The 144,179-nt window shown below is 42.7% G+C and overlaps 1 protein-coding gene across 1 annotated transcript; it reads left to right on the top strand.

Moving 5' to 3' along the window:
- The first annotated feature begins 36,701 nt into the window (after positions 1–36,701).
- Ccdc3 (coiled-coil domain containing 3) lies at positions 36,702–137,854 on the top strand. Its single transcript, XM_051194894.1, has 3 exons — positions 36,702–37,107; positions 40,344–40,515; positions 135,808–137,854. The coding sequence occupies exons 1-3, from the start codon at positions 36,734–36,736 to the stop codon at positions 136,078–136,080; spliced, it is 819 nt and encodes a 272-aa protein (XP_051050851.1). The 5' UTR covers positions 36,702–36,733; the 3' UTR covers positions 136,081–137,854.
- The last annotated feature ends 6,325 nt before the right edge of the window (positions 137,855–144,179 follow it).

Here is a 144,179-nt window from a genome sequence, read left to right as displayed (position 1 = left end):
CAGGGCCCAAGGGTATATCGATGTCTAATCATCCCTGAAAAGCCCTTGCTGGGTGAGACGTGATCCTTCTTCTCTGCAGCGAGTCAGCTAAGGCATGAGGTGTGGCCAGAATAAACAGAGAAGAAAATAAGAGTCAGAAAGACTTGGATCTCATTTAGGGCAGAATCAGGATAATAACTAGAAGACACCTAGCATCTTGTAGTACTGTCTAACCTTTTCACATTGCAGTATAATATTGTTATCTACAAATGTGCTGGACCAAATACATAGATAGCATCTGGGTCAAGTGTGGCCCATGGACCACAGACTGGGCATGTCTGGATTTGATTCTAGTGTGTTGTCAGATCTGCTGGTTACTGTGGTCACTGTTCTTAAAGCTCAGTCATGACCTCTGAACTCAGTCCTTCCACTATGTTGCACATTTAAGTGACAGGCGGTGGTGGCACAGGCCTTTAATCTCAGTACTCGGGAGGCAGAGGCAGGCAGATCTCTGTGAGTTCGAGGCCAGCCTGGTCTACAAGAGCTAGTTCTAGGACAGCTTCCAAAGCTACAGAGAAACCCTGTCTCGAAAAACCAAAAAACAAATAAATAAAAAAACAATAAAACAAAACAAACAAACAAAACATTTAAGCACCAGTGTCTTTCCTCTCTACAGCAGCGGTTCTCAACCTGTGGGTTGGGACAATTTGAAAATGTATTTCCAATGGTGTTAGTTGTGGGACACGGTGCCGTAGCAAAATTACAGCTATGAAGTAGCAATGATAATAATAGCTTATGGTCCGGGTTGCTAAGACTATCGGAAATATGTGTTTTCTGATGGTCGCAACCCTGAGGTTGAGAGCCACTGCCCTACTGCTTGAGTTGCTGCAGCCTGATAGTGTCACAGACTAACAGTGGAAAAGGGTTCCTTCCCTCTGCTGTGCGTCCATAAAGCCATCCGCAGACACACATTCACAGGCTGGAGAATATAAATTTGCAAATCTGCACCTACGGCCACGACAAAGGAGACGCCCAGCACCTCCAACCCGGGTGAACACCAGGCATTTCCGTAGCTCTGGGTTGCCCCAGGATAGATTTATGCAACCCTATGTGTTTGGATCAGAAATAGCACTCTTCCCTTGCCTGCTTTTTCTCCTAACTCCCACTTCCTCCTTAGAGAGCGAGGAGGGAAAAGCCTGGCATCTTTCTCCCAGGGAATCAATCAGCAGAGGCATGCTGGGAAGTCAGCTGCAGCTAGCTGCTCTTCACACCTGGGATCGCTTTTAATCACTGCGGTAATGCATCTGCCCTCCCAACAGATATCTGTGGGATAGATTTCAGGCTGCTTTCTCCATGACCTGGGGTGCTAAGGGCTTGGCCCAGTCACATCTCAGCGGCTAAATTTCCTCTTCAACTGTAAGGATAGCATTGCATCCCTTTCCTCTGTTTTTGTTTCCCCTGAAAAAACGGTTTACAAAACATTCTTCAAGACATCCCAACTGCTTTTTTAAAAGCTAGATTTGATTCTTTATCTTACTTCTTTCAACTGTTCTCCTTTGCCTGCCTTAGCTGGGGTTGGCTTATAAATATTCATTAGTTACTTCCTAACTTCACAGGTGAGGACAGATGTTTCCACAGAGAGGCATTTGGCTTTGTCAGTTCTATAGCTCTGAGTAAGTGAAAAGACAGGCAGCTGGCAGCAAGGCTTCAAGCTTCCTGTAAGCAAAGAAAGAAAGAAAGAAAGAAAGAAAGAAAGAAAGAAAGAAAAAAAAAAAAAAAAAAAAAAAAAAAAGCCCCTGCAGACTCTCTCCCCAACCTTACCAACTGTTTTGTGTGAATCTTAAGTACCAGCCATGGACAGAGAGTCTAATTTTGTTTCTTTGCTAAACAGAGTGTACATGAAGAATGCATGGACATTGGCTGAGTTCTAACTTACGGTCTTGCTGATGAGTAAAGGAAACAGAGAATAGAAGTGTGTGTGTGTATGTGTGTGTGTGAATGTGAATGTATGTACATTGACACGTGTGCGTGTGTGATATGTGTTGCATGTATTTGTGAATATGGATGTGGAGGCTATAGGTTAACCTTAGGTGTTTTCTTTGGATGTTTTTCACCTTGTTTTCTTGAGAAAACACTCCACTGACCTGGAGCTTGCCCAGTAGGCTATTCCTTCTGGCCAATAAGCCCCTAGGACTCTCCACTGGGATCACAGGTGTTAACACCCCACAATGACCAGGTTTTTAAATGTGAGATTTGATGATCCAACTAAGGTCCACACACTTGTACAGCAAGCACACCACCTACTGAATTATTTCTCTAGCTTGCAGGGACTTATTTTTGCGTATCCTCTGAGGATTGGAGAAATCACAGGATGCCTAAGATATCCATGATCGAATACCAGCACAGGAGACCTGACCCTCATTCCCATGCAGTAAACAATGTAGGAGGCCTTGTTCCCCAACTATGGCATTTGAAATGTGAACATTCATCTTCATTATTATGCGGCCAACTCTTTGAGTTTTGCAATGAAAAATGGAAAATTCAAACCAGATGATTAAAAAAACTCATGCAGCTCTGGGTCTAATGAAAGACAGGCATATACTCTTAGATGCAATCTCTCTTCCTCTCCCTCTCTCTTATACACACACACACACACACACACACACACACCCCTCTACATATGTGCACTCCGCTCAAATGTATTTCAACTTGAATTTTATCCTCTTGGTTCCATACTGGAAAATGGCAAGGAAACTTTCAAGGATAGCCAGGGAAATACCATGTTGACCTTGCACTTTTAATAGAAACACTTAGGAGGCATCTTTATGTTCATGGTTATTCAGGGACTCCCCTTAGCTATTAGCATTTCCAACAAAGCATGGCTAGTGTTAGCAGGAAAGCAAGAGCAGAAAGGAGTGGTCTTTGGGAATGTAACAGTCCATGGAAGGAAGACCAAGGGACAAACTCAATTAGGTCCCAGTCCCTCTGGGAACAGAGAGACAGCCACACTTGTCATGAATAGGTCTATATGCAAAGCACAAGAGATGCAGCTTGGAGCTTCACAGCACATTGCCTATGTCCTTCTAAGTGGAACTAGGTATTCTTCATGGAAAATGGACAGAGGGATTGAGGTAATTTGACAGTTGGATTAAACAAAACTAAGCTGGTATGTTTAGCTTTAAACATGCAGATTTATTATGAATTTCTAAAAGAAAGGAAAATAATAGGATGTACTACCGAATCCCTTGGCTTTGAGAATTCCTAGTACTAGGACTCTCTGACATTTGGGTGCTGTGATGGCCATGGCCTGACCTGGAGAAGCCCTTTGGAGATGTCAGAGGAGCTCCAGCTGTCCAGCCATTGGGTCTGTAGAGACTCAGCCCCTAGCATAGATTCCAAGGCAAGGACCTTCCAGATTGGGTACCTGGATCCTTGGGGATGTGTGATGACCTTCTAAGGCACCCAGGTTCAGGGATTTGGTTTTTTAAATTTTACTCTTTCCTAAAATAGTTCTTTGGAGCATTGGGAAGTAGGGAGCTGTTAGGCTGAACTCAGGGTTCTCTTTCTGATCTCTTCTGTTAATAATCATATCATAGACACAACATTTTAGACATAGATATCGTTTACCATCCCTCATCACATGAGCCAGCACTGCCTCAGGGAACTATTCCCTGGGAAGCCAGACCAAAGCCATTTTTAAAAATAAAGATAATGAATGATCTATTGATGGAGTAATAAATCTTTTTGTAACCCAAGAGATTTCTGATCCTTCACTTTCATGAAAATTGAGAAAAGGCCTAATTAATTGAGTTGCTAGAGAATTCGATCATAAAGTAGTTTTGATGATTGATCACCTAATCATAAGTAGTTTGAGTAATTAGTATTTTGTCACTGGGATCCTTGCCATTATACTTTGCTTATTTCTATGAAGAGGGTCTCATAGTACTTGTAACAGCGATGACAACAATAATTGTAAAGTAGGGATAAGGTCACGAAGGAGCTGTCTATTTTGGGAAGAGGTCTTAGGGAGAGTGTTTTTCTCCAGTAAGACTTTATATTTTATGTTTAATGATTACTTATAAAATTATGTATTTATGTTGTCTCAAGAAATTACTTATTAATAATAACTCATAACAATTCAGCCCAGAATTATTTCTTTGCCACCTTCAACCCCAAAGGCCATAGGAAATTAAAAATTAATGCTATTTATAATCATATTTTTCATTTGCCACTTATGGGAGGCCAGTAAAAGAATTTTAGGGTGGTGAACGACTTTAATCCCAGCACCTAGAGGCAGTCAGATCTCTGTGTTTGAGGCCAACCTCATCTACACAATGAGTTCCAGGACAGCAAGCAGCAAGGGCTACATATAGAAACCCTGCTTCAAAACAAAACAACACATAACAAAAAAAAAAAAAATCAAGTTATCAGAACAATTTGTGGCCTATTAAAGATGAGCTTGTGTTTGCATATATGACTTATGCTTAACATCAAATTGGTATGGCATTTGATGTCAACAGGAGATGTTTATTTACTGACTTAAGTGAGACAATGTAACATGATAAAGTCTAGGCTGCCTGAGAACCACATAATTGAGGGTGACCTTGAACTCCTGAGCCTCCTGCCTCTATCTCCCACTCATGCACCATGGCATCTGACTTTTACAGGAAACAAGCGGGAAGGGACAAGTCCCCCAGAGCACAGGGGACGTGGGGGGGCAGTGAATGGAGAGAGAAGTAGGAGAAAGAGAGGGGGAGGAGAGGAAAACTCGTGAGACTAGGGAGATTGAGTCAGGGTAGGAACTAACAATTTGAGCTTCTGTGGAAGCCCTTCCCGATAGTGAGATCAACAACTAACTGATCCATGGAGCCCTCATCTAATACCTGTTGGAAACAGAAGCAAACACCCATACATAAATACTGAGTGGAACTAGAACCCAGATGCAGATGGAGAGGACAAGACCAGGCTGCAGAAACACATAGAGACAGCTTACCTGAACAAGGAGGAGCTAATGGGCCCCCAGACTGATAGCTGGGAATCTAGCATGGGACTGACTCAGGCCCCCCTGAATATGGGTCTCAGCCAGAAGGACTGAGCAGTCTAAGGGTCCTCAGACAGTGGAACCAGCATGTATCCCTGGTGCTCAAAAGGACCTTGTGGACACATCCCCCATGGAGGGATACTGCCTTAACCTAGAGACAGGAGAGAAGCCCTAGTCCCTACTTTACAGGACCTGTCAGATCTACATGACCCCAACTGGATGGCATTCCCCTACATATGGAATTGGGGTGGGGAGATGGGAGGGGAGGGTGGTTAGGGTGCATGTGAGAGGGCAGAGAGGGTAAAAGAGAGGGATGGATGGAGGGAGGGAGAGGGAACTGGGATCGACATGTAAAATAATAAATTAAACAAAAAAGAAAAATTATATTTGTTTTACTTAATTTACTTTTTAATATTTTTTTTGCATGTAGTAGATGAGTGTGTACATGCATGTAATAGTCAGAGGTCCAAGCAGGTGTCTTCCTCTATCCCTCTTCACCATAGCTTTTGAGGAAGGATCTTTCACTGAACTCAGAGCTTACCAACTGCAAAAGATTAGCTGGCTAGCATGCCCCAGGCAGGGGCCCTCTTTCCTCCACCTCCACAGCTGTAGGATTACAGGCACAAGCTACTGCTCTTGGTATTTCATGTGGTTCTGGGGAGATCGGAACTCAAGTCTTCATGCCTGTATGGCAATCACTTTACTCACTGAGCCATTGTCCTAGCCCAGAGAGTTTTATTTTTAAGTATTATGTGTTTCCAGCTCACCAGAAGTTATCTCCTTGGTGTCCATGTAAAGTTATAGAGAAATATCTATTATTAATGTAAAAGAATATGCAAAGTCATGTAATTTTAAAACACTGATTTGAGAGGAAGCCAAACAAGAAGTTGACCGTGTATGTCTCTAACAGCACACAAAGGGACCATAATGTAAAGTTGTGAAATAGTAGAGGTCTGTCAGCTTTGCAAGGTTTGACCCAAATTAGACATTGGGCTGTTCATGTTTGATAATCAACTTTTTGGGCTGAGCCCTCCTGGGACAATTTTCTGGTTTGAATGTGCCCTCAAAAACCATGTGTTAGAAACTCGAACCATTCATGGATTTGGGACTTAATGAGAAGTATCAGGCTGCAAATGCACCCAAGAAAGAGCTAACTCCCTTCTTACTCCCACCCATTCTTTGCCCATAGGATAATTTAACAAGCAAGCGAGCCATCCCTATGCATTACAAGTTATGCAGCCTCAGGCAGTTTTGCTATAGCGGCACGTTATTGATTTGAACATACCACATCCTGGAAATTATCCTGAGGAGGATAGGATACTGGGCTTCACACTTCCTGCATCAAATCTTAGAGAGTGTTAGTAGGAAGCTCCAAGTTAGTCCTGGTTCCCAAGGTACCACCTTTGCAACAACTTGTAAACTGTAGTTTACAAGACGTGGATGTATTTCTCACCTAAAACATGCTGTGATAGATGAAAACAGTTGGAACTCAGGGAATGCAGGTGTTTTGCCTATAATTGCACAGCAAGAAATGGCTGGGTTACTGTTCAGATCCAGGTCACGGGTGTTCAAACTCCACTTCAGCCACAGCATCGCCTTGTTTCCAAGGAATCCAGGATAGTCTAAAGCCTAAGGAAACCAACTAGCATCTTCTAGTCTGGGTGGCCCACTCAACACCTAGTGAGCCCAGTCTCTGGGATGGTGATGGGTGTTCCTAGTCTCTCTGTCTGATGGCCAGACCACTCTCTGCAATCCTCTATCAAGGTTTTCTGCCAGACACTTGGAATAGACTCCCAGACAGTGAAGGGGAAATAAACATACAACGATACTTAATGTGGAACAAGATATCATTCTGTGGAGCCAAGAGAGGAAAAGTATAAATAAACAGTCACATAAAAATGTGCAGGGTCTGCTGTGAGTGGTGTTTTAGTCTGTGTAGTTGGTTGTACTAGAATTAAGACTTGGTCAGATGTCAAAATACCATTCATCTTGTATTAATTTTTAGTATTAGTATTTAACTAGACAGGACCTTTGTGCCAGGTTGGGGAGATGACTCAGTAGTAAGAGTGCTTGCTGCACAAATATGAGGACCTAAGTTCAGATCCTCACTACCCACATGAAAGCAGACATGGCCATGTGTGTCCATAACCCTGTTGCTGTGGGATGGAGACAAGGGGATCTTTGAAGATCATTTGCTATCCAGTCCAGTAGAACCAGTGAGCTTCAAGTTCAGTGAGAGACCCTGTCTCCAGGAAATAAGGCTGAAAGTGAAGCCACCTGATGTCCTCTGTGTGTGTATATGTGTGTATGTATGTGTGTGTGTGTGTGACTGTGTGTGTGAGAGAGTGTGTGTGTGAGTGTGTGAGAGTGTGTGTGACTGTGACTCTGTGTGTGTGAGAGTGTGTGAATGTGAATGTGTGTGTGAGTGAGTGTGTGAGTGTGAGTGTGTGTGTGAATGTGTGTATGTGAATGTGTATGAGTGTGTGTGTGATTATGTGAGAGTGTGTGTGTGAGTATGTGAGAGTGTGTGTGTGTGAGAGTATGTGACTGTGTGTGAGTGTGTATGTGAGTGTGTGACTGTGTGCGAGAGTGTGTGTGAGTGTGTGTGAGTATGTGTGATTGTGTATGTGTGAGGGGTGTGTGTGTGTTTGTGTGGTGTGGGTGTTTTTGTGTGGGTGTGTGTGTGTGTGTGTGTGTTGGTTGTGTTGTGTGTGTTGTGTTGTGTGTGTGGGTTGTTGGTGTGTGTTTTTTTGTGTGTGTGTGGTGTGTGGGGTTGTGTGTGTGGGTGTGTTTTTAGAGTGTATTGTGTGTGTGAGTGTGTGAGAGTGTGTGTGAGTGTGTGGTGGAGGGTGAGTTGTTGGGGTTGTGGGGGGGGGGGGGGGGGGGGTGGGGGGGTGTTTTTTTTGGGGGGGGGTGGGGGGGGGGGTGGGGGTGGGGGGTGTGTGTGTGGTGAGTGTATATGTGTGTTTGAGTGTGTGTGAGTGTGTGAAAGTGTGTGTGAGCGTGTGTGTGAGCATGTGTGAGTGTGTTGAGTATGTGTGAGTGTGTGTGAGTGTGTTTGTGTGTGAGTGTGTGTATGACTGAGGATAGAACCTCATGGATGCCGAGCAAGCCCTCTATCATTGAACTTTACCACAACCTAAGAACAGCCTTTGAAAACTGTTTCAACTCAGTTTAAAGGGTCCAAATGAATAGGTATCTATGCCTGAGCCATTTGACTTTACAATTTGTGTGTTACAGTTTGAAATATCTGAATTTTTTTAAAGGCTACAAAGCACACAAATTGGAAAAATAATTCCTCTGTCTTTGGTGCTTTCAGTTTTGTTCCCGAGTGTGAGTTATGTATATGAGTTGAGAATGAGTCCTTGAGAAAATTATAAAACCAACTGGGATTTCCAAAAAGGATGGATTCTCTAAGCTTTAGGGGGAAAATCTGTAGATATGGTTCATAGTGAGTAATTTCTTACAGCGAGTACATACAGGGAATAATGTGATAGAAATGACAGTGTGTGCAGTAAAAGTCAGTCTTAGAGACCAACCAGCGTTTGGGTTTGGAGATGGCCAGGAGCTTAGTGACCTGTAACTACCTCATGTTCCCTCAGTGGCTGACTCTTATAGCTTACTCATACAGCTGGGTCTATCTTGGGATGGTAAACATGTTATCATAAGTACAAAACGTTATAAATACATGTAATCCTTGGGTTATGGTGGGCTAATGTCCCAAGGAACCCATCATCAGTAGAAAATGTCATAAGTCAAAGTTGTGATTACTATGCCAAAACCCACTCAATTTCCCTTCTCATGCTGTGTTAAAATACTCTATCTGGGTGATGGCCCACACCTATAATCCTAGCAATCGGGAGGCAGAGGCAGAGGCAGAGGCAGAGGCAGAGTCCAGCCTGGTCCACAAAGTGAGTTCCAGGACAGCCAGGACTATTATTAAATAGAGAAACTGTGGCTCATAAAACAAAACAAACAACAACAAAACCTGACTAAAGCAGAATTTATTTTGGTTCACAGATCCAGAGGGTTACCATCCATGGTGGTGGGGAAAGAATGGCAGCTGGCAAGGGAAGACATAGCAGCAGCAAGAGGAGTAGGGGGTTTGTTGGTCACATTGCATACACATTCAGGGACAGACAATGAATAGGAAGTGGGGCCATCAAACCCTAGGGCCTGTGTCTTGCTGCCTCTAGCGAGCCTTTACCTCCTAAGCATTTTGTAACACCCAACACAGTGTGGTGAGCTAGGAAGCAAGTGTGTATAGATCATAATGTAACTTACTAGACAGCATGGCTTAGCAGTACAAACACATGGGGCAGCATCAGCAGACCCCTCTTGTGTCTCTATGGAGACTTGGTCTCTGGTGTGTTACTGCTGCTTCCTGCAGCAAGAGTATTGCAATGCAAAATGTTGCCTGAGAAAAAGATCAAAATTCCAGTTTTCTACCACTGTAGAGTTATAGCATTGTAAACTGAAAGGGAGCCATAGTTAAATCCTACATGGCGTTTAAAACCAAATCTAGGTTGAAATGGTGAATAGGAGGAAACTAAGCAATCTCCGGGCATCCTGAATAGCAGGGGAATGGTTCACTGTGTTCTATTTGTCTCTGTTCATCCATGGTTCTGAAATGCCCTCATTATATCCATCACCCAAAGACCAGACAACGTGAACTTCGAACTTCATCTTGTTTTGCCTGGACTTGTAGACAATGGCATCCCTACACTGTCAAGCAGGGAAGCAGCTGTGGGCCCTTGCCAATGTCAACAATCAGGGAGGCTGCTGGCACTTTGTCAGCAAGAAGCTTTTCTGTGCATGACAAATAGCATACTCCTTCTTGCTACCATATATCAGCAATCTATTTTGCTACAGTTACCTTGACAACTGAAATCCACCTGCTGGAAGATACTTACGGGAGGGGAGGAGGGCCCTACAACTTTCAGCTGACAGTTGTGTACAGTGGGGAAGCAGCCAAGGAGGAGGCATCACTTGTCCAAAGCCATTATTCAAACTGGCAGGGAAGTCAGAATTTCACCCTGAAGTCTGACTGTTCCTACCCATCTGGAAAGCAGGAAACGTAATCGTACATAGCCAGTATCTGTGAAATGCTTTGAAGTTCTAGACAAAAGATACTAAAACAAGCAAACAAACAAAAACCCAAAAAACTTGACTTATTTATATTTGTTGATAACTCAAGGTACCACCAATGTAAATGTAGATGATTAATTCTTCAAGTACAAATCCACCTGAAAGCACTAGCTTTTTCTTTTCTTTGTTTCGGAGACAGTCTCACTTTGTGTTTCCAGCTGGCCTTGAACTCATGGTAAACCTCCTGTCTCAACCTCTGAAGTGTTAGGATTATAGGTGTGAGCTACCATGCCAAATCTGTGATGTCCTGCCTTCTGGTTTTTCTCCTCCTCCTCCTTATTCTTTTCTTTTTGGGTGGTTGTTTTTGGTTTATTTTTCTGAAACAGTGTTTCTTTGTGTAGCCCTGACTGCCCTGGAACTTGCTCTGTAGACCAGGCTGGCCTCAAAATCACAGAGAGATCTGCCCACCTCTGCCTCCCAGTGCTGGGATTAAAGGTGTGGACTACCACCACCCAGTTCACTTTTTTCATAATCCTCCCTCCCTCCCTCCCTCCCTCCCTCCCTCCCTCTCTCCTTTAATCCCTCAATCCCTCCCTCTGTCCCTTTCTCCCTTCCTCTTCCCCTCCCTCCTTCCCTCCTCTCTTCCTCCCTCTCTTGTTTCCTCCCTCTAACCTGATCTCCTTTTCTTCGTCTTTCTTTTTGTTTGGACAGGTCTCATGCACTGTAAGATGACCTTGAATTTGGTATGGATGTAGGCAAGGACATTCTTAAAGTTTAATCCTTCTGCCTCTGCTACTCGAGTGATGTGCCTACAGTGTGTATTCCCATGTACACCCTCCTCTGCAATTCTGGAATAGAACCAAAGGGGTCCATGCATGCTAGGCAAGTCTTCTGCCAACTGAGCTACAGCTCCAGCCCTGGATATACTTTTTAAAAAGGTGGATTACACAAGGCTGGGATAACACAGCTGTGCCCCTTCTGGAAGCTTCTGGGCACAGTTATTCTTTGTGCACTGAGCAGTCCAGGCCCATGTTCTCTCTGTGGAACTGAAGCATGTACCCACTGGCTTTGAGCAGCCATCTCATATATTTCCCCAAGTGGCTTTCCTGGAGTTTCATTTTCAACCACTCTAGTGACTTCTTCATGTTTGGGTTTGTCCTCTTTAGCTTTTTTGTCAACCTGATGCAACCTAGAGTCACCTGGGAAGAGGGAACCTCAATTGAGAGAATGTCTTCATCAGATTTCCTTTAGGCAAGTCCGTGGGGGTGTTTTCTTTACTAATAATGAATATGGAAAGGCCCAGACCACTGTTGCTAGTGCTACCCTGGGCAGGTGGTCCTGGGTCTATAAAAAAACAGGATGAGCAAGCTATGGGAGAAAGCCAGCAAGCAGCATCCCTCCGTGGTCGGTCTCTGCTTCAGTTTCTGTCTTGAATTCCTGCCAGGACTTCCCTTCTTGTTGGCCTGGAAGATTAAATAAACCCTTTCCTCCCCGGGTTGGTTTTGGTTATGCTGGATTTCCAAAAGTATTCTAGAAGTGATGGTGTATGCCTGTTACTCCTGGCTTTCCAGGTAGGAAGAACAGGCAGGAAGATCACGAGGCCAGCTTTGGTCACATAGGAGACCTTGTGACAGAAACAGAGGGAGGTGAAGGAAGGGAAGGGGAGAAATCAAGAGGGTAGTAGGAGTTAAGGTAATGACCTCCACCAGGTGTGCAGTTTGCCTCCGTGGGTATAGATAGGTGCCACTGGGCTCAATGGTATAGGCAGAGGCCCTGCCAGCTCCAGGCTTTCCCTCTAAGAGTGCAGGCAGCACCGGTGAAACTGCCTGCCAAGTGCTCTGAGCTGCCTGGAACAAGGCACTGCATAAACACCACCCACATTATTGCTTCTAATCTGCAGATCCTGGGCCCTCTGTCCGTAAACACAAAGGAATGGGGCTGGGAAGCAAGGAGCCAGGGCCTGGGAGCACCCCAGGCTGTTTCTTGCTACGTGCCTTTCAGGGGAGAAGGTATAAACTCTGCAGTTAAGCCTCAACAAGTCCGATGTGTCTCTGATAGGAGCTTCCTCTTCTGAAACCATAAATGCAATTTTGGTGTCCCTCCCCCCCAAACAATCAGCTTTTGTTCTTTCCCAGCAGAGCTCTGTCACAGCCTTCTCTTTGCTGAGACTACTATCTGAGCTCTCTGGATCTTCTTGGAACTCTGCCTGGGACTCCCCTGCAGAGCAGCTTGTTTAGGGTTTAGCCCTTACTTCATCCCTCCTCTGTGGCTCTAAAGGAGGACTAGGGTAGTAGTGTGCACACCGGACTGACTACTCTCAGCTTTCACAGTTGAGGCCGAAGGACCTTGCTCTGAAAGTCTCAGTTGGTGAGGGTGACAGCTTAAGGAAGTGTGGGCTATATGGTGTGACTGTGTTTTTTTTTTTTTTCCTTTCTTCTTTTTCCAACTTGTTACAGACTGGGGTCATTGGGAAGAGGGCGCCTCAGTTAGAGAATTGGCTCCTTCAGCCTGGCCCTGGGCATGTGTGCGGACATTTTCTTGACTGATGATTGATGTGAGAGGACCCAGACAACTAACAGTGGTATCATCCCTAGGCAGGTGGTCCTGGGGTGCATGAGGAAGTAATTAAGGAAGCCAGTGAACAGCTTTCTTTCCTGCCTTGGCTGTAACTTGTAAACCAAATGCATCCTTTCCTCCCCAAGTTGCTTTTGCTCATGGAAAGCAACTAGATTATAACATAATAACATGACTATACACTGAAAAAACATTGTCTATATCACTACCCAAAGAAACAAACAATAACAACAACAACAAAAAGCAAGCAAACTATGGCAGACAAGTTTTTTGAGATCAACAGACACAGAATTAGCTGTGATGGCACATATCTGTAATCCTAACACTTGGGAGGCTGAGGCAGGAGGATCATGAGTTTGAGGGAGCCAAGTTACATAGTGAACGCCAAGATAGCCTGGGCTATAGGGTGAAATCTAATCGCCTAAAGAAGAAGAACAAAACACTCAAACTACAACAAACAATAAACAGACTCAGTATCTTAACTACCTGTTTACATGGAAAAGAGGAGAGTGGAATGTTCCACTAATTCTAGATTGAAGGAAAAATAAAGATGTAGGAGACATAATAATGGCATATATTGTTTCAAATAAATCTATGGCAAAATATTATTTTAGATATTTGGAGAATTTTCCAGAATCATTGGACATCAGATGATTAATTCTGTTGGTGTCTTGATGTCATTGCGGTTAAATAATAAGGTAGTTCCTTCTTTTGAGATGTCTGATGAAGTATTTAGTGGTAAAATGAATCAAGACCTCATTGTTTTAAAATATTCCAACTTGGAAAGTGTGAATGTAGATGAAAAAGGTGTGGAAAAGTGTCAGTGATTATTAAGCCTGGATAATTGGTCTCTCGAAGTTTGTTGTACTCTATATTTTGGAATTTGGAAATTTTTATTTAAAGTTTTAACATCAGAGACACCTATATTTAATTTTAAAGCATGAGAAATAGTTCAAGATAAATCTACTCAGAGCATATTAGGTCTTTGCTTTCTATAGAGTCTTGGAGTTATTTGATTTAGTCTTTTTGGAAAGGAGTTTCTATCTGCAAAGTTCAGCATGCTTTATCTGAAGTTTAAAATAGGTATGTTTTAGGGACTTTTTACAAGGTCTTGAAAAAAAAAATCCCTAAGTTCAATGACATCAGTAAAGAGATGGGAACAGTTTGTAACAGCTCAGGGCTGGGGACAAGGTCTGGTGGATAGTAGCACTTGCTTTGCAGGCACGAGGACCTGAGGTCAAATCCCCAGCACTCATGTAGAAAGCTGTGCATGGCTGTTTGTGTAACTTCACCAAATAAGCTGGAGACAGGCAGGGCCAGGGAGCTTGCTGGTCAGCCAGCCTGTAGAGGTGACAGGCCCCTACTTCAGAGAGCGACCTTGTCTCACTGTGAAGTCAGAGAAGACAACTGATGTCCTCCTTTGCCTTCTGTGTATATGTGATTGATGTGCATGTATATCATGCTCACTTACATGGATGTATCAAACACACACACAGACACACACATACACACACACACATAAAGACAAGATCCACACAAACACACACCACAGACACACTCATAGACACACACAGCATGTAAGTCAAGACACACAAACACAAACCAAACACACGCACACACACACACACACAGAGCAGGGGGAGATTTACAGTATCTCTTACTGCTAAAGCAATTATTTTTTCCATGTTCCCCCTTTCTTATACTGGTGGTGAACAACTACTTTCCTGTGTTATTAGACACCCCAGTTCTTCCCAGTTCCTTTTTTTTAAAAATATAATTTTAAAATTCAAATTAGAAACAAGCTTGTTTTATATATAACCCTTGTTCCCAAACCCTCCCCTCCTCCCCTGTTTCCCCCACCAATCCCCATCCCATCCCCTTTCTGCTCCCCAGGGAAGGTGAGGCCTTCCATGGGGAGTCTTCCAAGTTTGTCACATCATTTGGAGCAGGGCCAGGCCCTTCCTCATGTGTCTAGGCTGAGACAGTATCCCTCTGTGTGGAATGGGCTTCCAAAGTCCACTCATATACTAAGGATAAATACTGATCCACTACCAGAGGCCCCATAGACTGCCCAGTCCTCTCAACTAACACCACATTCAGGTATTCTGGGTCAGTCCTACGCTGGTTTCCCAGCTATTAGTCTGGAGTCCATGAGCTCCCCCTTGTTCAGGTCAGCTGTGTCTATGGGTTTCTCCTGTCTGGTCTTGACCCCTTTGCTCATCATTCCTCCCTTTCTGCAACTGGATTCCAAGAGTTCGGCCCAGTGTTTAGCTGTGGGCATCTGATTCTGCTTCCATCAGCTACTGGATGAAGGCTCTAGAATGGCATATAAGGTAGTCATCAATCTCATTATCAGGGAAAGTCATTTAAGGTAGCCTCTCCACTATTGCTTAGATTGTTAGATGCGGTCATCCTTGTAGATCTCTGGACATTTCCCTAGTGCCAGATTTCTCTTAAACCCTATAATGGATCCCTCTATTATGGTATCTCTTTTCTTGCTCTCCTCTATTCTTTTCCTGACTCAATCTTCCTGCTCTGTCATACCCACCTCTGCCCTCCTCTTCTCCCTAACTGCCCCCTCATGCTCCCAATTTGCTTGTCTTCCCAGTTTCTTACATTATCAGAAGATGGTCTACCTATCTTCAGGTCCCCCTTTCCCTGTTCAGACAGGGTCTCACTGTGTAATCCATCCTGGCCTCAACCTTGTGATCTTTTTGCCTCAGCTTCCTCGGTGCTGGGATTATAGTATGCATCACCACACCTGGCTCATTCTCTGTCTCTCAGTGTTTACTTACCTTTCTTTTTTTGTTAGGCTATATTGTACAAAAAAGTATAATATAACATGCTAACACACACGCGTGCGCGTGCGCACACACACACACACACACACATATATATATATATATATGATGCACTGTTCATAATCACTATCGCCACACTTATTCCCACCACCTCCTGCTGTTTCTTCTATTTTCGTGTCTTTTTGTTTTATTCCTGGAGTCTGCATATGACAAAAATGTGTGACACATGTCTTTCTGAGTCTGACATATTTTCCTTAGCATGGAGATCTCCAGTCCCATCCATCTTCCTGCAAACAAGCAACATGCTATTGTTCTTCTTAATGGTGGAACAGATCATTTTTTGACAATGTCCTTCTTAGTGCTTCCAACACCAGGACCCTTCAGGTCAAGGAATCATGAATTGTACAGGAATGGTGCCCACAAAAACCTGGATCTTTTTGACATTAAAAAAAATGTGGTAGTGTGTGTGTGTGTGTGTGTGTGTGTGTGTGTGTGTGTGTGTGTGTGTGTGTGGTGTTTTCCTTTAACATAAACTAACCAAGAACACATTTGATTCTGTGGAACATGTATAAGCATGGTGTGGCTCCTGACTTCAGTTGGCTCATGGGCTTAGCTAAAAAGTCAAGGTGGAGCCACAGAGAGCTGTGAAAGGGTCACAAGGGGTGAGGAGTGGTAGAGTGTTTCTGAAGGATGTGAGCATCTTGTCATTGAGTTCTGAATCAAGTTGAGACTTATTTCTTTATTTAGGTTTGTGACCTGATATCTATTATGTAACTGCTGAGCTGTGAGTCCTGCCATGGTAATGACACCAGGAAGCAGAGTGCCTTTGTGTTGCTTTCGGGAAGTTAGTAGCAAAAATAACGTAGGACACCTGAGAGCAAAGCACAGAAAATTATAGTGAGGCTCCAAAGAGGTCACTTCTGCCCCAAGTCTCTGGACCACTGCCACATGAATTCCACAGGCAACAGCGCCCTCTAGCCACGTACCCTGAAATGACAACTTTGCCTGAGTTGTGTGAGCTGTAAGCATGTCAGAGGACAGCTTCAGGTGTCCTTCCTCTGTTGCCCTCTTTCGTTATTACATTTTAAAAACTATTAGTTTGCTTATTGATATTTAGTGTGTTTGTGTGCATGGGGGGGCACATGTGCACACGTGTGCACATGCCACAGCATACATGTGTAGAGGTCAGAAAAGTCTGGGGATTGAATTTAGGTCATCAGGGTTAGAGGCAATTGCTTTCCCCCATCTTACTGGCCCCACCTCTTTTTGAGACAATGTCTCTCATTAAAGTAGAACTTTCCTAGTAGACTAGGCTGCCTGGCAACTGAGTCCCAGAGATCTCCCTGTCTCTGCCTCCCCAGTTCAGGGTTGCAAGAGAGTGATTCCATGACTATCTCTGGCTTAAGAAAACAATGAAACACATGGACTGTTGGGATCAAATGCAGGTCTTCATGTCCACAAGGCAAGCTCTTGACCAATGAAGCAGTTTCCCCAGACTTGGAGTTGAATTTTGTAGATCTCCTCTGGGTCGTTCCTCTAACTGAACTGGGTAAAAGGCAACATTCCTGAAGCACCGTGGAAACAGCTGTCCTGTGATTAGAGAGTTTGGGGAGTAAGTGACCTGCAAGCTGCTGCAGCTTGCTCAACTCCCCAAGTGCCCTGGTTCACCCACACTAGACTCTGTCCTCAGTTATCTCTGACCTTTTGGCATGGGGACACTTAGCGCCTTATCAATACAATGGGGCCAATAACAGCTCCCTTGGAGGACTGTGGCCATCAAGTGAGCTCAGGTAGGGAAAGTACCTGTCAGGCTGTTCTGTATAAAGGATACTGGCCAGTGCCGGGGGAATGCTAGCTATCAATAAATGAATGATTCGTATCTTAAGGCAATGAGAAGACACAGAGAGAGGGACATAATGGAAGATGCCACAGTTAAAGGTTGTGCAGAAAACCCCAAAAATTGTGGCAAATGGAAATCATTCCTGATGGTTGAGTCTGGTTCCAATTAGGCTCTTCAGAATGTGACAGCACCTGCTTGTTGGAGGAGTTTGCTGTGGAGGGATGGCCTCCGGAAGTGTACGTTGGGTTCTGGGAAATGTCTACTGGCAGAGGAATTGATGAATGTAGACATGGAGCCTTCTCCCAAGGTCATCCCTGGTACGCACGCCCCCTCCCTGCTCCCGTTGTCTTCCAGCTCTGTGCTATACAGGTCACTGGTCACTGTCTTCCAGTAGTGCCCTTTCCAAGTCTGCCAGAAGTACAGCTAATACCAAAGTAGCCTCCGTGAGTTCATTATAAATTGCCCGGATTGCCATGGAAACAAAGGGGTGGGGTGGTAGAGCCCTGGGGAAGAGGTATCCTTTGCTTAATTGCTGATGAAGATATGTGAGTGGAAAGGAAATTTCGGCTCTGGGAGAATGAGAGCTCTGTTCACAAAGAGGAAATGGAAGTATAGGGAACGACACCCTGGGGGTGGGGATGGGGAAGGACAAACAGCACTGTTGCAATCACTGGCTCTTTGGATGTATTTTGGTGACAGAGTTTAATGAACAGGACTGTCCAATTCCTGCTAGAGTGGGAGGAAAGCTTGTGTTATAGTGAGTATTAAGATATTAAACAGCCTCTGGGTTGGGGGTGTACAGAGTGATTAGTGTCTGTGCTTCGTGGCTCCATTTTAAATCCCTTTAAATGCATTACTTGTAGTTTCATTAAGGATTAGATTTGAATGTAGAGTCTTTCCTAAATTCTAGAGAACTTAGTCATTTCATGTTTATTTCCCCCTCTTGCTAATGAAAGACATACATCCCAGGTTTCTAACTACACAGCACAAACTGCCTAGTATTCCAACACCTGAAGAACCTTTATTCCTTAACACTCATTTAAGCTTAAACATGTGGCTGAGAACAAAATTAAACGCTATCTGAAAACCAGGCTTTTGTTCAAAATGTTCTGAAAAAAAAAAAAAAAACTACAGACCCTTAGAATTAATTTCTGTAGAAACCCTGGCAAAAAGCAATTTGTAAAAACTGTAGGTTATTAAGGCTTGACAAGGAAAGTGCTATTGTATATAATTCCAAGGCACACCTAATTGTCACTGTCTAGTTACTGAGGTAGTGAGAGAGTGACCTTAATTCTTCTTGAAGATTAAGAAGAAAATAAAACAAAATGCAATACCCATCAAGACGGGTTGGTGCTTGGTGTTATTATGATGGTGTTATTTCCAGTAACTAGCCCAGCCCAAATTCTGTTTTATGACTCATTCCTCCTCTGCAAAGGGCTCTTGACCAGACAGTAAGACTCAGAGTGCAAAACAGAGTGTAAAACAAAAAACAGTGCTCGGATCTCCTCAGGCGTGAAGATAATTGATAGTAGGCAAAGACCATTCATTTGGAATGTACTCAATGTGGGATCAACATGTCATGGTAAACAAAATAAAACACATTTGATAGGTATGGTTTCTGGAAGCCAAAATGAAAAAAGTGAATTTATTACTTGTCTTACTGTTAACAGAAATCTTTTATTTTTGTTTATGTGTTCGTGTGTGTTTGTGTGCATGTGCTCTGGCATGTGGATATCTATAGAATCAGAAGACCACATTAGATCCTCTAGTCACAGGTGGCTCTAAGATGCTGGGAAATGGGCAATAAGTGCTCTTAACTGCTGAGCCATCTTTCCAGCCCCAACAAAGGGTTTTTTTTTTGTTTTGTTTTGTTTTTGTTTTTATAAAATGATAGTTGTATTCCAGATCATTTGTTCAATCAAAAGAAAAAAAAAAAAAAAAAACACCAGGCTTTATTTGAAGGACATGGAAGCCTCTGGTGGTCCTCAGTGGCCTTTACTTGTAAGAAGTAAGGTTTTTCGGCCAGCAGCTGGTCTTGTCCCACCGCCACCCCCAATTAACACTCAGAGACTTTGTATTTGATATAATGTTGTTGGCCAGGTACTAGTTTCTTATCGTCTAACTCTGTCTTAAGTATTAACCCATGTCTGTTGATCTATGTATTTCCACATGCTTTCATCTTACCTGCTCTCTCCAGACTCTCCATCTTGACTCCTTCTTACTACTTCCTCTCTTCTCCTTGTCTCCTAGTCCTGCCTGTCTTGCTTTCCTATTGGCCAACAGTGCTTTATTCATTAACCATTATGAGAAACATATTTATAGACCGACATCTCCCATCACTTACTCCTTGGTATTTGCACCTGGGGGTCCTTTCACATTCTGACCTTAGGCTTGGCCATGTGGCTAACATTGACAGGAGAACATGAATTTGAATGAAGCATGTGCAGACTGGATGGGTCCTTGCTCACTGGAGCTTCTCTTCTGGAAATGCTTTTATTTTCCCCCTTCTCCCTCTTCTGCTGCACGTCCAGCCTTCTTTTCTTCATCTTTGTCTTTTTGTTGTTGATATCATTTGAGAGGGGTCTCACTATGCAGTCCTGGACAGTCTGGAACTCACTGGGTAGACTAGGCTGGCTTTGATCCTGAAGATCATCCTGCCACTGTTTTCTGAGTGCTTGGATTAAAGAAGTGTGATACCACATCCAGATTCCTCCTCTCCATTCTGTCTTTAACTTCTTCTTCCTCTGACTTTTCTTTCTCCTTCAATATAACCTTGTTATGTATCCCAGGCTGACCTTAAATTTAAGATTCTTTATCCTTAGTTTCCCAAGTGCTGTGATTTCAGATGTATGCTTCCATGCCTGTCTCAGAATGGTTCACTCTCTCTCCCATGTTATAAGAAAGCACAGTAAACCATGTAGAGAATCCTACTAGGAGAAGAATCAAGGCCCCTTTTATCAGCATACCTTAATGTCCAGTTATGCAGGTGAGCCCATTTGGGACAGTCTAGATATCCCAACCTTAAGGCAACAGTATGTAAAGTACCTAACCTATTGACCAACCCACAGACATGTAGGAAGCGATTACTTGTTATAAACTATCAGACTAGGCTTATGCAGCAACAGAAATGTAACTAAGAGTATCATCCTGCCATAGAATGTGGCATTGACTTTGTGTGTGGCAGACAACTAGCTTAGAGAAATAGGAAGAGACTGTTTCAGGGAACAACAAGGAAATTCTTATTGGCATCTGGAAAAAGAACCAAAGCTATGCATTAACAGTTTGTACAATTGTCCCTCTGCTAACATGGGGACAGGAAGCTTGATGTATATGGTGCTGACTCAGGACATCTTCCAGCAGGATGGGGAATTTGTTGGCAAACTACAGATGATATGGGTTTTGGGGATTGAACCTGGGTCCTCTGAAAGAGCAGTAAGAGCTCAAATTGTCAGGTTATCTCTCCAGCTCTAACAAGGTTATCTCCTTCACCCCAAACAAATAGTATTTAAGGATTTTATTGAATTTTCTTTTGTGCTTGAGAATCCTCAGATACTGGAAATGGTTTCTGTTTAAGTACACTTCATGCTGTATTCTTGTTGCTCTCCTCATCAATTAACTAGTCAAGTGTATCCTTACTTCTTAAAGTTTTGGTATGTATTCCACACAATTCTACTGTATCACTTGTGTTAACATCATAAACCCTTGCATCTTTCCCAGTACCTGAAGTCTCCTGCAGCAGCAGGCTTCTCTGTAGGTAACTTTATTATCTGCTGCACCATTGTCGAGATGGTTCAAGGAGGGATTTGATTAATTTAGAAGTGGTCTGTTTCTGAACGGACAGTCCTGAATTGTAGTACCTGGTTTCTGCTGAGCAGGCTCAATACCGGTTGGCACCAGGCTTTCCAGCAAGAGCTGGCTTGTAGAAAGTAACTCAGGGTCTTAGTCCAAGAGAGGCAGACTTCCTGCTTTTCACCCTGAATCTAAATCTTGGTACCAACCCCTTCAGCTATAAATTTGAAGAAGGGAAAGTGAGAAGTCTGAATTCTTAGATCTGGTCCTGGCATGTTCTGGCATGCTACTATAGGTGTGTCAAGGGTAGAAGACACACACACACACACACACACACACACACACACAGAGAGAGAGAGAGAGAGAGAGAGAGAGAGAGAGAGAGAGGAGTGATGTGACCTAGTGAATGTCTTGAGTGGGCACCAAGGAGTCAACCTCATCTCTTGCAGGAGGAGGGGGAAGGAGAGTGGTACACAGGTGGAGGGGCAGGCAGTAAGGGGGGGGGCTGGAGTTGGTAGAGCCCTTGCCTAGCATGCATGAAGCTAGGCAATCCCCAGCCCTACATAAAACAGGGTCTGGAAGAGCACACTTGTAATCTCAGCACATGGGAAAGTGGAGACAGGATAGGAAGTTCAAGGTTATCTTCAGCTACACAGTGAATTTTTGAAGGCAGCCTGGACTGCATGAAGCACTGTTCCAAAACCAAAACAACTCTCCAAACCAGAACAAAGGAAATGATACCAAACCAGACCTAGCCCAGGACAAACAGACAACAGGCAGCACCATAGCAAAGAAGGCTGGCTAGTTCGGTGTTGCTGCAAAGAGCTTACCCACTGCCAGTGGGAGGCTGGGACACTCCCAAGAGAGCGCCGAGGCAGGCTGAGCCCCAAAGGCAGACCATTCCGCGTTTCTCTCTTCATTCCACCCTCCATAAAGGAAGAACCAGAGCTCAAAATAACCAAGCCCTTGACGCAACTGCTTTAGCATCAGGTGAAGAAAGGCAGACGAGAGGAGTGAGCTTGGACTCTTAGAACTTCGGTCATGGGTGGGTGAGGGGCTCATGGGGCCCAGGCCCACCCTGGGGAGCTGATGCCCATCCAGGGTTGCTTGGGGAGGAGAAAACACCATCTTCAGTGTTGTAGCCACTGGTGGGTTTCCATGAGGGAGGGCCTGGTGGAGCCCACGGTGTCGTAAAATCAAAACAAAAAAGCTTCAAGCGCCTATGAAGCCAAGCTCCCTCCAAGTCTGGTACTGTAAGGAAGAGAGGGTTAACTTCTGTGAGGATCAAGGCCTTGAGAAAAGTCTTAATGTGAAGGTGGGGGAGTTCAGGGCAACAGGAGCTGTGACAGGTTGGGGGGAAGCTCCGTGGTGGGGCACCCACTTAGCATGCATGGAGTCCTGGGCTTTCTGCCCCCACAGAAGAGATTCATCTGTGAAGTGTAAATTAATAAAGTAAATTAATTTGCAAAGTGTAAAAAGGTGGTCTTTAGAGTTGGTTACTTTTAAGGGAACAAAAAAAGCAAGTCTACTTAAAAAAATCAATTTATTTTTATTTTATGTGTATGGGTGTTTTACTTGCTCTTACAATGTAGCTCTGGCTCACCTGGAACTCACTGTGTAGGGCAGGCTAGCCTTGAACTTACAGAGATCTGCCGGTCTCTGTGTCTTGAATGTTGGGATTAAAGGCATGTGCCACTGTGTCCAGCTTTATTTGTAAACAAACCAATCTAAGTAATACATTTTTTGCAAGAACTAGATAGTCTTCTACAAATTAATTAAGTGTAAAAGTTTTAGAAATTCTTATCAAATGATATCATTGCAATTTGAGTATGGATAGAGAGGCCAGTAAAAGCAGAATGAAAGAGAAAAGCAGCATTTTAATTATGACTCCTTTGGGGCTTTGTGATGAATGAACCAGTTGGACTTTTTCTCTATTAAAAAAAAAAAAGAAGAAGAAAAAGAAGAAAAAGCACTGTTTAGCTTTATTTCTGTTCCAGTGAAATCTTTATTAACCCTTTTAATACACTAAACATGCATAAACACCCAAACTTCTTACACACTTTCTATTCATTCATTCTTTAATTTACTTTTTACATTGTGTGTGTGTGTGTGTAGTGTATGTGTGTGTGTGTGTATGTGTAGTGTGTGTATGTGTAGTGTGTGTATGTGTAGTGTGTAGTATGTGTGTGTGTGTTGTATGTGTGTGTGTGGTATTGGTGGTGTATTTGTGTCACAGCATATGTGTGAAAGTCAGGGAACAACTTTCAGAGTCAGTTCTCTCCTTATACCAAGTGGGTTGCAGGGATTGAACTCAGGTAGTCAGGCTTGGTGGCAAGCACCTTTACCAGCTGAACCATCTCTGCAGCCCTTTCAATTAATTAATTAACCGATACATCTCCTATTCATTTCTATGAATTTCTTAGCTGATAATCCTGGGCGATCCTTCCTACAGCATGATCAGCTCCTTCTGTTAGGCTTTACCACAGTCATCTGTGCAGCTACAGAAAAGCAGGGAAGCAGTTGCTGGAGGCTTTGCTACTTTTGCTCAGCCATTGGAAACTTTCTGTGTGCTACACATGCTGCTGGCATTATCCCAGCAACCCCCCACCCCCACCCCATCAGATAGACACTGATGCCGAGATGTCCGGCAGCTGTCAGGAGTGTACACTGTCTCCCATGCAGAGTTTGTGTATGCATGGGATCTTCCCTCAAGTAGGAAGACTGTACCCCTTTCCCCTTTGAGAACTTCACTTCTCTCTTCCATTGGCCCTGGCCTCTGTCAGATCCCCAGGAGACTCAACTTCCTATGGGAAAGAGACCTTTGTTGACAACATGTCTGGGCACAGCAGAGCTGCTCTGTGATAACCATGTGCTCCTCTCTCCAGCTCCTTGAACTTCAACTTCCTTTTTCATTTCATGGCAAGGATCAGGATGTGAGAAGGTTAATGAGATCTGCCTTCCTCTGGGCTTGAGGGTTTGTTTATGCTCTAACTTACTAGGGAAGTCCCCTTTCCAGAGACCCAGTTGCAACCCTTGCCTGCTTGACTTTAGCTTTGTCAGTTAATGTGGGCTTTGTCCTAGAATTCACTCTACAGACAATGCTGGCCTCAAACTCAAGAGAGCTACCTGTTTCTGCTTCTCGAGTACTGGATTAAAAGCTTGTGCCACTACATCTGGCTTCTTCTTTTTCCTTTCCATCTCTTCCTTCCTTCCTTCCCTCCTTCCTTCTGTCTCTCTCCTTCCTCCCTCTCTCTCTCCTTCCTTCTCTCTCTCCTCCCCCTCTCCCCCTCCCTCCCTTCCTCCTTCCCCCCCCTCTCTCTCTCTCCCTTCCCCCTCTTTCATAACCCCTTCCTGCTGCCTGCTGGAATCCTGCCTCCTCTGGCTGACTTTACCATGTGCAGGTAACAACTATACCTGCAGAGAGCCTATGAGTGTGCCTGTCCCACCATGTGCAGAAGACATTATTTCATAGTCCCCCTCTCCATAGTCTTACTTGTTTTTTTCTGCCTCCTTTTCTAGAATAGTCCCTAAGTCTGGGGAGGGGGCTAATATAAATGTCCCATTTAGGGATGAGAGTACCCCAATGTCACATATTCTCAGCATTTAACCACTTACAACTCTCTGCATTAACTGTTGCCCACTTCAGAGAGAAGCTTTTCCGGTAAGATTGAAAGTAGAACTAATCAATAGCTTCTTCTTCTCCTTCTTTTTTAAACTGTTATTTTCCCTGAAATTCTTTTTATTGACATACACTCATTATACATGATACCGTGTTACATAAGGACATTTTAATACAAGTATATCATTTACTTCAAGCCTTTTTTCCATATTCCCCTTATTAGTTCTAGATTGCTTTGTTTTTACTTTCATGTCATAGATACATGCAATTGCATGTGTCCATACAAAATCTAGGAACTACAAGTAGGAGGAAACACATGATATTTGTCTTTTTGATAATGACTTAATTTACTTAACATGATGATCTCCAGTTATATTCTTGAAAATGATATAACTTTACTCTTCTTTGAGGTTGAAAAAAGCCTACCCTATCTGTCTATCTATCTATCTATCTATCTATCTATCTATCTATATCTTTCTATCTATTTATCTATCATCTATCTATCCTTCTTTCTATTTATCATATATCTATCTAATCTTTCCATCTCACATTATTGTTATCTAGAATAAGTACTGACATGCAAGTATCTCTGTGATATATTGATTTGGTCCCTCATGTAAGTAGATTTATTTTAGTGTTTCCCCCCAGGAAACTGTATTGGTTTCCATAGTGGCTTGACCGGTTTACCTTCCCATTAGCAGTGCCCTTTTGTCCAGTTGTCCAGCATTTCAATGACTGCACCATCAGAGGCTGTTGATCAGTTTTTCAAGACATTCATTACCAACTAAAGGTTATAGCTTCATAGCTATACCAGTTTGTCTAATGAGAACAGCATCTTATTATTATTGTTATTCTTTATTATTATACAATTATTCTTAATTATATCTCTAGGGTCTGGAACCAAGCCCTGCATCCACAAGTTGAGAGATAAAAGCTAAAAGTTATTTGAAATAGAAATGTTGAATGATGAACTGGAGAGGGGGTGGGGGGTGGGGGAGTAAGGAGGAGTGGTCAAAATGTTCAGTCTGTGCCAACTATTTCCATTTGGTACTTAAAAATTTGAACAAGGAGACGTTAGGAATTTGGTTTTATGGGCTTAAAATGATAACAGGCATCCTTGGAACTTCATCTCACCTTCTGGAAAAACCAGCCATTCTTGTTTCCGTTTGCCAGTGTGAAAATGAAAAGGCTGACAATATTGTTATCCTGACTGGTGAGTGCAAACTCCGAAGTGCTGACAGTGGCTAACAGAACAGTTAGTTACCAGGCACTTGTCAAGCCCAAGCCTCCTTGGTCATTCTTTGTCCAAAATGCAGATGCTTAAATGGCAAAGATTTTTGGTGTTGGTGGCTAGAGCTACAGTTCAGTGGTACAGAGCCTGCCTGGCATGCATAACATTGCAGGCTCAATCCTTAGTCCCAAAAAACAAACAAACAAACAAACAAAACGAAAGAAAGAAAGGGAAGAAAAAGAAAAGATTGTGATATTATCTAAGACATTGTTGTTATCTTCTCTTGAAAGTACAGACTTGTGGACTAGCAGTGGACAGTCCCTTAACCATTATCCCTCCCCTCTGCCACCCTGAAGTTTGATTAAGCTAGACTTAGTACCACTCAGTCAGTGGATCACTGAGGCCAACATTTTACCATTTGGATATTGGTGCCAGGAGCCTTTTATACAAGCTTTCTTCTTTTTCTGATATGTTGCCTTCCTACTTTCTCTCCTTCCTCTTTGCAGGCACCTTATGTGCCTCCTGAAAATGTATTAATATGCAGAAATACGCATGGTTGCTCTGCATTCCCATAACATTGCCTTCTGGAGAACGAGACTCTATTGGCAGCTTCACATATGGAGTTACCTCTTAGGAAGGAGGCCCCATTTGGGAGCTGGGAGGCATCAGTAGGGAATCCTAACCTCAAGCCCCTTTCCCAGCATCCTCACTGCCTATAGTTATGACCCAGGCAGGCACTGGACCTCTGGGGATTTTAGCTTCTTTATCTCTGAAATAACTCTGGCTTCCTGCCTCCTAAGGATACCAGAAGGAAGAATGAATTGAGGTTTCCATTTTGTTCAGGGAGCCTTCCAGAAAGACCCTGCAGGGCTAGAAAATATGATAAAATGAAATTGAAAGCATGTCCCTCATTTTTGGTTGTTTATCTCTGTTTAGGTTCTATGAGTCACAAGTCTGTACACAGAATGAGATAGCAGAGAAACGAAAAGAAAGTTCTGAACTTAGATCAAGTATGATAATTCTCACACATAACTGCTGGGTTTTATTTATCTGTTCTCTTGTTTACTCTGAGGGGAGGGGATTTGAAAGTAGAGAACTTGGTTGCTATCAAGATAAGCATAGGGCTGTGTTCTGTATTTAGATGGTAGCAGCTAGACCTCTATTGAATTCAGCAGGAGGCACAGTTGGAATGGTCTGAAGTTGGAGTTTGTCATCAGGATGGGAAAGTTCTGTAGGGCAGGGATGGTGCTGGATAGGTTATTCCAGCATCAGTTTTTTTCTAAGAACTGACACACAGTGCTACTACTGAGTTTGGTTTATGATTGAATGGAGTAAAGATCACAATTGCAGCTATGGGTCTGGTGAGAGATCTCAGTTAGCAAAGTACTTGCCTCCCAAGCATGAGGACTTGAGTTCCCATGTCAAAATTTAAAAAGCTGGATGTGGCAGGGCACACTTGGAATTCCAGTGCTGGAGAGGAAGCAGAGACAGGCAGATCCTTGGAGCTGGCTAGCCTAGAAGCCTAGGCTACTAGGTGAGTTCCAGGTCAGTGAGAAACCCTAACACACACACACACACACACACACACACACACACACACACACACACAGTGAATGATACGTCTGCCTTCCACATGCATGCACACAAGCATACATGTGCAACCACACACACATACACAAACACAGAACAAAATAAATTTTAACTTTGTTCTTTACTAGCTGTGGGTTTCTTTCCCACATGGGGGTAGGGGTCCAGTTGCAGGGCTATTGTGTTTGTTCCAGAAGTGATACACAAATATTGCTCTGTTCATGGGGCATGCCAATCTCAGTGACTACTCTAATGGCCTTAGTTCCCTTATCACTACTTGGGGGGGGCACAGGGCAGTGTGAACACCAGAGCACTGAGATTTGTCATGTGTGAATGTCTGAAGAGTTATGATATAACCCTTCTTCACTTGGCCCATCATCTGTCTGAGAAGTTGACAGACTTGAATCTACTTGCCAGATTAATCTACTGATTATAAGCCAGTATGATAAAGAGCCTATGCTCTTTAAAGATATCTTGTTGTAACTATATGAAGAAAGTATGTTAAAATACATTTATGAAACAAAGTGAGTAAGCATGTAACTACCACCACGATCATGGCATGGAATGTTCCAGTGTCCAATGTGCCCCCAGATTATTCATGTTCTTCTTTCACAGATACATTGTCCCATGACATTTAGAGTGTTTGAAAATGTGACATGCCATTCAAACACACAAGTATATATCTATTTATACACCACTCCCAGAATGATGTTTTTGCATTTGAGTTCTTGCATACTATGTGTTAAATTCTTGACCTGTTTTGTTCTTAGTTATTTTGTTGAGTTTTTACAAATACCATACTGTTTCAAGTGTTGCATCTAGACAACATAATTTATTTTTTCTTTAAATACAAAAGGGCAATGTGTTGGCTAATTTTATGACAACCTTACACAAGCCAGAGTTATTTGTGAAGAGGCCCTCTCAATTGAGAAAGGGTCACCATAACATCTGCCTGTAGGCCAGACTATAGCGCAATATCTTGATGAATTATTGATGTGGGTTTGTCCAGCTCACTGGGGATGGAGCCACTTCTGGGCATATGGTCCAGGATGATGTAAGAAAGCAGGATGTGCAAGCCAGTAAGCAGTGGTCTTCTGTGGCCTCTGCTTCACTTCCCACCTCGAGGTTCCTGCTTTGAGTTCCTGATCTGATGTCCCTCAGTGATGGAGTGTGATCTGAGAGATGTACACTGAAATGAAAGCCGAGATGGACATTAGTTCAAATGACATGAATCCGTGAGCAATGACTAGTTGTTTGTTTGGAGGGACTTGAAAGACTAGCATCAGAAAACAGCTAAGAAGGACATCTGGGGAAAGAGGGATGAAAGGATGTTTCAGAATAGCCACAGATTGTGAGGGCTTCTACTTCTCATGTAAGCGATGATGATCAAGAAGGGAGTCTTAATAATTAGTTGGGCAAACCTATCCTCTATAGATGTCACTTAGTTTCTTTACCCAGTGCTTGCCCATGAGCCCACAAACAGAGTAGCCACGTGGAAAAGAGGCAGGCTATGTATTGGTTCAGCACTCCCCTCATCCAGGCTGTCCTGGTGAATTACTGTTGAGTGTTTAATTCGTCAAAAAGAGACTTATACTGACTCTGTGATAACACATCATTCACCCAGGGAACCAGTCAGCTATCTGGTTTATTATACTGAACTTTTTCAATCTTAGAAGGGACAGAGATCAGTTCTCAGTGGATTAGGAACTTTATTGATATGAATTTGCTTTCCCTGTCCCTGTTTCTGCCAGCAGCACCATCAATGGCCTCCCAGAACATCTTGTCTGTTATGATAGCATTTCCCAGAGCACCAGTGTGGATCAGTGAATGCTATAGCTCCCTTCACAGTAATGGACCTATGGTCACAAAATCAACTGATCTTACCATGTGGACTAGGAAAGCCTCAGCTCGAGGGTCAGTTGGCAGTCAAGGCCCTGAAATGGTGGCACGTCATCTTTGCCTCACAGCCACAACTCATGGACAGAAGTGGCTTGCCTCACTATACAACCCAATAACTCATGGAATGTTTATTTCTATCTTGAGCTCTGCTTATTTTGAGAGTCTTGTTCTCTGAAGATCAGATCACCAGGGAACATACCAGCAGCCCCACCAGGAAGAGAAACCAAATGAGTGAGGCTCTCTGCCAGATGCAACGGAGAAGAAAAAAATGTAACTGACCTGCCTGGAGAACCCATGAGAAGGACAGCCTGTGGAAGGGGCTTCAGGAAAATATGGATTCAGATAATAATTGGCGAGCTTTGATTCTGTCAAGCTTCTATGAGAAGAGAGGACATAATCAGGCCTTCAGCTGTTTATTTACTGACTACATGGAGAGAAAAGTTGAAGCTTTAAGGTTAATAGAAGCAGACCAATCTTTTCCAGCCAGGCCCCAGAGGCAGTGGAAGATGAAATTTAAATGAAAACCCTTTCAATTATCATATCTGCATAAGTTATAACATGGGACTGAACAGCATGGACGCCAGGCCAGTGTCACTCTCACCAAATCCTTCCTGGGAGTGATGTTGAGTTCTCATAACTCCTCTAGTGCTTCTGAGTAACTGTATCCAAACCCTCAAGAAAAAATACTTGCAGGAAGAACTGTTTTGGCTCATGGTTTTAGAGATTGCAGCCTACAGTCCTAGGTGAGGCAGAACATCATCGTGGTAGAGGATGTGGTAGAAGGGCGGTTTACCTCATGGTGGGACAGGACAGAGAGAGAGAGGGGTACAGGAATGGGCCTAGAATAAAATACATCCCCAAGGGTTGTGCCCCCAGGACCCCACTTACTCCAGGTAGTAGGTCCTACCTACTAAAGTTTTTATAACCTCGCCAAATGCCACTGCAATGGGGACAAACAGGTGAGTTTATGGGGGACATGTCATATGCAAACCGTAGCAGTAACCATGTACTTGACAAAGATGCTAAGCAAAGGGCCACCCTGTTCTGTGAAGTCACTTTCTATTTTTTGCCCCATTCTAGCGTTGACTTTGAGTGAGTAGACTTCGGGAAACTGATTTGCAGGGTTTGACTCCTGGCTCAGTCAGTTTCTAGTTCTTGGGTATTTGGTAAATCAATTAACCTGCCTGTGCCTAAATGTGTTTATAGAAAGAAAGATATCAGGTCTAGGGAGATGGCTCAGCGAGTAAAGCACTTGCTGTACAGATTTATGAGCTTTAGTTTGGATCCCCAGAACTCATGTAAAACCTGTAATCCCAGTGCTGCTATGGTGAGATGGGATCTGGAGACAGGAGAATCCCTGCGAGCTTGTGAGCCAGCTAGCCTGGTAAACACAGAGGCTAACAGCAAAGAGATCCTGGCTTCAACAAGGCAGAAGGTGAAGATGGATGCCCAAAGCTGTCCATGATGTCCACATGGGCATCATGGCACTTATGTGCTTATAATCACACACTCAAATGTGGAGGAGAGCACCCATGCATAAGCGCACATGTGTGCACACATCCACACACATGCATGCATTCGTGCGCGCACGTGCACACACACACACACACATACCACATACAGTCATAACACACAGAGATTTTTAAATGATTTCCATTTTATCTAGGTTATAGCATGTGTCAGAATTCAGTTCTTCCTCTATATTGAATCATATGTGCCCATATACATGTATATCTTGTTTATTCTCTTATTGGTAGACATTCAGTTTTTTTTTCTTATTCTGACTACTGTAAATAATTTGGCAGCAGAGATGAACATGCAGTTATCTGAGTCTGTGTGTACAAATTCGGGAACTATGTACACAAAAGGAGAACTGCTGAGTCGTAAGGGGAACACACACTCTTGAGGAACTGCCATATTGTTTTCCATAATGACTGTACCACATTATGTTCCCACCAGCAATGATGAGGGCTCCAATCCCTCCACACTTTGCTGTTTTCACTCTTTGTTGTCATTTCTTACCCACGGTGTGTTGTTTTCCAGTAATAGTAGCTTGTAACTTTTACTACAAATTGGATGGCTAGAGAGATGCAACATTGTCCATTATAATTGAGTGGCCACACTTAAGTTTCATTTAATGCAATTGTCTTAGTTAGGGTTTCTATTGCTGTAATACAACACCATGACCAAAAAAGCAAGTTGGGGAGGAGAGGGTTTATCAGGCTCACATTTCTGTGTTGCTGTTCATCACTGAAGGAAGTCAGGACAGGAACTCAAACAGGGCAGGATCCAGGAGGCAGGAGCTGATGCAGAAGCCATGGAGGGGTGCTGCTCACTGTCTTACTTCCTGTGGCTTGCTCAGCTTGCTTTCTTATAGAACCCAGGACCAGCAGCCCAGGGATGACACTACCCATTATGGCCTGGGTCCTCCCCCATTGATCACTAAATGAAAAAATGCCTTACAGCTGGATTTCAAGGAGGCATTTTCTTAGCTGAGGCTCCTTCCTCTGATGACTCTGGATTATGACAAGTTGACACACAAAATCACCCATTATCATGTGGTAATATGAATCTTATTTACATTTTTTTTCCTTTTTATCAAAAGTCAGAAATTTTGATTTTTATATGAAGTCTTTATACATTTAAATCTTGGCCAAATGATTATTTTGTTACAAGAATTTTGGGACTGAAGACAGTGCTTGCCTTGCAAACAACTTAGCCTGTTTGGTGACTTTCAGGTCAGAGGGAGACTGTATCTAAAGAACAGAGTGGGCTGTACCTCAAAGAATGACACCCGAGGCATGCTGGCACATGCCTTTAATCCCAGTACTCAGGAGGCAGAGAACAGTGGATCTCTGAGTTTGAGGCCAACATGGTCTACAGAGCAGGACAGGCTCCAGAAGCTACAGAGTAACTCTGTCTTGAAAAAAAATAAAGACACCCGAGGTTGGCCTCTGACCTCCACATATCTTCATGCACACATGCACCTGCACACATATGAATGTCACCCCTAACACAAATGTACACACACAATTATCTTTGGCAGAATGTACTGTATAATTAAGTTAGAGTTGCAGGGTGCTTCCCATTTATGCTCTTCTTTCTACCTATTATTGATGTAGTCACTTCCATTTTGTACAGAAGGGCGCTAGAATCCTAGCCACCACAAGGGAGGGCTTGAGAATGGTTATGAAGTTTGAATGAGATTGACATGTACACTTAACACAGACACATTGGGAGTCTGCCTGGTATCTCCTACCCCTTGGGTATAGTAAGTTGCCATTGTTGATCCTGTTGAACCCAGGGTCTTCAGATGTCACATCTGTGCCCTCCTGTTTAGGATAAATGGTGTGATGAACGTGGACTCTGGAGTCTGCGGTCTGGACTCTTGCATGCGGTGTTTCACTGGAGGTCCTGCTTTTCGGATCCTTCCTCAAGATCCTCCTGCAAGAAGAACTTCTCCAAAACAGTCTGCTGAAGTCATGCCTCTGTTCTGAAGGTTTTCAGTGAGGTGATAAAAGCATGGTAGATGCTTTCCTTGGCTCTCAACACCCTTCCCCAACTTCTGGATGTGATCTGTGTGAATTGTATCAGTTCGCTTTGGCCAGTAGGGAACACTACAAGGGATTAGAGGGAAAATCGAGACATGCATGCTCTGTCTCCACCTTCTGTCTGTAGTCTGTTTCTCTCTGTCTTCGGTCTCTGTCTCTCTGTGCCTCTGTCTATCTCTCTAGATGTATTTTCTCACCAAAAGCCTTAGCTCCTCCTCATAGCTCCTTACACAGAAAGAAGAAGATGAAAATCCTGGGATTTACAGAGCCTGGCTCACACCAGCCCAACTCTCACGGCTTCTCTGTCCACTGTCCACTCAATGACATGTTATTAAAAAATGTTCCTTGGGGGCTATGGGTGGTATTTAGTGGCAAAGAGCTTGCCTTGCCTCCCATACCTGAGACTGAGTTTGATCTCTAGTAATGTGTAAGCAAATGCTAATACTTCAAAAGTAAATTAACACATAGTCACACAGAATAAAATACCCCTCAAGGAACTCAAAAGATGCCTCAGTAAATAAAGTACCTGCTACATAAGCTTGAAGACATCTGTTTGCTTCCTTAGTCAAACACATAGGCTCATATTCATGTGAATAAGTACACATACACACACGTAAACCACTCATATGCACACACAGACCACATACATGCACACACCACATACAAACACCACCACACACACCACAGAAACACATACATAGCACACAGACACACATGTACACACACACACCACAGAAACACACACATAGCACACATACATGTATGTACACACATAACACATACATATAAAACACCATACACACACACACACACTATGTATACAGTCATAACACACAAAGATTTTTAAAACAAGGACAATAGTAATATCTATTCTGAAATGTTGTTTGGCAATTGAGTTAAGACAAAATAAGCAAACTCTGTACAACAGTACTCAGCTCATAGTTAGACACTCTTAACACTGGTCTGACAATGCTTGCTCTGTTCGCCAGGAATATAAATTATGTCACACTCTCCTTCTTTCTCAAGCAAACCTGCAGAGCACTTGTTGAACAACTGTTCCGTCTATACTGCCTGTCTCCCTCTTCACTCCCATTCATATGGCAAAGCTCTGTCCCATCCCTCTGTGACTATATTTGGAAATAGGGTCTTTATGGGGGAAAATAAGAATAGATGAGTTGGTAAAGGTGGGGTCCTGGACCACTGAACTTGTAAGGGGAGGACAGAAGAACATAAAGAAAAGGCTACCTCTTGCTCTAAGAATACAAGATAGCTGTTTACACACACCTCAGGGACAAAGGTCTTACCAGACACCAGCCTTGGCATCTGGATACTGAACTTTTAGTCCCCAGAACTAGGAGCAATAAATCACCACTGGTTAATCCTCCAGTCTGTGGCATTTCATTATGACAGACGGAGCAGGTTCGTGCGGTGACCCCATGAGAGTTTCAATGTCCAGTGTGAGACAATGGGGCTGCACTGATAAGCGCCTCTGATGTTAGGCATGACGTCACTTCCTCACTCATTGTGGGAAAGTCTGGTATTTCCCATGGCAGGTAACTGCGGAGAGCCATTTGTCATCTACATACTTGGCACTGCTGTCCTCTGGATTTACTTCAACTATAACTAAGATTTTCCTGCAGTATTTGTTGAGGCCTCGCCGGACATAGTGGCACACACTTGAAATTCTTGCCTGCAGGCATTTGAGGTTACATAACAAGATTCTCTCTCTCTCTCTCTCTCTCTCTCTCTCTCTCTCTCTCTCTCTCTTATTCGCTCACTCAAAAATGGAAATTCGTTGAGGTCTTAGGCTGAATACTTGACACGTGAACATCCATGGCCTGTGAAGGGCCTCTTTCTTACACTTCATTCTACTTTGGGGCTTCCACAAGGTTTGTGAAATGCAAGCCCGATTGGCTCACTGACAAGCATCTGAGCTAATGTGACCCTCATGCCATCTGAAGCTCTCCAAGTCCATCAACTGGATAATGATGCCTGGAGTCCCTTTTATTTTCTGAAAATGCCCAAAGCCCCCCCCCCCCCCCAGGTTCCCTCCTTTTATGTCCCTTCTGCATGGATTGGGTTTGTTTATAAGAGCTGCAGGCCAAAACCTGCATCCACCTGAAGCGTTCACAAAAGGAACCAGCCAACCAAAGTTTCAGGACTCCCTGGAAGATCTGTGGGCTTGTAGAGGTGAGGCCCAGCTTTTAATTTTCCATTCCCACTCTGTACATTCTCGTCTAGGTTTTCTTGGGAACTCTCTTCTCTCTAGTGCCTTGAACAATTCAGCTAGGTTCCTGCTTCCAAACCTGCAACCCCCCCAAATGAAATGCTTCAGCCTTCCATTTTAAGGGTAATTTGCTTATGAATTTGTTCTAAAAATTCATTAGATACAATGTGTACTTTATAATAATGATATGTGGGTAACATCCATAAAATGACTATATGATCAATATAGTATTACAAATAGGTATTCTTCTGTTCTTTTGAGACAGTTTCTGTAGCCCATGCTGGATTCAAATTCCCTCTGCACTCCCCTCCCACAAGAGCCCTGAACTCTTGATCTTCCTGCCTCCACCTCCCGACTACTGGGTGTGTATCCCCATGCCCAGTTGATGAGGTGCTGGGAAGTCAAACCCAGGAATGATGCATGCCCAGAAAGTACTCTTCTAACTGAGCTATGTCCTTAGTCCTGTTGTGATTTATTTTTTATTAATTATGATGTATTCTTATTACAGTAAGAATAGTAATGGCAACAGAGAATGAGAACTTTTCAGGGCTTTTGTCTCTTTCATTTTGCCCACTAACTAGAGAATTTATTGATAAATTTGCTTTCCAGGTGTAGGACTTTCAGAATCTGGGGCTGTATAAATCAGTTAACTTAAAAAAACAACCCTGGAACAATGGCTTTTCAGATCTTTATGGGGACTCTTTGAAGGCCATTATTACAGAAAAATCAGTGTGTGTGTGTGTGTGTGTGTGTGTGTGTGTGTGTGTGTGTGTGTGTGATAGAGAAGGATGAGAGGAAGATGGGATCAGGGCGAAGGAGTCCAGGGGAGAAAAGGATAGAGAGGAGGAGGGAGGAGGGGGAGGTAAGAGGGAGAAAGTGGGAGAGGAAGAGAGGTGGGAGACATAGGAGGAAAGAGGTGGAGATTATTTCATACAAAGTTGAAAATCAGATCTGACAAAAATCTGATTTGATTTCTATGCACTTTGATTCTAAATCACTTGCAGGAAAAAAACGTAAAGACTTAACACCGAGTACCTCATCATGCAAACTGAGAGCAGGAGCTGTGGGACACCTGCGTAGAGACCAACTTTTTACACGGGGCAAGCTCTGATCTAGCCCATAGCGGTGTGCCACAAAGCGACTGGGTCAAATGGTCAAGACTCAGTTCACACGTCCCGTCGCCACCCGGGAGTCCCAGCGCCCGGGGCCTGTCCCCTTTTCCGGGAGCCCTGCAAGGCCTGGTTGCGGAGCGGACTCCCCGCCCCCGCCGACGTCCACGCCCCAGTCCCCGCCCGTCCCGTCGCGTCCTTGCGACCCTTCTTAAGCGTGGAGAGGCGAAGGCCGGGGCATGGTGATCCTGGCCACAGAGCTAGCCACACCACCCAGCTCCCCGGAGCTCGCGCAGTCGAGCGCCCAGGGCGTGCAGGCGCTGCGGGCTCCCCGCCTTCCCCGGCACCCGGACGGGCCATGCGCCCGGGCTAGACCGGGCTAGAGAGTAGCCGCCGGCATGCTGCTCCCGCTGCTGCTCGCTGCGCTCTGCCTCGCTGCCCGTCCGGCGCCCGCGCGCGCCTGCCAGCTGCCGTCGGAGTGGCGACCCCTGAGCGAGGGCTGCCGCGCAGAGCTGGCCGAGACCATCGTGTATGCCAAGGTGCTGGCGCTGCACCCTGAGGTGCCTGGCCTCTACAACTACCTGCCCTGGCAGTACCAAGATGGAGAGGGAGGGCTCTTCTATTCAGCCGAGGTGGAGATGCTGTGTGACCAGGCGTGGGGCAGTATGCTGGAGGTGCCCGCCGGCTCCAGGCTCAATCTTACAGGTCTGGGCTACTTCTCCTGTCACTCCCACACGGTGGTTCAGGACTACTCCTATTTCTTCTTTGTCAGGTGAGCCTGGCCCCTCTGCGGGCTACCTGCAGCAGGTCAGGAGTGCCGGGGGCCTTTTTGCAAAAGTAGAACATGCCTTAGGCTGTTTGTAGTCTCTCTTGCTCTATCCTTTATGAAGATCCTGACCACCCTAGGCTGAGGAAAAGAAACAGGATTTTGGAGTCACGTGCACAGCCAGAAGGGTGTCAAAGACCAAAAGGTTAAAGTGCTTTTGTTTATGAGACCGGGTTTTATTTTCTCCGGCGATCCTCCTGCCTCAGCCTCAGTGCTAGGATTCACAGACTCATGCTACCACTTGCAGCTATCAAAATGCTTTCCAACCACCCATTTGTTGTATTGAGACAGATGACTTTTGGAATCAGTTGTCTGCATTCTGACATTGAACTTCTCAAGTGTGAGTTTTGAGTCAAATACTTCTCTGAGTCTTACTCTCACATCTCACCCCTCCATTAATTCCCATCTGGCTGAAAGTCAGAAGCAAATACTGATAGGCACACCTGGAGCACGTGGGAAAGTCCCGTTGTTTAACGTGCGTCCACGCTCTTGTTTTCTATGCACTTCAATGCCAGAAAGCAGCTCAGCTGTCTTCTTGTTCCACGCTCTCATACCTGCTGCCAGGTAATTCAAATTAGCAGAGATTGGGGGAAAGACAAAACGTGGCTCACTGCTCTGAAGAGGTCAGAGGGGCATCAGGCAGGTGGTCCTTGCAGACACTATCAACCTTGTGAAGTTCCATGGAGGTTGGCTTATGGTCAGCAGGAAATGTATCTGTTCCTAAATTCAGTTCATTTTTACTGACTGCTAAGTTTTATCCAAAGAACAGGTAGAAGACAGCAGGTGGTTCCGCAAGTTTGTGGGTTGCTTCTCATTCAATTAAGACAGATATAGAGCAACGGGGTGAGACATGGACTTAGTAGCTTAGCCAGGTTTTAAAACAGTCATTGATTCAGTCCAAAGCTTTATGATCAGCGATAGTCCCGGTCTTACCAGTTGTAAAAAAGCAGGAAGGCTCTTGGGAATGATTCTGAGCAGGGTCTGCAGATTGGTTTTGGAATCGCTGAGAAAGAAAACAGTTAAGTTCCTCCGGGGGGCATCCTGCAGCTCAGGGACACATGTGCTTCCCATATTGAAGACAGGCTAAGTTTAGAATGCATGTTCTGCTTTGTGTTGGCTTGAGTGGCTTAGCCAGATTAGGTTGATTTTTTTTTTTTTCTTTTTAATTGTCTGGAAAGTATAGTGTCTAAATAAAGTCAGCCAGGACTGTGCCAGTTCCTTTCTTGATCCAGAGAATCTAACTCAGCCTTTTCATGTTTTTATTTAGGGAAAACACCGAGAACCCAGCTAGGAAACAACTTGACAGGGTTTTTATTTCCCACTGGATGAAAGCTCAGGACCTGAGCAGTGTTGGACTTTTTCCTTTTTAATCACAAAATGGTCCAGTGACTATGCAATGGTCAGCCAAATGTTTTCATCTTTTGCGATGACATAATTAAAGAAAGTTAAGACAGACCAACAGAAACATGATACTGTGACAGACTGTCTTCATAGGGCTGTCTTGCCTTGCTAATAATGGCACACAAAGCGTTCCCCCTCTGTTGTTCTGGCCTCTTCTCCCCATCTCTTGCTCACTCACTGTGACTGATAAATGGAAAGTAGGGGAGGGTTTATTTTGGTTCATTTCAGAGGGCTCATTCCATCGCCATGTGGCTCTGGACGCTTGGGCAGATGGTTATACGGTGGTGCACAGAGCACAGTCTGTTCACCTCATGGCAAACAGGAAGCAGAGAAGGAATACAGGAAGGGCCATGGCAGTATATAGACACAAAGACATACTCCTGGTGACTTATTTCCTTCTGCAACTTTGACAGCCTCCCTCCCTAGTTGGGTACCAAGGTTGAGCCCATGAAACTGAGAGGAGGGGGAGCATTTCAAACTCAAACTGGAAAACTTAGGTTAAAATTCTCACCTCGTTTTCTTTTTTTTCTGACTTCTGTTTCTAAAAATCACTTCACACCAACACATATAAACATGTTCACTAATATTTATATACTTGCATTCACGATGTGTCAAGTGCTTCATTATATTTGTATGTGTTGGATGAGCATGTATGTGTATGTATGTGGTGCATGCACAGGAGTGTGTGCACATGCAGAGGCCAGAGGGAGATTGTCCCGTGCTACCGTCTCGCCAGCAAGAACTACGCGGCACACTCAGGATCCTTCTGCAGTAAAGCTTTAATGCATCTTGAGAGGGAGAGCATAAGCTTACAGAGTGGAGACGCCAAACATCCAAAACCCAACCCTTATATAGGTTTACAACCATCGCCTCGGACGTGTCACCTCCTGATTGGCTGCAGCCCATCGGCCCATATGATGCCACGGGAGAGGCAGAGCCCAAGGGATGGAAAGTTACCCAGCGCCTGCGCACTAGCTTGTTTACCATTCGGTGCCTGCATGTGCCTGCCGGATGCAGGCGCCATCTTGTAATGGTCTTGTAATGGAGAATGCAGGGACGGCTCCCTACAGGAGATGCTGTCCTCTATCGCCCTCCACTTTATTGTCTTGATACAGGGTCTCTCATTGCCTTGGAAGCTCGCAGTTTGGGCTAGCCTGGGCTAGAAGGCTCTCAGGATCAGTCTGTCCCTGCCCTCCAGTGCTGGTGTTACCAGCATGCACAGCCATGACTGGCTTTTTATGTGGGTGCTAGGAATTCAAATTGAGGTCCTCACACTTTACCAGGACTTAGCACTGAGCCACATCTCCAGCTGTGTTTACATTTTTTCCAATGCATCTCCATGATAACATCAAGGAAGTAGGTTCTACTGTAATCCTCTTAGAGAAGACGATGGTGCTTAAAGAAGAAATTTTGAGACTTGTATGTAGCAGTGAGGCTTGAATCTAGGTCACATTACAACTGGCTTCCTTCTCACCAAGGAGTAAGGAACACTATGAGATGGAAGGTCCTGGGGGCCTTGGGAAATAGTCAGACAGGCATACAAGCACACATCTTCCTTCCACCTTTCTAGATTCTATTCTTAAGAAAACCTTAAGGTTAGACTCAAGTATTATACAGTGGAAAACAGTTAGACTTGCTAACTGTAGGGATCTCTTCCTGGGAACCATTGCAGACTTCGTGATGAAATTAGCAAGATTATCTCTGGCCTTTGTAATCTGGCCTGAAGTTGGCCCACCTCCAGTAACCTCTCCTATATCTCTGCTTTGACCTCTCCCCCTCAGGATGGATGAAAATTACAACCTCTTGCCCCATGGAGTCAATTTCCAAGATGCCATCTTTCCAGACACACAAGAAAACAGAAGGATGTTTTCCAGCCTCTTCCAGTTTGCTAACTGTTCCCAAGGGCAGCAGCTGATGACCTCAAGTGACTGGGAGATCCAAGAAGACAACAGGGTAAGAGCGGTAGATCCTGTGCCTAAGCAAAGCAAGCGTGTAATCATACCTTCTAGGCGCCTCATGATCAAAGGGTTTGAGAATCCTCTTCTAAATTATTTATCCTCCCACCTTCCTCTCAGCTGAGAATGATGCCCATAGGCTTTGGATGCCCCAGGTTTAGTGTTTGAAAAGGAGTTCTTCACAAAGAAGGAACAAGATGGGAGGAAGATACATATGTCTGTGTCAGGTTCCCCTTTTGCAAAAAGGAAGACAAAAGTCATATCCATATTGCACTCATTTGGTTTAAATTTGTAAGTCTCTTGGCATAGTGCTTGAGTAAGTGTTCAATGCCTGCAAGCCACTGTGGCTATTCTTGTGACTGACAGTGGTTGTTACTGATACAACCACTGCTATAAGGCATGGTTGTCAACTTGTGGGTCATGACTCCTTTGGGGTTGCATATCAGATATCCTGTATATTAGAAATTTACATTATGACTTATAAATGCAGCAAAATTACAGTCATGGAGGAGCAATGGAATAACTTTATGGTTGGGGGTCACCACAACATGAGGACCTGTATTAAAGGGTCACAGCATTAGGAAGTTTGAGAACCACTGCTCTAAGGAATAGTCTTGGAAGCAAAGGAAAGAAGAGAACTCCCAGAGCTAGCATTCCATGCTTACATTTTTCTTTTAGATTTATTTTGTGTGTGTGGATTTTTCCCCCTGCATGCATGTACACCATGTGCATGCCTGATGACTGGGGGAGTTAGAAGCAGGTGTTGATTCCCCAGGAACTGGAGTTAAGGATGGTTGTGAGCTGCCATGTGGGTCCTAGCGCTCAAACCCAGGTCCTCTGGAAGAGCAAGAAGGGCTCTTAGCTGCTGAGCCCACTCTACTCTCCATCCTCCATTCCATGAATTTTAAAGTTATACTCCCTTTAAAACTTTACAAGGTAGAGCAAGTGGCTGTAGTAAAAGTTAAGATTACTTTGAATGTGGAAATATAAAGACATCTTCCGATCTGAGCCAAATGCAAGTTAGAGGGAAATCTAGCGGTTGTCACTTCCCCCAAACAATGACAGTGCCATGATGGCATTGATGAGACGAGAGAGTAAGTCAGACCAGGCCTGTGGGCTGCTGGCCTATCACTCTCTATCCAAAGTAGATTTGAAGTTAAGTGAGCACTTTCCGGAGACAGGTCAGATTTGGATAGCAAATCAAGTGGTGGTCCTATTTATGGTTTAAAGAATCATCCAGCTGTATTTGGTGGCTCCATTCTTTCTGTCCATGTGTGGAGGGTTTGAGAGGCGTGACTCGTCTTTTCTGGTGGCTTAGTCTGGGGTAGCTGCCTTGTTCCAATAAACATCATCATCTTCAGCCCTGGGATTCCTGGCTCCAGAACCTTGCTCTCGTTTTCTCAGAGATGCTGTTCCTGTGATGGGCAAAGCTGTCCAGACAAAAGAAGTCATTCATGTTTTCTCCTCCACTGACAGCAGTCTAGGGTCTCCTTGTCCTGTGTTTTGTTACAGCACTGTACCAAGAGCCTGCTTTGTTTTCTCCTCTTCCCCTCCTCCCTGTTTGTGTGTGCAGATGCATGTGTGTGCTGGCACCTTTGCATATGTATATGCAGATACGTAGAGGCAGGAGACTTCTGGTTTTGTTCCTCAGACCCAGTATTAGTTTTCTATTACTGTGACAAAACACCATGACTGAGGCAACTTACAAAAGAAAGCATTTGATTAAATTTATAGTTCCTGGGTGTCCGAGCCCATGATGGTGAGGGAAAGGCGTGGTGGGAAGAACAGGTGGTAGTTATCATGATCCAAAAGCAGGAGACGGAGACAACTGGAAATAGTGCCAGTCTTTTGAAACCTCAAAGCCTGCTCCTAGTGATACACTTCCTTCAGCAGAGCCTGCCCCTAGTGATACACTTCCTCCAACAAAACCACACCTCTTAATCCCTTTTAAACATTTCCACCAGCTGGGAATCAAGTGTTCAAACACATGAACCTGTGGGGAATCATTCTCATTTAAGTCACTGCAGGGCACCATCTACTCCGCTTTTATTTTCCCACAAGAGTCTTTTGTTGATCTGGAGCTCACCCAGCAGGCTAGGTTGGCTGGCCATCCAGCCCCAGGGGTCCTTGCCATCTCTGGCTCTGCCTTGCTGGGATTAGAGAGGTGTGCCACCATGCCTAGCTTTTTTATGTGGGTTCTGGGGGAGCATGTTCATGTCATCCTGAGTTCATAAACACTTTACCACCTGAGCTCTCTCTAGCCCTGTTTTCCTTTGTGAGCATTAGTGTGTGCTTGTGTGTATGTATGTATATATGTTTGAATGTCTTACTGTGTCCTCTCATTATTCACTTGCGGCAGCCTCTCTCATTGAACTTGGACCTAGACTGGCAGCTAGCAAGCCTGAATGACCTTCTTCTATCTGTGCCCCCTCCCAACACTGTGAATTATGAGTTTGCATGACCCTGTTTAGCTTCTTACACAGGTATAGAAGATTAGAACTCAGGTTTTCATGCTTATGTAATAAGCTCTTTTACCCATGGAGCCATCTCCCAGCCCCCATTTCTCCTTTCTTGCCTTTACTGATCACTATTCCACACTACATTGGATAGATTTCATCAAAGCCTCAGAGTTCCTGACGAGTCACACCTAGTCTATCAGGAATGTAATCAGTCTAGTTTTGACTTATTTTGAGGGAGCTTTGCATATGTATATAACCCACAATAGCAATAGATTTATGTCAAGAGATCAAATATTACTCCAAAAAAAGCTTAAGGGGCTTAGCCCTAAACATCTTCAGCTGCATAACTTATTAGTGTTTTGTTCACATTTGTTTGGAATTAGATTTTCCAACGTTAAGGGAGAGACTAGAACAATAGGACCCTGGGGAATAGTTTCAGCGGGGAGGCAGGCCTATTTCTGTGCATCAGATGCTGATCCTGGGGAGATTGCTTTCCCCTTTAGTCACTCTGGCCTCTTGTATAATAGAGTGTGGGAGAACTGAACACATGGATGAAGTGTCAAAATCTAAAGTCGGGTGACAATCATTCCAGAATGCTGTTCTGATGGGTATTAAATTTAAAGGTTTGATTTGGGGGCACTCTCAACTTCCCAGGCCCTTTCATTCATTCTGTTTTTACTCCCTGCCCTCTTTGAAAAGGACCACATCAGAACTCAATGAAAAAACTTTATCTATCTATCTATCTATCTATCTATCTATCTATCTATCCATCCATCCATCTATCTACTATCACATGTTTGTGCACATGCATGTATGTGAACACCAGGGTCTCATAATGTGGATCCCATGGCTGATCTTGAACTTGCTGTATAGTCTAGGTCAGTCTCAAATTCTCAATTGTCCCAGGTCAGCCTCCTAAGTGCTGGATTTGAAGGCATGTGCCACCATCCTTCTTTTAAAAAGCTAATTCTTTTAATATTTAACCCGAGGGCTGATTGGGTAAAAACACTTGCTGTATGTTGTGAGCATACTAGTTAGAGACACAGAGGAACATGTTTGTGTCTTTCTACAGTATTACTGTTTTTTTGAAGAGCAATACATTCTCAAGACCCAGAGGTTTCTGACAGCAGCTTTAAGGTTATCCTGATAACCTGGCTGAGGTCAACGTAGGTTCTTTTATTCCAATCTTAATTACCTCTCATCTCACACATCACACATGGTAAGTATATATGTATGCATATATGTAGTTTACAGAATTAATACAAGTTAAAGAGGCTGCAGGAGTGTACGAAAACTTTCAGAAGTAGGCTGTGGGAATCTATTGATAAGCTGCAAGCCAGATCAGTGCTGGGAGGTGGCTCAAGTCAGGGTCTGAGAGCAAGGCTGCAGAGTTCAGCTGTGTGGTAAGAACCTTAACCTGGGTCTGAGAGCAGGAAACTGCAGTATCCTAGTTTGAACTTTGGTTTCTATTGCTGCGATAAAGGCCATGACCAAAAGCAACTTGGAGAGAAAAGTGTTTATTTCATCTCGTAGCTTCCAGTTCATCATGAAGAGAAGTCAGAGCAGGAACCTGGAGGCAGAGCTGCAGCAGAGGCCACAGAGAAGGAACAGTGCTCACTCCGTGCTCCCTATGGCTTACTCAACTTGGTTTCTTTTACCACGGAAGACCACCTGCTTCAGTGTACCCTCCCCCACAGTGGCAGGGACCCCTTCATTGATCACTAATCTGCCTGCAGGCAATCTGTTGGTGGCATCATATTCTCAGTGAAGGTTCCTTCTACCTAAGTGACTCTTGACAAAAACCAGCATGTGCTGTTTCAGGTCTAGGCTCAAATGAGTGGATGGGCAGGCAGCTGATTAGGCTGAGTCAACAGAGGGGTCCCTAGTGGAGCTGAAGCTCCAGGGACAGTTGGGGAGTTTTCTGCTTGTTGATCCTCCGTGTACATACTAGTCATTAGGTGATAGGTTGGTGTGACAACATACAATCAAAATGTTAGGGATCTGCCACTTTAAGGTATCCATTCAATGGTGTCATACTCTGGTATAACTTTTTATTTTTTGCTCTGGTGTGTCAAATAAATTCTTAGGTCTGGTTTCCCTGATAGGATTTCAATATACTCATATGTCTCTCAGTTCACTCCAATAAATGCAGAGGGTGGTTTCCCTTTACTTCCAGTCATCTATCAGTCAGTGTTGGATGGGAGGGTACCTGGCAGATGTATGGCTTGTGGGTCTAACAGGGGTTGCAGTCATTCTTTCTCAAAACAGAGTAGAAGTCTGCTTGAAAATGGAGTCTCTTGGGGCATCACACAGACTGATAAACCACTGTTGTATACCACATGGAGTAACTTAGAGTAGGGAATAGCCTCATCTCAATATTACATAAGCCTGATGAATTGAGTTGGGACCCCCAGAACCGACACGCAAGCTGGATGCAGTAGGGCAGGTATCTGCAATCCCAACACACCCATACTGAGAAATGGGAGGCAGAGACAGGAGAATTCTTACAGACTCTTCAGTCAACTAGTCTGGCATACTCAGTGCAGATATGTGCCGTCTCAGACAATGTGGGAGGGGAGAACTGACACCTGAAGGTCATTTGTAATAAGTCTTTCTCTGTCCCACTAGCCAGCTCCCAAATAATGGCACAGAAACTTCTGATTAATTATGAAAGCTTGGCCTGTACCTTAGGATTACTCCTAAGTAGTTCTTATAACTTAAATTAGCCCATTATATTAATCTACATTCTGCCATGTGGCATTGACTCTCTCTTTCTTGTACCTCCTGTTTCCTCTCTGTTTCTGGCTGACAACTCCTCTGGAAGTCCCATCTAACCTCTTTCCGCCTAGCTATTGGTCACTCAACTCTTTATTAATCCAATCACAGTGGCACATTTTCACACAGTGCAAAAATATTCGCAACATTCCCCCCCTTTTAAATAAAAAGAAAAGGTTTTAACTCTAGTTAAACAGTAAAATTATATACAATAAGATCAATTATCAGCTAAGAATTACATGTTCAGTCCATTTGTATTTGGCAAATTTGGAGAAATTACTCTATTAGCTATCTTATCTCAATGAGTTCAAAGTTTTATACCTAATTCACTTTCTATCCTAACTTGTATTAATATCATAAAAGTACCTTTTTAGACTTCAAAACATTTTCTTGCATACACAATTTAAGCTTTGTCTCCTAACCTTATAGACTTTATAACCTCTTTGTGAGTTTCTTTTCTGAATTTGGTAACAATGCTACTAACTATAACTATCTCATCTTAAACCCCTCAGAGACTCTAGAAGGATATAATATTACCCGAGTAAACAGGAAGTACAGAGAAAACAAGTTCCAAAACCATAGAAGCTACAAAGACAGTTGGCTGCCTGGACAATAACCCACGTTTCCTATGCAACATTGGGGCATCCATTTTCAGCCTACAAGTCTAGAATATCTGACAAACTTTCTGTGAAGCAGGAAATTTGAAGGACTCTCCTATCTTGTCTTGGCAAAGTTCAGCAGTTCCTTTGATATCCTGCTTGTCCAGTTTGGGCTGCATACTGTCAGCAGTCAAGGCAAGGGTGGTTTTTTGCCCAAATGGCTAGCTTTGCCACAAAGTATGCAAACTCCATATGGAGGTTCTTTGATGCCCATAATTCTTTTATGAAGTAGATTGGTGCTGCCAAGAACAGATGTATCTCACTGTCATGAAAAGTCTTGTGTTATTAAAACATTTAAAATTCTATATTCTGTAAGTCTTTTAAATGTTTGAAGATCATCTATCTTATCTACACTGTATTTATAACTTATTTTTATTTTATGTATTTTTCCTTAATACATGTTTGTATGAGGGTGTTACATGCCCTGGAACTGGAATTATAGACAGTTTGAACTGCCATGTGGGTGCTGGGAATTGAACCTAGGGCCTCTGGAAGAGTAGCCAATGCTCTTAACCGCTGAGCCATTTTTCCAGCCCTAAGAATGTATTTTCATATGACCTTGAGATCATAACTAACATGCCCACAAGTTTGATTGTTATAGATGACTAATTACTAACCTTCATTTTTAACTATACTAACTGGATTATAATAATAGCTTTTAAGGACTAGAAACTTTGCATTAAATTTTTGTATGAGTTGAATAGGTACAATACCTTAAAGAAAAGTAGACGCATACCTACAGTATGTCCTAACAAAAATAACCTTAAACTTGTATCAATATATAAAAATCCATAGAAATGTAAAATATTTTATGCTAGTGGTTGTTTGAAAGTTAAAAGTAGAATCAACAATCTACCTTTTTATCCCTTCATTCTATCTCCCTACTTTTTCTTTTCATAATGAGATCCCTGAGTCTAATTTCCTTTGCTTATTTTTCTCCCCGACTATGACTAATAACAACTTGCAACTAAGAACAATTTGCAACCAACCCTTCTAAATGATGACTAACATCCATAACCCATAGAATGACAAAAAACACCCACTCTACCTTTTGAGAATGTGGGTGTCATGTTATTAAAATTACTTCTTGTTGTCTGTGGGTGACGGCATCTTCAGGGGACCCTGAGAAAATTGGGATAATGATCAAGTCCTGGGGGAAACACCGTATTATTTTTTTGTTTAGTCTCTGTGTGATGGGAAAGTGTAGAGCTTATCTGAAGTCTTGGCTGGAGTAGTCTGTGAGGCTTGACCATCTCAGCTAGTGGCTTTAAAGTTGTTCTGGATGCAGAATTTTGAGGAAACTGCAACAGAGGTATTCTGAGAGACTGGATCACCTGGGCTACTTGTCTTGATTGGTCTCTGGTCCTTTTGTTCTGAAAATGCACAAAACTTTTAAAGGTAACATGTGTATCTTCACTGACATAAGTATGGAATGTGTGATATATAAAAGTCAGCTAAAGATGATTTTCTGTTTTATATTTGACCAGATAAAAGGCACCTGTCAACTTTGTAAGTCCACTTGGACTGTATAACCAAATTCTATCCTTGCCATATGAAAGGATGGCATGTAATAATAAGTCATGAGGACTCCATAGTCAACAAGATTTATCATGTCTCATTCAGTCTCAGAGCTGTTCCAGGGTCTAGGGATCAGCATACATGTCACCTGTCCTGTATCCTTTCCTGGTTTCCTCCATCATGTCTGTAGCCAAGATACTCAGGAGGCCTCCCCAGCTCAAATCTGATCTCTATTAACTTTAAATGAATCTGCTGCATTTTGTTTTCCTGTGAAAACAAAGACATAACCTCTACCACAGTGCAAAACATTTCCCAACTTCCATTTTGAAGCCAAGACATCTCTAAAGTATATAGGCTGGTTTAGCTTAGCAGTCCCTTTCCTAGTCGGGTGTTTCTCCGAAGCTCCCATACTCTCATCAGCATTCAAAAAATTCAAATCAACGAAACACCATACAGTTTCCAGAGATGCCCTGTGCATTTTCCATCTTTATGTGGTCATTTTGTGTGTGTGTGTATGTGTGTGTGTTACTTTAAAGACTTTATTATTTTTAAACTACTTATTTTTCTATGACTTTTATACACATTTTCTTTTTCTTTATTTAGCATCAAAGTACCTGTTCAGAGATTTTGTTGGCCTGGACCTGGATTTTTTTTCCCACAAGTCTACAGCCTCCTCTGACAATGTGAGCCAAATATTTAAGTGCTAGACTACTGCCACCTGGCTCTGCACTGGTGGCTGACTTTGCCCACCCCCCTTACTTCTTTGAAAGCCTAGTCTCAAGTTAGTGGGCACTGGCCCAGAGCCACATTTACCCACACCAGCTCTGGGAATTTGTTGTGTCTGCCTGATGCAGGAGTTTGTATCCAGTGCTGGCTTCTCAAGTGCTCAGCTATACAACAGGGCCTCTTAAAAGAGCTGCACCTTTGCATGCTGAGCCTACCTGAGAGACTGCTTTCTCAGGCCCCATGTGGATACTCAAGCCTCCACAATCGGCTGTCATGTGTAATGAGTCTTTTTCTGTCCCACTAGCCAGCTCCCAAATAATGACATGGATACTTCTTGCTCCTAACTAGCTCTTAGGACTTAAATTAACCCATTTATATTAATGTTCTATGTTCTGCCATGTGTTATTACCTCTCTTTCATCTTGCACCTCCTGTTTCCTTTCTGAGTAGGGATGGTGACTTTGCCTTTCTTTTTCCAAGAGTCCTCTCTGTCCCTGGGAGTCCCTCCTAACCTCTTCTTGCCTAGCTATTGGCCATTCAGCTCTTTATTAAACCAATCACAGTGATACATCTTCACACAGTATATAAATATCCCATCCCACAATAGTCATCTTCAGACCTCCACAAGCATACTGTAACATATATGAACACACACACACACACACACACACACACACACACACACACACACACACAGATATGCATACACACAAAAAATTTAACTTTAACTATGTTTACTTTTAAAATTTCTGTGGTAAACCTTGCGGTCTTTGTAATGTGGAGTGATTCAAATGATTGCATGTGGACAAAGAGTTCAAGGAACACCTATGGGCAGCTTCCTTCAAGAACAAATGAAAGCAAGCAACAAAAACAAACAGAAAAGAAAACAAGCTACAGCATGAACCTTTTTCTATGGGCAGGCAGGACTCTAGCTATCTCTTACTGGGATAAGCATGCCTATAATCTCAGAAATGTTACTTGTTTCCCTTCAACCTAATGAAGGTTCAAAATTGCTCTTTAGGTCACCTTTCCCCCAAGTAGGAATAAGTTCTGGGAGAGGGAAGGGAGGCTTTTATTAATGAGAACTCACTAATCCTCCCTCCTGTGTTCCCAGAGAAGTTGAGCCTGGTGCTGGACTTTGCTTTTCTCAGTGTCTCAGGGAACGACTCTTGCAGGTGTGTAGCAAGCTCTTACGGTTTTTGTTGTTGATACTGTTGTTCTCCAAGCTTCCTGCCAGCCTGGACAGGTGACCTAGACTCCAGTCGTGAAGAATGCACTTCATCCTCTTCACAAATAGGTCTTTTTCTTGGGGAGGTGATCTGGAGGCTGAGGACTAGGACAGTAGGAAAATATTACATGGGGATATTTTGTACAGCATACCCAGGGTACCATTCAACTCAATGTGTAGGAACAAAACCTCCCACACTCTGGTTCCTTCCCAGTACTTACTTTTAAATATCCCACACTTTTAAATATCCCACCCACCCTTAGTTCATAGAAACACGATTTTGCTTTCAAAAGTTGCCAAGATGTCAGTAGTATCACAAGTGTCCAGCGCCTCTCCATTGGTGTCATGGTGTTAACGGGGCTTGAGGGGATGTCTTTGGCAATCAGAGTCTTTACTGGCAGGATTCTCTGCACTCCAGCCAAGAACATTTTTCCTTTCTCCCCTTTTCTCTTGCCTGGGTGAGTGTAACAGTCAAAACAGGAGTTGGATATTTTTTCCTTGTCTGCCAGTACTATTCCCTAGGACCAAGACCCAGCCTGACCCTACTTACATCAGTCTGTCATAAAATGTCATGGGATTAAAATAAAACCTGTGAAGGTCAGGCTGCCTCCATGGTCTCCTTTCCTTGTTTGGAGTTGGGAAGGAGCTGTCTCTCTCTCAGCGGCTTCGGAAGGAATGTAAACTCCTCATCAGATCTGGATGGCTCTACCATGTCAGGAGGAGCAACCCTGGGCTGGGCAGGTCTTTTCATTTACCATAGCTGAAGTTTGCTCACGTACAAAATGAGGCCCACAGAAACTAAGGCTGCCACATTAGAGTGTGTGTCTGATGCACTTTGTAAACTATGAAGAATGATCAGGGGGTTCATCATGGCTGTAGTCATTTCAAAGTCTTCAAATATGGTATTTTTTTTTTCAAATTAAAAAAACAAACCTTCTGGGGCTGGAGAGGTGGCCCAGTGGTTATGAGCACACACTTGTCTTTGAGAGAAAGAGAGCTCAATTCCCAGCATCCACCTGTGACCCCAGCTCCAGGGGATTCGTTGCCTTCTTCTAGCCTTCATGGCCACCTGTGCTCATGTTCACACCCTCCCTCCCACCCCACACATACATATTCCTGAAAAAAAGCATTCTGTTACTCACCAGGGAACTCCTAAGGCCTGCTGGGATTGATGACTGCTTATGCCTGCCTAACTTCCTTGGTTGGTGAGAACAGGAAAGGGGATACACGTTGGAGATGGGAATGGATAAAGGGAAAGTGACTGTGGGAATTTTCTTCCATTCAGCAGCATTTACTAACTTCTGGGCAGGAGCACTTTGAAAATGGATGTTACTTGAGCTGTAAGCAGAGAACATGTTCTTGTAGGTCCAAATCTGAAAGTAGACAGTGGCAGAATCTTCCTTTTTGAAACTCATCCCCCAGTTCCTACCTACCCCAGATGAATAGCCACAGTTATTAGTTTCTTGTGCAATCATTTGAGTGTTTTGATGCTGTGACTACAGTGTAACATGTTATTTACTGTTGTCTTTGCTGGAGTGGTAGAGTACTGTGTACACTCAGCTGTGCTGTGTTTCATTTATATATATAGACTTTGAGGATCTTTCCATAGCAGTGACTCAGAAGATGCTTTAAACAGCTGCATACTATTCTGTTGTTTGAATGTATCATGATATGTCTGTAATATTTAATGAAATTTCCTGCTGTTGAGTTTTTGGGTCACTTCTAATACAACATCATTACAAATTGTGGTGATATCATTATATATAAGTAATTTACAGGACTAATTACTGTGTCTCATCTTTATTTTTTACTTTTTATTTTTTTGAGATAGGGTTTCTCTGTGAAACAGTCCTGGCTACCCTCGAACTCATTCTGTAGACCAGGCTGGCTTTGAACTCATAGAGATCCATCTGCCTCTGCTTCTCTAGTGCTGAGACTAAAGGCATGCACCACCACTGCCTGGCTCTTGTGTCTAATCTTTAGCAAATATTTGGGTACCTCCCAAGAGGCAGCTACTGTGTGAAATGCTACAGCTTCAACACTTAGCAAAAATGGTCCTGATGTCATAAATTCTTAATTGGCAACAGATATAGTAAAAAAGACCACACTGATCAAAATGTCACAATCAAAAGATCATTGCATGATTTTAAATGGAAACAATTGTTCCAACTTAAGGAATCAAGCAACTAACTGTTCTTACCTGTACTTGAAAGGGAAGAAACCCTTCTCAAATGAACTGATACCTGAGATAAGCTCTAGTGTGTAAAGAGACACTCATGTTAAAGTGGGTGCCAGCAGTTCAGATAGAAGACTCTTAGGGATGAGGAAGACCCTTGTGATGCAGTGAAGGATGTGGGTGAGAATGATAAGGCCTGGGTTCTGCCAGGAGCTTGATAGACCCTAGAAGGATCCAGACTTTGTCCAGTCGCAGTGGGAAATCTTTGATGGAAAGAGTAATGGGAGATAAACAGGCAAGGGTGGGAACAAGAGTAGGCTGGAGGGGTTAGGGGGATTCCTATGATTCAGTGAGACAATGAGGCTTGATGCAGAGGTTCCGGATTGATGTTGGGCTAGGCTAGAAACAATGGCAGTGGAGAGAAATGGTCAAATTTGAGAGATACTTGGGATTAAAAGTTAGTCTTAGGAGCTGGAGAGATGGTTCAGCAGTTAAAAGCACCAACTGCTCTTCCAAAGGACCCAGGGTCAATTTCCAGCATCCACATGGCAACTCACAACTGTCTGTTACTCCAGAATCTGACACCCTCACAGACATACATGCAGGCAAAAACATCAATGCACATAAAATAAAGATATAAGTAAATTATTTTTAAAAAGTCTTTATCTCTGTCTCAGAAAGTGGCTGTAAATTCCCACCCCGCCTGATAGGGCTCCCACACTGGTTGTGGGCATTTTATAAAATATTTCTTCCTCTGGAGGATGACTCAGATTCTAAGTGTCTGACCTGTGACAACATGGCCCACTTACAGTAAACTTAGGCATTATGGCACATGCCCCTGTGGCTCTTGTTTGACATGTGTTTACTTTATCTGCTCCCCCCCCCCCCGAAACAGGGTGTCTGCATGTAGTCCTGGAACTTGCTCTGTAGACCAGGTTGGCTTCTAACTCAGAGATCCACTTGCCTCTGCCTCCCAAACACTGTGATTAAAGGTGTGCGCCACCACACCTGGCTAGATTTATTCTTCCTGTGACAGCAAATTTGTTAAGATTTAGTCAGATATGTCTTCCATTCCAGTTGTTAAAGCTTGGTCTCCAGCTTGTTACCCTCCTGTGCAGACTATGGAGCCCTTAGGAAGTGGGACCTGGATGGCAGAAGTATGTTACTAGGTGACCCTTTGAAGCTTTATACCCCTCCCCCCACATTTTCTGCTTCCTGCCTTCTGGGCATGGACAACCACACCTCATACTTGAGCTGCCATGCCTTCACCACCATAATGGACAGAAATCCCTTTGAAACTGTGAGCCTAGTCAACCTTTCCTTCGTCAGACTGTTTCTGTCATGTGTCTTGGCCATGGTGACTGAGAGTAACTGATAAACATTCTCTGAGGGGATCCATGGCTGAGAACTGTAAGGAGTATGGTTTTTTTTCGCCCACTGCCGCTGGTCTTGTCCTGCCATTGTGCCAGCCCCAATTAACACATAGAGACCCTGTATTAGATATAATTTTGTTGGCCAGGTACTAGTTTTTTATCGGCTAGCTTTGTCTTAATTATTAACCTATTTTTATGTATTTTTATGTGGTCTTACCAGGGAGAGGCGGCTGGCAGTTTTGCTTTTTCCAGACTCTTCATCTTGACCCTCCTTATTCTTTTTCTTTTCTCCTAGTCCCACCTATCTAGCTTTCCTATTGGCCAACAGGGCTTTATTCATTAACCAGTATGAGAAACATATACAGAATGACATCTCCCATCATCGAACAAAGGTTAGCATCAGGTGTATCAGTCAAGTGGGTGTAGAGAAGGCAGCTAAATAGGATGCGTGCTGTGTCACAGGAAAAGAGGACAGATCACCTCACAGGGCCAAAAAGAAGGTCAGAATTGTACAGGCTTCTCAGGTAACAGGGGAAATAAAGTGAGGTACCTATGGTGAAAGACCTTTCTCGGGGTTCAGGGCATAACTCAAGGAAGTTTCTGTCTTAGCTACTTGTCTGTTGGCTGTGATAAGACACTATGACCAAGGCATCTTATGCAAGAGTTTATTTGAGACTTAGAGTTTATCAGAGGATGAGTCCCCAGCATAGTGGGGAGCATGGCAGAAAGCAAGCAGGCATGGTACTGGAGCATCACCTGAGAAATCACACCTTGAGACACAACCATGAGGCAGAGAGCTAACTGGGAATGGCATGGGAGTTTGAAACCTCCCACGAGGCTATACCTTGTAATCCTTCCCTCAAAGTTCCACCAACCAGGGATCAAGTATTCAAATATGAGCCTATGGGGGCCATTCTCATTCAAGCCATCAGTTTGTCTCAGGGAGTTCTAACTGGTAAAGTGTAGAGCATGTAGGCATGATGAGTTCTATGGAGTCACCTGTCACAGAGCAAGTCACAGGATACACAGCATTGTCAGCTCTCTCTCTCTCTCTCTCTCTCTCTCTCTCTCTCTCTCTCTCTCTCTCTGAGTAGTTTAGGTTTTCCTTTTTTATCCTCATCACAAAGGAAATATCTTGATCATATGTAAGAGGAAACCCAGGGTCTGGAGAAATGCTCATCAATTTAGGGCTTTTGTGGCTCTTCCAGAGAGGACCAGAACACCCACTCTCAACTGCCTGTAAATTCTAGTTCCAGGGGCTCCAAACATGCTCTTCTGGCCTCCAAGGAACCTGAATGCTTGCGTGCTTGTATGTGCGCATGCACGTACGTATATACACACACACACACACACACATACACATACACACACACACACACACACACAGAGGATAAAGAGAAATATTCAAATAAGCTTTAAAAATTTTTATTTGTATTTTGCATTATTACATTGACTCTACAGATCAATTTGGCAAGAATTAACAAACTTAAAACACTAAATCTCTGAGTCCATAAACCAGATGTATTTGTTGAAAGTTTGATTTCTTTAACCATTTCAGCATATATTTCTGTATTTATATTTGGTACTGTTGTCTAAGGTGCTTCATAGTTTTTTTTCTCAGTGCTATGAGCAAATACCTGACCAAAAGCAACCAAAGGGGGGTGATATTTAATTTAGTCCACAATTTGAGAGGTTTGGCCCATCATGGCAGGGAATACATGGTGGGGGTTGGTGGTGGCTGGTTTACACCATGCTGGCTATCAGCAGGAGCAGGATGGGAAGACTACTGGAGTGTAAATCCCAAGGCCTGTTCTCCAAGACCCACTTTATCCAGCTAGCCTTCTCAAAGGCTTTATAATCTCCTACAAAATCACTCACCACCTGGGAAACAAATTAATTACATTTCACATACAAACCATAATATAGACCGTTTTTGCTTTGTTTTGTTTTCAGACAGCTTTTCTGTGTAGTTCAGGCTGGTGTCAAACCCACAGTCAATAGGCTTCTTCCTCCCTTGTGCAAGGATTACAGGTGTGTACCACAGCAAGAACAGGTGCCTCTGTGTGTTTTACTGCTACTTGTCTAAGGACTATGTTCTATAGATTTATTTCCTTATAATTAAGAAAATAGAGTAGACTCACAAAAAAGTTAGAAATGATTTCTTCCTCTTTCATTTTCTGGGTGAGATTATGTAGAATTGGCAATTTCCCCTCCTTAGGTACATATGCATTCATCAGCTGTCTTAGTTTCTATTGCTGTAAAGAAACAACATGACCATGGCAACTCTTATAAAGGAAAACATTTAACTGGGGCTGGCTTACAGTTTCACAGGCTTAGTCCATCATCTTCATGGCAGGACATGGCAGCATGCAGGCAGACATGGTGCTAGAGAAGGAGCTGAGAGTTCTACATCTTGATCTGCAGGCAGTAGAAGGAATCTGTGTACTGGGTGTAGTTTGAGCATATATGAGATCTCAAAGCCCACCCCCCACAGTGACATACATCTTCCAAGAGGGCCACACCTAGTCCAACAAGGCCACATCTCCTAATACTGCCACTCCTTAGTGGGGCCATTTTCTTTCAAACCATCACATTTGCTTTGCTGTAGCAAAGTATTGATGTCTAGGTAAGCTAAACAAGAGAACCTTATTTTTCACATTCTAGAGGTTAGCTGTGCAAAACCAAGGGTCAAAACGCAAAAAGGGAAGTTAGTTAAAATTATTTTTCTTTTTAATTTATTCTTCTCTCATACAGTACATAACTACAGCATTCTCCCCTCCCTCCACTCCTCCCAGTCTCCCTGACCTCCCCTCTATCCCAGATCCTCTGCTCCTCTGGCCCCTTCAGAAAAGAACAGGCCTCCCAGGCATACCAACTGAATATGACAAGGTACAGTAAGACTAGGCATAAACCCTCAAATCAAGCCTGGAAGAGGCAACCCAGTGGAAGGATAAGGGTCTCAAGAGTAGGCAAAAGAGCCAGAGATACCCCCACTCCCACTGTTAGGAGTTCCACAAAAACCCCAAGCTAAACAAGCACAACAAATTTGCAGAGGACCTATTGCAAACTCCATGATTGCCACTTCAGTCTCTGTGAGCCACTAAGAGCCCTGCTTGGTTGATATCTATGTTAGTCTTTCAGAGTCTGGGGTATCTCACTCAGGATAAGTTTTTCTAGTTCCATCCATTTGCCTGGAAATTTCACGATGTTTTTTTTTTTGTTTGTTTGTTTTTTGTTTTGTTTGTTTTTTTTTTAACTGCTGAGTAATAAAATGGAAATCAATTGTGTACATGTACCACATTTTTTAAATTCATTCTTCTGTTGAAGACATGTAGTTTTTTTTTCCAGTTTCTGGCTATTATGAATAAAGCAAGTGTGCTTATGTTAATATAGGTCACCTTTTGGGTTTGTGCCCAAGAGTGGTGTTGCTGTATCTTGAGGTAGATTGCTTCTCAGTTCTCTGAAGAACTGCCATATTGATTCCCACAGCTGCTGTACAAGTTTGCACTTCCACCATCAACGGAGGAGTGTTCCCCTTGCTCCATATCCTCTCCAGCATGAGATGTCGCTTGTGTTATTGATCTTAGCCATTCTGACAGGTATAAGATGGAATCTCAAAGTCATTTTGATTTTCCCTGATGGATAAGGATGCTGAACATTTCTTTAAGCGTTTCTCATCCATTTGAGATTTCTCTATTGAGAATTCTGTTTTGATCTGTACCCTATTTTAAAATTGGATTATTTGGTTTGTTGTTATCTAATTTCTTGAGTTGCTTATATAGTTTGGATACTAGTCTTCTTTTGGATATGGATTAGTTAAAATCTTTTTCTGTGTCTTGTGGGCTACTGTTTTGTCCTATTGATGGTGTCCTTTACCTTACAGAAACTTTTCAGTTTCATGGGGTACCATTTATGAATTGTTGATCTTAGTGCCTGTGCTATGGGTGTTCTGTTCAGGAAGTTGTCTCCTGTGCAAATTTCTTCAAGGCTATTCCCTACTTTAATTTCTGTCAGGTTCAGTTTGTCTGGTTTTATGTTAAGGTCTTTGATCTACTTGGGTTTGAGTTTTGTGCAGGGTGATAGATATTGATGTATTTGTATTCTTCTATATGCAGGAATTCAGTTAGACCAGCACTGTTTGTTGAAGATACTTTCTTGTTTTCCATTATGTATTTCTGGTTTTATAAAAAAAAATCAGGTGTCTGGGTCTTCAATTTGATTCTATTGATCAATGTGTATGTTTTTATGCCAGTACCATGCAGTTTTATTTTTTAATACTATAGTTCTTCAGTACAGCTTGAAATTGGGGATGGTGACACCTCCAGAAGTTCTTTTATTTTGGGGGATAATTTTAGCTAGTCTAGGTTTTCTTTTTTTCCTTATGAAGCTGAATATTGTCCTTTCAAATCTGTAAAGATTTGTGTTGGAATTTTGATAAGATTGTGTTGAATCTGCAGCTTGTTTTTGGTAGGATGGCCATTTTTATTATGTTAATTCTACTGATTCATGAGCATCTTCTGATACCTTTTCAATTGTTTTTTTCAAAAACTTAAAGTTATTGTTGATTTTTCTCAAAGAATCAACTCTTGTTTCATTGATTCTTTATATTGCTCTCTTTGTTTCCATTTTATTGATTTCAGCCCTCAGCTTGAACATTTCCTGCCATCTACTCCTCTTGGGTACGCTTGCTTCTTTTTGTTCTAGAGCTTTCAGGTGTGCTGCTGCTTTGCTAGCATGAAAGCTCTCCAGTTTCTTTAGGCATTTAGTGAATTTTTCTCTTCGCACCACTTTCATTGTGTCCCATGAATTTGGGTATGTTGTACATTCATTTTCATTGAATTCTAGGAAGTCTTTTTGGTTTCTTTCTTTATTCCTGTCTTGATCCAGTAGTCATTCAGTAGACAGTTGTTCAGGTTCCATGAGTTTGTAGGCTTCCTGCTGCTTCTGTTGTTGATATTCAGCTTTAACCCATGGTTTCTTGTAACTGTTGAGATTTGCTTTGTGATCAAGTATGCTGTTAATTTTGGAGAAGGTTCCATGAAGCTCTAAGAAGATATTATTGTGTGTTTGGGTGAAATGTTCTGACGATATGTTAGGTCCATTTGGTTTATAAGAACTGTTAGCTCTAGTATTTCTTTGTTTAGTTTTTTGTCTGGATAATCTGTCCATTGCTGAGAGTGTTGGGTATTGAACTCTCCCATTACCAATGTATGATGTGTGATTTAAGCTTTTGTAATGTTTCTTTTATAAACATGAGTTCCCTCGTGTTCAGGGCATAGATATTAAGAATTTAAACATCAGCTTGGTGGGCTTTTCTTTTGATGAATATGGAGTGCTCTTCTCTATTTTTTTGAATAATTTTGGTTTGAAGCCTATTTTGTTAGATATTAGAATGGCTATACCAGCTTGCTTCTTGGGTACATTTGCTTGGAAAATCTTTTCCCAACCATTTACTTTGAGGTAATCTATCTTTGATATTTTGTGTACGCAGCAGAAAGAGGGATTTTGTTTTTGGATCCATTCTGTTAATCTGTGTCTTTTTATTGGGGGAATTGAGTATCTCAATGACCAATGATTGTTAATTCCTGTTATTTTTGTTATTGTTGATGCTGGTGGTGTGTGTGTTTCCATTCTTTGTTTTTTCTGGTGTGAAATTATTTATGTCTTTTCATGAACATTGTTAACCTTCTTGGGTTGGAGTTTTCTTTCTAGTATATTCTGTTGGATTTGTAGATATTCTTTGAATTTGTTTGAATTTGACTTTATTTGGGGATATCTTGTCTTCTCCATCTATGGTGACTGAGAGTTTTTCTGGCTACAGAAGTCTGGGCTGGCATCTGTGGTCTCTTAGAGTCTGAAGGACACTTGTTTAGGCCCTTCTGACTTTTAGAGTCTCTACAGAGAAGTCAGGGATAATTCTAATAGATCTACCTTTATGTGTTGTTTGCTCTCTTCCCCCTGTAGCTTTTAATATTTTTTCTTTGTTCTGTATGTATAGTATTTTATTATGTGGTGAGGGGACTTTCTTTTCTAGTCTAATCTACTTGGTGTTATCTGTGTTTCTTGTATCTTTATAGGCATCTACTTCCTTATATCAGAGAAAATTTCTTGTATGATTTTGTTGGAAATAGTTTTGGGCCTTTGAACTGGGATTCTTCCCTGTTTAGTACTATATTCTGAGGGTTAGTCTTTTCACAGTGTCCCAGATTTATTGGGTGTTTTGTGTCAGGAATTTTTTAGATATTTTTTAACTGATGTTATCTGTTTCTTCTATTGTTTTTTCAACACCTGAGATTCTCTCTTCCATCTTTTATATTCTGGTGCTGATATTTGCCTCTGTAATTCCTGTTCACTTACCTAGACTTTCCAATGCCAGAATTCCTCAAATTTGTGTTTTCTTTATTGCTTCTATTTCCATTTTCTGGTCTTAAAGAATTTTATTGGTTTTCTCCAACTGTCTGTTTTTTTTCCTGGCTTTCTTGAAGGGATTTATTCCTTCCATTTTTTTGTTTGTCTTTTCCTTGATTTATTTAAGGGATTTATTTACTACTTCTTTAAGGACCTCTATCATCTTCATAAATTTGGTTTTAAGGTATTTTTCTCATGCTTCAGTTGTGTTGGAATATTCAGGGCTTGCTGTGGTAGGATAGCTGGGCTCTGGTGTTGCTGATTGTGTTCTTACATTGGCATCTAGGCATCTGGGTTTGGGATGATTATAGGCCTAGGTGCCAACTTCTGGGTTTGTCTTTGTTGTTTTGTTCCTTAGTTTGCTTCCTCTCTGGTCTTTTGGCCTGTGTGGCCTATGGTTGAGCAGGGGTCTCCGTCTGAGTTGGGGGCCAGACTTTTGGTAACCAGTGTGGTCTCTTGTCGACCAGGGAGTCTTGTGCCTAAGTAGGGCCTGGGAAACTGTGAAGAAGAGGGGAGTATTAGGGATAATTTGTGGGGGCCACTAAGAGTGTATGTGGGGCAGCCTAGCTGGAGTTGTGGAGGCCTTCCTGACCTCTGATCCAGCAGGGAATCTCTGCTGCAGTTTGAGGCTGGTATACAGCAAAGAGGATGGGAGGGAGGGTTGGGGACAGTGTTGGGGTATAGGGGCACTGAGAGAGTAGAGGAGGTCTATGGGCAGATAGATAGCCTATGGGCAACTCTGCCAGCCAGTGTGGCCTCTGCTCCAGCAGGGAGTCTCTGATGAGTTGGGAGCTGGGATTTGACAGAAAAGGGGGGAGGGGGACAGAGATAGTGGAGGAGGTCTACAGGTGGGCAGCCTGTCTTCTCCCTGGTCTTATGGCCAGTGTGGTCTGTGGCTGCATGGGAACTTTCTGTCTGATGAACCAAGAAAATGCAGAAGGTTCACCGGCAGCTTACCTACCTAAAAGTTATTTTTCAGTGTGAAATCTGAGATTTTTTCTTTCTCCCAATGGTTTTTAAAATTATAATCTCAAATTTTTCTTAAATATAAATACATTTAATATAGTTTTAATTTATATATTTCATATACTTTACAGTTAAGAAAATTTGAGATAGAATACAATAATATAACATATCTCCCTTCCCTTTCTTTTCTATAAATCTTCCCTCCTTGTTCTCTTTCAAATTAATGGACTCTGTTCATTAATTGTTACTGCATGCATATATGTATATGCATATATATTCCTAAATATGACTCGTTGAGTCCACATAAGTTAATTGTATGTATGCTTTCAGGGATGAACATTTGATATTGGATAAACAATTGGTGCTCCTCCTTAGGGCAGACTATTTTTCCTACTCTCAGCATTCCTAAGTTGTCTGTGGTTCTTTGTGTAGGGGTAAGACTTCCTGGGCTCTTCCAATCCACTTTGGTGTGTCTGTTGTTATCCTTGTTCAGCTCATGTTTGGGCAGTCAGGTTGGTGAAACTTTGTGTTAGCTTCTCACATTCCTAGGATGCAGTCTCACAGCAAACTCCCTAAGAAACCTGAGGGTTTTTTTTTTAAATAAAATTTTACTACTCTTGTATGAAAATCCATCAGTTTATCTTGTGTTAGGGATATTTTTCTTCTCTTTCTTTCTCTCCACACCTCTCCACTCTCTTTCTCTTGTGTCCTGTGTGTGTGTGTCCTTTAGAGTACCTGGAGGCTGGAGGATGATCTAAGTATCTTGTTCTATCACCCAGTACCTTATTCCCTTGTGACAAAAGTTTCTCACCAATCTCACCCAGTTGGCATCCAGAAAGCCCCAGGGATCTCAATGGTAGAGTTACAGATGCATGTGTGGCCACACCTAGATTTTTATGTGAGTGCTATGGATTCAAACTCAGATCCTCATGCTTGTATAGCAAACACTGTGACTCACTGAATCTTCTCCCCAGCCCTGGACTTTTTTTTTTTTTTTAAAACAAACTATATATGAATTTGCAACATGACATGTAGAAAATATTAGGTCAGATTTGTATAGGTTGACAGCTACTTGATCACTTTATTTAAGAAACCATTTGTCAATTACCATTGCCAATTTCATCTGGCAAGTCCTAAGTATTGGGAAGCCTTCAAGCTTACAGAGGCAGTATTATTAAAATTCTGAGTTCTGGTGGACAGCTCAAATATTATTACTGGCAAAAACAAACACAGTCATTGTTTTCTTTTAAGTGGCAGGCTTACTTTACTCATTCTTAAAGGAAATGTCTTTCAGTGGAGCAAATATACTTTGTCACTCATTCTTTCAGGTGAAAATAGTGTTTCCAAAAAAAAAAAAAATCCTCTCACTTGGCTCAAAGCTCACACATGAACATTCGATCTTGAGACAACACTGGATTGAGAAACAGCAGAAGGGTGGTGTGTAAATCCTGCTTCTTCACACAGAATAGTGAAAGTGTGTATTCAGGTCTGTGGAAAAAGTAACTATTTGTACTCTTTCATCAAGGACTTGAAGTAAAGCTGGCTCACTTTCCTACTGTCACAGTGTGGCGAAGAATGGAAATATCGTTAGTAGAATCTGGTGTGGCTTCCTTGATTTGGGCTAAGTGGGAAATAGTTTGCCTCTCCCGTGCTGTCTCACCAATGTTCAGAAGCTACTGTGCAGGGGCTGGAGAGGTGATCCAGTGGTTAAGAATGCTATGGCTCTTGAGGACCAAGGTTTGGTTCCCAGCACCCATGTCTGGCTCACATAGTCACTTGTAGCTCTAGTTGCTTGGGACTGGATGGCCTCTTCTGGGATCCTTGAGTACCCTACTTGTATATGTGGCACACAGACACATACACATTGACACACATTCCTACAAATGTTGTGCACACACACACTCTCTCTCATACACACACATATACATGCTTTCTCTTGGTCAAACAATAAAAATAAACCCTAAACCCAACACAGTAAAATGGGCAAATGACATATGTTGGTATCATTTAGAAAATATATTTTTCTTTCTAAAATACAAAGCTCAGCGTCAGTGTAAAATCTGACATCCCTTTCCACAAACTCTTACTAGTTCCATTTGGAAATTCATATGCTTATCTTGTGCTTAGGATGTTTTTATTTTCTTTATTTTTGTTTTTTAACCTGACATGGTTTTTGTCTTTTTAAGTCAGAGTCTAACTCTGTAATTCAGACTAGCTTAGAACTCACTAGGTAGCCCAGGGTGGCTTCACGCTTGTAGCTATCCTCTAGCCTCAGCCTCTGGAGAGCTGACAGCAAGTAAAGATGCTAGCTGTCAAGCCTTGATTCCTGGAACCCACATGGTAGAAGGGAACCAGCTCTCACAAGTTGTCCTCTGACTTCCATACGGGCTGTGGGATGTACCCATCCATCTCCACACAACTATTTTTTTTTTAATATATAAAACTGAAATCTGAGTGATCTATGGACAGTCATACAAAAATTAGGCAGAAAAGAAACCCAGATAGAAGAAAAGGACATGGTAATTGCAGTTAGCATAAAACATTTTTGACACTGTTAGTTTTTTCATCACCATGACAAGTAGCAGAGAGGAAGAATTTGAAAGAGGAACAGTTTCTTGGGGCCCCTGGTTTCAGAGGTGTCAGTCAGTGATCACTTGACTTCTGGCAGGGGCATGTGGTGGGCCAAGCAGCTCATTTTATTGAGGACAGGAAGCAGAGAGATAGCAGCCTGGGACAAGATACAGCCCCTAAGGACACGCCTCCAGGGATCATCTTCCTTCATCTATAGCATCAAGTAGTCATGACCACCGAGCTATTTCTCCAGCCTTACCATTGTTCCAATTTATCTTTCATCCTAGTCCCAGTCTTTGATCCTACCTTATAAGATATTTAGCTATTCCTGTAGGGCCACAGATAGGGTCTAAGGTACTGGTCAATGCCACAATTTGTGCTACAATATGTTATACTTTCTGGGGAGCGGGTATGGCCTTAATAATTTGCTTTGTTGACCATAAAGTTTGAGGGGAAGAAATTTGTATCTATATTAGGATTAATAAGACAGTTATGGGTTCTAATTTTGACCTATCATTAGCTTTGCATTTGAGGTATTACGTGATCCCCTTGGACTCAGCTTTTAGGCTATAAAATGGGTCTAATATAAGGTAACAGGTTAAAACCATTTGAGATCAAATGCTTCTTAAATCTCAATGCACTCAGGGGCTGAAAAGATGGCTCAGTAGTTAAGCATACATGCTGCCCTTGCAGAGGACTGGATTTGGTCCTGGCCGCCTACACTGGGGGCTTACAACAGTTTGTACCTCCAGTTCTCAGGGAATCGGATATCCCTGACTTCTGTGGGCACCAGCACTTCAATAAATCTTAAAAATATCTAACCAGCAGTCTAAGTTAGGATTTCTATTGTTGTGATAAAACACTACTTGTGGTAGAAAGGCTGTGTTTCATGCTTATGATTTCATATGACAGTCTGTCATTGAAGGAAGTCAAGGCAGGAACTTAGAGGCAGGAATTGAAGCAGAAGCCATGGATGAATGCTGCTTATGAACTTGCTCCTCATGGCTTGCTCAGCCTGCTTTCTTATATCATCCAGGACCACCAGCCCAGGGATGGTACCACCTGTAGTGAGCACTTCCCTCCCACACATCTATCAACAATCTAGAAAATGTCCGCAGACTTATCTATAGGCCAATCCTGCAGAGGCATTTTCTCAATTAAGCTTCCTTTTTCCTAGAAGACCCTAGCTTATGTCAAGTTGACATAAAAACTAGCTAGCACACCAGCCATAGTATGCTGTGGAGTACAGGCTGTCTCCCTTGTGATCATGTGACTGGCTGGGAGCAGCTGCCTGGCAGTGTAAGAAGAGATGATTAGATAGTGTGACACTAGGCTGGGAATGGATCAAAATTCAAAGTACGGTTTTTACTAAGTTCATATCACCTATGTGCCACCGTAAAGTCAGAAGTCATACACTGAGCTGCCATCTAGGCCTATCTGAGCTGGGTATGTGTGAAACCGTAGGTCATGATTCTGAAAGAATTGCTTATGGATATTAACAATACACCTCAGGGCAGCCAGGTCTTTAGTCTACCCACAAGGAATTTTGAGTACTTCCCTACAGTGTTACCCATGCTGTCAGGTATTTAGAAAATACAATAGAGGAGTCAGAGCCTCATCTCTGAATTTAAGCAGGTACAATTCTAGCAGGTAGTGCAAGCGTTCCACACGGGCAGAGGGTGAAACTCGCAGAGCCTTGTGAGATGGGAAGGCTTTGGTGAAGGGAAGGTGAATTGGGACAGACAGGAGCATGGATGCAGACAGAGAGCCCCAAGTGCTCGTGGGAGGATGGAAGAGCTGCATGCTGGCTAGGAAGTGTAACCCAGGTGAGTGGGCCTGCATGGGAGACCTAGTTTACACTAAAAGGAGGGTGCTCTCCAGGATGCATTGAGTAGGCTCTCCTCCTTCCCTGCTTCCCTGCTTCCCTCCCTGTTTGTTTTTTTCTCCGTGGTGCTAGCAATGGAACCCAGGGCCTCACATATATTAGGGAAGTGCTCTACCACTGAGCCTCATCCATTGTCCATTTGTACCCCCAACCCTCCCTGTTTTCCTTGGCCTTCAGTGATTTTTTTTTTTTTTTTTTTGAAATACAGCTATGACTTAAGTGCTGACTAATGCTATTTACTAGGTACTTCAAAAAACATTTATAAAGTAAGTACAGATTCCGAGGCAATTGCAAAGACAGGTTCTGGGTACCCCTTAAGCATACTCCACTGTTGTGTCATGTGTCATAGTAATGCAACATTAAACCTAGTAATGACATTGGTCACATCAATGGAGCTTATCTAGATGTTCCTAGTTACACAGGTGTGTGCGTGTAATTTTGTCACACATGTACCTCCCACTGCACTACCATCACAATTAAAATGTGGAAACACCTATTTCTACACAGTTCTTCATACTACCCATGCCGCCTCCTTCACCCAGCACCATACCCGGATTTTGGCATGGGTTCTGAGGATTTGAACTCAGGTCCTCACACATGCAGAGCAAGCATTCTGACTTACTGAGCCACCTCCCCACCCCTAATGCCTCTTTGAGATATCAATTGTTAGGTTTCTTCTCACTGCTAAGTAGATAGATTTCCATGGTATGGAGGTGCCACTTTTGTTTGACCTATGACATTAAAGGACAATTGTGCAATTGCCAGTTCCAGCTATTGTGATTATGGCTGCTATGAATAGTCAAATAGGTACTTTTTTTTAAAAAAAGAATTACTATTATTAATTGCTTATCATCATTAACTTCCCTATGTAGTTTTGGCTGGTCTAGAGGCCACTATGTAGACTAAGCTGGTCTCAAACTCATAGAGACCTGCCTTTTTCAGCCTCCCGATTGCTGGGGTTCAAGGCACATGCCACTTCACCTAGCAAGGTTTATTTAAAATGTTTATTTATGTGTATCTGTGTGTCATTTGGTAATGCGGCCTGATTGAGTTTCTCCATCAGCAAAATAGACAATAAACACTATGTCATAAACTTGGGGAGAATGAGATGTTAAAAATGGTCATCTAACCCTAGCTTTGTGTAGAGGTACCCTCAGTTAGGACACCTTGGTGCACACTAAGGAGATGCTCCACCCTGGATGGCTGAAAGGACACCCCAAGTGTGTCCTTTTCTTCCTTTGTTTTTCTATTGTTGAATGATGCAGTTGAAAACTCAGTCCCCAAGGAGGAAATTAGAGGGGACTGTAGTCCTCCATGGAGGACTTCCCTCAGACAGGTAACCAGAGTCTCATGTGCTCCCACCATAAGCAACCACACTCTGAAATCACTCCAGTGGAAATGTGCTAGGGCAGTAGAAGCAAAGTAGGTTTGACAGGAACAGTCTCAGAGTCTTGCAGGTTTGGAATAGAAGTTCTGCCTCTCTTCCCAAAGCCTCCTTCAGTATCTGACTCCATTCAGTTCTCCCTCAGCGTTTATCTTCCCTGCACAGACACAGGCAGTAGATGTGTCGATTTTCTTCTCTGGGGCTGTACAAGGAGAATGCAAGCACCAGAAGACAACTCCAAGCTATGTTTTTAAATAAGAAGTGATCCTTGATCTTTGCTGTTTGGGGAGCAGAAAATAGGCCAAAATCTGAGCCCTCTTGGGGATGTCTTGGCTTAGCTGGTTTCTCTGGAGATAGGGACAGGGACATCCATTTTTTTTAAATTTTACTTTATTTGTAATATGCTATCGTAGCTTGCTTTTCATTGCTATGATAAGATATCCAGACCAGAAGCAATATGGGGAGGAAATGGTTTGTAGTCAAGGCAGAAACCTGGAGGCAGGAATTGAAGTAGAGACCATGAGGAATGCTGCTTACTGGATTGTTTTTCATGATTTGCCCAGCCTGTTTTCTTCTACTGTACAGGATCACCTGCCCAAGGGTGGCATCATCAGTCATCAACCAGAAAAATGTCCCATGGATTTGCCTACAGGCCAATCTGATGGAGGCAATTCCTTAATTAAGATTCCCTCTTCCAAGATATGTCTAGGGTTGTGTCAAGTTGACAAATCCCAACCCAACACACAAAGGGTTCTCTGTGTGTGTGTGTGCGCGCGCACATGAGTACCGGTGTCCAGTGCAGCCAGAAGGTGTCACATTGCTTGGAGCTTGAGTTCCAGGCTCGAGCACAAGCCAAGGCTACTCTGTGGATGCTGGGAACCTAGCTCTGGCCCTCTGGAAGAGTAATCCTCACTCTCAACCATAAACTGAGTCATCTCTCCAGCACCAAGGACCTTCTTTAAATTTTTTTTTAAAAAATACTACTATTGCATAAGTGGAGGTCAGAGGACAACTCTGTGGTGTCACTTGTTTCCTGCTACCTTATGGGTTTCAGGGATCAAATTAGGATCTCCAGGCTTCCATTGCCAGTGGCAAGTATGTGCAACCCATTGAACCACCTCTCTGGAACAAAGTCCTGGTTTTATCTGTCTTCCAGGTCCTCTTCCTCTTTGGAGGCTTTTTGAGCTGACACCATCTTTCCCAGGGGTTAACTTCAGCATTCTGCTTTCCCAGCATACACTGTTTATTTCATAGGCCTGCAGGGACATTTCTGAGGTAGCTGGATGACAGTGGTTACAAATGCTGTCTGTGAACCTGGTGCTCAGGGAGATTGCCTTCTGTGTGCCCCCCCCCCCCTCAGTCTTGGCTCTGGCTGGCCAGACTCTCTGGGATGCTGCCAGGCTTCAGATCCCCTGGCTATGTCTCATCTTGCTTTTAGTTAAATCAGCTGTGACACCAGGCAGAACCATGCATCCCCCCTGAGGGTGGGGGGGGCCCTAAACAAAGCCTGGATGCTGTTGGCAGGCATGTTCCAGGGACTCGGGGCCCCAGCGATGACCTGGAACTCTTGAGGCCAGTCTGTTAATTTTGCACAGATGTGGGACCAAGATTGCCAGGGACAGAAGGCTGTCTGTCCCAACTCTGTAACACAACATCAGAAAAGGATTTCCTGAGGAGAAAGGAGGTCGGGGAAGGTAGAAAAGTAGGATGTAAGAGAATGGACCACTCCATAGCTACACTGTTAGCATGTGGCCCAGCTGTATTGATTGTAAGCAGTATCCACAGAGACTGACATGGGGTTTCAAAAGTGTAAAGGGTTCTTGTTGTTTGTTTTTGCCATAGCTTCGTAATGGAGAAAAATAGTCATGTTGAAAATCAATGGGGAGATGGCTCAGGAGGCAAAGCACTTACATCACAACCTGAACAATCAGAGTTTGAACTCCAGGAGCCACATAAGAGAAGGCCAGCTCCCTCGTGTTCTCTTCTCTCCTCCTCTTCTCCCCTTCTCTTTCTCCTAGCTCCCTCTCCCTTCACCCCCCTTCCAATTTTCTCAGGAGATCTTGTCTCTTTCCCCTTCCCCAGGGGACCATGTATGTCTCTCTTAGGGTCCTCCTTGTTTCCTAGCTTCTCTGGCAGTGTGAATTGTAAGGATGGGAGGGAGAGGTAACTGGGATCAATATGTAAACTAAGGAAAAAAAAAAAGAACTAAGCAGGAAGGCACAATAGCCATTGCAAACTGCTAACAGAGAACCATGCAATTGCCTTCCCCTGCTACCTAGGATGACTTTGTAAAATTATTATGCTAGCTCTCAAGACAACGAGGCCAGTTGTGGTGATACATAGTTGCAAGCCGAGTGCGGAGGAGGCAGAGATAGGTGATTCTGGGGCCCAATGGCCAGCTAGCCCAGCCTACTTTGTGAGCTCCATCTCAGTGAGAGAAAATCTCTCAAAACAAACACAAACAAAACACAAGGGGTATGGCAACTGAGTGAGGACAGCCTACATTGCCCCTTGGCCCCCTCCCCCACCTGCAGACACATGAACAAGCACATATATGTACATGTCTATATTCAGGTAACAAAGAGAAATGAAGCTGAAACTGCAGTGACCCCAAATACCCCTGAAGTGATGCAGGATGCGATGGGGACTGTAGATGTGCTGAGTTGTTTCTGTCTGCTCTAGGAATAGGCCTCCCTTCCCTTCCCTGGCCCCGGCCCTGGAGAGAGAGTGGAAAAGAGAGGCGGGTTCTAGTTGTAGGAAAATGGCTGTAATGGGCCCAGAGATCAAGCCATGTGACATCTTGATTCCCTTCCTCCGTCCCTCCGTCCCTTCATTTTTTCCCCTGGTTTGCTTGCCCCAGCTCTCAGCTTCCTCCCTTTCTGCCCCCTGGCTTTCTCTCTCCTCACCAGCTCCCTCTACATCTCCTGTGGTGGTTTGACTGGGAATGGCCCCATAGGCTCATGTATTTGGAGGCTTGGCCATTAGGAAGTGTGCTGTTTGACAGGGATTAGGTGTGTGGCCTTGTTGGAGCAGTGTAGCCATGTTGGAGGAAGTGTGTCACTGGGTGGGGGGCTTTGGGGTTTTCAAATGCTCAAGCCAGGCCCAGAGTTTCTCTGCCTGCTGCCTGTGGATCTGGATGTAGGACCCTCAAGTCCCTTCCCTAGCACTATGTCTGCTCGAGTGTCGCCATGGTTCCACAAGGACGACAGTGGACTAAACCTCTGAACTGTAAGCCAGCCCCAGTTAAATCTTCCCTTTATCTCTTCACAGCAATAGAGCACTGACTACGATACCCTACCCCTCACCCCCAGCCTGGCCAGGCCCTGCAGCTTCTTTCTGTTCTTTCCCTACCTATTTTCACTGCTAAATCACAGCTGGTTGTATAGAATAATTTAAGGAATGTGTTATAAAGAACAGTAGTAAAAAAATACCATTACTTCCCAGAACACAACTTTAAAATCTCAAATCTTTATCTTGAAATGAGTGGGATGCACATTTTAGGCAAGAGTTAGGGAATGGATGATATATTGGTTTCCTTAAAACACATGGCTGATACCATCCAGACCCCACTATGCACAAGCCTAGGTCCTAACTTGTTCATCTGCACTGTGACTCCAGAAGAAGATTAAATCCATATTTATTCCAGGCATGACCCAAGTGAGTATTTATCTGAAGTGGCCAATGAATAAGACTTTTATCTTTTTACATCCAATTCTGTTGATGACAAATAGGATGACAAATAGGCACTTAATGTGTATCTGTTTATGATGAAATATTAGCACTGCTGATGGAGGCAGCAATACCTTGTCCAGTGTTTAAAAACTGCTCATGAAGTCTTACTGGAGAGGCCCCAGGGGAGCCTGACATTTATGTTATAAGAAACACTAATTAATTGAAGCTCTCTGTGGAGGTCACTTCTTTAGCCTCTAGACAATCTATGTTACAAACGGATTTCTTTATTGCCTGGGGTGTGGCACCTTCCACAGGAACTTGCTGACGGAAGTGGCTTTAGATGCTCTGGTGGTTGCCAGTATTAGAGTCGGAGGCACCTAAGTCCAGCGGTGGATGTGTGTGCTTTTCTTTTAAGATCTGTGTGGCTGGCTGTCCAGATGGCTCGATGATCTGAGTTGGATTCCCATGGTGGAATGGGAGAACAGATTCTGACAACTTGTCATCTGACCTTCACATGCATGCTGTGGCATGTGTGTACCCCCTTTCCCCCCACAATAAAAATTATAAGGATACCTTTATGTACATCAGTGTCAGTGAGCATCAGGGACAACAAGGAGACATTCAGAAGCGACAGCTCCTTATTCTCTCAAGGTAGATCACATCTCCAGTTTTTAGAGCAGGACAGACCTGGGGTAGCATCTCACCTCTGTTCTTTATGAACTCTGCAAATGTGCTCATGCCCTTCAGCTTTACTGAGCCTTAACTTTAGCTGCTGGCTACAAGAATGAGCCCATTCCTGAGTTATGAGACTTAAGTGAGATTTCCACACAGAGCTTCACACAGACACGGACACATAGAAGAGGAAGTGGCCCATGGGAGGAGTAGGGATCTTGGGTTTGGAGAGTACCAAATGGCCTGCCTTGTGGCCTTATGGACCATTTATCTACCACCGCAGAAAGGGGTAGAGCTTGCCCATGGCAGAATTTGAACTTCGAAGTGGATGCCTCTTTAAAGTGTGAACCCAGTTGGTGGTAAGCATGGGAACTCAAAAGCCTGCCCCCATTGTGCAGTGGCCTGTATTGGTGTGAGAGATTCTTTGTCCAGGTCAGAGCATAGGGGTAATGGAGATGCTTCAGGGTAGGGCGAATGTGGGTGAGTGGGCTGACTCAGAGCCCACACCTCTAACTCATTCTGTGTTGAGTGGATCAGTGGTTTTGTAAATAGATTTGGGGGCTGAGGCTGTATCTTAGTTGGCAGCGTGCTTGCTAGCATGACTGAAACTCTTGGGTTTGATCCCCAGAGCTAGCATGACTGAAACTCTTGGGTTTGATCCCCAGAGCTGCATAAACTGATGGTGCTATGCAGATAGCACTTGGGGTGGGGGCAGAAGTTCAAGGTCATCCTTGGCCACATAAGGGTGGATTTGGGGCTGGGCTTAGTGATGTGCTGACCAGGAAATGGTTATAACTAGTCTGTTGGTACACCACAGGGAAGGAGAGACACGACACTTATGGGTTCCAAAGATTTTTAATAAAAGTTGTCACTGATTTATCAGGGCTGCAGGACATGGACTTGAGAGCCTTGCTTCTCTTGACAGCCCCAAGAAGGGGCAGCAGTGGGGTTTATATGCATGAAAATCACAATATTTGTTGCTAAGTTACAGTTACAATTTTCACCAACCAAGAATCAAAGATTAGGGACATCTCATTGGTTCTAATCAATTCATTTGTTCTTTCTGTGGTTAGGAACAGCTACAATGTTTCTACAGAACCAAAGATGCATAATAACTATGTCTATGGTTAAGGGAGGAGGTGGGTCAACCATTGGAAAGTTCTCTGCTCCCCTAGGGCTTGGGAGCCTGAACTTTATTTCATATAGGTAAAATGGAATCTGAAATAAAAAGGGCAGCACTTAGGCCAAAGTGCACCTGCCTGCTCCCTTCAGAACCTGACAAGGACCCTACAGCTCATGTACAAAGCTGGATGTGGTGGTGTGTTATTGTAATCCCACTGCTGAGGATGTGGAGACATGAGGATCTCTGAAGCTCATCAATTTAGCCAAACCAGTGAGTTTCAGGTTCGGGCAGAGAGAGAGAGAGAGAGAGAGAGAGAGAGAGAGAGAGAGAGAGAGAGAGAGGGGGGGGGGGGAGAGAGAGTTTTCCTACATCAGACATTAACTTCTATCCTTCACAAACATCTGCCCACACTTGCAAGCACACCTGTATACACACAGACACCAACTACACTAAAAAATGGATTTTGTTAATTACAGCATGGCAAAATGGAATAGAGATGCAGGCAACTCCCACATACCTCCTGTGTTTACATATGTCCAGCCTCCCTGACTGTCAATATCCTCACCAGAGTGAGACATTGGTTTTAGGATCTGTTATCCTATACATACACATACCATTGTCACTCAGGCTCAGACCTGTACATTAGGGTCCATGTTTTGTGTGAAGCAAGTAGAGAATGGCTGCACTACTATGTCTTTCAGAACAGTCCCTCTGCTCTAAGCATCCTGTGTGTCCCACCGATTCATTCCCCCTCCTCTCTAGTCTTGTTTTCAGCAAGGACTGGTTTATTTTGCATATGAGAGAGGACTCTGTACAGGCCCATGTGTCTGTTTTCATCTATTTGTGTTGTAATGCTATGAATGAAAGCAAGCCCAGGGACCAGCTATAAAAAACACACTCCACAAGATGCTCTCCTTGGTAACTGTGGAGTTTTGCTTTGATAAGTATCCTGTGATTGAATTCTGTGTCTTAGAACTCTGGACCATCCCATTCCTTTGCCAGCCCGCACTCTCTTCCATGACTCCAATTCTCCTCATAAGAGACCTTATTACATTAACTTGTGGGAGTCAGTTCTCTTTCCACCATGTGGGTTCTGGATCAAACTCAGGTCATTGGGCTCAGTGCCAAGTTCCTTTACCTGCAGAGGCAATTTGCCAGGCTCACCACTGTGCTGATTGAAAGAAAAGAACATTCCTTCCTCATAGTTGTTTCCCATGAGACTTGCATACATTAAGTGCTCACTAAATGCTCTGTGAATGAGTGAGTGAACACTCAGTTCCCGCCCAGCTCCTGAAAATCTGCTTGGGCTCATTCTTGCTACCCCTACCTGCCTACCTACTCCAGGATAGATACTGCAGGAGCCAGATGCCCAGAGATGCACAGGTTGCTTCCTGCCATTACAGGGATGCATGTGCTCAGCTCCAGCTGTGAGCAGGACAAACAGACATTGACCAAGTATCTGGTTCTGATGAAGGAGTCACAGAAGTTAAGAGGCAAAATACAACAATGTAACTGCTGGGAGTGGACACTCCTGTCCTGAAGACAGCTTGATGGACTGAGGGGAGACATTGGGAGCCTGAGCTATGACCTAATATCTAGCCTGGCTGATTTCAGGGGAGACTAGATCTTAACAGCTACAGATGGGAGTGGGTTAGCTCATTCTTGTTTACATGACTAAAGGATGGTAAACATTATATGCATCGAGCTCTTTCAGTAAAAATTACTAGTTAATTGCGTACTATATACTCTTCTGAGGCACTTCCGTGCTAATGTCTGATAAGAAAAGCGGTTAGCAAGACTCATCCACTTGATTCCTGGCTGATGGCCACTAGACTATTAAGAGCCACTTGTGCAAGCTTGCCCACCTGTGGGAAGGGGAGCTTACTAGTTCTGAGATGTAGGATTGACTCCATGTTGATTCATCTGCCCCTCCTCTAGTTGGAAAATCAGCAGGATTGATTTCTGCTTTTGAAAATCTTCTGAAACTCAGGAGGCTAAATTAATGTCTGGCAGGTAGAGGTAGGCTGAGGAGAAAGAACACTAGAATGTCGTGCCCATGCAGAGCTTGGGCTTTGGGGCAAGCCTGGAGATGAACCCTGGGCTCATTTTCATAGGAGGTGAGGTGTTGTGATGCATGGTAAGGGCATCTTCCTTATGTCCTCTGAGATGGAAAGAGTTGAGAAGACCCTGTTGGGAGAATGTTTATTAAAGGGAGTTACCCCTGGTTGCTGTTGGATCAGGGGCCTTGGGAAGAAGGATAGGGTGCCATGCTGGCCTGGGGGGGGGTACAAACTCATTTGGGTCATGCTGGATGGGAGCTCAGTTCCTGTCTCCACTGTGACTCATACCCTGAACTCCACCAGTCCTCCGGCCACACCCTCAGCTTCCCAGTGCCTCATGTTCCCACTGGGGAGTAATTCTCTTTCCATGCCACCTCACCCTGTGTGTGAGGTTGAACTTGGGTGAAGAAAACAGGCACATGCATGATTTCCACATTCCAGTAGATCAGCCTACCTCCAGTTGGTTCCATCCCCTCTGCTCCTGGAGATAACAACAGTGAAAAAACATTTTAAGAGGAAAAACAGGAGGGAAGGAATGTGGGTAGCCCCTGCCAGCAGGGCAGTGGAAACCTCTGACCTGTGTTCTGCTCTGTGAGTTATGCCTTACTCGGGACACGCCAACCAGCTGAACTGGGCTCAGAAAGAGCCTGTCTTAGAAATGAAAACTCCAGACAGGAAGCTTGTGATTTCACTCCTGTATTCTTATGGGATGAGCTTTAAAAAAGATAGTTTTTACATTCACTTTTTTATTTAGCGGGGTGGGCATGGGGTAACATGCCATGATGTTCATTATATCATGTGGATCCTGGGGATTGAACTCAGCTCTTGAGGCTTGGCAGCAAGTGCCCTTTTCTGAGCCATATTGTTGGCCTGGGATGAGGTCTTCATTGTGGTGGCTTAGCTATTTGGGGTGATGCTCTGACCATCACCCCTTATCTACTATCACTAAAGAGGCCATTAATCACACTTGGTTGTCTTTCTGAAATGCTGCCTGGTTTCTCAGTTACTTTGGTGTTTTTTCTCAGCCTCTCCTGTCACAGAGGCCATAATCCTCATTTACCCATCCATGGTCACAGAGATTATGTACTAGAGTGCCTTTCACACCTTACTTATCACACAACTTGAGGGGCTAGAGAAACTAGAAATTGGGAAACATGTAAGCAAAGGGGAACTTTCTCCTTGCCATTAATATGGAGACTATAACCCCCTGGTTCTGGGAACTGCCCCTGCCTTAGTCATGTTGGAGGCCTCCATATTGGAAAAGCATAGCTGACTCTCACACGTATCTCTGAACACAGAGGACCTGTATCAGCTGTATTCCTAAAGTAGCTGTTCAGGGCTGAGGTCCAGATGTTGTCTGGTCCCTGGTCTGTCTCCATCATTTAGACCTTCTCCCACTTGGGTGTACCTTTCTGTACAGCTGCTGCCTTCTCCATTTACCCTTGTGACTTACCTATGGCTGGGATTGTTGTGGCCTGTACCCAAGACACGGGAATAAATGACTTGGGCTGTTCTGTTAGGATAGCAATTTTGTCTATTTTGTTCTACTTGCCTCTCTCCTTTCTGTTTCCTGCCTTCACCTCTCCCTTCCTCCTTTTTTTTGGGGTGGGGGAGAGACAGGATCCAGCTATAAAGCCCAGGCTGACCTCATCATATACGTGATGTTCTTGCCTCAGCCTCCTGAGCATTGCAATTACAGTCATGAATCACCACACCAGACTGTGTGGAAAACTACTATTCTGCCCTTGAAAATTAAATCCTGTAATTTTTTATAGCTTATCTAATAGTTAGCCTTGACATTTTCCCTGTAAGCAGACAGAAGCCCAAGGTAAATGATGGACCCTTAGATGTACAATGGTTTTTAATGATAGCCATGATTTTGCCAAGTGCTATGGAATTATTTGGGTTAGCATTGTTTATACAATATCTTCATGTATACATCTGTATTGTATAACATCTAAATCAGTAATTAACATATATTGCCTCACATTCTTTTTTTTGTGGTGAGAACATTTAAAACCTGTTTTATGTAATTTGTTTTGGTATTTTTTTTTTTTCAAGACACGGTTTCTCTGTGTAGCCCTGGCAGTCACTGTGGTGTACAAGATACTCTTTAATCATTTTCTAAATGAATTCCATGTCTGTTGAACAGTGTACCCTCAGTCTCAATATTTGATAGCTGCCATTCTAGTCTGATTTCCTGTGTAACTGCGGTCATGCGGCATGTGTCTTTTTCTGACTGGCTTATTTTACTTAACATATTGTCCTCTAAGTACATCATGTTGACACAAGTTACTATTGTAGTAAAGGTTACTACCCTAACAGTGACACAGGCTCCCTTCTCCTCACTGGTGACAACCAAGTGTGAGGAGAGCTCTGAGGAGAGCTCTTATATTAGTTTAATTCTGTTCCCTTCATGGGTAGTGACAGTGAGCATTTTGTCTTATATATTGCCCATGTCTGTGTTCTCCACTGAGAGATGGCTGCTCAGGTCTTGCTTACTTTCTCATTACCTAATTTAAATATTACCCTTGCTTCAGGTGCATGGTTTGCCAACATTCCCCCCTCCCCCTTGAGTTACCTCTTCATGCTGTTGATTGCCTCTTTGTTCTGTGGAAGTTCTTTGGTTTGATGGAAACCCATTTGTCGTTCTTCTGCTATCTGTGCTGTTACAGACATACCAATCCAATTATTGCCTGGACCAACATTGAAATTTCTGATAGTATGTGTTTGTTTTTGTGGTGCTAGATCTACTAGGTGGACACTTTACTACTGAGCTACATCCAACGTCCACAATTTCAGGTGTATGTTTAAGGTCGTAACAAATTTCGAGTTTATTTTCATTTTAAAAACAGTATGAGGTCTAATTTTATACTTTTTTTCTTCATTTACACAAACATTTTGTGTGTGTGTGAAGGTCAGAGGACAAGTTTGTGTGTTGGTCCTTACCTTCTAGATTTCTTGGTACTTGCTGCTGTGCAGCCAGTTTAGGTGGCCTGTCACCTTGAGGATCCTATCTTGTCCAGAGGAACACTTGGATTATGGATGCATACTAAAATAACTGGCTTGATGTGGGCTCTAGGCTGTCCTCATGCTTCTGTGGCAAACAATTTACCATCAAGCCATGCCCCCAGCTTGATTAAACCATTCTTTAATGATGTTGTTGGAAGGAATGTTCTGCACGTGTCTGTCAGGTGCATTTGGTCTGAACCATGGTTCTGGTCCCTTTTGGCTGTGCCTGGTTACCCATGGTTGACAGAGGACAATGATTGTTTTGTAATCTCCTTTCCTTCAGATCTCTAAACAGTTGCTTCTTGTATTCAGGGGCTAAGATGTTAGACACATGCCTTTTTCTATCCCCCTTTTACTGAAAATAGGTTATTTTCTCATATAATATAGCATCATTACAGTTTCTCTACCTCTACCCTTCCCAGTTCCTCCCTATCCTGTCCCCTAAAATCCAGATCCACCTTCTCTCATTAGAAAAGAACAGACTTCTAAGATATTAAAACAAAACATAGCAAAATAAAATAAGGGTGTGTGTTGGATGTGTGTGTGTGAATAAGAAAGAGAATGTGTGAGAGATTATTGTTCGTGTGTGTGTGTGTGTGTGTGTGTGTGTATGTACATGTTGGTCTTAGAAGTTATTAGTTGGGTAAGGGGGAGATTTTTCTTCTTTCCTCTGAGGTTCAGTAACTGGGTCTATTAAATAAAGCCACACCCTGCAAATTCACAGGAGAAAATCTTTACAAATGTGTTATATGCATGGAGAATCACAGGATGAAGGAACAAACTAACCCCAGGAGTACATCTTTTAGTCTTATATTTTATGGTAAGAGCTAACTGCCTTAATTCCCACCCCCTCAGGAGAACTGACCATGGTGTGCCTTCTGGAGGCTGGGACTTTACACACATAAAGCAAAGCTAGAGAATGCCCATGGAGCTTTTCAAACGCTTTTAGCCTGGAGTGGCCAGTGTGCCAAACCAGCTTATTTGTGTGTTTGGTGGGGTATCCTGTTCTTCTTTGTCTGCCTTTATAATTTTACATACAAACGTTAGTTCATGTGTCTGCATGATCTCTGTGTGCTGACTGGCATGCTGGTATGATTTTAAATAAGCTGCTTGTCCTCTTTCTTCATCTTTGGTTACCAAAGAACCATTTATTTGATTTATTTTTGTTTTATTTATTGTGGTCTTGGCTGTCTTGCTTTGTAGACCAGGCTGGCTTTAAACTCAGAGATCTACTTGCCTCCGCCTCCCAAGCACTGGGATTAAAGGCGTGCACCACCACCACCTGGCTAGTTTTTTAAAAAAGAATATTTTGTAATTATTTTTTTCATACAATATATTTTAGTCACCTCCCAATTCCTTTGTACTTTCCTACTCATGTAACTTTGTTTTTTGGTTCTGCTTGTTTTGAAAGATAAAGAACAATCCCGACAAAAATGAAAATCAAAACAAGCAAGCAAAAGACCAGTAAGACAAAAATATCCCAAAACAAAACAAAATGAAATAGAAAGTCTTCAAAAACACCATTGTTTGTTTTCTGTTGGCCAAATTCTTCCTGATGTGGTTGATACTCAATTAAAGAATTGATTTTCCCTTTGTCAGCAGTTATCAATTGTAATAGCTTCTTTGTTAGGGGTAGAACTATTTTCTCAGTGCTGGGACCCAGTCTGGCTTGAACTTGTTGTGTAGGCCCTGTCACCAGCCCTACTGTGTCTGGAAGACACTGTTTCTTTGGAGTCATCCATCAGCTCAGGCTCTTGGGATCTTTCTACCTCCTCTTCTGCCTTGATACTTAAGGGGAGGGGTTTTATGGAGACATCCCATTTAGGGTGGAGTGATCCAAAGTCTCTCCCTCTCTGCACATAGTCCTCCCTTGGGGGTCTCCCTGTTAATTACCATCTACTGCAAGATGAAGTGTCTCTGACAAGGGCTGAGTGAGGCACAGACCCATGCTCAGCCCAGTGTGGCCACTAGACATCCCTGATGGAACATGTTTCTGCAGGACCAGCACATGACACAGAGGAATGGAGATGGGAAGGAGGAGAGGGGAAAGAGCTAGGGAACCCTGGTCTGCACCAAGAGGCAAGTCTCTAGGGGATGGACACCAGGTGGGAGGCGCAGCTTCTGCAGGCAGGCTGCAGCAGGACTAAAATGGGAATCTGCAGACTGGTATGAAGCGTCCATTTCCTCTTTAATGATGAGCTAATTGTATTATTGAAGATGCTCTTGCGGGCAAATAGAGAAATCTGGGATTAGCTAATTCAGAACAACTGGGGAGTGAACCATCAAAGGAGAAAAGAAAACAAAAGTCCCAGCAGTTCCAGGTCTAGGAGAACCAGGCCTTGAGAGACAATTGACTGCTGTTCTACTTGGCTTGGTGTTCCCTGTGGCATTTTATTTTCAAGCTAGCGTTCCTCATGGTTGCAAAAGGGCTATAGCAATTCCAGGCATTGACTCCACACTCAACAAGACCCAAAAAAGAAAGACATTCTCTCTTTGTGGCTTTATGAAGAACAGCAAGTGAAAACTCCCCTTGAACAACCTGTCTTTTCATCAACTGTGGCCTTTCTAAAAATCTGATATTGGCCAGAAATGTCACCTCTTTGACACTAAAGAACCTTCTTTGTTTTCTTAAACCAATAAGGACCCATCTGCAAAGATGGCCCATTTGCAAATAACAGTCTCAGGAGGGTGGGACTGAATTTGGGATTCGTCATCACCAACAAATTAAGCCCCATGGGACTATTTTTGATGGGTAGATGGCATAAAGTGTAAGTTAACAAGTTAGCTTGTTAGCTTACATAGCGTCAACAGTACAGAAGACTTGGTAAGTGCTGTGTAAGTCTGTTGTCATTAGTTATTATTTATTATTACCAGTAAAGGATGGGTGTGGTGAGTCTCAGTAGCCAATACTAAGGAGACATTAGAGCTAGAGCTACCTATCTGGGCACAAGAGCAAGAAAGATGGATGTTAAAGGTAAACAAAGGGGAAAATCCAGCTGGTACTTGGTAATCAGGCAGGGAGGATGGAGTGAAAGGCTGGCCTGTGTTTTAGCATTGTATTTACATGAGTGATACTCAGATCAGCCTCCCAGATAGACAGGAAATGGGACTGCCTAGTGAAATCCAAAGGAATGGCTCTTGCCTGGCATGCTCAAGTTCCTAGGTATGTTAAAAGAAAGGTTGTGAGGGGCTTGCCTTGAAAGCACAAGGACTGGAACTGGATGCCCAGAACCCATGTGAAAAATCTGAGCAAGGTCGCATGCACCTGAAATCCCAGCCCTGGCAGAAGTGGAGACAAGTGGCTGCTGGGCCGGCCAGCCTAGCCTACACGGCAAGTCCCAGGCTTATTAAAGACCCAGTCTCAGAAAAACACAAGGTGGCGGGGGCAGGGGGAGGGTGCAGTTACACTTGAGGAGTGACAACTGAAGTTGTCCTCTGGCTTCTATATATATGTGTACCTGTATCTACAGGAAAGAAAGAAGGGATGGCTATCCAGAGGCCTCTGCTTCCTCTCAGCTATTTTTCTTCCACTAGCTAAAAGCAGTCATTTCTAAAGCATCCAAAGTCTTTTAATCAAATACCAAGTTTAGAGTCGATGACTTTGGACTAGGGAAGAAGAGGGGCTGGGGATAGCATGCTGTAGACAGGTGCACTCGTTTCCATATGTCTTCATGCAAAGTATTCACGTAACACTTGTGAGAAAACACACAAGGGAAGCAGCAGTCCCAGCCATAAAAGGAAAAGATGAAGGTTAGATTTTTAAAAGCTTTTAGCTTCAACTAAAAATAACCTTCCCAGTCTGTGTCTGATACTCAGGAAAAACTGTAAATCCTGAATGAATTTTGAGTTTTTCCCTCATTGACTCTTGAAGTGAGTCCCTGTTGTAGCTGATGGGTTTTATTATGATATACATATACATACAGGAGCTAGGGCTGGGACTTGGGACTTTTGTTGCATCTTAAAAATCTAACAGTAGCATTCAGGTCCTTAAAAGAAAAGAGGGAAATCCAGTTCTAAGCATAAAGCCATTTCATAGGACTGTATCAGGCAAAGAGACTTGTGGGGATTCCTGACTTCTATGTGCTTTTTTTTCTTTTTCTAAAGATTTGCTCTAAGGGGAGGCTGCACATTTGAGGGTGGAATCTGTTATATCAAATCCTCCCAGTTGGGGTAAAAACCAAAGAAGGAATGGAGAAACAGTGATGCTCTCACCCTGGCAGCAAAAACAGCACCTTCTGTTTTCATTCTTCCTGGCTTACATTCTCATTCTTTTTAAAGATCTATTGTCTGTGTGCATGAAGGAGACCAGAAAAGGAGGGGTCAGATCCCCTGAAATTGGAGTTCCAAGAAGTTAGAAGCCCCACACCACCTGATGTGAGTGCTGGGAACTGAACTTAGGTCCTTTACAAGAGCAGTAAGTGCTCTTAACCTCTGAGCCAGCTCTTGGGCCTTTTGGCACACGTGTGTGTGTGTGTGTGTGTGTGTGTGTGTGTGTGTGTGTGTGTGTGTGTGGTTGTTGTCACTCAAGTTTGACTTTGCATCTTATCAGAGTGATGTTCTGTTATTTATAACCATCCTTATAAAAACTCAATGTGCACCAATCTCTCTGTTTGGCGCTTGACATACACACATCTAAATACTGATCTCTATTTCTTCCCACTACTACCCTTTGGGGAAAGGTTCAAAGGGAATTTCCTGACATTTCCAGAGTCTTTCCTTTGAAGTTCAGATTGCAATAGGCTATTTGGAAGCTTCATGAAACAGTTGATTATTACAAACCTGAATCAGCAAGAGAGGATTGTTGTGGTTGGAAAGTGCCTATTTCATCTTATTACTTAAGCATGGGTGTCCTTTCTGATTCCCCCAGGCAGCCCTGAGCTCTGTCAATTTTCTCTTCCCTGCAAAACCTCCCTTTGGAAACCAATCTTAACAGATCTCTCTGTCCCCACTTATCCAGACTAAAGACACATAGAGATAGGATCCAGTTGTACAGCGGTCAATGACCCCGGGGGGATGCACTCAAAAGTGTTTATGCAAAATCCTTTAAAGATGCATGATGACCATTTCTATAAAACTTGGACAACATTACACTGTGGCCAGAATACAGTAAGACTAATGGAGTTGTTTTCTTGTTCATTTTATGGCTATTTGGATCCCAATTTTATTTGGTCTTAGAGAAAATAACTGGTCTTGGGCAATCAGCTGGATCACCTGATTTTTCCTTCCTTTACATAGACTTGGGAAGAACTCATCTGGTAGCAGGAATGGTGACTTGAGATGTGAGATCTTTTCAAAACCCCTGTGGCATGCATGCTATTAACATTTTCACCTCATAGAGAAGGAAACCGAGGCTTAGCATGGGTTGAACAACTTGTCCACACTAAGATCAGGCTGAATCTGGATTGGTGTCTGTGAGAATTTAAGTTCATGCTTGAAGCAGTTATGTATAGAGAGCTATTTCTGGATGAAGGTGCTCTGCAAACATCACCAAGAATGCCCAGGTTGCTAAGGGAATCTTTCCAGGCATCTTGCCCATTGCTAGGCACATCTATTCTGCCCCTTACCTCCTTTCTCACCCACTGTAAAAGATATTATACATTAAGAATCCCAGCCCAGGCTGCAAGGGAAGGAAAGTCCAAGGTTACTATGATGTCCTTGTGTTTACAGTGTTCTTTATGATCTCTGGACTCTGCCCCATCTATTATCACATTTGACTGGCCATGACTCTTTCTGCAAGTGTGGTGGGACACTTGGTGAATAGTATCGGGTCAACTCTAAGTCAGGCTCTGTGCTGAGAAGTAACATACATTCCTACCATTTAAAGACCTTTACTTTGTGGTGTTTTTGCATGTGCCATGGCACTTGTGTGAAGATCAGAAGGCAACTTAAGTTTCACTACTTGATTCTGTCCTTCCGCTGTGGCTTCTTGGGATTGAACTCAGGTTGCCAGGCTTGCACAACAAGCACTTTTACCAGCCTAGCCATTTTGGCAGCCCATAGTCCTACTCTAATGTCTTATGAAATAGTGGAGGGGAAGACAGGAGGAATGGCTTTCTCTAATCCAGCGATGAAGATAGTCGCAGTCCAGTGCTTATGCTCTAGGTCTAAGATTTAATTCTTTCCCTCACTTAGGAACATTGGCTGTCTTTTGTCCACTTTGTGTTTTTGGTCATGGGGCCCTGACCTTTCTTAGATCATCCTTTCTCATTGGCACCTTGACTTGTTTTTTTTACATCATTCATTCTTGTTGGGTTAATTGTATACCTAGAATCCAGGACTGGCCAGTTAGAACTTCTCATACTTCCTGACCATGGCGAGAAGGGTTGTTAAAGCAGCCTGACTCAAGTCAGTGAGTCTTTTCTGTGTCTGAGGCAAAGAGGAACTCTGGTCCCATGGGGGTTGCTCTAGGCAAAAGAAATAGCAATTCTATTTTAGCATACAGTGTAATCTTAGATGAACCATTCTTACCTTGGAAGTGGGGAAGGGCCTCTCATAAGCACAAGATCCCTCCCCCTACCTCTGTAGTCTAACCCTATCCCATTTCCATCCGAGAAAAGAAAATCAAAGTTCTATGGCATGGAATGGCCACTGGGGCCAACAACTGGGCTCTGTACCACCTTCCCATGCAGAATTGGCCTTCAACTTTCATTGGAACCATATTCCTGGTCCATAGACATGGTGAAAAGAATTTATGTTACCTGTCTTAGCAACCATTTAGTATATTTTGAAAGGTATCAGTGATAAGATATGAAAGGTTTTTTTTTTTTTTTTTTTTTTTTTTTTTTTTTTGGGGTTGGTGGTTTGGCAAAAATGCAAGACAGTTGATCTCAAGTTCCTGAAGCATGAATTGAAGTAAATGCATCTGGAATGTGTTTACAAACATAAAATGTGAAAGCTCACTTTGAATTTTCCTACTCCTTACACACTACAGTCTGTCCTATCATAATGGCAAGAAGCTAGGAAGTAACTTATCTTTGCCTTGGGCAGGTACATTTTTTGCGAGTGTGTTAGTCACTTTTCCTGTTTCTGGGACAAATTACCTGACATAGCTTAAGGGGTTGAATTAATTACTTTGGTTTATGGTTTAGAGAGTTCAGTCCAGGCTCACTTGACCCTAACCCTATCACAGCTGTGGGAGAATATGACCAAGACTAGCTGTTAACTTCATAGAGGACAGAATAGGAAGAGGCCAGGGTCAAGATATCTTCATGGACTGCACCGTCACTACCTGGCCTTCTTTTTTTAATTGGTCCTGAGCTTCATTGCTATCAGATGGACTGCAAGCATTTACTAAATGATCCCAAGCAGGACATTTCATGTTACAACTAACAGACAGGAATCTAAGTTGTATTCCTTTAGAACCCCAGTATTTGACAAGTAGAGATAAAAGGATTAGGAGTTCAAGACCAATCTTAGCTATACAGTGAGTCTGAGGCCAGATGGGGTTATGTGTGATACTGTTCCATACTAGCAAACAAACAATCTGGAAATGTGAGAATGAAAAGTATTGGTAGAAGGAAATGGGGGGACTCAAATAGGGAAAGATGCCCTAGATCTGTCTAGCATTTATTCTTATATTGGCTGGTTTTGTGTCTCAACTTGACAAAAGTTTGAGTCATTAGAGAAAGGAGCCTCAGTTGAGGAAATGCCTTAGATTCCATTGTAAGGCATTTTCTTAATTAGTGATCAATGGGAGAATGCCAAGCCCATGGCAGGTGGTGCCATCCCTGGGCTGTTGGTACTGGGTTCTATAATAAAACAGGCTGCGCAAACCATGGGAAGCAAGCCAGTAAAGAGCACCCCTCCATGGACTCTGCATCCACTCCTGCCTCTGGAAGCCTGCCCTGTTTGATTCCCTATCCTGACTTCCTTCAGTGATGAATAGCAATGGTGAAGTGTAAACCAAATAAACCCTTCTTCCCCAACTTGCTCCTTGGTCTTAGTGTTTCGTCATAGTAATGAAAACCATAACTAAGACAGCTCTGTAGATTATATACCATTAAAACATTTCCAGGTAGAGGTGGATGTATTCTTAATCTGGTTTGTTCTATAAGTTCTATAAGTTTTGGTGAACACATGTGCTGCACCTTGGTGAAATGTGATTTCTTTATAGTGTTAGATACCTTGTCCTTGTCTGTAAATAAGGTCACATGCTACATAATAATACTGTGGTCCATTAAGGACCACAGGTATGATGTTATAGGCTACACAGCCTGCTGTAGAGAAGGCTAGCTCTTCTAGCCTTGAGTAAACATTCTCTATAATGTTGACACAATGAAAATATCTAACAATGCATTTCTTAGAATGTATCTTTTGTTAATCAATACAAGAAATAATAATGTTTCGAAGTGAGGGTTATCCTGATTCATTCATTTATATACAATTATTCATTCAAACTTTATGAGGACCTACTTTCTGACAGATAACATTCTAGAAACTGAAAAGGGAACATTGGAAAACCCAACTGCCTCCCTCTGAGCTCATATTCCAGCTGGTTGCCTCCTATATACTTGTGGTAGTTCACTTTTTGGTGACACAGAATGCTCTATGAGACCCATTAAGTTTATATGTTTTTTGCTCTTTATATTCTGGCATACTCATTTGTTCTAATTTAAATTTTGTTATGCAGATGTTGAACCCAGGGCCTCATGCTCCATCACAGGCCATGTCTTCAGCCTGTACTTTTCCTTTATGCAGCACTTTCCAGAAACTTCCCGTGACACTTCTAGCTCAAGGCAGGTCTTTATTCTTGGCAGCCATTTTGTTACATAGGTCTCTTAGGATTGGCCTGAGAAACAGGGAAATCATTATTCCTTATTCAGGAATCACAGGTAGCATATTAGCATTTTAGTTATTTAGCTAAATCCATTCATATGCTAAATGCTTCCCATAAGAATTATGCTTTTACCAGGCTACAGAAAGCCACAGAGACAGCTGACCTGAACAAGAGGGAACTCATGGACTCCCAGAATGTGGGTCTCAATTAGAAGGCCTGGGCAGTTTAAGGGATCTCCGAAAGTGGAACCAGGATGTATCCCTGGTGCACAAAAGAATTTTGGGAGCACATTCCCCATGTAGGGATACTCCCTTAGCCTAGAGGCAGGAGGTAGGGCCTAGTCCCTACTCCAAATGACTTGACAGATTTTGACAATCCCTCCTGGAAGGCAGCACCCTCCCTGTGGAGTGGAGGAATGGGATGGGAACTGGGCGATATGTAAAATATGTATATTTGTATATTTAGGCTTTTTGGTTATTTAGCTAAGCAGTACTACTTGTGAGCACTGTTAGATGCTTCCCAGATATCCCTATAGTTTAGGAGCAGGGACTTAAGGTCTGGGCTATGGTTTGGTGGTAGAGCACTTGCCTCACATGCATGATGCCCTAGGTTCAATTCCCAGCCCTGCCAGGGGAAATCAAAGTAAGGGATTGCATTTTTACTCCTTTTGGGTTTCACATGGTCACTAGTAGGTTGATCAATGTTCTAGGAATTTAAGACATCAGACCCAGGGTGCAAGGATGAAATTCCTAACTGACAATGATATTCACTATGGTGGTAAAGGCACATTGTTCTAGAAGTCTTGAGAGTAGGAGAAGGTAGTGTGGAACTGAACATAGCCCCTCCTTATAATGTGTATGTATTGTCCCTCCCCCTCTCCCCCGGACCATTTCTATCTGTGGAATCTCTCATGACTGGACTTGGAGTAGACTAGGGCCTTACAGAGTACCACTGTAGCCTACTACCCAAAAGTTGAGCCCTGAAGCCAGAATGAATGGGTTCCTCTGCTGGATCTGCCACTTTATAGCTGGAATAGCTTAAGTCTGTCTTCTAATGCTGTGTTTCCTCATCTAGTAAATGGAGGTAGTGGTGGTGGCAGCAATCATAGCAGGCACACTACAGTACTGTCTGGAAACTGTCCTAGCACATTGCCTGGACTCTAGTAGGGGCACTATAGATTTAGTCATTATTGCTGGGTTTGGTGGCATGAGGTACCTGGCTGTAATGCAGGACTCAGATAACTGAGGCAGGAGAATTTTGAATTCAAGGACAGTCTTTGATATATTGCAAGCTCCTCTTTCAAAAACACGCAAATTACTTTCCTTCTAACTCTTCATACAAGAGGTAATTATTTATTTATAAATTTAAATCTTAATAATTTGCTCAGTCATGTTCTGAATTCTTTGCCAATCTCATATAACAAAATGAATGACAAATTGGGGCTCTTGCTAATGAGGACATTATATATAGTTATTTAAGAACATAAGATACCATAGGTGATAAGGCTAAGTGATATGCTATGTTATAGAGTACTTAAGTCAGACACAGACCCTATTGATTTCTCGCATCCAGTGGCAGATGCTCATAGAATGTTTGTTATAAAGGTATAAGATTATAATAATGTTGCCAGCACAAACATGAACTTGAGTGAGAGTATCATACATTCTGCCTATTGGAGACGATTCTAAATTCTATTTACTAAACACTTAACAAACTCCTTTCACAAGCTAAACAGTCCTTCCTAATACCTGACATGTCTTTAACCTTACATCAGGCACACCAGAAACTAAACAGGAGACAGAACTTGCTTTCCTTTTGGAAACTTTGACAAGAGGCAGAATTTCTGGTTGACAAAAAAAAAAAAAAAAAAAAAAAAAAAAAAAAGCATTGGAAGGAGAAATCAGAGGGGAATCAACATAAGAGATATGGTCTCTATCGTTGGATTTCTGTTGAGCTTCCTATGTCATTGGCTTTCTTTGTGTGGCTTCTGTCCTCTCTTATCTAATGGGTTAGGAGGGAGGTGGGGTGATGTCAATACATGGATTATTGGAAAGTGGAGCTTTGTGGTAATGTCAGTTGATCTGTCCCAGGAAGTGTGTATGCTGATGGAAAAAGAGGCTGCCAGAATGGAAGAGGGAAGATTTTTACCCTTCTACCAAACAGAAGGAGTTTGACTCTTGAGACCATAGTGACATGTAATACATAAATTGAGCAAGTTGATTTAAACAAGGAATGATTCATGATTAGGACAGTGCTCAGGACAAGAGGAGGTCAACAGCCCTCCACCCAGCAATGTTAGCAGTGAACTTTAACACAGCAGGAAGTAGAGAAGTCACCTGATTGGCTGTTGGTAGGCATTATGGGATTGGTTGGCTGTAATGGGCTGAAACTAACCTATTTGTCACTATATTTTTACACTTCTAAAGTCTATAGTTTGTTACTTAAGAATTTAAATGCATTGGCTGGTGGAAGTCTCTCTCCATCTTGAGAAAGTGGCTGAGGTCTTGGTCATTAGGGCTTCTCCATCCCCATCTTAATGGCCTTGTTTGATTTCAGTACAGATTATACAAGTCATGATACAATGTCAGCTGAGTAATCTGATAGTCTTCTCTTGTGTTTTCTAACAACATTTGCTGCACAGTGAATGTCTGTTTACAAGCACTGGAGACCCTCAAGAAGAGATGATGTAGCTGGGAGATTACTTCAAGGGCTATTACGAGGGCTAAGGCCATTAAAATCCTTCATCCATGTTGAACTCTCCCCCCCCCCCATTTACTGAGAGTTGCAAGCACATATGGTTGGTTGATAAATCTTGCATGGAGAAAAGTATATCCTTGATGGGAACTACAAACAGTCTCTCTGGGATGCTTCCTATGTTAGGAGTCAGCAGTAAGGTACCCAACTTGTACCTGCAGAATGTTCACTATCAAATTAATGAATGACTGGAGGCTACTGACAGCAGGGACTGAAGATAATCAATTTGTCTACAGACTGCTGAATTACTTTTTCTGTTGTTTTCATCCTTTTGGAGCACAATTTAACTGTGAAGTCTTCAGTATAGGTTTTGCTACTGTTAAATTTAAACAAGGAATCCAGAAGACTAACTCTGTAAGGAGACCCAGATGAGGAATTTGAATCACACTTGGGCTATCAGTGAGATTAAGTGACAGGCCTTCTTGCATTGTTCTTATTATGACCCTAGGCATATAGATATATAAAGATGAACACAAATTAATCATCTCAAACCCATCGAGAAAATTCTTTTAAAACCATTATTTAATCCCAACACTTGAGAGATGGAGGCCGGCAGATCTCCATGAGTTCCAGGCAAGCTGGGTCTATATAGTGAAACCCTGTCTCAAAACAAACAACCCGCAACCCCTAATTCTTTGGCATACGTGTAGATTTTGCCATTTGTTAAAAGTGAACCCCCCTTTTATACTAACAAGACAGTTGTACTTGCTGGATGTACAGACTCTTCAATAAGTTTCAGGGTTGATAAATATTTTGATTTTATAACCATCAATGCTGAGAATGGCACTTTATATAAAATGTATAGTACAAATTAGCAGAAGGGTGTTTGGGGCCATTTCAGAAATCACTGGGAATTTTTTCCTAAACCAGAGCCAAAATTCACCTAACAGTTTTTTTTTTTTTTTTTTTTTTTTTTTTGTGAAACTCAAGTAGTAGTTTTTAAACTTAAACATCCTAAACTAATACAGACTACAGATAAACTACTTTGATCCTTACATACTAAGGAATGACTACAGGAAAGCATTAGTCTTTATTTCCCAGAATCAAACCATTATGGTTGTATAAGAATAGAAATATTTGTACATTAAAAATACTAAGTTAAATTCTGCCTGAAACTGTATAGCAGACTCAGACCTGAGCCAAGGAGCTTTAGCAGTGTTCATCTGTGTTGTGACAGCATGCATAGTGGCATATATGTATGGCTGCAGCAAAGTCAAGCCGTGTAACATGAGCCAGGATTATGAGAACTCCCTTAGAGTCACTGCATTATGTGGTAACATATATATATATATATATATATATATATATATATATATTATTCATTCATGACCCATAGTTAAGATTTAAGTTTAACATAACTCCTGAGGAAACCCAACTAAATGCTAAATATGAATCCTAAACATGCTATTATCTTGTCACACATGAGCAAAAATGCGGTGAAGAGGAAAAGACCAGACGAGGTGCTTCAAGTGAGAGAAGTCATAGTCTTGGTGATATGAGATGGTGTTTTTTGTTTTGTTTTGTTTTTCCCTGGGGAATCTCCCTCCTGCTCAGCTTTGAACAGGGCTTTCTTGAGAGATGGGTCCTACCCACAACTTGAAACCTTTCTGAAGCTTTGCATCACTGTAGGTGGTGAGAAGAATTTGGTATGGGCCCTTTGAACCCTGCTGGAAGGGATCACATTTCTCTGATTTCTAAGAGACCCAACCTCTAGATTCAGTGTTATGAAAAGGCTGGTTGTCATGAGTTGGTGGCCCTTCATGCTTAACATGCTTAACTTTTGCTTAACACTGCACTTACGTCTCACCAAGTGTCAGTTTGCTACTCTAAATCGGGTGCACAGGGTTGATTATAAAATGGGTTTATCATAAGCAGGCTTAGGACAGCCTGCTCTGAGTCATTTATTGTATTGGTATTCTTCCTGGAGTTCTGGAAACAGCATAGGGGTCTGATCTCCAGGTTCTCGGTGGGTTGTATTTTGAATAGCCCCTCCTGTGAAATTACATGTGCTGGATGGTCAAATGCAGTATCTGTCAGAAAAGCAGTGGAGTAACAGAAAGCCCTTAAAATTGCATTGGTTAGAAAAACCATAATAATGCAAATGAAATGGAAATTTCATTATTTGCATGACATTTTTAAGATAAATGTACTTCCTAGTGTTATGTCAACTTGACACAAGCTAGAGCCAAGTGGAAAGAGAACCTCAACTGAGAAAATGACTTCTCCTTATTAGCTTATGGGCAAGCCTGTGGTACATTTTCTTGATGGGTATATGAGGGCCCAGCTCACCACTGGTAGTGCTACCTCTAGGCTGGTTGTCCTGAGTACTAGAAAAAAAGTAGGCTGAGCACGCTAGTAAATAGTGTTCCTGCCTCAACTGCCCTAGATGATAAACTACAAGCCATAAGCTTATCCAAACCCTTTCCTTCCCTAGCTGCTGCTTTTGGTCCTGGTGTTGTTTATTAGAGCCATTGAAACTCTAATAAGGCAATAACTAAGCAATAAGTGTTAGCATTATTTCAGGAATTCTATATGGTTTATAGAAGACATCAATAACATGCTCATATAATGACTTAAAGTTTACTAAACTTAATGTTTGGTAAGCTTAATTAATTTCACATCCTTGTTTTATTTTGTGAAACAAAGTCTGATGTACCCTAGCCTAGCTTCTAAACTTAGTTTAGCCAAGAATAAACTTGAACTCCTGATTCTCCTTCTATCACCTCCCAAGTGCTAAGATTATAGGCATGTACCACTTATAAAGACAGAACATAATCACTTAACCATTATAGAGACCATTGGGAAACTCTGGAAGCTAACAATGAGGTAAAAATTAAGAGTTTGATTAGGGGAAGTTATCAAAGTGCTGGATACTTTTAGACATTTGATTAAAATAGTATCAAAGGTTACTGTGAGAAAATACTTAATATGAGTGATAAAGTTCATAGGCAAATATACTCATCTAGTTAGTTGTAGAAAAAAAAACATAGCTCAGTTTCCTTAAGAAATAAAAGACCTAGTAGTTATTATGGTCAATTACTTCAATGAGAGAACCTGTTAATATCATTGAAATTCTTACAGGAAGAAGGCAAGGGAGAGGAGAAAACAGCCATCCCCCCCTTTTTAATTGTTTAGCATATTCCTTACAACAAATACAGAAAGTGAATCTGGCTACACTCAAAGGCAAGGTTCTATGAAGTTAACTGGGCACTCCTGCAACTCATTCACAGTTGAGGTCTTGGGTTCAGATATTCAGATACATCAGATGATGGATCTAACTTCCTTTTTTAAGAAAAACCACCCTCATTTCCCTTTGACTAGGGAGCCATCATAACCCCCAAGACAACTTCTATAGACAACTCCTTCTTCACCCAATTTCACTGGTACAATATGTAAGTAAGCTCTTCCACTGTATGATCTTTACTTAGAGTAACTCACAGGGTCATGAAACTGACATCCTTCCAGAACCTCCATTATAGTCTCCTGCAGCAGCCATCCACACATTGCATTTCCCAATGATAAAGTCACATTCTCAGGAGAAAAGGTAAATTTGGCATAGAGGGAAAAGACCGTTTCAACTATCATTTTCCTAGATAGCTTTTCTTTATAGGGATTGCTGTGTGTTTGATTAGGGGTGGATTTTGCTCCATTGTTGAAATAGTATGATGTACTTACAGCTATTTTCTAAACTATCCCTGTCAGTTTTCTGTGCTTTGTTGGGAAAATCAGCCTGTCTCAAGACATTCAGACCTGCTATTAACACAGGAGTCAACTTAGAAAAGGTAAAGGCCCTGGAATGGGCATTCCGTTCATCTATCTAGCCAACTGTGCTTCTTCCAAAGTCCTCTAACCCCCATGATGAATACATACTTAACAATTTTAGGCCTAGGAAAATTGAAGAACTAGTAAAGAAATTGTCATTTCTAGTAAATTCTTGGTTGTTAAAAGGATTTTAAAAAATGAGGATCTCGCTATGTATCTGAGGTTGGGTTTGAACTTACAGCAGATGTCCTGCTTTAGCCACTCTAGAGCTGGGATTAAGGTGTACATCAGTAGGCTTAGGAAGCTTGTTTTTCCTTGAGAAGATCATGTAGGCTTTGATTTAATCACTGTTTAAGGTGCTATGATACAACAGTAAAAAAACACATTCAACAACAGAAACACCAATATGATACCAGAATCTAGGGACTCTACACCAACAAGACCTGAACATACCAAAGCAGATGAAGCAGAAGAGAAGGACCTTAAAAACAACTTCATGAAAATGATAGAGGCTCTCAAAGAGGATATGAGAAAATCCCTTAAAGAAATGTAAAAAAAAAAGAACGATTGCAAGAAACAGAGGAAGAGATGAGCCAAAAAATGCAAGAAATCAACAAGTCTGGCAAGGAAAGCCAAAAAACAATAACAAACAGTTCAGGAACTGAAAACTGAAATAGAGACAATAAAGAAAACACAAACTGAGGGAATGCTGGAAATAGAAAAGCTGGGTAAATGGACAGGAACTACATACACATGCATAACCAACGGAATACAAGAGATGGAAGAGAGACTCTCAAGCTCTGAAGATTAACTAGAGGAAATAGATTCATCGACTAAATAAAATCTTAAATCCAACAAACCCTTAACACAAAACATTCAGGAAATGTGGGGCACTGTGAAAAGACCAAACCTTTATTCTTTAGTTACAGTTATAAGAATAAAAGCTGGAGAAGGTGGGGAGGTGGTCCTGAGTGAGTGGGATCCCAAGGTAAGGGACCATGTGGGAGAGCATAGCAGGTTCCATAGCAGGTGAGGGTGAACAAGAAGGCAGGGAGGTGGAGGGAATAACACACCAGGCAGATAGAGCTTGAATGAGGAGTTTATTTAGAAAGGGGAGTGAGGGAGAAGGGAAGAGACATAGGTACACCAGGAACAGAAGAGGAGAGAGGGGAGTATTGAGGCCAACCGAAAGCAGGAGAGAGATAGAGGAAGAGAGAGAGCAAAGAGAGGGGGTGGTGTGTGTGGCACTTGCTTTAAAAGGGAAACTGAGTCCCCTATGCAACCCCTGTAGTGAGTGATGTAGTGATGACATGGCCATGCGTGTCCCACCCATCATCAGGGGTGGGGTCAGCAGACTGCTGGTTTCCAACACTAAGAATAATAGGTATAGAAAAAGGCAAAAAAGCCCAGCTCAAAGGTACAGAAAACATATTCAACAAAATCATAGAATAAAACTTTCTCAACCTGAAGGACATGCCTATGAAAGTACAAGAACACCTTACTGAACACCAAATAGAAAGTCCCCTTGCCTCATAACAATCAAAACACCAAACATACAGAATAAAGAAAGAATATTAAGAGCAGTGAAGGAAAAGGCCAAGTATCAGAATTACACCTGACTTCTCCATGGAAACTCTGAAAGCCAGAAGGTCCTGGATAGATGTGCTACAAACACTACGATACCATGAATGCCAGCCCAGGCTACTATACCCAGCAAAACGCTCAATTACTATAGATGGAGTAAACAAAATATTCCATGACAAAACCAGATTTACACAATACAGATCCACAAATCCAGCCCTACAGAAAGTTCTGGAAGGAAAACTCCGACCCAAGGAAGTTAACTACACTCACAAAGACATAGGCAATAAATAGATACTCCCACTTTACCAGAAGCCAAAAGAAAAAGCAGGGTAAATCTACTTACAATACCATAAACAAACAAGAATTAATGACCAATGGTCCTTAATTTCCCTCAATATTAATGGTCTTAATTCTACTATTAAAAGACATAGGCTAACAGAATCCATCTTTCTGCTGCATACAAGAAATATACCTCAACTTCAAAGGCTACTTTGCCTTAGAGTTAAGGGTTACAATCTAATGGACCCAAGAAACAAGCAGGTATAGCTATCCTAATATCTAACAAATTAAGACTTAAAACTAAAATCAATCGCAAGAGATGAAGAAGGCCATTTCATATTCATCACAGAAAAAAAAAATCCGTCAGGACAAAGTCTCAAGTCTGAACATCGATGCCCCTAATACAAAGGCACCCACATTCATAAAAGAAACATTACTAAAACTTAAATCTCACATAAAACCTCACACACTTATAGTGGGAGACTTCAATGAGAGACTTCAATACCCCACTCTCACCACTAGACAGGATCATGAGACTGAAACTTAACAAAGAAACAAAAGAACTAACAGAAGTTATGGCCCAATTGGGTTTAACAGACATCTATAGAACATTTCATTCAAACACAAAATATACATGCTTCTCAGCTTCACGTGGAACCTTCTCTAAAATCAACCACATACTTGGCAGCATAGCAAACCTCAACAGATGCAAAAAAAAAAAAAAAAAACCCTGGAATAACTCCCTGTTATCAGACCACCATGCTTTAAAGTTAGAATTCAACAATAACACAAATTGCAGAAACCCTACAAACTCATGGAAATTGAACAATGCACAATTGCACCATTCCTGGGTCAAAGCAGAAATAAATTAAAGACTTCCTAGAATTCAATGAGAATGAAGACACAACATACCCAAGCTTATGGGACAATCTGAAAGCAATACTAAGAGGAAAGTTCATAGCACTAAGTGCCCACATAAAGAAACTGGAGGATAATCACATCAGAGAATTAACAGCACAGTCACATTAGAGAATTAACAGCACAATTGAAAACTCTAAAACAAAAAGAAGCAAACTCACCTGGGAGGAGTAGACTCCAGGAAATAATTGAGGGCAGAAAACAATACAAAGAATCAGTGTAACCAAGAGTTGGTTTTTCAAGAAAATCAACAAGATAGACAAACCTTTATCCACACCAGCCAAAAAGCAGAGAGAGAACATGCAAATTAGCAAAATCAGAAATGAAAAGGGGACATAACAATTGACACTGATGAAATCCAGAGATTCTCAGGTCAAACTTTGAAAACCTGTACTCCAGGTTTTCAATTCATATTAAAATTAAACAATTTAGAGGAAATGGACAAATTTCTGGGTAGTACCACTTACCAAAATTAAATCAAGAACACATAAGCAATTTAAATATAGACCTATAACCCCTAATGAAATTGAAGCAGTCATCAAAAGTCTCCCAACCAAAAAAAGTAGAGACAGATGGCTTCAGTGCAGAATTTTACCATAAATTCAAAGAAAGAAGAGCTAATACCAATATGCTTCAAATTATTCCACACAATAGAAGCAGAATGTTTATTGCCAAACTCTTTTTTATAAGGCTACAATTACCTTGGTACCCAAGCCACACAAAGACAATTAAGAAAGAGAACTAGAGACCAATATCCCTCATGAACATTGATGCAAACATACTTAATAAAATACCGGCAAATTGAATTATTAACCCACATAGCTACGAACACCTGATTTTTGACAAATCAGCTAAATTTATACAATGGAAAAAAGAAAGCATCTTAAACAAATGGTGCTGGCATAACTGGATGCTGGCATGTAGAAGAATGCAGATAGATCCATATCTATCACCATGCACAAAACTTAAGTCCAAATGGATCAAAGACCTCAATATAAAGTCAGCCACACTGAAACTATTAGAAGAGAAAGTGGAGTGGAAGGTACCCTTGAAGGAATTGGTACAGGAGACCATTCCTGAACATAACACCAGTAGCACAGACACTGAGATCGTCAATTAATAAATGGGACCTCTTGAAACTGAGAAGCTTCTGTAAGGGAAAGGACACAGTCAACAAGACAAAACAGCAGCCCACAGAATGGGAAAAGGTCTTCACCAACCCCACATCTGACAAAGAGCTGATCTCTAAGATATACAAATAACTCAAGAAGCTACTCACCAAAACACCAAATAATACAATTTAAAAGTGGGGTACAGAACTAAAGAGAATTCTTAATAGAGGAATCTAAAATGCCTGGAAGGCACTTAAGAAATTGCTCAACATTCTTAGCCATCAGGGAAATACATATCAAAACAACTCTGAGATAGTATCTTACTCCTGTCAAAATGGCTAAAATCAAAAACACCAATGACAGTTTATACTGGAGAGGAAGAAGATAAAGGGGAACACTCCTCCACTGCTGGGAGTGCAAACTCATACAGCCACTTTGGAAATCAGTATGGCGGTTTCTCAGGAAAATGGGAATCAGTCTGTCACAAGATTCACTCGTAGGCATATACCCAAAAGATACACATTCATGCAACAAAGACATCATAGCAATATTATTTGTAATAGCCAGGACCTGGAAACAACCTAGATGCCCCTAAACTAAAGAATGCCTAAAGAAAATGTGGTACATTTACACAATGAGTACTATTCAGTGAAAAAATACAATGGGATCTTGAAATTTGAAATTTGCAGGCAAATGGATGGAACTAGGAGAAACCATTCTAAGTGAGGTTACCCAGTCACAAAAAGACAAACATGGTATGTACTCACTCATATATGGATATTAGACATAGAGGAAAGAATCACCAGCCTACAATCCGCATTTTCAGAGAAGCTAGGAAGCAAGGAGGACCCAAAGAGAGACATACATGGACTCCACAGAAGGGGAAAGGGATAAGACCTCCTGAGCAAATTGGGAGCGGGGGGGGGGGGAGGGGAGTGGGGGTTAAGAGAAAGTGAAAGGGAGAAGAGAATGGGAGAGGAGGACATGAAGGAGCAGAAAAATTGAGTCAGGGGAAAGAATAGAGAACAAGAAAAGACATACCATACTAGAGCCATCATAGATTTAAAGAGAAATCTGGCACAGAGAATGAATAAGCAGAGGTAAAATACAAGCTTTGGTTCTATTCTTAATGTACTCAGTTATGTGTACACACACACACACACACCAAGGTACTCCTTGTCATTGCATCATTTTCAGGAACATGGATGGAACAGCAGATCATCGTGTTAAATCAATTAAGCCAGGCTCATAACCACAAACAACAGGTTTAATCTCATATGTGGAATCTATCCTTGAAAAAAAAGTCTTATTTTTTTAAACAGCCAAAGCTTTTTTTTTTTTAAATAATAGATCCAGGGTTAGTTTTTGTAGCTGCAGCTGGCCCTTCTGCCTCTGATGCATTTGAACTTCCGGCCCTTGGAGTGGACAGAGTTTGGGACGGCTCTGTGGGTTTCTGCGGCCTTGCCAAAATGTTGGTATACCTACCAGGCCTTCCGAGGACCAAACGAGCACAGTGCCACGGCCCTTGGGAGACTCCAGGACCCTAAGGGAGACATACTTGGTCCCCTGGAGAGGGGGAAAAGGACAATATCTCCCAAGCAAATTGGGAGCATGGGGCGGGGGAAGCTGGAGTTGGGAGGAAGAGGAGGGGAGAGTTGGGCATGAGGGAGCAGGATGATTGAGTTAGGGAAAGAATAGAGGAGAGCAAGAGAGATATACCATAATAGAAGGAGCCATTATAGGTTTTAAATGAAATCTGGCACTAGGGAAATGCCCAGAGATCTGCAAGCATGAACTCAACAATCTAAGCAATAGTGGAGAGGCTACCTTCGATGCCCTTCCTCAATAATGAGATTAATGACTAATATGCCATCCTACAGCCTTCATATAGTAGCTGATGGAAGCAGAAGCAGATACCCATAGCTAAACACTGAGCAGAACTCTTGGAATCCAGTTGCAGAGAGGGAAGAGTGATGAGCAAAGAGGTCAAGACCAGGCTGAAGAAGCCCACAGAAACAGCTGACCTGAACAAGGGGGAGCTCATGAACCCCAGACTGATAGCTGGGAAACCAGCATAGGATCGACCCAGACCCCCTGAATGTGGGCCTCAGTTAGGAGACCTGGGCAGTCTTTGGGACCTTTGACAATGGAATTCTGTCACAAACGGACTTTGGGAGCACATTCCCCATGGATGGATACTCCCTTAGCCTAGAGACACAGGGGAGGGATTAGGCCTTACCCCAAAGAACTTGACAGATTTTGATGATCTCTCATGGAAGGACTCACCCTCCCTGGGAAGTGGGTGGGGGATGGGATGGGGGGGTCTGTGGGGGATTGGAAGTATGGGTGGGAAAGAGAACTGGGAGCAATATGTAAAATAAGAGAAAAATATTTTAAAGAAGATGCTATGATGACATTATCAGAAATCTGGTGCTGTTTTTCTACTTGGTCCTCATGGGAGTGAGTGGGGTTGAACTTCTCAGAGTATTTACCGATATCTAGGCAAATCAACCCACTCCTACCAATCATTTAATACAATACCTGCTGTGAAACACAGGGCTTCCTTTTCCTGTAGCTTCAAGTTAGATTTAAGTGGAAGTGTATGAGCAAGGATTTACCTAACTCAATAGAGGGACTTCTTTTCCACCAGAGTACAGGTTGTAGATATGTCCAAAGGAACAAGGAGTGAAGTTGGAAGTTTCTGCTTGGGAGCCTTTTTATTTTTGTGTACTATAAGAATCAAGTCATCTTGCAAGACTGAAGAAAGATGGCAGTAGGAGGGAGGTTATGTAAAGGACAGACACCACTGTTGTAAGGAATGGGACAAAGAATTGACCTGAGATAAGCAAAGGGATGGCTGGGCAGAGGTAACATCAGAAACACTGAGTGTAGAGGGGCAGCGATGAATGCCTGAGTGGTAGGACAGAAGATAGATCTCAAATTAGATGTGGCCTGGGGTGTTGGCAGTACAGGAAGGCAAGAAAATAGCGCAATTGAAAACACATCATTGATTCATGCTCAGAACAAACAAAATAAAAGACATGTTGGTTGAGTACAGAAGGAGGTGAAAACGTGAGCACATGGAGACTTCTAGAGAAAACCTATCAGGAGACTAGGTTAATGGAGTAATGAAAGTGATGGGAAAGTGATCTGGAAAGATGGATACTGAATAGCTTTATGTTCAAATGCTACGCTGGATGCTTTGCACATATCAGCTCAGCTGACTCTTACGGTAATGTTGAGACTCAGAATTTAGGGGCATAGAACAACCAAGGAAACCTGTCCATGGTTTCCCTGATAGTCCATGGCAGAGCTTGGATTTTTGTACCTAAGTGTTCTGGCATCTTCATTGTACAGCTCTTCTTTGTACACCCCACTGCCTCTAGGAGAGCATGGACAGAATGGGTGAAATATTTAATTGCCAACAGATGCTCCATCTTACACAGTACTGATATTATCTGAAGAAAGGACCTAAAGCAAGATGTGGATGAAGGCCACTGGAGATAAGATTTCTGAGTACACCATCCATGTGGTTTTTGTGTCAGGGTCAGCAGCATGAAAAGGCTTGGAAGAAAAATGTGGGGCCTGGATGATAAGAACATTCACAAGTGTGGGCTGCTAATCAGAAGGCCACACAAAATGAAGAGATGTAGCTTCTCACGCCAGCAGACACACTAGGTCTGAAAGCTCAAGCTTATGTGGGTGGGGGAGGAAATAAGTTAAAATGTTGTTGGAGACAGAAACTGTTAACTTTTTCCCCAGCCCTGAGTCTTGATGGGGTGAAAAGCTTTGTTCTTGGCAGAGACCAGGCGTATCTCAAGCAGGTAGATGGAAGGAGCATGCTCCACACCAAATTGAAGATATTTGGAGACTCACTTTGCATACTGCAGAGTTTCAGGAATTTGGGGAGACTGAGTAAAAGTATACAAACATAAGGGGAGGCTCAGAGGTCCTCTTTAAAGCTCTGGCTGTCATGGAACTTGTTTTGTAGACCAGGCTGGTCTCGAACTCACTGTGATCTGCCTACCTCAGCTTCCCAAGTGCTGGGAGTGCCACTACCACCAGGCTGGTTATTAAATGCATCTTTAAGAGTTTAATTGGGATGTAACTCACACTTAGTTACCATGCATCTTTACATAGAGGTCACAATTCTGTTCAAACAACAAATAAGACTGGGGGGAAGCCTTAAATTAAAGAACTCTTGTGAGTTTGCCAGAGAAAGTCACAGACCAAACTATTGCATCCCCAGTTAGAGCAAGATTCATGACTCACTGGAGCACAAATGTCACCAGAAGCCAGCACTATGATCAGAACGACAGCACTCTGGTTGGTAAAATACCATGGATTCATAACACATAAGCCTTAAGAGACAAAAATCCCAGGGGCCAGTATAGGGCTCTTTCCCACTTTGCCTTTTGGTCCTCATAGTGAATACTGAAATAAAGAAAGATCTCTGCATTTCTGACACAGAATTAAAAAAAGTAAAAAGGTACCATTTTTTGTTCTTAAAAGTATACACTGTATATTGAACATGTCCCCCCTTGTTTTCCTGGAAAGTGTTTGTGTGTGTGCACACGCACATGCGCCACATGTGTGTTGGTGGATATGGAGGCCAGAAGAGAGTGTCTGGTCCCCTGGACTTGGAGTTGCAGGCAGTTATGAGCTGCTCAACAAAGGTGCTTAGAACTTAATCTGGGTCTTCTGGGAGAGAAGCAAGAACTTATAATTAGTCAGCCATTTCTTCAGCGCTAAAGGCAACATTTTGGAAGAGACCAAAATGTCTCAACCAGGAGAAACTATGTAAACCGAGCCTAGCAAACCTGGGAGAAAGGAAACATTCACTAGGCTATTAATATTCCATATATACTACATAAAATACCTAATTCTATCTCATGCAAGCCATCCTGGTCCATCTAAGGGGCAGGGGGACACTAAGAAGTATGTGTGAAGGTCACAAGCTCTCCAAAACACCGATGCCCAATATTTCTTCTCATAAAGTGTCTCCTGACCCATTGAAGTCATTACTAAGGTCTATGTAGTACCACATGGTGTTTTGCTTATGCTGGCCTTTCAACAAAAACCTGCCTAGCACAACAAAAGCAAAAAACACAGTCTGAAAAGGTCAACATACATCACAATGGGAATCTGATATGGCAGGAACATTGGCTTTAGGAGGGGAATTTTTAATAACCATAATTAATGTACATTAGTGGAAAATCAGGTGATATGTAAGAATAGATGAATAACGTAGATGGAGGGGTAGAAACATTAAAGAACCTGACATAAATTGTAGAGACCAAGGCAGGTGAAGCGTGTTCCCAGGACCAGGTAGGAGTGCTGTAAGCTCCAGGCCAGCTAGAGGCATAGGGTGAAACCTGTCTCCAAAGAAAGAGATGAAGACAACTAATGGAGACAACGGATGCCTTTAATGGACTCATTAGTAGACTGGTCATAAGCAAGGAAAGCAGACAATAGATGCTTCCAAGACTGAAAGGCAAAGAGAAGAGAGACTGGGGGTGGTACAAGCAGCACAGTCCCCAGGAACTTCTACACGATGTGCAATGTAAGCAGGGGGCACCAGAAGGAATACACAGAATATTTGAAGCAATTACCACAGAGAATTTCCCAAGTTAGCCACATGCAGGAAGTGTGGGCACCATCGGATTGGATGAATGCCAAAACACCATGCTTGGGCATATTATATTCAGATTTTAGAAGATCAAATAAAATATCTTAATGCTAGCCAGACTTTCTCTCTCCCTACAAAAGAAGATCACTTTGTCAATACAGGAACAAAGGAGAAGGGGGTAAGGTGAAATGCTTAAGAGATGAAAGAAACAAGAATTCTCTACCTTGTGGAATTAGCCTTCAAAAAAGGAGAAATGGGCTTTCTCAAATATGTAGGGAAGAGACTTGTATCTTGATGAAGAAAGGACACATATCAGAATGAATAAGTTGAGGTAAAATAAAAGCTTTGCGTCTATTCTTAATGTATTCAGTTATGTGCATGCGTACACACACACACACACACACACACACACACACACACACACACACACACACCCCAAGGTACTCCTCAGTCATTGCATTATTTTCAAGAACAGCAGATCATCACCTTAAATGAATTAAGCCAGGCTTATAACTACAAACAGGGTTTAATCTCATATGTGGGCTCTATCCTTAAAAAAAAAAAAAAGACTTAAAAATTGAGGGGGGTGGAACCAGGACCAATGTGACAGCATACAGGAGACAGGATAAAAGAACACAGTATTAGGTTAAAATGAAACCCATTATTTTGCACCACTATATACCCTGAAATAACAAAGGGCTAGCTGCAGCAATAAGAAAAGGAAATAAAAGATATACAGATATGTGATTCATGAAAAGAAACAGTTGATAAGCTGGACTTCTTTAAAATTACAGTAAGTTGTTTGCAAAAGATGTCAAGAAAACAAGATAAGCCACAAAATTGGGAGGAAATACTTGTGGCCCACATATATGAAAAAGAATTATCTAGAAGACACAGCCCTTGAGATGTTAATAAGAAAATGACCTGATTTTAAAATAAAAGATCTGAAAATACAACTTACCAAGACAACATACCAGATACAAATAAGCCCATATAAAGATAGTCAACATCACAGACAGCAACACAAACTAAATCATCGTTGGTGGGAATGCAAAATGGTACAACTGCCTTTGCAGCTTTTTAATTATAACAATAAACATACTCTTGCCTGGTAAACTGGCAACATGCTCCTTGATAGCTAATAAGCTGAGAACTTAATGCACACCAAAACACAGTGAATTCATAACTGCTAAAACCTAAGCTATCCTATTTGACATTCTAGAAAAGACCAAAAGTTGTTAAATTTCCAGGAATATTAGTGGGGAGGAGGATTTTCAGGTCAGTAAAAATATGCAGCATGATCCTCAATGGTAGGTCTTCATCCCTAGACATCTGCAAAAACTCACACAACATACAAAACCAAGAATGAACCTGAACACAAACTATGGATGTTGGGTGATGGTGTGTTGCTGAATGCCTATGGCGAGGGACCATGTATGTCCATGCAGACCAGGTATATATCAGAATTGTCTCTACTTTTTGTTTAGTTTTGCTATGAACCCAAACTGCTTTAGAAAATAAAGTTTACTGATATTTTTAAAAACATAGTAGCTCAATAACATAGCCTCTGAAAATGGCCTACAAATCTATTGGGCAGTAAGGATTTCAGATTAAGGATTCTGCACAGAGAAAATGCTTAATAGGCTCTAACTCTTAGAGTGTGGATTTAGGCCTCTCCTGGTTGAGTCCATCACAGTTTTGTTATAAGAAATGGTAGGTTATCCTATGAATTTTAAGCAGAAAATAGTTGAAAATAGAAAAAGTTCAGTCTTACAAAACTGTTAGAGGGACAGGAGAAGAAATAACTCTCTGAATGCTACTGACACATTCTACTAAGGGAATCATTACCCTTGCCAAAAAGCAGCTGCCAAGAGACCAAACACTGCTTCATGGAGGAGAAACAGCTGACTTATTTGTACCAACCTGGTTGTCTTTTAAATCTAACCTTTAAAATTTAACCACTGCAGGGAAATCTGGAAAATACAGTTTTTTAGCCACCAGCTTCTCTCTGTTAAGGAGGCAATGAACCTGGGTGGAGACTGAGTCACATTCCACAATGGCTATCATACATTGCTCATAGCTAAAAGCCTCTATGATTCCTTATTTCTGCATTGATGGGCAGACAGCCCTCCCTACAGGTTGTATACTTAGCACAGCTTTGAATTGCTCTGTACTCATTTCTATGAGTAACCTAAGGTATACACATCTTACACAAGTCCTGTTACTGAGGCATGCATCATCCTCAAGGGCCCTCTCTGCCTTGCTTTGTTCTCCAGATATGGTTTCAGAATGGGTTTCCCTCCCAGTACTGCAAGATAGAGGCAACAGGATTCAGAATTCAAGGTCAGCCTTGGCTACAAAGCACATTCCAGACTAGCCTGGCTTCCATGAGACACTGGCTCAAAAGAAAAGCTAAACTAGTAAAATCTCAAGATGGAGGATCCTTCGTTGTGGGAGGCTGCCCTGTATTTCAGAAGGTAAACAGCGCCTCAGTTTTCTACCTTCTGATGCCAGGGATATCATCTCCAAGACATGATAAGCAGTTTCTGGACACTGTCAAATGTTCCCTGGGCAACAGAATCCACCAAACTGAGATCCATTGTCTTAGCACATAGGATGAATTGACCAATAGCACCATCCTCTGCCATGGCATTTGTCAGATACACAAGAAAGGTTTCTACTGCATACCTGAACATACCATCCCATCCCCAAATACCATATTAGCCTCCTGCTGCTAACTTAGAGAACCATTAACAGATGGAGAACTCACATGCCAATCATCAGAGGAGGGCATTTCTCAAGAGTTCACAATGTTCCTCAACAGACATTGCCCTAAACACACTCTGTGATTGGACTAATTCTGTTGAATGCCTGAGAGACATGTAAGATTCCTGATTGATTTCTGATCCATTGAAAGTTGATGACCATTTATCACCAAATACAAGAGAAACTGAAAAATGTTACACCATTCACAGAGAAACCTTATAATTTCCTTCCATGAACTGCTTTATAGAACAATGGATTGGCTGGAGTTGAGTGTAGTGTGAGGACTGGCTGATATACTCTACTTCTGCTATAGTGGGAGGCGGGGAAATCTGAAATTATCTATTATTATATTTGTTCATGAGTTGTCCTTTCACTCTTCAAGGTAACTATCAATAATGGCATTTCCCACATTCTGCTTGCTCATTCATCTGGCCACAAGAATTTCAGAGTTGGGAGTACATTTCTCGGTTGGTAGGATGCTTGTGTGGCATGTCTAAGCCCGGGATTCCATTCCTAGCCCTGGACCTTGTGACATATGTTCAATATGCAAGATCTAGAGAGGTAGGGGCAGGAAGACCAGAAGTTCAAGGTCATCTTCAACTACATAGAGAGCTGTCTGGGCTACCTGGAATGGAATCTGAGACCCTGACTCTATTTTTTCTCACTGTCTACTTCAAAATAGAAACCTCTTTCTCATTGTACCCCAAGAATACCACATCTCCCCAAGCCACTTCAATTTCCTCATTTCTAACTTATTTTTTAATTTATGTGTATGTTTGAGTGTTTTTGAATATATGACATGTGTATGGGTGCCCAAGGAAGGCATAAGAGGTTGTTAGATCCCCTGAAGGTGTAGTTGCTGGTGGTTGTGAGCTGCCTTATGGGTACCGGGAACTGCACCTGGGTCCTTTGTAAGAACAGCAAGTGTTCTTAACAACAGAGCCATAGCACTAACCTCTTAGTTTGCTTTCATGGCACTTTACAATTTCCAAAGGCCTGCCCTTTACATTACCACATATAATATTCTCATTCTATTAGACTGGCATTACTGCATACATTCAAATGTAAGCAGCATGACCAAAAAGTTAAGGATTCCTCAGGGTCCAATAGTATAGGTTATTCTAATCAGCTTGGACCCTGATGGATCACTGGAGAAAGCATAAAAACTGGCTCTAGGGAGCCACTTGGGGTGAAGGTGGTCACTCTGGGATCAGTAACTTATGGCTGAGAGTAACAAAAATCTATGGTAGAAATAAGGCAGAATGGTTTCTGTCCTCAGGGGCCTTAGCTGCTGTCTCTGTGTGAGTGTTGTTACCATCAATACCAGGATTTGGGCTTCACTGGGAGTGTTACAGGATCCCCACAGTCCCCCAGTGACAGCAGTCCTTGACTCTTTAAGGTCATTTTGACCTGAAGGGAAAGTCAGGAGTAGGTTGTCAGAGCACAGGTGCTAACACATCTGGGACAAAAGTAAAATTCAGCAGAAAGCCAAATCTGTCATTGTCCTTCAGGACTGCCTTTCTGCCAGATGGTCCCAATGAGCTTTGATCTTCACCCCCAGGCACTGGCAGAACTCTACTCCCTTGGGGTCACATGTACTCTTTCACAGTGCTGGTCATAAGAAGGACATCTGCTTGTCCTATCACTGTGGATTCTGGTTGTGGTATGTATCACAGCCACAGAAAGCAAATTAGAATCACACTCTGATGCTCTTATGTATACATTAAGACAGCGAGAACTACAATTCAGAAAAGGTGCTGGGAAGGACTTAACAGAAAACTACTAAGAGCGAGCACCTCATCCTTCCTTCTTCCCATCTCATATTCTTTGTGGCAATCTCTCCTGTGCTTGGGGCCATGCCGACTTTTCCTTTCCACAGCTTAGGCTTTCTGAGCTCTGAGAGATCAGAATTTGTGTTATCAAGAGTTCCATGCACTGCCATCTGACTAGCCTTCCATGTCCTCAGCCATAGCTGTCACCATCACCTTCTCAAAATCTGCAGCATGTCTACATTCAGTTTTGTTTGGACTGTGTTGCTATGATGCCATCTACTTGGCTGAGAATTAAGGCACTGAAGCCCTGAGTGCATACACCTGCATTCCTTGACATTTCCCATAGGCCCTAACATGCCTCCAGGTTAGAAGAAAGATGAGTTGCTTATGACTTGGCAATGTTCATCTCTTGGAGACCCAGAAAGTGGCTCTGAAGCCCCTTTTCCATTGTAATTACTTTTATGGATTGGACCCTGAAGTCTTAGATGGGTAAAGGTTACATATCTTGTTAGTGCTTTTGAAATATGGATAGAATTTCACTTGAGACTGAAAAAAAAAAGTTTCTGCTCCAGATGATTTTAACAGGCCTACGGGTTCAAGTTGGCCTCAACAGGTCCCATGTGTCCATTAGAAAATGAGATTCAATCACTTCCAAGTGATTTTGAATCTCTGTGGAGTATTTTTGAAACAGAGTGTGTATTAGAGAATTTACTGCTAAGCCCCCAAGTTATTGTTCCTTATTTGTGTGCATGTTATAATCATTTGTGAGGAGATCCTTTCTGAGTCACAAATAGGCCTCTTTCTCCCCCCCCCCCCATCTTGTAGCATGAAAGACCCAATTTCTCTTAAGCAGTCAGTTGCATTTTTAAAAAAGGGAAAAGATGACTTGGGTGCTGAGGTATGAGTGCAAGCCATGGCCTGGCATCAGCTGATTTCAATACCATGTGTAGGACCCATACCATGATGACAGAGCTACACATTTGTGGACTTATCTCTCACAAGCCAGAAATACAATACTGAGTCTGGACTGAACATGGACAGGCTCATTTGATTATGTTTATGATTTCCTAAACAACACCAGTATTATCTTACTATTTACTTACATTGTACCATTGTATTATATGTATAGACCATTGACTGGATACATGAGGCTGTACATAGGTTATATGCAAATACTTCAACATTTTACATAAGGGATTTGGACATATGCAGATTTGGGCATTGATAGGGGATTGGTTAAGAACCAAGGGATACCAAAGGGTAACTACATTAAAATATCCATGGATCAACTGTTTGAGTATTAATTAGCTAGTACTGAGTGATTATTAATTTGAATGTGATAGCAGTATGCCTTAAAAATGTATTACCTAGGATAGATATCACTTACCAAAATTACATCAAGACTAAATAAGCAATATAAATACACCTATGACCCCTACCCCTAATGAAATTGAAGCAGTCATAAAAAGACCCCCCAACCAAAAAAAAAAAAAAGCCCAGGGTCAGATGGTTTCAGTGCAGAATTCTATCAGAAATTCAAAGAAGAACTAATAGCAATGCTCCTCAAAGTGTTCCATACAATAGAAGCAGAAGGATCATTGCCAAACTCCTTTTACAAGGCTACAATTACCCTGGTCCCAAGCTACACAAAGACACAACTAAGAAAGAGAACTACAGACCAATATCCTTCATGAACATTGATACAAAAATACTCAATAAAGTACTGGCAATTCAAACCCAAGAACACATTAGAGAAATCATCCACCATGATCAAATAGGCTTCATCCCAGGGATGCAGGGATGGTTCAACATATGAAAATCCATCAATGTAATCTACCATATAAACAAACTGAAAAAGAAAAACCACATGATCATCATACTAGATGCTGAAAAGCCTTTGACAATATCCAACACCCCTACATTATAAAGGTCTTGGAGAGATCAGAGATAACAGGAACATACCTAAACATAATAAGAGCAATATACAGCAAACCAACAGCCAACATCATACTAAATAGAGAGAAAATGTGATTCCTTTAAAATCAGAAACAAGACAAGGCTGCCACTCTCTCCATATTTCTTCAATATTGTACTTGAAGTATTAGCTAGAGCAATTTAAAAAATGGAAATCAAGGGAATACAAATTGGAAAGGAAGAAATCAAACTTTCACTATTTGCAGATAATTTGATAGTTTACATAAGTGACCCAAAAACCTCTACCAGGGAACTCCTACAGCTGATAAACATCTTCAGCAAAGTGGCAGGATACAAGATTAACTCAAAAAAAAAAAAAAAAAAATCAGCAGCTCTATAAAGAGTCTGAGAAAGAAATCAGAGAAACATCACCCTTTATAATAGCCACAAACAACATAAAATATCTTGGGATAACACTTACCAAACAAGTGAAAGACTTATATAATAAGAACTTTGAGCCTTCAAAGAAATTAAAGAAAATACCAGAAAATGGAAAGATCTTCCATGCTCTTGGATAGGTAGGATCAACATAATAAAAATGGCAATCTTGCCAAAAAGCAATCTACAGATTCAATTCAATCCCCATTAAAATCCTAGTACAACTCTTCACAGACCTTAAAGAACAATATTCAACTTTATATGGAAAAACAAAAGACCCAGGATAGCCTAAACAACCCTGTACAATAAAGGAACTTCTGGGGGCATCACCATCCCTGACTTCAAACTCTATTGTGCTATAGTCCTGAAAACAGCTTGGTATTGGCACAAAAATAGACAGGTAGACCAATGGAATTGAATTGAAAACACTGATATTAACCCACACACCTACAAAACCTGATTTTGACAAATCAGCTAAATTTATACAATGAAAAAAGAAAGCATCTTAAACAAATGGTGCTGGCATAACTGGATACTGATATGTAGAAGACTGAAGCTAGATCCATGTTTATTGCCATGCACAAAACTTAAGTCCAAATGGATGAAAGACCTCAATATTAACCCAGCCACATTGAACCTCTTAGAAGAGAAAGTGGGAGGTACCCTTGAAGGAATTGGTACAGGAGACTGCTTCCTGAACATAACACCAGTAGCACAGACACTGAGATTGACAATTAGTAAATGGGACCTCCTGAAACTAAGAAGCTTCTACAAGGCAAAGGACACAGTTGACAAGACCAAATGGCAGCCCACAGAATGGGAAAAGATCGTCACCAACCCCACATCTGCCAGAGGGCTGATCTCAAAAATATACAAAGAACTCAAAAAACTAGTTACCAAAATACCAAATAATCCAATTAAAAAGTGGGGTACAGAACTAAATAGAGAATTCTCAATGGAGGAATCCAAAATGGCTGAAAGGCACTTAAGAAAGTGCTCAACATCCTTAGCCATCAGGGAAATGCAAATCAAAACAACTCTGAGATAGCATCTTACTTCTGTCAAAATAGCTAAATTCAAAAACACCAAAGACAGTTTATGCTGGAGAGGATGTGGATAAAGGGGGAACGAACACTCCTCCACTGCTGGTGGGAGTGCAAACTCATATAGTCACTTTGGAAATCAGTATAGTGGTTTCTCAGGAAAATGGAAATTAGTCTACTTCAAGATCCATCAATTCCACTCTTAGGCATATACCCAAAAGATGCACATTCATGCAACAAAAATTTGCAATATTCAGAACCTGAAAACAAACAACCTAGATGCCCCTCAACTGAGGAATGGATGGAGAAAATGTGGTATATTTACACAATGGAGTACTACTCAGTGGAAAAACACAATGGAATCTTGAAATTCACAGGGAAATGGATGGAACTAGGAGAAACCATTCTGAGTGAGGTAACCCAGTCACAGAAAGAGGAATATGGTATGTACTCACTCATATACAGATTTTAGACATAGAGCAAATGATTACCAGCCTGTAATTCACACTGCCAGAGAAGCTAGGACCCTAAGAGAGACATACATGGTCCCCTGGAGAAGGGGAAACAGACAAGATCTCCCAGTAAATTAGGAGCATGGAGGGAGGGGAGAGGGAGAAAGACAAGGGGAGAAAGAGAAGGGGAGAAGGAGTGAGGTGGGCATGAGGGAACAGGAAGATTGAAACAGGGAGAGAATAGAGGAGAACAAGAAAAGAGAGCATAATAGAGGGAGCCATTATAGATTTAAGGAGAAATCTGGCACTAGGAAAATGCTCAGAGATCTACAAGCATGAACCCAACTAACAATCTAAGCAATAGTGAAGAGGCTGCCTTTAATGTCCTTCTATGGTAATGAGATTGATCACTACCTTATATGCTGTCCTAGAGCCTTCATCTAGTAGCTGATTGAAGCAGAATCAGACACCCACAGCTAAACACTAGCTGAACTCCTAGAATCCAGTTACAGAGAGGGAGGAGTTGTGAGCAAAGGGGTCAAGACTAGGCTGGAGAAAACCACAGAATTAGCTGACCTGAACAAGGGGGCGCTCATGGACTCCAATCTTACAGCTGGGAAACCACCATAGGACTGTCCCAGACTCCCTGAATGTGGGTGTTAGGTGGACCGGACAGTCTATAGTAATGGATCAGTATTTATCTCTAGTATAGGAATAGACTTTGGGAGCCCATTCCACAAAAAGGGATACTCTCTTAGCCTAGACACAGGCCTTGCTCCAAATGATATGACAGACTAAATGATATGACAGACTTTGAAGACTCCTCATGGGAGGCCTTACCATCCCTGGGGAGCTGAAAGAGAATGGGCTGAGGTTTAGTAGGGGGGAAAGGGGAGTATAGGAGGGTGAGGGAACTGGGATTGACATGTAAAACAACCTTGTTCCAAATTTAAATAAAAAAGAAAAAGAAAAAAAATAGATTGCCTAGAGATGCATAGTAAAGTATTTACAGATGTTAGCTGGGATATCCTTGGAAATATATCAAAAATAAGCCAGTTGTTACACAAAGCAAGAAAGGCACACTGCTGGGAGTTCATGAAAATGCATAGCAGTGGCTATAAGACATTCATTTTACTAACTTGCAAGATTTGTGTAGAGTCTACTTGGGCCAGCATGAAGGCTCTATGTATGAGTAAGGACACTTGGTACTGATCTGAGTGTGATCCCTGGGCCCATGTGCTAGAAAGACGGAACCAATTCTGGAAGTTGTCTTCTGATCCCCACATGGGTGCATGCACACTCACTAAGCAAACAAACAAGAGACTAATTGTCTTGGTCAAAATAGAAAATGGGACTGAGAAAAATCGCATGTCCACTGATATGAAAAATAGAATCTGTGGCTTCTTTGCTTCTAAAATTTTCAAAATATGCTTTTCACAAGATAGGTATTGTTTCGGTATGGTGACTGTTTTGTTCACCATGCTAATTCCTTGGGCCCCGAGTTTGAAATTGTTCTTAAGGAGATCTTTATCATGTGTTTCCTTTTCATTTTTGTCTGGTCACACATCTGTGCAAGCCTATGGCTTCACGTGTATGTGGAGACAAGTAATTTACCTTACTTTTTGAGTCATGATCTTTCACTGGAGCCTGAGTCTCCCCATTGTAGCTACTCAGTCTGGTTAGTGAGCCCCAGAGTTCCTCTTGTCTCTCCAGTGCTGGGATTACAAGCAATTGTGCTACCATGCCCAGATCCATGCCCAGATTTTTCACAGGAGTGTTTGGGATCCAAATTCATGTCCACATACTTGCATGACATGTGGCTTACCAACCCAGCTACCTCCCCAGCCCTTCATTATGTGTTTTGACTAGTGCTGGGAAACACAAGCGAATCAGAGTCACTGGCTAGATATTTTCTTAGGTTCTTTGCTTCGCATTCCTCTCTAAAATACCCAGGTTTTCTGTCTCTTCCTGCATCCCCCTGGTACCTTGTGCTTCACTTAGAATCTCTGTCTTACAAAGACCTGCAAATAGCAATTATAGTCCCCCTCCTCAGCACAAAGACATTTCTAGAACTTTAGACTAGTTTCACCATTATGACCCAAGGGCTGCTCACCACTGCAGCACTACAAGTCATCACTGAAAATTTCCAGCCACTCTCGTGTTAGTCTCTCCAAGTCTTCACCACCCCCATAGCTCCTAGACATGTGGTCCTCACTGTACACATATTCTTGCCCAGGAGGAGCTGTAGCATGAGTGCTGTCGTATGAAAGCCCTTGCTCCTAGGACAGCATTCAGAAGGAAAAGTTGGGGATTTGGAGAGATCCACAGACAGGCGGTGGCTCAGGAGCGGACAAATGGGTGACCCCTGGCCCCCTGTGGAGTGTGCACCTGGCCGCTCCACTTTGGCTGTTCTCAGAATCACCAGCGGTTTGGTATTCTTAGGCTAAGTGAAATGTGACAGATTGGCTGCCATGGCAACAGAGTTATAAATTCTGTTTTGCCAATGAGTTTTCACGTCAGAGCTTTCTAGGGTTTTTTCCTTCAACCCATGGGCTAACAGAAGAAGATAGCTACTTTGTTGTTGCTCAAAAGTGGTAAATGGCACACATGCCAGCACCATGCACTGTGGGTCTTAGACCATGCCATATGGCAGGGTAAAGACATACCTGGAAGTGCAAAAATGTCCCCTTCTTTATCTTCTTTACAACTTTCTAGGAAATTCAAAACTTTAAAATCTCAGGGCTTCCCCTAGAAGGTTGTATATGTAGCTTATGCTAATGATACAAGCTCTCAATGCAGAAATGGAGGCCATGGGGATTCTAGTCAAGACTGTCTTTCAATGCATAAAACTGAGTGTATAAATGTTCAACCCTGGTGGTTCATTAATTCAGTTTTTCTGGTATTCCTGCCAAGTGTATCCGCTGCACAGAGCAGGAGGTTGGAGGATTGCTGAAGCACCTCCGTCATCTTTCATGCAGACAGAGCAGTGATGTCCATCCAAAGACTGTGTGCTTGAAATAGCACTATTGGCTTGTAAAGCGCAAACTAAGTTCACTGAATACCTGGAAAGTTTCAGACAAAGAGGCGAGGTGCTAATGGTGGCCATCATGCACAGTTGTTGCCTCCACAAAACTGCTCATGGTGCATGGAGGCAAAAACAAGATGTCAGTGACCATAGTGCAAACCCCAAAGGGAGCCCACCTGTGGCCTAAAGCAAAATACAACACAGTTGGTTGCCATTTTTCTCCTGTTGCACAGATTCGAGAAAGAAGGGTCTGTGAGCCATGGAGTGGGATGGGGGTGGGGAAGTTAGAGGTATCATCTTACATGTCATCAAGGGGTTTAGGGATGGCTATGTGATGGTGGCATCACACTGGCCTTAGCAGGGACCATTTGGCTGATGGTAGTGAGGAAGATATGCTGGGAAGAAGCATCCAAATGAAGATGTAGACATGTGCTTGAATGTGACAGTAGTTCAGTCTGGCTATGATGCAGGTGCTTGGGACAAAGCAATGACACAGAAGTGACAGAGCAGAGCGAGGGGCATCTCCAGTTCCCTTCGAAGGCATCTAACAGAGACTTAGCATTCCGTGAGTGTACTGTCATGTCTTCCCCAAGATTTTCCCTCCCAGAAAATCAAACTTACAGACGGTAAGCCCGTGGGGAGTCTGGGGAAGGTTATTCCAGCTTGCTTTTTTCTATCCAGCTGCTTTCCTGTGTTGTGAGGCTTTCAGAGCATGCAAATGGCCTGCTTTCCTTTCCCCTGACCAACTTTTAAAAATAGGGGATTTATTCTTCAAGCCCATCAAGGGATTTTTTTTTTTTAATCTCACGTAAGTGGAGAGGGAATGGAAAGGATGTTGTTGTAGTTTGTGAACTGAATTACTTAATAAATCTTGGAATGAGGGACTGTTTTCCCAAGTCCTGAAGGCCTCAGGCTGCCTTTCCATCCTGTAAATTGGCATTTGGGGAAGCATCTTCTGCACATTCCAATCTACGAGACATGACAGCAAAGTCAGCACTTTCTGCCAGATCCAGCCACAGAGAAGAGGGGAAACACGAAAGCTCATTAGGATGCAGACAGCAGTTAGCCTGGCTCTGACTTTGTACCACATCCTGGGATAACTTAAACATTCCGGTTTCCCACTGAAGGCAATGCTTACAGGGGCTGTGGAAGGGTGGGAAAGGGCCTTGGAGAGAAAAGGAACTGAGAAAGAGAGGACCTGGCAGGAAGGGCCTCAGGTCAGGAGAGCTTCCAGAATGCAGAGCAATGGTTTTACAAACCATTTGTGCCTATGTCTATATGCATATGTGTGTGCGTGTTCATTTGTGTGTGATTTGTGTGTGTACATGTGGGTATGGGTAAGTGTGGAGGGGTAAGTGTGGAGGTCATAGAACAATGTCCAATATGGGTTGTCAGGTGTTTTCTGTCTTTTGTTTATAACAGAGTCTCTCATTGGCCCTGAAATTTGCTAACTGGCCTATGAACCCTAGAGATCCCTCTTTCTTGTCTTCTAACTTGTCTGGCTTTTTACATGGGTTCTGGGGATCCCATACTTGGGAGCCAGATGCTTTACTGACTGAGCCATCTCCACAACCCACAACTTGTTTGGGTCTCACAACAACACTAATGATCATTGTGGACTCTGTTCTGTGGAAAGCAGAATAGGCTTTAGGAAGTCAGCTGCCCAAGAACACACAGCTGATAAGAAGGGTACAAAGTGAGTTCAAACCCTGGCATGGGGTCCTGCTACTAAGAAATCAAGAGGCTTGCTGGAGGGGCTTGCTGGCCAGCACAGGTGGGTAGCTCGTCCTCCTGCTGGGGAGGAAGAGCTCACCCAAGTCTCAAAGAAGGCTGGAAAACTGGGAGAACTGTGGCAGCCTGGGAGCCTACGTTTACCCCATGGGCAGAAGCAAACTGAACTCCATTAAAGAGCCCAGCACTTTTTATAAGAAAGCAAGTCTGGAAGAAAAAGTCAGTTTGTAAGGAAGGAGAAGCTTCACAGATGCCAGGAGTCGTTAGTGCAGAGTGAGAATACCTGGGAAGTAAAAGCTAAGACCTGGGAGGTAGATGCCAGCTATGGCTGTGTGACAGCACAAGTGTCCTGAATGCCATTCAATTGCACACCTAAGCATGGTTAAGACAGTCCATTCTCTGGCCTGCTTGTTTTATCACATAAAGTCAGTGAAGCTTTGCAAGATGAAGAGAGCGGCAGAGCTCAGTTGTACAAACAGGATGGATGTGTGTAACAGTATATGCTTAAGAAAATAAACTTTCTGTTATGGATGCTTTCTCATGATAAAAATCAACAACAATAACAACAAAAAGATAAAGTTGGGCTTGTTTTTTTCATTAGTCCCTAGAGCCTGGCTGTGGGCAGGGCTTCCTGGTTCAAGTTCAGAGGAATCTGGGGCTGGAGCTGCCCCTTCCTGCAGTCATGCTCAGGCAACCATAGGGACAGAAACACAGGACAACTTCAACCCAGAGAACCCACCCATTTTGGAGTCAAAAGGTCACCCTCAGTCAGACCACAGTGGAATTTGATGTTCATTAACTCTGAGATTTTAAAAGCCCTGACTGACATCCTTCCACACTTAAGTTCCCTCCTTAATTCATTTTAAATTGAATGCCCAGACTGCTTGCAAGTGGGATTATACAAACAGATGAGAAGCCAGTCATCTGGAATGGTGGTTTTCAGTTTTATGTTGGGAGAGTGAAACCACTATGTCCCTGGCCAAGATCACAATGTGTAGTTTGCGAGTGTTTTTCTTGAGCGTAGTTGGAAGGGGAGTTGGTTCCCAAGGAGAATGTTTGTATGCACTGCTGAGAGCCAGGGAGTGCCAGGGTCACTGGAACTGTCCCCTCCCCCTAGTCTCTGGTGTGTGAACGAAATCTCATTTTATCATCCCAAGTATTCTCAGATAGTCAGCCTACTGTGGAGTGTACAGGCACGAGGACTCAACCTTTTGTGACAGATGATTTGACTTCAAGTCTGGGTTCCATTTCCTATCACAGGACCCTACTATGTATATGCTAGAAGCTCTCAGAATTTTATCTGCCCAACCTATAAAATAAGGAAGCATGGCTCAAACTATGAACTGGGTGGATGTTAAATTTAATAAAAAAAAAATTATCCAAACTCCCTGCACAGTGCCTGGGGCATAGTTTATGTTCATTAAATTACATCTCTGGCAACAGAAGATGAGAAAGTCCCAAGTCTGGGGAGCTTCTTGCCCTGGGCCAATAACTCTTTTTGTCTGTTGGCTTTTAAAGTGTGTGTGTGCATGTGCACGCACGCACGCATGCGCATCTAAGGAGTCCAGAAAAAGTAATCAGAAACCCTGGAGCTGGAGTTACAGGTAGTTGTGAGATGCCCCATGTGGTGCTGGGAACTGAACTTGGATCCTTTGCAAGAGTGGTATGAACTCTTACATGCTGATTCATCTCACCAGTTCTCAATGACTAGCAACACATCCTCCTGTTTCCTGAGCCAGCTTTGAACTGTGTGCATTTGATGCCCCAAAACTTCAGCTTGCTTGGCAAATGCTCATTTATCACTTGATAGGACATACTGTTCTGGAACCATCCTACCCCGCTGCATAGAAGGCGTGACTTGTGGTTAGGAAGCCTAGACCTCGATTGTGACCAGGCACCCAGCTACTGTCCATTCCTGGTCCAGCCTCCTTTCTTACTTGAGCACAGCTTTTCTAACAAAAAATGACAACTGCAAAGTTTGTTGTCGCTGCTGGGTGAGGACTGAGTCACAGCACTTGTCTCTCTGTGCTGGATGCTGTCTCATGCTAGTGTACTGGCACAAGGCAAGAGGGTAGAGTCTTCCCTGTGCCTGTGCTTAGGGAACCAAGAGGTGCTAAGGCATCTGGGTGAATACAACAGAAGTATAACCCAAGGGATAGTACCCCTCATAAGATCACGGCGCTGAAAATACACTCATTTCTATTTACACGAGAGAAGCCAGTATGAACATACTATGTATATTAAGATGTCAGCTTTACAGGCAAAGTCACCATGTTGTTAGCACTGAGACTAAGTCATAAGACCCTTCTCATACATCCCTCTGAAGTCCTGGTCTCCTCCACTGGGAGAACTGTGTTAAAAGGAAAGAACTTACTACACCTCTCTGGGCACCCACCCCCACCCGCCCCAGTATAGTTATGTGTGTGTTTATATTGTGAATGGCATGCTGGAGGTTGGCAAGGGCTTTTTTTCATTTTGTCAGACACATTAGAGCTATTTTCTCCCTCATCTTTTAAACTGTACAAGGTATTAGGCAGACTGATGCATATGATTTATCTGTCCCCATATTGATAAGAGTTAAAGTTTTTGCATTAATGTTTTCCCTTTTCCAATTTTCAGGACCCATCCTTGATTATTGCTTTTATAAACATCTGTGTATATTTTCTGTGTAGATAATGAGATAACAATATCCATAGATTAAATTCACAATGAAACACAAAAATGTCATGCTTTCAGTCCCTGACTGATGATAAGAGGAAGACTGAATCAAGAGTATATTTAGGAAAAACAGTATTAATCGGGGAGGATGCATATACTTTGAATTAATTTTTCAAGCAGAACTTTGTACTAGTCAAATATTAGTATGTGGTTTTCCATATACTCAAAATATGTGTGGAATCATATCATACAAAATATGTGAGGGACCATGTAAGTTTCATATTATATTTAAGATCTTTATAGAATCCTTCTGTATTTAAATTTATTTTGGCCAAAAACCTTTTGGAAATTCCTATCACATGTTATATAACTAATAAAAGCCACATGGAGTTGGCTGATGATCCTATAGCTACAAAGTAGGACCGATCGGACCTTAGTAGGAACATTGAAGTGAAGGTCCTAAAGGAGAAGACGATGCAAGAGGGCGGGGAAGGATGGGGGTTGAAGAAAATAAAAGCAAGTAACTGGTTTGCTGTTTACTTACATCCATACTTCATGCTCTGTACTCCAGAAAACACACAAGTTAAAGAAATAAACACACAAATTAAATCTTTTATGAGAATGGCATTTTCTGGTAACACTTTAGTAACACAAAGCAAAACCTGAAGAAATAATGCCCTTTATTTCTAGTAATATCACCTTAAATACTAATTTTTTTAATTGGCTCACCAACTTTTGGGATTTTTGAAGACAAGATCTCATTATGCAGTCCAGACTTGCCTTGAACTCACAGAGATCCACTTGTCTCTGCCTTCCGAGTGCTGGGATTAAAGAGATGCATCACAACGACTAACCTAAAATACTAATTTTAAAGGAATAATTCTCATAAATAAAAATGCAGTAGCTTAAATTTCTTAACACCACTTAAAGGTTCAGAAACAACTTGAGAATCTAATATAGACAATATGGTTAAGTAAATTAAGGAATCTTAATCTTAAATAATTATAGCCATTTGGCTACCCAAACAACTGAATTATAATGTTTCCACTCCCAAAATAAGACACCACGTGTTTTTATGAATATATATTAGGGGCTAGGTTTGTGAAAAGTGCTTGCCACCAAAGCCTGATGATCTGAGTTTGGATTCTTAGAACCCATATAAAAGCTCATGGGTCAGATAGCCTGGAGTGCACAATGTGGAAAGAAATAGGAGAGACTCTGTTTCAAAGTGAGAGACAAGGACCAATACCCAGACACATGGTAGGTTTCCCTCTACACACACACACACACACACACAGAGAGAGAGAGAGAAAGAGAGAGAGAGAGAGGGGGTGAATAGTTTTTAAAAAATGACAGGACAATATGATGTTCTAGCATTTGTCTCTCTCATAGAATTATCAATTTGAGCAACTCTTCATGTGCAAAATATAATTTCACACAGGGTGGTGGTGCATGCCTTTAATCCCAGTACTTGGAAGGCACAGGTAGGTGGATTTCTGAGTTCAAGGCCAGCCTGATTACAAAGTGAGTGCCGGGTCAACCATAGTCACATTGGCTTATGTAGAGAACCACTATTATATGTATATGTACATATCAACATACATACATAATACATACATACGTACATACATACATACATACATATATTTCACAAGAGCTAATGAAATCTAAATGATGGGAGTCGGACATGGTGGCTAATGTCTCTACTTATAATACTTGAGTAGCTGAGGCAAGAATGATTGTCATGAATATGAAGCTAACATGGTCTCTTATTTGAGCCACTATCTCAAAACCAAACCAAAACAAAACAAAGAAAAAGACAAAAATCAGACAAAACCAAGAATACTTGGGTTTGGTATAGAAGTAAGAAGAGGCATTCTGAATAGGGCAGGAAGTATGTTTTTAGACTCTTCACAACATTACTTCCCCAGCCTGAGGCACACACAGAGGGACATCTTTGAGTGCCCACTTTGCTTCAGACCCCGATACTGGGCCTTCCCCAACAAAAAAAAAGCCAGTGCCACCAAAAGCCCTTGTAGTCCCAGACTCCTTGCTGGTCTCGTCACCAGACCCAGTATCACTGCTGTGTTACTAGTAGCTACCACCTGTAAATTCAGCCTCCAAATTTGCCCACTGTGTCAGCTTAGCCCTTGTGACCCTGCTTCGGGTTTCACATTAGACCTGAAGTTCAGCCCACACAATTGCAGGCGTCAGGCCTGCACTAGTGTAGTCTGACCCTTAGAAACACTGGGAAGGGGTGTTTACTGCACAGCCCTCATAATCAGGCTCATCCAAGTTGTTCTGATTCGAATGTGAAATGTCTCCCAGAGGTACATGTTTGAATACTTTGGTCCCCACGGGTGGCATCATTTTAGGAGACTGTGCAGCATTCTGTGTCCCTGGTAGACCCAGACTCATATCTCAAGAGTTATAGGCCAGACTCGCCTCCTGTCTGCAGTTGTGCAGCTGTAGGCAGAGTTCCTCTGTGTCTCAGCAGCTGCTCCCAAATAACCATTCAGAGCTTATTATTAATTATAGATGCTCTGCTGATAGCTTAGGCTTGTCTCCAGCCAGCTCTTAACAACTTAAATTGACCCATTTCTATTCATCTATGTGCTGCCCCGAGGCTCATTTACCTCATCTGTGAACTTCCTATGTTACTCTTCCACCTCTCACAGCTCCTCAGACTCTGCCCTTCTCCTTCCCAGCATTCTCTCTGCCCCCAAAAATCTGCCTAGCTGTCACCCAATCAGCTTTTTATTAACAATGAGAGCAACACATTTTCACAGTGTACCGGACCCTAACCAGCCACCCCCAAACTCCCCAAAACTCCTGTTACACCAGTCATAAGATAGTCCTGCCTTGATGGACTACTGTGTTCCCTAAACTGTGAGCCAAAATAAATCCTTCCTCCCTTGAGGTGCTTCTGACAGATGTCCTGCCACAGCAGTAGAGTAAATAACTAACACACTAGAAGGTCCCGTTGCTGGGCCATCCCTTAAGCATGTAGGCTCTAGGTGCCAAGCCAACCATTATAGATATGGATACAGTATACCCACAGTCCAAGCCACTTCATAGATTCAAGTACCAGACACTCCATCAGGCCCCATTGGTTGATTACTGTGGATGCAAACTCCAAGTCTATCCCTGAAGGTTCAGGCTTCAGGACAGTGTCCATGGTTAGAAGACACAGATCCTCCTCTGTGGACTTGGGTTCCAGCTACGTCCAGCACACCAGGCCTCTGTCTTAGCATCACACTGGCCTCTGAAGACCTAAGGCTTATTTCTACTACAGACGCAGTTTAGCTCGTATGGACTTAGGCTTCAGATTGTCTTCAAAGGACCTAATTAACTGATTCACCCTAGTAGATCCAGACATGGCCAGCTTTCCAGGAATCTCTGGACTGGCTACTGACAAAGGGCTTTGCCAAATAAAAATAGTCTTCAAAGACTGGAATATGCTTCTACTTCCATAATTGTGCAAATACCACATATGACTGAGAATCAAGAAAGATCAGGAAACATGAAAATATGAAAGAACAATAGAAAACTCAAGTTAACTGATTATAAAGAGACAGAGACATTATGAACTATCTGACAAAGAATTCCAAGTAATTGCTTAGAAGCTCAGCAAACTATTCTGTAAATTAGGAGCTTCCCATCCCCCAACCACTATACAAAGTCAATAAGGAAAACAGACTTAAACTCCATTTGAGATCAAAGGGACCAAACAGAAATACACAGAACATTCTATCTTAAGAGCAACTAAATATGCACACACCCTTTTCTCAAGTAGCCATGGCACATTCTGCAGGACTTATAAGCAAGACAAAAAGTTTAACTATTCTGGAAGACTGAAATAATATCAAGTAATTTTTTTTCTGGCCACAATGGTATGGATCAGGAATAATTTCTAACCAATTGTAGAATCAAGCTTGAATGCTCTTGAATATGCAAATGTACAGGAAGAAACTGACCATGGTCAAGTATGACTTGTCACAGAGATGCAAGCATGGTTTAGCATATACAAATCCATAAACAAGATGTAGCATATTCATAGAATAAAGGGAAAGACTCATGTGGTTATCTTAGTAGGTACAGAAAAGAAGTTGACAAGATCTAGTATCTTTTAAAGATTAAAAATTTCAATAAATCAGGCAAAGAAAGAACACAAGAAAAAAGGCCATATACTATAGCAAGGAAATGGAATCAACCTAGATGCCCATCAAGAGAAGGAGAATGAAAATGTGGTACATAGATACAGTGAAATTTTATTTAATCATAAAAATGAAACTGTACAACTTGCAGAAAAATGGATGAGTTAACATAGGCTCAGAAAGACAAACACAGCATGTTCCCTCTCATATGTGGGGATCTTAGCTTCTAATTTTTACATATATTTATTTATGTGGGAGTGGAGAGAGTCATCCAACACAGGTACATTTGAAAATACTATAAGGAAACCTACTACTTTGTATGCTACTTGTACGTTACATACAAGTGTGTGTGTGTGTGTGTGTGTGTGTGTGTGTGTGTGTGTGTAACATACACACAGTTAACACCAAATACTCATTGGTGAAAAGGTTATTCTTCAAGACCAATAAAGATGAACAAAAATCATTCTTACCAGTTTTATTCAGCATAGAACTAAAGTCACAGCTGCAATAGTCAGGCAAAAGAAGAAATAGAAATCAATGTAAAGGAAGACATTAAATTGTCTGTGTTTGCAATGACATTTTAGATATACAAAGCCCTGGAGACACCAAGAAAAAAAGTCCATTTGAACTAATAAGTAAATTCAGTGACACTGTAGAGTCTACAGTCACTATATATAAATCAATAGTGTCTCTAAACACAGACAACTTACCAGAAAATAAACTGAAAATTTAATCCCATTTACAAAAGTTACAAGAAATAATAAAATCCGAGGAATAAATTTAACCAATGGTAAAAGATCTCTCTATGAAAACTATTTGCAGCACCAAAAATGGCACAGTCACATTGAGGTAGCCCAGATTTTTGTAGTAGAAGAAAGAACATTGTTAAAATGTTCCCACTACCTGAGATGACCAGCAGATTCAAAGCAATCCTTAGCAAAATTCCAGTAATTGTTTCCACAGGCACGGAAATTCCATCCCAAGGGAATGAGGAAGAGACTGGTAGGAGCTGAGGCACCTCTCTTATTCTCAAAAAAAAAAAAAAAAAGTATTTTCTTCATTACTGGTCATCAGAGAAATGCTAACTAAAATCACCATGCTTGTATTACCTTGTATCTCTAAGAATGGCTATAGTTTTTAAAAAGATGAAAGGTAAGTCATTTTCTCATTATTATAACCAAATACCCAGAAGGAAGCAAGTTAAGGGAGGAAGAGTTTACTCTGGCTCACAGTTTGGGGGTACAGTCCACCGTGGTGAGGAGTCATAGTGGTTAGGGATAGCAGGAGTGGAAACCTACTTGCTCAATCTGCGTGGAACAGGAATCAGAGAACTGGGAATGTTATCACTTATCTGGCTTGCTCCCTTGTTTTAGGTTGGTCCTCTTGTTCAGGGGAGAAGTCTTCCTTCCTCAGTTAATACTTTCTGGACATGCCCTCACAGACAAAGTCACAAATTTGTCTCCTAGAGAGTTCTAAACTCAGCCAAGTTAACAATGAAGATTAGGTACTGAGTAAGTGTTGGTGGGGGAAAGGAGCCCTTTTACCCTCAATGAGAATTAGCTATAAATTAATACTAAGGATGTAGAAAACTGTGTGGAGGGTCCAAAAAAAAAAAAAAAGAAAAAAGAAAGAGAAAGAAAGAGAAAGGCAGAGAGAGTGAGGGAGGGAGAGAAAATAAGACTTCTATAGGTTCCAGTACTCTTACTACTGAATATCTGAAATGACATGGGTTTGAGTGTGAAGAACATGGACTAATTGTATCAATGAGGATCTGTACCCCATGTTCACTGCTACAGTAGTTATAATCACAGAGCTGTGTGCGCAAGGACAGTATATAGAGTGAAATAAAACAGGCATGAGACCATACTTCTATGCAAAATGTAAAAAGAATGATCTCACTGGACATGGTGGCACATACTTTTAATTTCAGCACATGGGAGGCAGAGGTGGGTGAATCTCTGAGTTCAAGGTCAGCCTTGTCTACATGTTAAGGCCCAGGATAGCCAGGGATATGTGGGGTGACCCTGTACCAAACAAAATAAAATAAAAAAAGGTGATCTCATGGAAGCAGAGACTAGGCTGGAGCATGAAGGTGGGATCATTGCTCAAGGGTTACATAATTTCAGCTGTGTAGGAAGATTAAGTTCAGAGAGTCTATTGAATAGTATGATATGCCTAATCATGATAGGCCACATATATTACATGTATATTATACATCTGGAAATTGCTACAAGTGAGACTGGGATCAGAAGATTGGGAGCTGCTACTGCTCTTCCTGAGGACCTGAGTTTGGTTCCTAGCAGCCATATTGGGTGGCTCACAGACACCCACAACTCTAGCTCCAGGTCAGTCTGATGCCTCTGGCCTCCATGAACACTCATGGCCACATATCTGCACATGTACACATAGTTAAGAGCAACCAGAAGAAATCTTTAAAGAAAAAAATTGCTGCAAAGTTTTATGTTATTATTATTAAAATTAAGTATGTGAGATAATGCATATTAATTAACTCAATTTAGCCATTGTTCAATATATATATTTCAAAGATTCATAAATATTTATGATTTTATTTGGTAATAAAATTCATATTTTTGGCAGTGCTTGGGATCAAACCCAGGGCCTTGCATATGCTGGGCAAGTCATTTCTGGCTGAGCTATAGCCTGCACCATTTAAAAAAATTAAAAATAAATACTAATTGATGTATAACCAGGTTTAAAAAACACACACTAAAAGAGAAATGAGAGTTGTCTTTGAATGGTGAGTTTAGTTATTTCCTGTTTTCCATCCTTTTCAATACTTTGATAGTCGATCATTTTATTCACTAAGGAAGATAGTGACAGCAACAATTAGAGACATGCATGGGAATAACTTGGAATTTTTATACCAGGAAGGTTAACTAAGGCATTTTAAAACTTATTTACACTTTAGCTTTTCAATGACACACAATATCCACTTTTCAGATATCATAGGAGCTGGTCCAAAGCTGTGCCCTGGGTAAAGTCCTTTACTTTAATCTAATGTGTTCCACATGGAAACTTTGCTGTGACTAAAGCTTTCCAATTTACAAAGACTGAATCCAACATAGGCCAGGAAAGACAATCCTTGAATTGGCAGCAGATGACTGTCCCTCAGTCATCTGTGAGTTGTAACTTTTTCAATCACATTTTTACCAAATAAATTATCAAGTGAGGTTTCATTCTGGGACACAGAACTGTTGACTGACCCTGGCAGTGTGTTCCAATGACCACATCAACCTGTGGTGACCTCAATGCTCCCCCAGGCAGCTCTGCTTCCCTTGGACAGTCTCAGATTTCAGAAAGGCAGGGATGGCTGGGTGATAGCTCCATCAGTGAACTGATTGTCATGCAGGCACGAGGACCCAAGTTTGAACCCTAGCACTCTAAAAGCTTGGTGAGTTGGTGTACACTCTGATCCCAGCACTGGGGGAGGGGAGGGGGCTGAAGACAGGAGGGATCTCAGACTTGCTGGCAGCCGGTCCAGCTGAGTCACTGGGAAAGCCTGTCTCAAATGGAAGGTGGAGAGCAATACTGCCTTTTGATGACCTACCCCTCAAAATGCATGCATATGCTAGAGAGGTAGGAGAAGAGGGTGTAGGGTAGAGAGGGAGGAATGGAGAAGGGGGGAGAAGACAGAGAAGGGGAGGGAAAGGAAGAAGGGAGGACAGAAGGGGAGAGCAAAGAGGAAATGAAGAACACTCAGGAAGTCAGCAAGTATCCAGCCACATTTGAAGCAAAGTTCTACCTCCCCCCTCCCCCCCCCCCCCGCCCTGCTCTTTCCAGCCTAAGGAGACATACATAGCTCCTTGCCCTTTTCAGCCCTAGGGCCACCTGTCTTAATTCAGGAGTGTAAAATCTTGTGTCTAAGTTTGATAAATTCTCCCCGATAAACAGTCTCAGCTGAGTCTGGCCCTGGAGATGGCCACGTGGACAAAGTGACCATTGTCTGAGAAGGAAACACAAGCAGGCTCATACATTCCCATCACATTCAACAATAGGGTGGGTGGCAGGAACCCCTGGGATTTCCAGGCAGCCACGAAGGTGCCAGGCAAATACAGGAGCTACAGGAGGAAAAGCAGAGTCCACTGCCTCACAGTGGAAGAGCTGGAGATGGAATGCTACCTGCCGGGGTCAGATCAAAGGTGAGCAGGGAAATGGCAGCAATGGGACAGACAGGAGCAGTGGCTCTGGGGACCTCCTTAGTGGAGCTGGAGCTGCAGACACTTGGTCCAGCTGACTCCCTTCCATAGCCTTCTTGCTACACTCTGATGTCAGGAGGGTCTGCTGCGAGTGTGTCCTGCGCTGAGATCAGAGCATTAGCATTATTTTGGGCATCAGCAGTGGTCTAAGATGTGGGGCTTAAAGAATCCATTGGTGACTCAGTGTAGCCTATTTATCCAGGGTCAGTACACCAAGGACCAGGGCAGGAATGAAAAAAGGCCCTCTTATGCCAATAGCAGCAGGGTCGTCTGGTGTTTTTAAAGAAGCTACAACAGGCACCTTCCACCCATGCAGTGTGAGGTGGCTTTGCATACACACACACACACACACACACACACACACACACACACACACACACACACACACACACACACACATTAACTGTGAGGTCTTTACAAACCTGAGATTCCTGGACCATGGATCATACTATCCCTCTCAAGGGTGCACCACACCAGTCAGTCTATGACGTGAAACACCCTCTGTAACCACCATGGAAAAGTGCATTAGCTGGCATGACTGGCTAAGGGAAGATTATGATACTTCAGGAGGCAACAAGAGTTGAAAGATGTTTTTCTGAAACTGTTCCTGAGGAGACTACAGATGCCCAAGGCCATCATCTAGATGACTTCCTATAACTAGACTCATGTCCTAGCTACTGAGATGCTGAGTTTTTGGGGTGAGTTCCTGGAAAGCCATTAAAAATGTAAAAGCACCCCCTTCTCAGTTCAGCTGGGAGCCGTCTCTCTGCTCACAGTGGAAAGGGGTCAGCACCCAGAGCTGGGTGGCCTTTCCCAGGAATCTGGGATATCAGCACTTCCTTCTGCTGCTGAGTCTAGAAAAGCAGCTGGGGTCAGAATCAGCATTCTAGAGCCCAGTACTTCTCAATCCTCTTTGCATCACAGCAAAGTGAAAATATGTGCATCTACCTGAGGAACATGTAGAAGGTTGCTTACTCTTGTCATAAAACAAAGCTGCAGATAGCAAATAATTATTGTATCAAGGAGGAAGGCATGGGATACAGCATGTCTGAACTGTGTTTGACCATGCAGCTACCCCATGAGATGAGTATTCTATGAACCCCATTTTGGGAAACACTAAACCGTGGATTTATATGAACAAAAACATTGTTCTAATGTCACTGTAACTGCCATAGCTCTGTGCCTGTGCCTCTCCTGACAGAGAATTCACCCATGGCTACCCAGCCTCTTCTGTTCTTAGCAATTCAGCATTAGATCCATTTTAGGATTTGTCCCCTTCCTCTTCATTCCCAGGCAGCCCTGCTTTCATAGGCCCTATCTTCCTCAGCATCATCCTGAATGGTTTGATCTCTGTTGCTGTGATAAACACTATGCCCCAAAGCAGCTTACTGGAGGAAAGGGTTTATTTAAGCTCATAATTCCAGATAATAGTTTACCATTGAGGGAAATCAGGGCAGAAAGTCAAGAAGGAACCATGGAAGGATGCTGCTTATTGGTTCACTTGTTCACTCATGCTCAACTAGCTTTCTTATACAGACCAAGCCCTTAGGGAGGCCTAGGCATGGTGCCTTCCATGGTGGGCTGGACCCTCCTACATCAATCAAAATAATCCTTCACAGATATGGCAAGAAGCCAATATGATCTGACCAGTTCCTTAATGGAAGGCTCCTTCAGAAGACCCAGTATTATGTCAAGGTGCTGCTGAAGCTAACCAGAACACTGAGTCTTATGCAATCCAGCAACTTTCCCCTGAAACACTCATTTGTCTTTTGCAACATGCTCTGCTTCTATAGGATTTGATGTGAGGATGTACAAAGTAATCTAGCCAAGTAAGATAGGAATGGATCAGAAAAAGAAACTTCACTAATATCAGTAATCCTAAAAGCCAACTCCAGATATAATCAGAATAAATGATCAAAATTAAACTTATTCTTGGGAACCTCAGGGACTCACAAGGATGTTGGTGGACCCCTTTTAACATTCAAAAGATCATTTTTTTGGTTGCTCATGTTCAAAGACTGAACTTCTGTTTCTACTTGCAACTTTTCCTTCCATTGTTTTTTAAGTACTTACTACATGCTAGGCACTGAATACAAAGATCTCAAGGGATTCAAGGCCTAGGACAGAGTCAGATGAACCAGAAGAGAATGGTGCAGTGCACTTAGGTGGACAGAGAGGAATTCCTGGGCTCTGCTTAGAGGAATCAGCAATGCTTCATGGAGGTGGCGATTCTGAAAGAAGACTTGGGTAATTCAAAGGATGTTATTATTTGTACAAAGATGGAAGAGAGGGTCAGTAGAGGTGTTCAAAGCATAAGAAGTACTTGTGTAAAGATCAACTTGTTTGGGAGACCCTACCGTGGTTGAGCAGAGCTTTCAATCAGTGAGGGTCAAGCATTACTCTCCTGTTTACTCTCTGCCATATGCTCAAATACTTAATATATTAGCTAACTTAATCTTCCAGTTTTACCTCCCTTTTTATCAGAGATGCTTGATGGCCCCTTCCTTGGCTAAGTGTAATGGGAAGGGACTGGAGATGGACTCACACAGGCCAAGTGGGGATCCTGGGGATTTCTACACAGTTCTGTCCAATGGGAGAGAATGCTCACTGCAACTCTCTCCCGTGACCTTCTACTTAACCCCACAGACAGACACTTTCCTCTCCTGCATGCACCTCTCCTTCCAGCCACCACCTGTCTGGAGCTCATGCTTTTGTTTCTGTTGGTCTCCTGATACACAGAAGGTGACTCTTTTGACTTTGGGTGGAGCAAAAGCCCCACTGCCAAGTCAAATGCTGTTGTCAGCATCGCAAGCTGTCCCTCCAGAGAGTCCTCATAAGAATTACTCTATTTGTCCCTTCTGCAGTTTGGGTGTTTCCCCAGTTGCTGTGGGCTTCACCCAGCTTGGGAAACCACCCTGTGTTAATGTGACTATCCTGGCTTCCTCCACACACCTCTCTGTCTCTAAAAGGAGTTAGCTGGCGCTATATCAAGGTTAAATTTCCAGCTAAATTACAGAAGGACCAAAAAGAACTGTGGGTATTTGTGCGGAGGAAGCTAAGCCCCTGAACCACGCTTGGTGAAGCAATCCTAGCCTCTACTGGACACCTTCTACAGTTTAAAGTTATATGAAGTTCATTTTCCATCTGGACTTTCAAAACGGGCTGCAATCTTTTGGGATGGAATGAAATGATCCTTTTGACAAAGATTGCTGATACCCCACATCAGTGTTCCAGAGAAGTAGGATTGTGAGGTGGGGTGTGGGCATACAAGGTCCATGACAGGCTCTGATGCAGATATCCATCTGTCCTTTGTCCTTCCCTCATGCCTTAGCTATAGGCCACCTTCCCTCCAACCCCATCCAGTGGTTAACTATCATGTTTTCATGTACATCTGTCTTGAGTCCCTCCTGAGGTCATATTTCAGATTCCTGTCTTCCAGCCATATGAAGACTAGATAGTAAACATCTTAAGCCTATGGACCATAAGGTCTTTGTGGTAACTACTTAACTCTGTCCTTGTAGCACAATAAATGCCCCTGATAATATGCAAGCATACAATTGTAGTTGTGTTCTAATAAAACTTTATTGATGTGGAGCCAGATTTTGTGATAGGCCATACTGCCTCCATTTTTTTTTTTAAAAATCCTCATTTCCTTCTCATTTCAAGGACTTGAATGAGGTGTTAAAAAGGCAAGCTATTTGTCTTGTTACTCTTGGATAGTCTTTTTGTTTTTTATACTTCAGAAAGTACATGTTGTCTTGTCCTTGTAGGTGGTTATTTAAATTGAAAACAGCTGTGAAGAAAAGAACTCTCAGGGCACATTTTTTTAATGCCCACTAGCATGAAATAGTCACTATTTTTGTTTAGACACAAGGGTTACCAGTGCTGCCAAGTAACTCAGCAAAACTTTCTACCCCTCACACTGCCCAGGAACAGGAACAGAAGGGCAAGTGTTTTTTGTTTTTGTCTTTTTTTTGGGGGGGGGGCTGGAGAGAAAAAAGAATAGGGGGAGGGGGAGGAGGGAAGGAAAGAGAAGAAAAATGAAAGAAAACTGAACAAGTTTGGAAAAGGTGGGCGATTCTAGACTGTAATATGGATACATTTCCTTAACCTCTCTATATCTTGTCTGTGAAACTTTCTCATAGAAACCGAGCTTCCTGGGAGAGAAGTAATCAAATAGGAAGACACCCAACCAAGGTCAGACAGGGGACACTCCTGTGTCTGTCCTGCCAGTTGAGGTGGGTGACCTGGATGGCCTTGTTAAAATCACTTGACCTCAAGGATGTATCAGCAGCAATCCCATCATCCCCTCCTCAGCCCGTGGTTATAAGGAGAAAGGGTCCTTGACTAGATACTGCGGGTCTTGCAACGCTCCCTAAGCTGGAATACTTCTATTGAAGTACTCAATGAAAACTCAATGAAAAACTTATCCAGACCAATGGCTACAAAATACTCAAGATAAAATTCCAGCAGAAAAATTAAAATAGCCAGTTAATGACAGCATGGTTCAAATGAATACATTCAGTAAAATGTCCACAGTGGCATTCTCTTTATGCGATCACACATAAAATACATTTTCGACTTTTTAAATCCTTTGTATGGGTGAGTATATATGTATACACGTTTGTGTGAGGGAGGCATGTGTGTACAGAGTTGTGGAGGTTAGAGGTCAACATCCAATGCCTTTCTGAGTTATGTTTTATGTATTTCTTACAGTTGTGTGTGTGTGTGTGTGTTTGTGCATGCACATGAGTGCACACAGTATGCACACCAAAGTGCATGTGTAGAGGTCAGAGAACAACTTGCAGAAGTCAGCTCTCTGCTCCTACTATGTGGGTCCTGGAGATTAAACTCAGGTTGTCGGACTTTTGATGGCAGGTACCTTTACCTGTTGAGCCATCTGGTTGGCCCCACACCTTTTTTGAGGCAGGATCTCTTAGTGGGACCTGGGCCTTGCCAATTAGACTAGGCTACCTGGCTAGCAAGACTCAGGGGCCATCCTACCTCTAGCTCTCCAATGACAAGGCTGTAAGTGTGTACCTCTGCTTCTAGGTTATTACTTGGTGTTGGGGAGCCAAACTCCAGTCCTCATGTTTGAGTGGTGCCAACTAAAACATCTTCCCAGGCTGGGTCCCTTATTTATCTTTTAAAAAGTTGATCTACAATCAGCTCATTGCTTCATTTAGCTTTAGAAGATGATATCTTAAAAGATAAGGAAGCCTGAGTACCTCAGCCTAACTTGATAAACATAAGAAAGCAGTTTCTAGCTCATGGCAATTTGCCCATTTGCCCAGAAGCAGGCAGGTCTCTCTCAGCCACATGGAAACTTCCAGATAAAATTCTGCTGCAGGCATGGTGGAGGTGCTTAGGCATCTAGCATGCCATTTCCCCAGGTGATCTGGGGAAGCGCCAGGGTTCTGCAAGGATGAGCTGGGGAATCTGTGGCTTCAGGGCTCCTCCCTGAGGTCCTTCTTTCCAGGTCTTCAAAGAGAATGTGCTGTACCTGCCAGCCTTCCCCTCTGCAGCTCAGATACTGAAAAACACCTCAAAGCTAAAGGAATAAATGGCATGTCTTGACTTTTTTTTTCAGTACATTTTTAGAGATTAATTTCATTTGGAAAGCTTTTCCCAAAGAGGAGTTTCTTAAAGAAACATGCATTTGAAAAGTATAGCTCTCCTCTAGGAGTTCTCACTCTGTGTGTGTGTGTGTGTGTGTGTGTGTGTGTGTGTAGGAGGGAGAGGAGGATGACCAGAATCTAGGATGCCCACTTCATTATTTCATAGTATTGTCTCAATGTACATGGCATGTTTGCTGAAGAGGAGAGACCAGTGTGATAGTAGTCTTGAATTATGGCTTTGCTACTCTCGACACTGGATAAGTTCTGTGAGCCCCTTGATGTCTTTTCTTAGCTCCCATCAGTAGAAGGAAAAGCTATGAGGACCACAGTGATGCACTCACTAAGGATTATATTTCACCTTGCTTTGTAATTTTCTTTCTTCATTATACACCACTTCCCCAGACACACCTTGGTGCCTCTTGGTCTCCTCAGGTCATTGTCAAGGCATCTGTGGATGGGTGTGTTATTTTTGCTAGAGTTGTAGTTCTTCTTGCCCTGGATTCTCCCAGAATATGGAGTTCATTACCCTTTGGTCAGAGGAATGCCTACCAGGAATGTTGGTGTCCTGGGAAAAACCTTGCCCTGGTGATTGTTCATATCCCCATCCCTTCAACTCCTTAGTATATACTAATGGATTTCATTTAAATGGAAAGGCTTTGGGCCCCTTGCTTTGGTATATTACTTATTTTCTTTTGTTCTGTTCCGGAAGAATCTACCATAACACATACACAGACCATGATATAAGGAGAGTGAATAGAAAGTGCTTATTCTGGCTACTGAATATAGAGAATTTTTAAATACACAGTTCTTACTCACTCACACATATATGATAGAAATAATGAGTTCCTCAAAGAGGTTCCTCTACCCACTTTCTCGCTTGCGTGTGTGTGTGTGTGGTGTGTGTGTGTGGGGGGGGGGTGATTAATTTTGGCCAGAAGAGGGCAGTATTGCATATGTGGGTCTCCCTGCAGCTGTGACATTCCAGGAGTCCAAAACTATTAAATGACAAGTAATTTTGGAACACTGCCTTAACTACTTTTTTTCATATGTCCCAAATTGCCAAAGGCCAATGTTGAATTGGGTTTTGAAGAATTTGTGATCTTCCAAGGGCACTCAAATTCATTATCCCTGTGTATGAATAACTATAGGAGAGTATGAGTAGCAACATGAAAGTGACTCCACAGAAGGCTTATGAGGTTGCCAGACAGCTGGGCATGGTAGCGCATGCTTAGAATCGAAGCAGTCAGGGATGAAGGTAGCAGATCAGGAATTCAAGGCTAGCCTGGGCTACACTGTCTAAGTTTGAAACCAGCTTGTATTACATGAGACTTATCTTTAAAAAGAAAGAAAGAAAAAAAAAGCTCAGAGAGAGCTGTGGGAAAACGGCACTATAGTAGAAGAGAGACTATGGCACAGACTTTGAGATGAGGAGAAAAACGTGTTGGAGGAAGAACCAGGAATCAGCATGTTGGGATGAAGCCTGTGGTGCACAAATTGGAGATGTGTAGGTGGGTCTGACCATGGGCTACTGGCTGTTAAAGAACTTTTACTATGCACTAGGCATGAGTCTAAGAACTGCCTGGATAAAACTTACTAAATCGTTCCACCCTGTGGTTAATCTCATGTGGTTACTTATGAGGAAACTGTATGTGGCCAGTTAGGCTTCCTGAAATGGGACCTGAGAGGAGGGGAGCATGCCAGAGAATTTTCAGAGAATGCTCCTGGCTTTAGAGGCATACCTGGGGCCCTCAGGGCAAGAGAAAATGGCGGACCAGGGAGAAGGTGAGACTGTAATTCCAACTTCACCGGGGCCCTGTAAAGCTGAAATGGCCCTTCAGGGATGATTCAAGACAGGATGAGGACCCTGGATTTCCTAACCCTGTATCATGACTAACAAATGCCCCAGCAAAGGGGAGGCAAACCAGGGCAGGTTCCAGAAAAATCAACGGAGGAGAGTCTACTTGTAACACTCCAAGAAGCTGGAAACAGACCTTCCAGTCCCAAAGCTAGTGTGTCTGGTGCAATGCCCAGTTCACCACACTGAGTTCAAGAAAAGCTTGCCTGATGTGGGGGCATTTAAAAGCAGAAAGGCAAGGTGAGAAACTAGGGCAGCTGCCTTATGACTGCATTTAACTGTACTGATGTACTGCAGGGCAGGTGGCTGGGGCTAGATGAACACAGTCCCTCCTCTCAGCATGTAAAGGACACTAGTCCTGGGTCCCTTCCTCAGATACCAAATCTGCAGGTGCTCAAGTTCCAAATTGGCACAGTATATTTGCATGGACCACCTCTGGATTGTGTAGAATACCTAACACAACAGGTATGAATAGTTACTATGCTCCATTGGTTTCTGAGTGACAGCAGGTAAACAGTCTGTACATACATACTCCAGTACAGATGTACCTACAGAGGTCTTACAAGTCCACAAATGAAGCAGGAGGAGTATACCTTAAATGGCAGGTGTTAGAGGCAGACTAAGGGTCTGAGAGATGGTGTCAGGCTACAGCTGGGGAAGCCTATACCCCATTTGGAAATTCAGGGTAGTGCTTAGCATGTGGCAAATGAAATTTTGATCTGGGAAACTTTCTGGATTTTTTTTTCTATTTTGACACATGAAGCGGAGGTTCAAACCTTTGCTTAATAGCACAGCTCTTGAAAATGGAGAACAGGTGGGGGCAGATAGCTCGTAGTAGTGAGAAGACCTCCTATCTCTTTGTAAGAGTGGAATCTACTTTTAGCACAAGATTCAAGAAGTACACAGAAAAAAAAGGCCAATCTCCACACACTCCGGTCCCCTCTGCTCCCAGGATACAGCCATTGCCACAGTTTCTTGTGTATTCCTCCAGAGAGAGCATACACATATGTAAGCATAGGTATCCATGGAGATGACATTCTATGGCCTCCATATCACATCTCCACATCATTCTACACTGTGCTTTCTACATTAACACCTAGGCTTAGACTTGCTTCAGTGATGTTCCCACAGAGCCACATCATCCCTTAGAGACACAAGACATAAAGCTTTTCCATTATATACTAACTTACTTGTTCTTCATGAAACTGGGAGTCAAACTGAGTATCTTGTGCTTGCTTGTAGACAAGTTTCTGCCATTGAGCTGCACTGAACTTTTGAACCAGATCTCCTTTGATGGACATTCAAAGATGTTTTAACCCTTAAAAAACAAAACAAACAAACAAAAACACTTTTATTTTGTTCTACACTAAAACAAAACAAAACAAACAAACAAACAAAACCAAAAAAAAAAAAAAAAGTTTTGGAGTCAAAGTCTCTTGTGTAGCCCAATCTTGCCTGAAACTGATAGCCTCCCAAATGCTGGGGACAGAGTCTTGCATTACTCTGCTCAGCTCTTTTTAAATAACAAATGACAGGATATAGCTCAGAGGCCAAGCACATGTTTAGCATGTTCTGAGATCATTGGTTTTAATCCTCAACAACCCCAAAATGAAGCAAATAACAAACAATGCTACAATTTGTTTGTATACCTGGTAGTTTGCATATGTGAGTGCACTGTCCAGTAGAGTCCTGTTACCTCAAATCCTGACTCAGTCTAATATGTGAAAGGAGGGGTGAGGATACAGTTTGAAGGCGGAAGGAACACTTGCCTATATGCCTGAGGCTCTCCGTCTAATCCTTACTATCGCCCCACCATCCACCAATCTGTAGAAAATAGTAACCTGCGGTGGCTTTAAACTGCTTTTATCTTCATCAGAAAGGTTAAACACTTGCTGGTGTGTTCAAGAGATAACCATGGCTCCTCCCTTGCGCACTATCCTATATCCCTGTGCATATGCCTACCGAATTCTAAGAAGTTCATTCCTTCCTGCCGCCAGGAACATATTTTAAATGCAAAATCTTGTAAGGAAGAGCAAAGTGAAGGTTCTGTTTGTATTTGGGGTGAGGTAGGACGCCCGGGTGGAGAGAGAAGGTGGGACGCCCGCGTTGGATGGAGTTTCAGAGACTCACCTGCCTCTTGCTCTGCTCTGTCTCTGCCTTGCAGCTCATGTGCTCCTCGGTGCAGAAGGCCCTGTTTGAGGAAGAGGACCACGTCAAGAAGCTGCAGCAGAAGGTGGCCACCCTGGAGAAGCGCAACAGGCAGCTCCGCGAGCGGGTGAAGAAAGTCAAGAGGTCTCTGAGGCAGGCGCGGAAGAACAGCCGCCACCTGGAGCTGGTCAACCAAAAACTCAACGAGAAGCTGGCTGATGCAGGTGCTCAGCAGCACATCAACGCTCTGGGCCGGGAGCCCGCGCGCGCCCCCTACCTGCACGGGTAGCAGGTGCAGGTGGATGCAGGCCTGCCTTGCCTGTCCCAAGGAACTGAGGGTTCTGTAAACGCACTTACTTCAAACATTATAGGAGATACCCATTAGGCATTTGGTAGAGTCTAACTGGGTAAAATGGCAAGTCTTAACTTTCTTTTTCATTGGGTGCTGACCTTACTGGTTACTCGGCTTCAGACCCTATGTGTGCCATGCCCCTTTTCTGTCCTGGTGCCACACAAATACCTTAAAGCCCAGAGACAGTAGGATCCCCGAGTTCTGGGACGTCTTGGGTCTGGCCCTTAGTCGCTAGAGATTCTCTTCACTGTGGAGAGAACATTCTAGAAGAGAACATTAATGAAGATATCAGGAGACTGCTTTTAATTTAAAAGAGAGTCAGTGTCTCAGCAACCAGAGCTGGCACAAGCATGCATTCTGAAGAACCACAGTCATAGAGAACATTCTGGAATGTTCTGCTGCTTTTGCTCATGGGTTTAGAAGCAGGGCACCTACATGCTAATGTGGAGGGATCCGTACTCAGTTAGCATTTCCCTCAAAGCGAAGCTCATTAAGACTTAAGGAGTTCATCACAGGTGAAGTGAGCAGCAAGCTGAGCCAGCTGGTAATTGGTAAAGGTAAATTATATCAGTTTTCCAACCCCAGCTCCCCAGGGCTGACATGATACCTACAGGTTGTTTTAATCTAAAGAGAGATGGCTTTTTGTGGACACACCATGTTTCATGATGCTGGGAACTGAACTAGTGTCTTGTGCTTTCCAGGCAAATCTCTACCACTGAGCGGCACACTCAGCCCTACTATACTTTTAACCAGATTTCCTTTGATGGGCATTTAAAGATGTTTTCAACCCCTGTTCCCAAGTTGAAATTGAGCTCTGACGATACTGTGGAGTCTTAACTTCGTTTGCTCAGGCTGCCACACTTTTGAGTTCAAGGTCAATGACCCCAAAACACTGAGACTGTCTACTCTGCAAATGCATCTCCCTGCCTGCTGGGATTTAGTAAGGGCTATGTTCCCACCCAGGCTCCTAAAGGGCATTGTCCAGGTATTCTGACCCAAGCTTCTACGCAATCCCCCAAGCCCTATCTGGCATCACACACATGCTCTCTGCCCAGGTTCAGGTTCCCCACAAAAGATCTGTAGATACCCTGATAGAAATACTTGCACAACAGTGCACTTTCTTTTAAACAATTCTTTAACAAAAAGTTATCTTTGCAAAGAAAACTTCAAGGCAGTTCAATAAGAGTGTTCACTGTCCTTACCACTGCCAAGGTTGACCATGTTTCAGCTGTGTTACTCATCCCTCTGGACCAAATGCCCTTCTATGCTGTCCCATCAACAGAAAGAATCCTTTACCTCTACAATGTCAACCACCCAAAGCCCACTCCAGACACATGAGGCTGATAAAATGCCCATTACTGTCACACTGGTCCCCTTCTGCTTTTAGGAAGTCCAGACATCTCTATGAGAAGTACCTTGTATTGTATGAGTATTGTGCCCTTGGCTGGACTGGACATGATGGGAACTCCTATTCTGGGACCGATCTTCCTCCACCCTCACCCCTTAGCCCCTCTAGCAGTACTATTCAGAATTTGCTACATAGGAGTGCCTTCTCTTTAAGTCTTCTGGGGAACATTTAATTAAAGCAGTTCTGTTGCTTCCCAAGTGAATGGCAAGCTTGGAGGCAACAGAGCCAGGACTCAGAACTGTGGAAGCCAAGATGTGCTATGTTCTGTTTTTCCAATAAACACGAGCAGTGATTTTAACAGTGGAGAGACAATGGGCATGTCTTTGGATCCGTGAGGTTTCATGATTTCCATCTTCAGCCTGGAAAAGTGATTTTAAGCCTCTGGGGAGACATGTGGGAATGACTCTGGGACACAGAGCACTGCTCAAGCCTGCTCTCCTGCCAGTCCCTGATGGATATGACCTGATTCTCCCTCCCCCTGGGTTCCCAGCTCTCAGCACACCTGTGCCCCTGTTCTGCTGCTCACAGGGGACAGGAGGTATCATTAATCAATGTCTTCAGACATGTACAGATGTCTTTCTAAAGGAAACTTCCCCAGGTCCCACAGTTTTCTGCCTCATCATCTTTTCACAGCCCTTGCCACCTGTTACTCATCCAAGTGAAATGTTTAATGTTCCATAAAAGGATGACTCCTACCGTCACTCAGAACATGGCACACTTTCTCCAGTCTGTTCTGGTACCTTCTGTGAAATGCAGGTACCAGAAGACAACGTGTCTTTTCCAGAATCACACAATAAGTAGGACTTTCTCAGCCTGTGAGGACTGGGTTTTAGTCCAGGCTATTGCTCTCAGGCAGCAGATGGCCAAAACTATGTGCTCCCACATTTATCTCCTGCATTTATGAAACTATCAAAAAGAAACACTTACATGATTCAAAACTTATCACCAAGACTTTCTTCTTCCTTTTTCACACCATCTTCCCAGCTCCCTGACCACTGTGAAACAACTATACTAGCTTTCTCCAACCAATACTTAAACTTACAATTTCTAATGACAACAAAACTGCCATTAATAAAATGTCTGTATGTGTAGCTATGCAAGCCTAGGCCAGAGGCTTCCAATAGAACTGTCTGTACTGGAAATAGTGGAAGCTGCTAGCTTTTAGAACGCAGCTGATGTCAGGGGCTGGAGGGATGGCTCAGCAGTTAAGAGCACTGGTTGCTTTTTCAGAGGATCTGAGTTCAATCCAACACCTACAGAGCAGCTCACAACCACCTGTAACTCCAGTTCCATGAGATCTGGGACTCTCTTTTGGCTTCCATGGACACTGCATACATATAGTGCACAGACATACATGCAAGAAAAACTCCCATACAGATAAAATAAAAATCAATAAATCTTTAAAAACTTATTAGTGTTACTAAATAGCTAAATTTTTACTTAAGACTCATTAATTAAAAGTTTGTTTTATTTTATTTTTATATACCATCTGGAGCACATTTCCCTTTGAAAGTGTAGAGTACTGGCATCCCTGGGAAGAGGAGGAGTAGGCATCCTCTGATCTTCCACTCAGAGGTGCCTGTGGGAAATCTTCTCCAAGGCACAGAAAACACATAGTGTATTGAACTTCAAGACACAAAGTGAGCATGTTAGCTGTGAGAGGAATCAGGGCCAAATAAGTTACCCAAATGTGTGGTTGGTCATGGTGTTGCACAGATGAAAAAGATGCTCCAACTAGTAAACATTGGACTGATCCCTATAACTAACATCAGCCAATCTAGGTGTGGTCCTGTGGTAGTTAGAATGCATGGAGTTCCAGGATCATCCTCAATGCCACAAAAGGAAGTTTTAGAATCAATAATGTTGTTAGCACAACGTTGTGAAAATGAGCCCAGTGCGTAGGTGTAAACTATTTACATCACTGTGCAAAAAGTAAACATCACAGAAACCTTAATGTGAGTAACCCTTCCTCTGTGGGTGGAATCTGTTACTGCTTCCTCCATAGTCCTATGACACTTGAGGGACACTCCTATTGTCTAGCATTAACCACCTTTCACTTCACTCATTTGTGAGCTCCCAGAGTAGGACTTGTGGCAAATTTGCCATTGAATCCTCATCAGTTAACACAACACAACATGAACTAAATACCTGGCAGGAGGTTGGGGAGAACAAAGCAGCATTCTGTGCTGAGCTTCTGTACCTCAGAAGAATAGAGAGATTCAGGGAAGGAGGCAGTAATGACTCTCTTCATTTCTTGAGAAGCCAAGCCCTCAAGTAATGAGGTCTTAAGCACAGAGAGCTGCAAGAAGGGCAAGAACACACCCAGCCCACCTCTTTCCACCTGGGAGTCAGAGCAGTCTAGCTATTGTTATAGTGCATGGGTTACACATTAAGCAGGCCCCATTCTCTCAGGTCACTCTCAGGGAAAGATGACCATGTTATACAACTAGAGTCACATATGCCCTACTTCCCTGCCTTGGTCATGTAGTATAGGTCACATATGAACTAAACCTGCTTCTTTGTGTGGGAAATCCTTCTCACAGAAGCAGAAACCTTGTTTTGTCCCAAAGACCTAAAACTCCTTCAGTCCATTCTCTATCCACCAAGCCCTCCTGCCTGCCCACTGCTGGCATTAAGGAATCTCTCATCTTAAGAATGACTTGATTTGTCACCCTGTCACCACTTTCTCCTCTCTAACAATGCAAGCAGCTCTCAGGCTGCCTCCTCTTCCTCGAATCTATCTTATTCTTGGCCAGATGCAGGGGCCACAGAAGTTATTGCTTGGAACCTGAGTCCCCATTAAGTTCTGACATTAAGGAAAATCCCTGCTTTAGAATGCATACAACCTAACTGCAGCAACTCAGAGGAGAAAGATTTCTTTTGGCTTATGGTTTCAGAGGGTTCAGTCCATGGGTACTTGGCCCCATGTCCTTGGGCAGAACATCATGTTGGCAGCAATAGACAGTGGATAAGGTTCTTCATCAAATGCCAGACAGGGCACAGAGAAAGACAAGGAACCAGGAGATGGGTAGAATCTTCAAAGGCATGCCCTGTGGGAACTACTTCCTCCAGTCCATCCTCACTTCTGGAAGAGTCCACCACTTCCTAGAATAGTGCCATCATCAGGGACAAAACAGTCAACACATTCACCCTGGGGGGGGCATTTTAAATTCAAATCCTGAGAATCCTCCACACAGCAGCTGATATGCCACCACCCAAAGTTATTTGTTCAGCCCTAACCCTAACCCTTCTAGCTCCCAGCTTTCCCAAAGGCAAGGATTATGCAAACATCTGTAAATAAGCACCATCAGTTCCCATCTTGTGTAATTAACTATAGATGGGACATAAAAGTCACCTATTGGTTGGCTTGACACTATTTTTCTTGGGATAGAGACAGGCTTCAAAGCTCTTGTTTTCCTTCTCACACCCGCTTCTTGCTGCTGTCCCCTTGACATCTCTAGAGCTGGTTGGCTTTGCCACCAGAGATTTCACAAGGCAAAGGGGTAAAAGCTTACTTGGTTTATCTGGGGGGGGGGGTTCCTGTGGATTTTACTAAGGTAACCGGGAAGAGGCCCTAAAAGGAAGTGAGATGAAACTTCCATTATCTGAGTGTTTTTTAATGACTACTGCTTCCCATAAAGGGTTCATGCATTGGCTCTATCCTCTGTCCTGTGAGAAGAATCTCTAGTTGCCAGATGGCTGGGCATGAGCCACATGGCCTGGCATTTTGTGCCTTCCTGTCCAATAAAATGAAAAATTTAAACCAGACACAGAAAAAGAGCTTTTATTAAAATCATGTCTTAATTGTGAGGCTGAGCACCCTGGGAGTGGAAGTCAGCATTTCCAGACCTTAGAGCACAGGAAAGGAGGACAAAACTGCCACCAGCAAAGTGCCAGACAATGATGTAATATGATCCCACATGAGGGGATCTCCACCCTAGCTGTCCACTGGGGACACTTAGGAGCTGCAAACAAAAGGGCCCTCCTAACCGTCCTAGGGACCTAGCTTCTATACCTAGAATAACATAATACCTTCTGGATGGGGTCGATAAGCATCCAGGGCTGAGAAATCACTGTGCTGAGGATAAATGAGGTTTTTTTTTTTTTTTTTTTTTTTTTTTTTTTTTTTTTTTTTTTTTTTTTTTTTTTTGGTTTTAGAACAAACACTTTACTCTGAGAGATAATAATTTAGAGGTCTTCTTGGCAAGAAACTACCTGGGCATTTGGGATAGCTCTGAGTATTTCTAAAATGATCTAAATATAAGTTCTGTGGACTGATAATAGCTACCCATGGTTGTGTAATACATTACCAGAACCTTAGTAGTATAAAGGAATGCATAATGACTGCTTTACAGATACAGTTCAGTGTCTAGAGTGATGACTGTGTCAAAGTCAATGTATCCTCTGAAGGCTTAATGGGGAAGGTTCCATGTCAAAGTTCACATGACTGTTGGCAGATCATATCCTTGGAATCTGAAATGCGCCCACTCCCTACAGGCTCATACTTTGGAGAGTTGGCCTCCAGCTGGTAGAAGGTTCTAGAATCTTTGGGAGGTAGAGCATTCCTGGAAGAAGTTGGTCACTGGAGGCAGATCCTTGGAGAAATATTACCCCTGGTCCCTGCCTATCATTGTCTTGGCTTCCTCATCTGCCATTATGTGAACTGAGATACTGCATCAAGTCCCCATGGTAGCCTGAACTCTTAGGGAGTGTGAGCCAGTATAAAGTTCCCTTTTTTATGTTGTTTATGTTGGAGAATTTGGCCACAGCAACATAAAAGTAACAGATGTGATGATTTAGTTTCTTGAAGTGTGTTGAACTAAAGCCTCACTGGCTAAATAGCTGCCCTCATGCTCTTGCCAGATGGGCCTCTCAAACATCAAATATATAAGCTTAGAGGGCAATAGAGAATAAGTACACACAAGACACAATTTACAGCTAGAAAGGAAGTGAACTCCCATCACCTTTGCAACACACTCTAGATTAGAAACAAGGCATAGTTCTTCCTTTAACACGCATACAAAGGGAAGACAACATACAAGGACATATATGCCAGGAGTTGGGAATGTGTGGTCATCATCTTAGACGTAGTTCCAACTGTGCTCTAATAATTCAGTAGTACAAAAGCATGTCCTACAGGAAGGACAGCCCTTCCCCATATACTTGTGTACCACAGCTCTACCATGTCTGGACCACCACTGCGACAACTGCCAGCCCCTGGAGATACTCAAAAGTATGGGAGCACTAAGTCACCCAATGTCTCCTAGGTGAAGTCTAACATTCAGTGGAGAGTTTATAAGACTCAACTGAAAGCACAGAGAAATTTGGGGTAATTAGTAACTCTCTGGATTCTATTGAGGACATTCAACCAATAATCACACTCCTTCTTTAAATAGTTCTGTCTTAGACAACGTGGGATGGCTATTACACAAAGCCCTAGTAGGTTGCCATAAATAGCATTTATCTCTCACAGTTTGGAATGTAGATGTCTCAGATCAGAGCAGTGGTTGATTTGGAATAATTCACACATTATTGGTTTGTAAACTACTTCCTTCTTTGCTAACATCTACCCTAGTCCCCCCCATTTCTTTTTTCTTCCTTCCTTACATTATTTTTCTTTTTTACATTCATTTTTATGTGTTTTCCTATGTATGTATGTATGTATGTGTATGCATGTATGTATTATGTATGTGCATCATGTGCATGCTAGGTACCCATGATGGCTAGAAGAGGAGTTACAGATGGTTATGAGCTGCAATATGGGAATCAAACTCAGGTGTCTACAAGAGCAGCAATATTCTTAATGGCTGAACCAATTCTTCAGCCCTACATCTATCTTGTCACTGCACTTTTCCTTTCATCAGTAAATTTAACTGAACAAATCAATAAACCACCCATTTTCACATTTACATTATCTTCAACATGTCTTAAGACATATGAAGAAGACTGATTTTATAAAAATTTTCTTAAATGCACAAATATCTTTCAAATAGGAGCCTGTCCTAAATCCTATACTGCTGTTTGCATGCTGCATTTACAGGTGTTTTCCTTTGTACATTTCATTTTGCCTTGGATTCCCCAAGGCAGTTGCTTCAGTTGGAGTTAATAACTCAGAGCCCAGTGTTTAGCTTGGAAGAGGCAAGCTGCTGCAGATCTCTGGGTTAACTAGCCCAAGGCCATGAGGAAAGCTTTTAAAGGCATCAGTTGGAGGGAGGTTCAAGCCTGGTTCTTCCACAGCTCCCATTCAGGTAACTCAATGTCCCAGAGGCATAAAACTTTCAGATCCCTCCCATTTGCCTGTTTGCCAAGAATACCACAGGGGACTTCAGAGAGGAACACAGAATGTCAATTGGAGAGAAATGCTTAAACAAAAAACAAAACAAAACAAAAAAACCTTTTAATGGTTTTCCTTGTTTTGCTCTAGAGCATTAGTAATTGGATAAAACATCCATACTGCTATCATTATAGAATTTTCTTTCATGTGTATAGTCATATGTAGGGGTGCACACATGTGTGCAGATGCATGTGCCATTGTGTGAAGGTCAGAGGACAATTTCAGGTGGGATCCATCAGGTAACATTCACCCCTTCACTCTTTCCTCCCTTCCTCCCTCCCTTTCTCCCCTCCC

Source organism: Phodopus roborovskii, unplaced genomic scaffold, assembly GCF_943737965.1.
Source record: "Phodopus roborovskii unplaced genomic scaffold, PHOROB, whole genome shotgun sequence".
Taxonomy (NCBI): domain Eukaryota; kingdom Metazoa; phylum Chordata; class Mammalia; order Rodentia; family Cricetidae; genus Phodopus; species Phodopus roborovskii.
This window is presented reverse-complemented; position numbering and strand designations above follow the sequence as displayed.

What these genes read in the sequence shown, in the direction of transcription:
- Ccdc3 (XM_051194894.1), top strand. Translation starts at nt 36,734, where the DNA reads ATGCTGCTCCCGCTGCTGCTCGCTGCGCTCTGCCTCGCTGCCCGTCCG. An exon ending in TCCTATTTCTTCTTTGTCAG is followed by an intron (nt 37,108 to 40,343) that starts GTGAGCCTGGCC and finishes TCTCCCCCTCAG; the next exon opens with GATGGATGAAAATTACAACC. An exon ending in AGATCCAAGAAGACAACAGG is followed by an intron (nt 40,516 to 135,807) that starts GTAAGAGCGGTA and finishes TCTGCCTTGCAG; the next exon opens with CTCATGTGCTCCTCGGTGCA.